This window comes from Bombina bombina, chromosome 3 (genome assembly GCF_027579735.1).
Source record: "Bombina bombina isolate aBomBom1 chromosome 3, aBomBom1.pri, whole genome shotgun sequence".
Taxonomy (NCBI): domain Eukaryota; kingdom Metazoa; phylum Chordata; class Amphibia; order Anura; family Bombinatoridae; genus Bombina; species Bombina bombina.
This window is the reverse complement of record NC_069501.1, coordinates 10,865,790-11,009,968: the sequence shown is the minus strand read 5'-3', so window position 1 is coordinate 11,009,968 and position 144,179 is coordinate 10,865,790. Positions and strand designations below refer to the sequence as shown.

Below are 144,179 nucleotides of genomic sequence, written 5' to 3'. Positions count from 1 at the left end.
ACTGTTAATGTTACAGATAGATTTGATAGATACATAGATACATAGATTAGATAGATAGATCAATAGATGCAATATACATTTGATAGATACGATAGATAGATTTGATAAATAAATAGATAGATTTGATAGATATATAATTTCCCAGATAGAGAATTACAAGACGTGCGGACTGGGGCCCATGGTAAGGTTCCCAGAGGCAGTTGCGGCGCCAGGGGACGTGTATATGGCATGGATTTTAGGAACCGGGAGATGGAAAAAGATGCTTGGTCGGTCCTCCTACTTCAAATTTGGGGCACTGCGCGTGCAATCTACTGTGCCACCAGATATGAGTGGTGTGTTAAGTAGTACTATTCTGATCAGTTTAATACCTGTTACTCCCCCTATCGGGGGACGTGTATATGGCATGGATTTTAGGAACCGGGAGATGGAAAAAGATGCTTGGTCGGTCCTCCTACTTCAAATTTGGGGCACTACGCGTGCAATCGTGGCCGGACTTTTAGCCGACGGACATTTGGTCGACGGACATTTGGCCAAAACACAAGTGGCTTTCACAAAACAGTCCGGCCACGAGATAGATAGATTTGATAGATATACATAGATTAGATAGATAGATCAATAGATGCAATATACATTTGATAGATACGATAGATAGATTTGATAGATAAATAGATAGATTTGATAGATATATAATTTCCCAGACAGAGAATTACAAGACGTGCGGTCTGGGGCCCATGGTAAGGTTCCCAGAGGCAGTTGCGGCGCCAGGGGACGTGTATATGGATTTTAGGAACCGGGAGATGGAAAAAGATGCTTGGTCGGTCCTCCTACTTCAAATTTGGGACACTGCGCGTGCAATCTACTGTGCCACCAGATATGAGTGGTGTGTTAAGTAGTACTATTCTGATCAGTTTAATACCTGTTACTTCCCCTATCGGGGGACGTGTATATGGCATGGATTTTAGGAACCGGGAGATGGAAAAAGATGCTTGGTCGGTCCTCCTACTTCAAATTTGGGGCACTGCACGTGCAATCTTGGCCGGACTTTTAGCCGACGGACATTTGGCCGACGGACATTTGGCCGAAACACAAGTGGCTTTCACAAAACAGTCCGGCCACGAGATAGATTTGATAGATAGATACATAGATTAGATAGATAGATCAATAGATGCAATATACATTTGATAGATACGATAGATAGATTTGATAGATAAATAGATAAATTTGATAGATAAATAGATAAATTTGATAGATAGATAATTTCCCAGACAGAGAATTACAAGATGCGTGGTCTGGGACCCATGGTAAGGTTCCCAGAGGCAGTTGCGGCGCCAGGGGACGTGTATATGGCATGGATTTTAGGAACCGGGAGATGGAAAAAGATGCTTGGTCGGTCCTCCTACTTCAAATTTGGGGCACTGCGCGTGCAATCTACTGTGCCACCAGATATGAGTGGTGTGTTAAGTAGTACTATTCTGATCTGTTTAATACCTGTTACTCCCCCTATCGGGGGACGTGTATATGGCATGGATTTTAGGAACCGGGAGATGGAAAAAGATGCTTGGTCGGTCCTCCTACTTCAAATTTGGGGCACTGAACGTGCAATCGTGGCCGGACTTTTAGTCGACGGACATTTGGCCGACGGTCATTTGGCCGACGGACATTTGGCCGAAACACAAGTGACTGTCACAAAACAGTCCGGTCACGAGATAGATAGATTTGATAGATAGATAGATACATAGATTAGATAGATAGATCAATAGATGCAATATACATTTGATAGATACGATAGATAGATAGATTTGATAGATAAATAGATAGATTTGATAGATATATAATTTCCCAGACAGAGAATTACAAGACGTGCGGTCTGGGGCCCATGGTAAGGTTCCCAGAGGCAGTTGCGGCGCCAGGTGACGTGTATATGGCATGGATTTTAGGAACCGGGAGATGGAAAAAGATGCTTGGTCGGTCCTCCTACTTCAAATTTGGGGCACTGCGCGTGCAATCTACTGTGCCACCAGATATGAGTGGTGTGTTAAGTAGTACTATTCTGATCAGTTTAATACCTGTTACTCCCCCTATCGGGGGACGTGTATATGGCATGGATTTTAGGAACCGGGAGATGGAAAAAGATGCTTGGTCGGTCCTCCTACTTCAAATTTGGGGCACTGCACGTGCAATCGTGGCCGGACTTTTAGCCGACGGACATTTGGCCGAAACACAAGTGGCTTTCACAAAACAGTCCGGCCACGAGATAGATAGATTTGATAGATAGATACATAGATTAGATAGATAGATCAATAGATGCAAAATACATTTGATAGATACGATAGATAGATTTGATAGATAAATAGATAGATTTGATAGATAGATAATTTCCCAGACAGAGAATTACAAGTTGCGTGGTCTGGGACCCATGGTAAGGTTCCCAGAGGCAGTTGCGGCGCCAGGGGACGTGTATATGGCATGGATTTTAGGAACCGGGAGATGGAAAAAGATGCTTGGTCGGTCCTCCTACTTCAAATTTGGGGCACTGCGCGTGCAATCTACTGTGCCACCAGATATGAGTGGTGTGTTAAGTAGTACTATTCTGATCTGTTTAATACCTGTTACTCCCCCTATCGGGGGACGTGTATATGGCATGGATTTTAGGAACCGGGAGATGGAAAAAGATGCTTGGTCGGTCCTCCTACTTCAAATTTGGGGCACTGAACGTGCAATCGTGGCCGGACTTTTAGTCGACGGACATTTGGCCGATGGACATTTGGCCGACGGTCATTTGGCCGAAACACAAGTGACTGTCACAAAACAGTCCGGTCACGAGATAGATAGATTTGATAGATAGATAGATACATAGATTAGATAGATAGATCAATAGATGCAATATACATTTGATAGATACGATAGATAGATAGATTTGATAGATAAATAGATAGATTTGATAGATAATTTCCCAGACAGAGAATTACAAGACGTGCAGTCTGGGACCCATGGTAAGGTTCCCAGAGGCAGTTGCGGCGCCAGGGGACGTGTATATGGCATGGATTTTAGGAACCGGGAGATGTAAAAAGATTCTTGGTCGGTCCTCCTACTTCAAATTTGGGGCACTGCGCGTGCAATCTACTGTGCCACCAGATATGAGTGGTGTGTTAAGTAGTACTATTCTGATCTGTTTAATACCTGTTACTCCCCCTATCGGGGGACGTGTATATGGCATGGATTTTAGGAACCGGGAGATGGAAAAAGATGCTTGGTCGGTCCTCCTACTTCAAATTTGGGGCACTGAACGTGCAATCGTGGCCGGACTTTTAGTCGACGGACATTTGGCCGACGGTCATTTGGCCGACGGACATTTGGCCGAAACACAAGTGACTGTCACAAAACAGTCCGGTCACGAGATAGATAGATTTGATAGATAGATACATAGATTAGATAGATAGATCAATAGATGCAATATACATTTGATAGATACGATAGATAGATAGATTTGATAGATAAATAGATAGATTTGATAGATATATAATTTCCCAGACAGAGAATTACAAGACGTGCGGTCTGGGGCCCATGGTAAGGTTCCCAGAGGCAGTTGCGGCGCCAGGTGACGTGTATATGGCATGGATTTTAGGAACCGGGAGATGGAAAAAGATGCTTGGTCGGTCCTCCTACTTCAAATTTGGGGCACTGCGCGTGCAATCTACTGTGCCACCAGATATGAGTGGTGTGTTAAGTAGTACTATTCTGATCAGTTTAATACCTGTTACTCCCCCTATCGGGGGACGTGTATATGGCATGGATTTTAGGAACCGGGAGATGGAAAAAGATGCTTGGTCGGTCCTCCTACTTCAAATTTGGGGCACTGCACGTGCAATCGTGGCCGGACTTTTAGCCGACGGACATTTGGCCGAAACACAAGTGGCTTTCACAAAACAGTCCGGCCACGAGATAGATAGATTTGATAGATAGATACATAGATTAGATAGATAGATCAATAGATGCAAAATACATTTGATAGATACGATAGATAGATTTGATAGATAAATAGATAGATTTGATAGATAGATAATTTCCCAGACAGAGAATTACAAGATGCGTGGTCTGGGACCCATGGTAAGGTTCCCAGAGGCAGTTGCGGCGCCAGGGGACGTGTATATGGCATGGATTTTAGGAACCGGGAGATGGAAAAAGATGCTTGGTCGGTCCTCCTACTTCAAATTTGGGGCACTGCGCGTGCAATCTACTGTGCCACCAGATATGAGTGGTGTGTTAAGTAGTACTATTCTGATCTGTTTAATACCTGTTACTCCCCCTATCGGGGGACGTGTATATGGCATGGATTTTAGGAACCGGGAGATGGAAAAAGATGCTTGGTCGGTCCTCCTACTTCAAATTTGGGGCACTGAACGTGCAATCGTGGCCGGACTTTTAGTCGACGGACATTTGGCCGATGGACATTTGGCCGACGGTCATTTGGCCGAAACACAAGTGACTGTCACAAAACAGTCCGGTCACGAGATAGATAGATTTGATAGATAGATAGATACATAGATTAGATAGATAGATCAATAGATGCAATATACATTTGATAGATACGATAGATAGATAGATTTGATAGATAAATAGATAGATTTGATAGATAATTTCCCAGACAGAGAATTACAAGACGTGCAGTCTGGGACCCATGGTAAGGTTCCCAGAGGCAGTTGCGGCGCCAGGGGACGTGTATATGGCATGGATTTTAGGAACCGGGAGATGTAAAAAGATTCTTGGTCGGTCCTCCTACTTCAAATTTGGGGCACTGCGCGTGCAATCTACTGTGCCACCAGATATGAGTGGTGTTCAGTAGTACTATTCTGATCAGTTTAATACCTGTTACGCCCCCTATCAGGGGACGTGTATATGGAATGGATTTTAGGAACCGGGAGATGGAAAAAGATGCTTGGTCGGTCCTCCTACTTCAAATTTGGGGCACTGCGCGTGCAATCTACTGTGCCACCAGATGAGTGGTGTGGTTTTTGAAGCCACAGTGCAGCACCAGAGGCCAGAAAAAATTGGCATGCATTATACACATGCCTGAAAAATTTGGTATTGTTGCAGCCGCTGCTGTAGCAGCGGCCAGAAAAATTGATGTTTGTTTCCCAGGCAGAAAGTGCCCTAAAACATTGCGGCTTGAACCGTAGTTGGTGGCAGATAAGTCACGCAAGTCATCCAGCATTCGAAGATAAAATACAGCAGCGTGTGGACCATTTTTAGCCCAAGGCAGCTCATCTCATCAGGCCTTTTTTAGTCGAATGTATCGCCCCCAATGTCAGTCCCTTCGGGATCCATCCCTCATTCATCTTAATAAAGGTGAGGTAATCTAGACTTTTTTGACCTAGGCGACTTCTCTTCTCAGTGACAATACCTCCTGCTGCACTGAAGGTCCTTTCTGACAGGACACTTGAAGCGGGGCAGGCCAGAAGTTCTATCGCAAATTGGGATAGCTCAGGCCACAGGTCAAGCCTGCACACCCAGTAGTCAAGGGGTTCATCGCTCCTCAGAGTGTCGAGATCTGCAGTTAAGGCGAGGTAGTCTGCTACCTGTCGGTCGAGTCGTTCTCTGAGGGTGGACCCCGAAGGGCTGTGGCGATGCATAGGACTTAAAAAGCTCCGCATGTCCTCCATCAACAACACGTCTGTAAAGCGTCCTGTCCTTGCCGGTGTGATCGTGGGAGTCGGAGGATTACTTTCACCTCTTCCCCTGTTAGATTCCCGTTGTGCTGTGACATCACCCTTATACGCTGTGTAAAGCATACTTTTTAATTTATTTTGGAACTGCTGCATCCTTTCCGACTTGCGGTAATTCGGTAACATTTCAGGCACTTTATGCTTATACCGGGGGTCTAGTAGCGTAGACACCCAGTGCAGGTCGTTCTCCTTCAGCTTTTTTATACGAAGGTCCCTCAACAGGCACGACAGCATGAAAGACCCCATTTGCACAAGGTTGGATGCCGAGCTACTCAAGTCCCGTTCCTCGTCCTCAGTGATCTCACTGAAGGTATCTTCTTCCCCCCAGCCACGTACAACACCACGGGTACCAGATAGGTGACAACGAGCACCCTGGGATGCCTGTTGTGGTTGGTCTTCCTCCTCCTCCTCAAAGCCACATTCCTCCTCTGACTCCTCTTCCTCACAATCCTCTTCCAGTGTTGCTGCAGGTCCAGCAAGCGATGCTGATAAGGCTATTTCTGGTGGTGATGGTTACCACAACTCTTCCCCTTCACGCTCATCTACGGCCTGATCCAGCACTCTTCGCAGGGCACGCTCCAGGAAGAAAACATATGGTATGATGTGGCTGATGGTGCCTTTCGGTGCGACTGACTAGGTTTGTCACCTCCTCAAAAGGACGCATGAGCCTACAGGCATTGCGCATGAGCGGCCAGTAACGTGGTAAAAAAATTCCCAGCTCCCCAGAGGCTGTCCTAGCACCCCGGTCATACAAATACTCGTTAACGGCTTTTTCTTGTTGGAGCAGGCGGTCGAACATTAGGAGTGTTGAATTCACACGTGTCGGGCTGTCGCAAATCAAGCGCCTCACTGGCATGTTGTTTCACCGCTGGATATCAGAAAAGTGCGCCATGGCCATGTAGGAACGCCTGAAATGGCCACACACCTTCCTGGCCTGCTTCAGGACGTTCTGTAAGCCTGGGTATTTATGCACAAAGCGTTGTACGATCAGATTACACACATGTGCCATGCACGGCACATGTGTCAACTTGCCCAATTTCAATGCCGCCACTGCCGTATCCGGGATGTGGAATAGTACCTGGGGAGCTGGGGGAGTGCCGTTGATGTGGAGCAAGACGCAGCAGCAGGAGAAGAGGACTCAGCCGAGGAGGTTATGGAAGAGGATGGAGTAGGAGGAGTAGAGGAGGTGGCAGCAGGCCTGCCTGCAAGTCGTGGCGGTGTCACCAACTCTGCAGAGCCACGCATTCCATGGCTGTCAGCCATCAGCAGGTTTACCCAATGCGCAGTGTAGGTGATATACCTGCCCTGACCATGCTTTGCAGACCAGCTATCAGTGGTCAGATGGACCCTTGCCCCAACACTGTGTGCCAGACATGCCATTACTTCCTTTCGCACAATCGAGTACAGGTTGGGGATTGCCTTTTGTGAAAAGAAATTTCGGCCGGGTACCTTCCACTGCGGTGTCCCCATAGCTACAAATTTTTTGAACGCCTCAGACTCCACCAGCTTGTATGGTAAAAGCTGGCGGGCTAAGAGTTCAGACAAGCCAGCTGTCAGACGCTGGGCAAGGGGGTGACTTTGGCTTCTTACGCTCAAACATGTCCTTGACAGACACCTGACTGTGGGCAGATGAGCAGGAAATGCTCCGGAAGAGAGACGGAGTGGCGGATGGTTGAGAGGGGGCAAGGAGGACAGCAGTGGTTGACGTGGCTGAAGATGCTGAACCAGGAGGAGGATGGCAGCTTTGAGTTTGTGTGCTGCTTGTACTCATGTGTTGATCCCATAGGCGTTTGTGATGTGCGATCATGTGCCTTCGCAAAGCAGTTGTACCTAGGTGGGTGTTGGACTTCCCTCAACTCAGTTTCTTTTGGCACAGGTTGCGAATGGCATCACTGTTGTCAGAGGCAGACACACAAAAAAAATGCCACACTGCTGAGCTCTGCGATTACGGCATTCTGGTGGTGGCAACAGCATGCGTTGATTGGCGTGCTGTCTGGCTGACCCTGGGTGCCGATGCATGCTGTCTGACTGTGCCACTAGCTCCTTGCGACTACCTCCCCCTGCTTCCAACTCGTCTCCTCCTCCTCTCTGTCTCCCCATCTGAACTTTCCCCCTGTTCTTCTTCTCTTCTAGCGGGCACCCACGTGACATCCACGGACACATCGTCATCATCAACCGCTTCACTTGTATCTGACAAATCAACAAAGGAAGCAGCAGCGGGTACAACATCATCATCATCCCACCGTACGTCCATGTCTGTAATGCTGCCTGACTGAGACATTTCACTGTTATCTACATCCTCTGTCAATGATGGTTGCGCATCACTCATTTCTTCCAAATGATGTGTAAATAACTCCTCTGCCAGATCAAGTGAAGCGGCTGTGGTGCTAGTGTTGGTGGTGGCGGCAGGCGGGCGAGTGGTAACTTGAGAGGTGCCCGTAGATAAGCTGGAGGAGGGTGGTGCGTCAAGGTTCAGAGCGGAAGCTATAGAAGATTGGGTGTCCTGTGTTAAAAAGTCAACTATGTCCTCCTCAAAACTTTTCGAGTTCATGGTACGTGGCCTCTGAACACTGGCCATTATTCTAGGGCCTAAGGGAATCACAGCACCACGACCATGACGGCACCTGCGGGGTGGCCTGCCTCTGCCTGTCATTTTTTTAAAAATGTACACTTACAATACTATTAAACAAGATATGAGTGGTGCCACTGGGCAAGTGGGCACAGTATACGCTGTGAGCCTGACACAAAAAAGCAGACTGATGTTTCACAGTCCAAAAAGTTTAATTTTTTTTAAATTTACACTTACACTACTATTAAACAAGATATGAGTGGTGCCACTGGGCAAGTGGGCACAGTATACGCTGTGAGCCTGACACAAAAAAGCAGACTGATGTTTCACAGTCCAAAAAGTTTAATTTTTTTTAAATTTACACTTACACTACTATTAAACAAGATATGAGTGATGGCACTGGGCAAGTGGGCACAGTATACGCTGTGAGCCTGGCACACACACTGGCAGTCAGGCAACTGCAATTAGATTACACTAGCAGACTGATGTTTAACAGTCAAAAAATATTTTTTTTTTTAAATTTACACTACTGTTACAACAGATATGAGTGGTGGCACTGTGGGCAAGTGGGCCTGGCACACACGCTGGCAGGCAGGCAACTGCAATTAGATTACACAAGCAGACTGATGTTTAACAGTCAAAAAAGTTTTGTTTTTTTTAATTTACACTACTGTTACAACAGATATGAGTGGTGGCACTGTGGGCAAGTGGGCCTGGCACACACCCTGGCAGGCAGGCAACTGCAATTAGATTACACTAGCAGACTGATGTTTCACAGTCAAAAAAGTTTTTTTTTTTAATTTACACTACTGTTACAACAGATATGAGTGGTGGCACTGTGGGCAAGTGGGCCTGGCACACACGCTGGCAGGCAGGCAACTGCAATTAGATTACAGTAGCAGACTGATGTTTCACAGTCAAAAAAGTTTTTTTTTAAATTTACACTAATGTTACACCAGATATGAGTGTCAACGGCAAGTGGGCACAGTATACGCTGTGTACGCTGTGAGCCTGGCACACACGCTGGCAGGCAGGCAACTGCAATTAGATTACACAGGAAAAAAAAAAAGCAGCCCTAAAAAGGGCTTTTTGGGGTGCTGTCCTTACAGCAGAGATCAGATGAGTCCTTCAGGACTGTAGTGGACACTGAATACACTAGCCTAGCTATCAATTTCCCTATTAAATCAGCAGCAGCTACACTGTCCCTCCTCTCACTAAGAAAGCAGCTTCCGAATGAATCTAAAATGGCTGCTGTCCAGGAGCTGGGAGGGTCTGGGAGGGAGGGTCTGCTGCTGATTGGCTGGAATCTGTCTGCAGACTGTGAGATACAGGGTCAAAGTTTACTCAATGATGACGAATAGGGGGCGGATCGAACATCGCATATGTTCGCCCGCCATTGCGAACGCGAACAAGCTATGTTCGCCGGGAACTATTCGCCGGCGAACTATTCGTGACATCACTACTAGCCACACCAGGCAAGCTTGTGATTCAGTTTAGTGGGTGCAAGGGTTAACCACACTCCTTAGTCTGTACTAGACGTAAGAGAAATGCCGAAAACTCCCTTTTAATGCCACCCACAATAAACTATCAATCCTATAGCTCCAATACTGCCACAACTTAAAATGTATTAAAGGAAAAATCCTAAGAAAAAACCCAGACTTTACACATTAACTCTATAAATACAATTTAGCAGAAATAACCTAAATTATACAGTTCTAATATTCCAGTCTCTTTCAGTAACGTGGTTCAATTATTAGACAAAGGCCAAACTTAATAAAATAATGATTTATTATGCCAAAAATATTATGCACAATACATTATTAATAAAAAAGTTGAATCCTGAGATATTCGTGACAAACCCTATGAGCCAGTTTAAGAGATAAATGTACTCAGCACTTGTATTATTAAGGATAAAATACCTATTACAAATACGTCTGAAAACATGCCCCATAATCTATGGCAAGTGGCTACAAAGTATTAGAGGTAAAGCTAGACTAAACCGACTATATCTATATCTATATACACTGTATAAGAAACATTTTGTGGTGCTTTGAATAAATAATCAACAAGAGATATTATTGAATACATATGCATATACAGTATACGTATATATACATAACCTGTCAAGTGAAAAAATACATATTATTTCATATTTCTACATTATCTATTCCCAGTAATTTATCAGTTCATAATTATAATTCAATCCTAGTGGTATCCTAGTTTGGAGTTTAAATACCCAAAACATTTCTCTCTTACATAAAAGCCTATATCTATCACCTCCTCTTTTAGGAACATCTATTTTTTCTATATGTATTTACAGACATACATACACATATAAACACATAAATACATATGTACACACTTATAGATAAACACATATATATATATATATATATATATATATATATATATATATATATATATATATATATATATAAATAAGTGCATTGGAGCCCTTAAATAGATGAAAACATGATAAATCCTATTTATGCAATATTCATATTTAATAAAGTATTATAATGTGTATTTACTGTAAATATTTCAAAATTTTACATGTAAGGGAATATTTTCTATGTATTTATAAATAGATATTCCTATATATATATCTATACAATAATATATATATTGTTTACCAAAACAACATCATATATATATATATATATATATATATATATATATATATATATATATATATTTATGAATAGATAGAACATATTCTATGTGAAGAACATTGGAATATGAAATATTCACATTTCATTTTGGGTTAGTGCACTTGAGAAAATGCGATCACATTTGCACGCAAATAAGTTACCCCCACCCACACACACACTTTTCATGCTCTAATGAAGACTATGGGGGAATATGTTAGCATGGTCGCGATATTCTAACTTTGGCTTTTTGCGTGTTGGGTTCAAGTGCGAGTGAAAGCGTTTTACTTTCATTTTGTAATAGTAAGCCCAAGTCGAGCGCAGTTAGTCCACAAGTGGGAGCGATAAATAGTGCTCCACTCATAAACAGATGTATAATATCTCATTAGGTTCTGCCTATGGATTATGGAGGGGAAGAACAGATGGATAATATCTAATTAGGTTCTTCCTGTGGATTATGAAGGGGAAGAATTGATGGATGAGATCTCATTAGGTTCTTCCTATGGATTATGGAGGGGAAGAACAGATGGATGATATCTCATTAGATTCTTCCTATGGATTATGGAGGGGAAGAACCGATGGATGATATCTCATTAGGATCTTCCTATGGATTATGGAGGAGAAGAACAGATAGTGGAGTAAAGGAGGAGAAGTATAGAAAATAACCAATAAGGAAGATTTGTTAAGTGGATTTAATGAAATAAAGGTAATAAAAGAACAGATCGGGAAGTCTTGTTAAGTGGATCTAGTGGAATAAAGTTGGGAAAAGAACAGATAGGGAAGTCTTGTTAAGTGGATCTAGTGGAATAAAAGAGGGGAAAAGAACAGATAAGGAAGTCTTGTTAATTGGATCTAGTCGAGTAAAGGGTGGAAAAGAACAGATAGGGAAGTCTTGTTAAGTGGATCTAGTGAAGTAAACAATGGAAAAGAACAGATAGGAAAGTCATGTTAAGTGGATCTAATAGAGTATTGAAGAGAAAAGAACAGATAGGGAAGTCTTTTAAGTGGGTCTAGTAGAGTAAAGGAGGGAAAGAACTGATAGGGAAGTCTTGTTAAGTGGATCTAGTGAGTAAAGGAGGGAAAAGAAGATATAAGGAAATCTTATTAAGTAGATCTCAAAAGGAGGGAAAATAACAGGTAGGGAAGTCTTGTTAAGTAGATCTCAAAAGGTGGGAAAAGAAAAGATAGAAAAAAAACTTGTTAAGTGGATCTAGTACAGTAAAGAAGATAAAAGAACAGATATGGAAGTCTTGTTAATTGGATCTAGCAGAGTAACAGAGGGAAAAGAACAGATAGGGAAGTTTTTCTAAGTGGATCTAGTAAAGAAATGGATGGGAAAAGAACAGATAGGGAAGTCTTCTTAAGTGGATCTAGTGGAGAAAAGGATGGGAAAAGAACAGATAGGGAAGTCTTGGTAAGTGGGTCTAATGTAGAAAAGGATGGAAAGGACAGATAGGGAAGTCTTGTTAAGTGGATCTAGTGGAGAAAAGGATGGGAAAAGAACAGATAGGGAAGTCTTGGTAAGTGGATCTAATGGAGAAAAGGATGGAAAGGACAGATAGGGAAGTCTTGTTAAGTGGATCTAGTGGAGTAAAACAGGGGAAAAGAACAAATAGGGAAGTCTTGATAAGTGGATCTAATGGAGAAAAGGATGGAAAGAACAGATAGGGAAGTCTTGTTATATGGATCTAATGAAGAAAAGGATGGAAAGTACAGATAGGGAAGTTTTGCTAAGTGGCTCTAGTGGAGTAAATGAGGGAAAGAACAGATAGGGAAGTCTTGTTAAGTGGATCTAGTGGAGTAAAGGAGAGAAAGAACAGATATGAAAGACTTGTTAAGTGGATCTAGAGGACTAAAGGAGGGACAAGAACAGATAGCGAAGTCTTGTAAAGTGGATCTAGCAGACTATTGGAGAGAAAAGAACAGAAAGAGAAGTCTTGTTAAGTAAATCTCAAAAGGAGGGAAAAGAACAGATAGGGAAGTCTTTGAAGTGGATCTAGTAGAGTAAAGGAGGGAAAATATAGAAAAAAAATGTTAAGAGGATCTAGTAGCATAAAGAAGAGATAAGAACAGAAAGGGAAGTCTTGTTAATTGGATCTAGTAAGGTAATGGAGGGAAAACAACAGAGAGGGAAGTCATTTCAGTGGATCTATTAGAGTACTGGAGAGAAAAGAACAGATAGGGAAGTCTTGTTAAGTGGATCTAGTGGAGAAAAGGATGGGAAACGAATAGATAGGGAAGTCTTGTTAAGTGGATCTAGTGGAGAAATGGATGGAAAGAACAGATAGGAAAGGCTTGTTAAGTGGATCTAGTGGAGAAAAGAATGGGAAAAGAACAGATAGGGAAGTCTTGTTAAGTGGATCTAGTGGAGAAAAGGATAGAAAGAAAAGATAGGGAAGTCTTGTTAAGTGGATCTAGTGGAGAAAAGGATAGAAAGAACAGTTAGGGAAGTCTTGTTAAGTGGATCTAGTGGAGTAAAGGAGCGAAAGAAAAGATTGCAAAGACTTGTTAAGTGGATCTATTGGAGTAAAGGATGGGAAAAAACATATAGGGTAGTCTTGGTATGTGGATCTAGTGGACTAAAGGAGGGATAAGAACAGATAGCGAAGTCTTGTAAAGTGGATCTCAAATGGAGGAAAAAGATCAGATAGAGATGTCTATTAAGTGGATCTAGTAGGTTAAAGGAGGAAAAAGAACAGATAGGGAAGTCTCGTTAAGTGGATCTAGTGAGCAAAGGAGGGAAAAGAACAGATAGGAAAATCTTATTAAGTAGATCTCAAAAGGAGGGAAAAGAAAAGTTAGGGAAGTCTTGTTATGTGGATCTAGTGGAGTAAGGATGGGAAAAGAACAGATAGGGAAGTCTTGTTAAGTGGATATTTTGGAGAAAAGGATGGAAAGAACAGATATTGATGTCTTGCTAAGTGGATCTAGTGGAGTAAAGGAGGGAAAGAACAGATAGGGAAGACTTGCTAAGTGGAGTAAAGGATGGGAAAAACAGATAGGGAAGTAATGTTATGTGGATCTAGTAGAGAAAAGGATGGGAAAAGAACAGATATGGAAGTCTTGTAAAAGGGACATAAAACCCAATTTTTTCTCTCATGATTTAGATAGAACATAACATTTTAAATAACTTTCTAATTTACTTCTATTATCATTTTGTCTTCGTTTTCTTGTTAGCCTTTGTTGAAAAGCAGAAATGTAAGCTTGAGTGTGCACGTGTCTGCAGCAGTATATGGCAGCAGTTTTGCAACAATGTTATACATTAGCAGGAGCACTAGATGGCAACACTATTTCCTGTCATGTAGTGCTTCAAGCATGTGCACGCTACCTACCTAGGTATCTCTTCAACAAAGAATAACACAAGAATTAAATAAATTTGATAGTAGCAGTAAATTGGAAACTTTTTAAAAATTGTATTCTCTATCTGAATCATGAAATATTTTTTTGGGGTTTAATGTCCCTTTAAGTGAATATAGTGGAGAAAAGGATGGAAAGAACAGATAGGGAAGTCTTGTTAAGTGGATCTAGCAGAGTATTAGAGAAAAAATAACAGATAGAGAAGTCTTGTTAAGTAGATCTCAAAAGGAGGGAAAAGAACAGATAGGGAAGTATTTTAAGTGGATCTAGTAGAGTAAAGGAGGGAAAAGAACAGATAGGGAAGTCTTGTTAAGTGGATCTAGTAGAGTAAAGGAGGGAAAAGAACAGATAGGGAAGTCTTTTAAGTGGATCTAGTAGAGTAAAGGAGGGAAAAGATAGAAAAAAACTTAAGAGGATCTAGTAGCATAAAGAAGAGAAAAGAACAGATAGGGAAGTCTTGTTAATTTGATCTAGCAGAGTAATGGAGGGAAAAGAACAGAGAGGGAAGTCTTTTTAAGTGGATCTAGTGGAATAAAGTTGGGAAAAGAACAGATAGGGAAGTCTTGTTAAGTGGATCTAGTGAAGAAAACAAGGGAAAAGAACAGATAGAAAAGTCATGTTAAGTGGATCTAGTGGAGAAAAAGATGGAAAGAACAGACAAGGAAGTCTTGTTAAGTGGATCTAGTGGAGTAAAGGAGGCAAAGAACAGATAGGGAAGACTTGTTAAGTGGATCTATAGGACTAGAGAGAGAAAAGAACAGATAGGAAAGTCTTGTTAAGTGGATCTATAGGACTAGAGAGAGAAAAGAAATGGGGCGCGATCCGATATACGGCATAGTTTTCGGCACAAGCGTGGGAACCCGCGCCGCCCATAATTTCACCTCGCAACTCGACCTATCCAATATACTGCGCCGTCAGATGCTTAACTGGCGTAAGTAGGAAAAACCGTCGATCAGCTAAAATGTGCACATTTTAGTCGTCGCAAGTACTTACGCCAGTATTTTGTTCACGTAAACTCTCAATAAAGTGTAGTTTTATGCAAATTAGGCAACGAATCGTCGCAACTAACCGCCAGTTCTAAAAGATGCGCCACGTAATTACGACATTTAAAAATCATTCTTAAACCCCTGCGCAGCCGCCATTTTCTTTAGTGTGTTTGGTTGGTTCTTGGAGCTACAGCACACTACAGTGAGTAGGAGACAGTGGTTAGGGTAGAGAGAGAGGCGCATTGCATATATTTAGTTAGGTCGGATTTGGTGGATTTGTTAAGCTTGTACATTACTGTCACTTTTTTACATATTGCACACATTTTGCATACACACATATACAAAATACACAACACTTTTTTTTTCTAACACCTTACACATTTTATTTATCTTTTACAGTGTGAAAGGCTGAGTGTTTGGTTGTGATTGAAGTGGGAGTGAGTGAGTGTGTGAGTGTGTGTAGTGTGAGGATGTCAGGGAGAGCTAGGGCGGGGGGGAGGAGGGAAGGAGAGTTGCAGGGAGAAGATTATGGTCAGGAAGAGCAGCAGGGTCCCCGTCAGGGAGTCAGTGGGGTGGGGAGAGGGAGACTTAGAAGGGAGGATGGGAGTGGGGTTGCCCCAAGGCCAGGCACACTCAGTAGAAGAGGGATAGAGGGTGCACATGGGGATAGAAGGGGGGAGGAGGGAGAGGATAGGGAGGAACCCACACCAGGGACATCCCAGGGAGGGAGCCAGGTGGCCCAGGACGAGGAGCGTATGAGGTGCCCCAACTTCACCTTTGCTGAAAACCTCGCTCTAGTCCAGGCCGTCCTGGAGAACCATGCTGCCCTCTTTGGCCAAGAGAAGGGCAAAGGAGTTGCCCGTAGGCGTAAAGATGCCTGGCTGAAGGGGGAGGAGGCAGTTAATGGTGTGTCCCAGCAGAGGAGGACTGTGGATGGCCTAAAGAAAAGGTGGACTGATTGTAAGAGGAGAGTCAAGGAGAAGATGGACCAAGAAGCAATGTCCCAGAGGGCAACAGGAGGTGGGCCTCACCAGGAGGCAGAATATAATGAGTGGCAGGAGCTCATTCGTAGGTCCCTGAGCGTCACAGCAGTCCGTGGACTTCCAGGGGCTCGTGACTCAGGGATTGCAACATCAGCGCAGCATGCTGGTGAGTAACATCCCACACACCAGTATTATATGTATTTCAGATATAACATCCTATAATGTCACACATTCATGTACACAATGAGGAGCATGCTATTTGGCCTACTAACAAAAACATCTACAATTAGATTTCACATTAAAGGGATATTAAAACAAATCTTTTTATTTCATTATTCAGATAGAGAATACAGTTTTAAACAACATCCCAATTTACTTCTATTATCTAATTGCCTTCATTATTTTGTTTATTAAATATCAATGCACATGGGTGAGGCAATCACACGAGGCATTGATGTGCAGCCACCAATCAGCAGCTTCTGAGCCTATCTAGATATGCTTTTCAGCTAAGAATATCAAGAGAATGAAGCAAATTCGGTAATGGAAGTAAATTACAAAGTTGTTTAAAATTGCATGCTCTAGCTGAATCATAAAAGAATAAAAATGGGTTTAATGTCCATTTAATGCTACTTAACACATTGAAATTCATGATATGAGGTGGAATAGTGAAATACTAACATGTCTCAGAGTAACAAAGGCCACAAGCCACATGTAGAGTTTTCAGTAAATGGACACTATAGTCATCACAACCATAGTGTCACTTAAAGAACACATTTTCTCCATCACTGACATGTACACAGAACTATAGTATGAAACACATACATGTATACTTTGCATATTAAAAACCCTCATATCACAAATCTCAATGTGCACATGCATGTTATAGAGTTTGACATGAGAATGTGTATAGGCCCTAGCATGTACATTGTATGCCCACATGGATATAAATCTGACTGTACTAATCCCTCTCATCATTTGACTCCTCCATAGAACCTCCAGTCACCAGGGTGCAAACGCAAATGCATCCACCTCCACCACCGCCACAAAGACTTTCGCCACCTCGACCACTGGTCCAGAGAGTCCAACAAGAGTATGCTCCCAGGCATGAGCTGGGATGGACTGCCTCTATTGACAAACCAGATGTCGTGCCGCCAGCATTGCAAGAGGATACCTGGCAGGAGCCCTGGCCAGAGGACTATTTCTATGGCTTGGAGGGGGAGCCAAGTCAGCCAGAAGGGTAGATGCCTTTACCCCCCACAACAATATCAGGCCAGTCAGGGATTATATCACCAGGCTGAGTGGGTGCACACCAGCCAGCAATGGGACTACCAGTCCATCCGGAGATCTCCACCATCTTCTTCGCTTGGAAGAGCTCCAGCATCTGAGGAGGAGCATAGAGCTGTCATCATCCCTCAGGCAGCACCAGCAGCTGTGATCCCTCCGGCAGCACCAGCAGCTGTGATCCCTCCGGCAGCACCAGCAGCTGTGATCCCTCAGGCAGCACCAGCAGCTGTGATCCCTCCGGCAGCACCAGCAGCTGTGATCCCTCTGGCAGCACCAGCAGCTGTGATCCCTCAGGCAGCACCAGCAGCTGTGATCCCTCCGGCAGCACCAGCAGCTGTGATCCCTCCGGCAGCACCAGCAGCTGTGATCCCTCCGGCAGCACCAGCAGCTGTGATCCCTCCGGCAGCACCAGCAGCTGTGATCCCTCCGGCAGCACCAGCAGCTGTGATCCCTCAGGCAGCACCAGCAGCTGTGATCCCTCCGGCAGCACCAGCAGCTGTGATCCCTCCGGCAGCACCAGCAGCTGTGATCCCTCCGGCAGCACCAGCAGCTGTGATCCCTCCGGCAGCACCAGCAGCTGTGATCCCTCCGGCAGCACCAGCAGCTGTGATCCCTCCGGCAGCACCAGCAGCTGTGATCCCTCCGGCAGCACCAGCAGCTGAGGATATTGAAGTTGAAAGAGCAGATAGAGGTGAACCTGCGCCTAGAGTCCCTGCTGGGGAAGAGCCTATAGATCCTCTCACTTCCGCCATGGGCGACGAATACATTGCCCTCCAGAGGAGGCAAACATCAACCTGCGAGAGGCTCACATCAACCTGCGAGAGAATGCAGAGAGACCAACGCAAGTTTTACAGGAGCCAACAGACTTTACTACAGCATTCCATTGAGCTGCAACGGGACATGGCAGCATCTTTAGGTGGTATCGTCCAGAATCAATCTCAGATGCTGAGAGTTATATCAGACATGCAGATTCAGAGTGACAACAGATGGAGGGAACAAAACCAACTGTTGGGTGTGTTGGTGGAGCATTTCACACACCAGCAGGACACTGCCTCCAGCCTCTCATCTGTGGCCAGCACTCCTGCAGGATCCTCTGATTCCACACAACCCAGAAGAACCAGGAGATCCACTCCAGGCACCTCACAACCCTCATCCAAGAAGGCCAAAAAAAAAAAATATTCTTATAGTTGACCATAAATCTTGTCCTCTGTTATTTACCATATAATTGTCATCCACATCCATGTGAGGTGTGTTTTAGTACAGTAATATTGTTAAAACATATAATAATACCTGTGTTGAAATGGCCCAAAAAGGTATTATTATCATGTTTATGACATATTCCTGTTCTATAAACCACATCACATAGTTGTGTATGAAGGGTACATATAGTAATATTCACTTCTAAGATGTAAATCAAGGTTTCTCACATCCAATATAAATTGACACATGGGTATATCTAACTAATAATGTATTTACAGAAGGTGTTAACATAAGGTATAAATATCCATTATCATCATTCTTAATGATAGTCAATAAATCATAGTGAACTAAACATGAATGAAACAAATGAGAAATATACAGTAATTAGGGTTGTTAAAGGGACATGAAACCCAATTTTTTTCTTTCATGATTTAGAAAGAGCATACAATTATAAACAACTTTCTAATTTACTTCTATTATCTATTTTGCTTCATTCTCTTGACATTCACTGTGTGCATTGCTATTTCTTCATTAAAGTATATCTAAAGAATAAAGCAAATTAGGTAATAGAAGTAAATTGGAATGTTGTTTAAAATTATATTCTCTACCTTAATCATGAAAGAAAATGTTTGGGTATAGTGTCCCTTTAAGGGAAGGGGGTTGGGATGTAGTAGTTTCACTTACATGCAGTGGAAATCCGAAGTATGTAATTCTGCAAGACATGATATATACACATGCAATGGTTGGTGAGGTACTGTCAAACATCATAATACATGTGAATGTTACGGTTTACTGTACTTATGAATAAGTAACTTACAGGTGAAGTATTCCCGGATGACATAATCCCTCACTTCATTCCCCCTCAGTGTCCCCCTGTCCACATCCTCAGGTACAGGAACCAGCTGCTGCTGCTGCTGCTGCTCTGGGTCAATGTCCCCCAACAAACGTGTGTCTACAGCAATGTTGTGTAGAATACAGCAAGCATTGACAATGGAACACACTTTGTTGGGGTTATACTGTAGTGCTCCGCCTGTAACATCCAGACACCTGAACCTGGTTTTTAATAGGCCAAAGCTCCTTTCGATGACATTCCTTGATCTTATGTGGGCCTCCTGGTACCTGAGTTGTGGCTCTGTAATGGGGTGCACCAAGGGGGTTAATAGCCATGGTCTGCAGCCGTACCCTGCGTCACCTGTCATGTAACATATGTATTCTGATTACTACAGGTACATCATGTGCTTAAAAGGGACATAACATGGATTTAATTTAAAAGATATATTTAACCAAAACATTAAATTTGTGCATTGTAAGCAATCTACTTTTATGCCAGGATTAGTCTAGACCAAAATTCTATTTTAAAGGACCAGTCAACACAGTAGATTTTCATAATCAACAAATGCAAGATAACAAGACAATGCAATAGCACTTAGTCTAAAATCCAAATTTTTTTTTTATGACAATTTAAAAAGTTATGTATTTTTCAACTCCCCCTGTACCATGTGACAGCCATCAGCAATTCACAAATGCATACACTTATTCTTGCACATGCTCAGTAGGAGCTGGTGACTCAAAAAGTTAAAATATAAAAATACTGTGCACATTTTGTTAATGGAAGTAAATTGGAGAGTTGATTAAAATTAAAAGTCCTATCTGAATAATGAAAGTGCAATTTATACTAGACTGTCCCTTTAAAAAGAACCTGCAATTTTTAGCAACTTTATAATTTACTTCTATTAGATCATTTGCTCCATTCTCTAGATAACATTTGCTGACAAGCATATTAGATATGCTCATTAGCTGCTGATTGGTGGCTGCACATAGAAGCCTCATATGATTGGCTCATCTATGCGCATTGCTATTTTTTCAACAAAGGATATCTAAAGAATAAATCAAATGAGATAATAGAAGTGAATTGTAATGCTGTTTAACATTGTATTCTCTATCTGAAACATGAGATAATTAATTTGTGTTTAGTGTCCCTTTAGTAGAAATATACAGACAGAATGAAGGTACTCACCAAGCAGCCATCCTCCAGAAAGTGTTCCATTTTCAAACATCTGGAATATGGAGGTCTGGCGCAGGATGTAGGAATCATGTGCACTCCCCGGGAAGCTTGCATACACATGTAAGAATTTCAGAGTGGTATCGCAGACCATCTGGCAATTCAATGAGTGAAACCCTTTCCTGTTAATATAGAGGATTGGCTCCTCATGTGGGGCCACGATACGCACATGTGTGCAATCAATTGCCCCCATGACATTGGGAATACCCCCCAGTCGATAGAAGCCTTGTTTAAGACGGTTCCATTCCTGGGGGGTACGGGGGAAATTAATGTATCGTTGTATCTTTTTTTTATCTAGAGCAGTCAAAACCTTCCCTAGAATCCTGGAGAAGGTAGACTGCGCTAGGCCAGACACAAGCCCCTCTGTTGACTGGTATGAGCCGGATGCCAGGAAGTGTACAACACACAACAGCTTCTGCATACCAGTCAGAGCTCGGTTCCTATACGCTTGAGGGTCAATATCATCCTTCAAGACCTCATATAGGTTAATGAGGCTTGCAGAAGTCAAGCGATACTTTTCCCTGACCTCCACTTCTGTCATCCCAAACAGGGTGCCTTCGTCTTATAGGCCCTGCTTGCCTATGGCCAGCTGCAGCAACAGCAGCATGGGGAGCACCAGGAACAGGGACAACAGCAGGAGGAGCAGGGAGGGCAGCAGCAGCAGCAGCTGGAGCAGGGACAGCTACAGCACCATGACCAGGGACCTCAGCAGCAGGGATACCATCCAAAACAGGGACTTGTAGGGGTTCCAGCACCCCTTGTGCCCCACGACACTGTCTCACTCTAAATGCAATATACTGCAAGGGAAACATGGTGGCTAATGAGGGTGTGCATTGGCAGGTGTTTTAAGGCTGCAGGTAAGAGGTTGTGCTGTTTGTGATTGGTTTGACACACTTGCAGGGGCAGGAATAATAAATGCTTTTAAGAGGTTAACTATTTGTGAACAACCTGCCTCTATGTATATTGTTAAGCATGCATTTGTTAGGCCTTCAGAGTTACGTTGGTTTCTAAGTCAGTGCAAGGGTTCCTGCGGCTGAAATTTGTAGCGAGATGAGAATGGTGTAGATTTTCTGAAATCTGCGCGCGTAAGTCCTTACGCCGTATATTGGATACCAAACTGCGCGTGTTTTGTATGTCAGTCTATGGGCCAAAAAACGACGGGCGAAGGCAGAATTATATGCGCGTAACTTCTAAGTTACGCCGTATATAGGATACCAAACCCGCGCAAATATTGGCGTCGCCGGCTTTTGCGGGCGACGATTTATATCGGATCGGGCCCTAGATAGGAAAGTCGAGTTAAGTGGATCTAGTGAGTAAAGGAGGGAAAATAAGATTTAGGGAAATCTTATTAAGTAGATCTCAAAAGGAGGGAAAATAACAGGTAGGGAAGTCTTGTTAAGTAGATCTCAAAAGGCGGGAAAAGAAAAGATAGAAGAAAGGTGTTAAGTGGATTTAGTAGCGTAAAGAAGAGAAAAGAACAGATAGGGAAGTCTTGTTAAGTGCATCTAGTGGAGTAAAGGAGGGAAAGAAAAGATAGGGAAGACTTGTTAAGTGGATCTATAGGACTAAAGGAGGGACAAGAACATATAGAGGTCTTGTTAAGTGGATCTAGAAGAGTATTGGAGAGAAAAGAACAGATAGAGAAGTCTTGTTAAGTAGATCTCAAAAGGGGGAAAAAGAACAGATAAGGAAGTTATTTAAGTGGATCTAGTAGAGTAAAGGAGGGAAACGATAGAAAAAAACTTGTTAGCGCTGCGGAATCTGTTGGCGCTCTACAAATAACCGATAATAATAATAATAATAATAATAATAATAAGAGGATCTAGTAGCATAAAGAAGAGAAAAGAACAGATAGGAAAGTCTTGTTAAGTGGATCTAGTAGAGTAACGGAGGGGAAAGGACAGATAGGGAAGTCTTGTTAAGAGGATCTAGTAGAGTAACGGAGGGGAAAGGACAGATAGGGAAGTCTTGTTAAGAGGATCTAGTAGAGTAACGGAGGGGAAAGGACAGATAGGGAAGTCTTGTTAAGTGAATATAGTAGAGAAAAGGAGGGGAAAAGAACAGATAGGGAAGTCTTGTTAAGAGGATCTAGTGGAGAAAAGGAAGGGAAAAGAACAGATAGGGAAGTCTTGTTAAGAGGATCTAGTGGAGAAAAGGAGGGGAAAAGAACAGATAGGGAAGTCTTGTTAAGAGGATCTAGTGGAGAAAAGGAGGGGAAAAGAACAGATAGGGAAGTCTTGTTAAGAGGATCTAGTGGAGAAAAGGAGGGGAAAAGAACAGATAGGGAAGTCTTGTTAAGAGGATCTAGTAGAGTAACGGAGGGGAAAGGACAGATAGGGAAGTCTTGTTAAGTGAATATAGTGGAGAAAAGGAGGGGAAAAGAACAGATAGGGAAGTCTTGTTAAGAGGATCTAGTGGAGAAAAGGAAGGGAAAAGAACAGATAGGGAAGTCTTGTTAAGAGGATCTAGTGGAGAAAAAGAGGGCAAAAGAACAGATAGGGAAGTCTTGTTAAGAGGATCTAGTGGAGAAAAGGAGGGGAAAAGAACAGATAGGGAAGTCTTGTTAAGAGGATCTAGTGGAGAAAAGGAGGGGAAAAGAACAGATAGGGAAGTCTTGTTAAGAGGATCTAGTGGAGAAAAGGAGGGGAAAAGAACAGATAGGGAAGTCTTGTTAAGAGGATCTAGTGGAGAAAAGGAGGGGAAAAGAACAGATAGGGAAGTCTTGTTAAGAGGATCTAGTGGAGAAAAGGAGGGGAAAAGAACAGATAGGGAAGTCTTGTTAAGTAGATCTCAAAAGGCGGGAAAAGAAAAGATAGAAGAAAGGTGTTAAGTGGATTTAGTAGCGTAAAGAAGAGAAAAGAACAGATAGGGAAGTCTTGTTAAGTGCATCTAGTGGAGTAAAGGAGGGAAAGAAAAGATAGGGAAGACTTGTTAAGTGGATCTATAGGACTAAAGGAGGGACAAGAACATATAGAGGTCTTGTTAAGTGGATCTAGAAGAGTATTGGAGAGAAAAGAACAGATAGAGAAGTCTTGTTAAGTAGATCTCAAAAGGGGGAAAAAGAACAGATAAGGAAGTTATTTAAGTGGATCTAGTAGAGTAAAGGAGGGAAACGATAGAAAAAAACTTGTTAGCGCTGCGGAATCTGTTGGCGCTCTACAAATAACCGATAATAATAATAATAATAATAATAATAATAATAAGAGGATCTAGTAGCATAAAGAAGAGAAAAGAACAGATAGGAAAGTCTTGTTAAGTGGATCTAGTAGAGTAATGGAGGGGAAAGGACAGATAGGGAAGTCTTGTTAAGAGGATCTAGTAGAGTAACGGAGGGGAAAGGACAGATAGGGAAGTCTTGTTAAGAGGATCTAGTAGAGTAACGGAGGGGAAAGGACAGATAGGGAAGTCCTGTGAAGTGAATATAGTGGAGAAAAGGAGGGGAAAAGAACAGATAGGGAAGTCTTGTTAAGAGGATCTAGTGGAGAAAAGGAAGGGAAAAGAACAGATAGGGAAGTCTTGTTAAGAGGATCTAGTGGAGAAAAGGAGGGGAAAAGAACAGATAGGGAAGTCTTGTTAAGAGAATCTAGTGGAGAAAAGGAGGGGAAAACAACAGATAGGGAAGTCTTGTTAAGAGGATCTAGTGGAGAAAAGGAGGGGAAAAGAACAGATAGGGAAGTCTTGTTAAGAGGATCTAGTAGAGTAACGGAGGGGAAAGGACAGATAGGGAAGTCTTGTTAAGTGAATATAGTGGAGAAAAGGAGGGGAAAAGAACAGATAGGGAAGTCTTGTTAAGAGGATCTAGTGGAGAAAAGGAAGGGAAAAGAACAGATAGGGAAGTCTTGTTAAGAGGATCTAGTGGAGAAAAAGAGGGCAAAAGAACAGATAGGGAAGTCTTGTTAAGAGGATCTAGTGGAGAAAAGGAGGGGAAAAGAACAGATAGGGAAGTCTTGTTAAGAGGATCTAGTGGAGAAAAGGAGGGGAAAAGAACAGATAGGGAAGTCTTGTTAAGAGGATCTAGTGGAGAAAAGGAGGGGAAAAGAACAGATAGGGAAGTCTTGTTAAGAGGATCTAGTGGAGAAAAGGAGGGGAAAAGAACAGATAGGGAAGTCTTGTTAAGAGGATCTAGTGGAGAAAAGGAGGGGAAAAGAACAGATAGGGAAGTCTTGTTAAGAGGATCTAGTGGAGAAAAGGAGGGGAAAAGAACAGATAGGGAAGTCTTGTTAAGAGGATCTAGTGGAGAAAAGGAGGGGAAAAGAACAGATAGAGAAGTCTTGTTAAGAGGATCTAGTGGAGAAAAGGAGGGGAAAAGAACAGATAGGGAAGTCTTGTTAAGAGGATCTAGTGGAGAAAAGGAGGGGAAAAGAACAGATAGGGAAGTCTTGTTAAGAAGATCTAGTGGAGAAAAGGAGGGGAAAAGAACAGATAGGGAAGTCTTGTTAAGAGGATCTAGTGGAGAAAAGGAGGGGAAAAGAACAGATAGGGAAGTCTTGTTAAGAGGATCTAGTGGAGAAAAGGAGGGGAAAAGAACAGATAGGGAAGTCTTGTTAAGATGATCTAGTGGAGAAAAGGAGGGGAAAAGAACAGATAGGGAAGTCTTGTTAAGAGGATCTAGTGGAGAAAAGGAGGGGAAAAGAACAGATAGGGAAGTCTTGTTAAGAGGATCTAGTGGAGAAAAGGAGGGGAAAAGAACAGATAGGGAAGTCTTGTTAAGAGGATCTAGTGGAGAAAAGGAGGGGAAAAGAACAGATAGGGAAGTCTTGTTAAGTGAATATAGTGGAGAAAAGGAGGGGAAAATAACAAATAGGGAAGTCTTGTTAAGAGGATCAAGTGGAGAAAAGGAGGGGAAAAGAACAGATAGGGAAATCGAGATAAGTGAATCTAGTGGAGAAAAGGATGGAAAGAACAGATAGGGAAGTCTTGTTAAGTGGATCTAGTGAAGAAAAGGAGGGGAAAATAACAGATAGGGAAATCAAGATAAGTGGATCTAGTGGAAAAAAGGATGGGAAAAGAACAGATAGGGAAGTCTTTTTAAGTGGACCTATTAGAGTATTGGAGAGAAAAGAACAGGTAGGGAACTCTTGTTAAATGGATCTAGTGAGTATATCCGTCCCCCTGTACCTCCCTGTTACATTCTATATCTCCCCCTGCACCTCCCCCTGTAACACTCTATTCCTCACCCTGTACCTCCCTGTTACACTCTATTCCTCCCCTATACCTCCCTGTTACACTCTATTCCTCCACCTGTACCTCCCTGTTACACTCTATTCCTCCACCTGTACCTCCCTGTTACACTTTACTCCTCCCCCTGTACCTCCCTGTTACACTCTATTCCTCCACCTGTACCTCCCTGTTACACTTTACTCCTCCCCCTGTACCTCCCTGTTACACTCTATCCCTCCACTGTACCTCCCTGTTACACAATATTCCTCCACCTGTACCTCCCTGTTACACTCTATTCCTCCCCCTGTATCTCCCTGTTACACTTTACTCCTCCCCCTGTACCTCCCAGTTACATTGTATTCCTCCCCTGTACCTCCCTCTGTTACACTCTATTCCTCCCACTGTACCTCCTTGTTACACTTTATTCCTCCCCTGTACCTCCCCATGTTAAACTCTATTTCTCCCCCTGTACCTCCTTGTTACACTCTTTTCCTCCCCCTTTACCTCCTCATGTTACACTCTAGCCCTCCCCCTGTACCTTCTTGTTACACTTTATTCCTCCACTGTACCTCCTTGTTACACTCTATTCCTCCCCCTGTAGCCCCTGTTACAATCTATTCCCCCCCTGTACCTCTTGTTACACTCTATTCCTCCCCTGTACCTCCCTGTTACACTCTATCCCTCACCCTGAACCCCCTGTTACACTCTATTCCTCCCCTGTACCTCCCTGTTACACTCTATCCCTCCCTCCTGTGCCTCCATGTTACACTCTATTTCTCCCCTGTACCTCCCTGATACACTTTATTCATCCCCCGTACCTCCCTGATACACTCTATTCCTCCAATGTACCTCCCCCTGTTACACTCTATTCCTCCCCCTGTACTTCCCTGTTACACTCTATTCCTCCCCTATACATCCCTTTTACACTCTATCCCTCCCCCTGTATCTCCTGTTACACTCTATTCCTCCAATGTACCTCTCCCTGTTACACTCTATTCATCTTCCTGTACCTCCCTGTTACACTCTATTCCTCCCCCTGTATCTCCTGTTACACTCTATTCCTCCAATGTACCTCCCCCTGTTACACTCTATTCATCTTCCTGTACCTCCCTGTTACACTCTATCCCTCCCCCTGTATCTCCTGTTACACTCTATTCCTCCCTCTATACCTCCAGTTACACTCTATTCCTCCCCCTGTACCTCCCTGATACACTCTATTCCTCCAATGTACCTCCCCCTGTTACACTCTATTCCTCCCCCTGTACTTCCCTGTTACACTCTATCCCTCCCCCTGTATCTCCTGTTACACTCTATTCCTCCAATGTACCTCCCCCTGTTACACTCTATTCCTCCCCCTGTACCTCCCTGTTACACTCTATTCCTCCACCTGTACCTCCCTGTTACACTCTATTCCTCCCCCTATACATCCCTGTTACACTCTATCTGTCATGTTTTCCTCCGTTCATCGCCGTGTCGCCGCGGCTCCCGGAACTTCTCTGTGTGTCTGACGTCATGTTGCTTAGCAACATGACGCTTTCTCAACACACCCCTCTGATGACGGCTACGCTCCTGCCCTTTAAACCTCGGCGGGAGATCTGAATCTGGGCCGGTTTGTTTGCTTCCCTTTGGATTGTGAGTACCGTATCTTTCTGTTCTTTTGTGTACCGACTTCTGCCTGCCTGACCAAGCCTCTTGCCTAATCCCTACTTGCTGATATTTGGATATAGACTTCTGCCTGCCTGACCTTGCCTGTAGCTTTTACCTTTTGCTGATACTTGGATGCCGACTTCTGCTTGCCTGACCTTGTCTTTTGCCTATACCTTTTGCTGATATTTGGATGCCGACTTCTGCCTGCCTGACCTTGCTTTTGCCTTTACCTTTAAACCTTATCTTTGATAAACAAAACCTACTTAAAGGGACATTCTACTTTTACAAGCTGCAAAAGAGAACTTTGCCTTTCAGTTTGTTATAAACCTGCTTAAAGGAACATTTTACTTTTACAAGCTGCACAAGAGAACTTTGCCTTTCTGTTTGTTATAAACCTGCTTAAAGGGACATTTTACTTTTACAAGCTGCACAAGAGAACTTTGCCTTTCTGTTTGTTATAAACCTGCTTAAAGGGACATTTTACTTTTACAAGCTGCACAAGAGAACTTTGCCTTTCTGTTTGTTATAAACCTGCTTAAAGGGACATTTTACTTTTACAAGCTGCAAAAGAGAACTTTGCCTTTCTGTTTGTTATACACCTGCTTAAAAGGGACATTTACTTTTACAAGCTGCAAAAGAGAACTTTTCCTTAGTTTTACAAGCCTGCTAAAGAGGACCTTTTTCAGAAGCTTCAAGTAAGAGCATTTCCTTTTTGTTCTTTGTACTACTTAAAGGGACGTTTTATCCTTTGTGGCTTTCCTGCATTCTGGAACAATATTCATTTTTGTTATCTTCTAATCTGCTTCCTGAGTGGGTCACGTCCTGGATATTTCTCAGTGTGCTAGCGTGTGCTTTCAATTCACGCTAGCAGTTGGGTTACATCCCGGATTGATTCCAGAGCGGCTGACATTACAAACGGGCCACTAAAATGGACCCCACTGAATTATCTATGGCCGTGGCTCACCAGGGACAGCTCTTGGGTTCTCATGCCACTCACTTGCAGTCTCTGGACACTAAACTTGATCAAATTACTGCTCTATTACAAAATTTGGTTGCTACCGCACCTCCCAATCCTAATCCCAATCCAAATCCGATTGAGGCATTACCTCCTCCGATTCCTAACAATCAGTCTCAGGTACAACTAAGTCCCAGGATACCTCTTCCGGATAAATATGATGGGAATCCTGAAGAATGTAGAGGCTTTTTGAATCAATGCCGTCTTCATTTCCGAAATAGCCCTACTCTCTTTGCTACTGCCTCTTCTAGAATCACATTTCTTATTTCCTTAATGAAAGGAAAAGCCTTGGCTTGGGTATCACCTTTGCTAGAAAAGAATGATCCTATACTGTTGGATGTTGATACATTTTTATCTACATTCTCAAACGTATTCGATAAACCTGGAAGGTCATCCGCTGCTGAAGCTACTCTCCTGGATTTACGTCAAGGAAATCAACCAGTCTCTCAATATGCTATTGAGTTCCGCACCCTTGCCTCTGAAACCACTTGGAATCAGGGAGCACTCAGAGCCGCTTTCCGTAAAGGACTTTCTGAGCGTCTCAAGGATGAATTGGTGTATCGTGAACTTCCAGAGTCCTTAGAAGCCTTAATAAATCTCTGTATCAGTCTCGACGCCAGGTTTCGTGAACGCCAACAAGAAAAGGATAGAACACAGAGGACTTCAACTCGAACTCCTTTTCGTTTGGCTCCTCGTTTTTCTAATCCAGTCACTCCAGCCTCTCCTACTACTGATCAGGCTGAACCCATGGAAGTAGGAAGTATAAAATTAACTGAGACTGAACGCTTGAGAAGACGGACTCTTGGCTTATGTCTGTACTGTGGCCTTAAAGGGCATTTATTAAGGGATTGTCCTACTAGGCCAGTAAAAGCCAGGGCTTAACTCTAGTCCAGGGAACTGAGTTAAGCCAAAATAGTGGTCATTCCCTATACAAGAAACTCTTTGTTCCAGTAACTCTTCTAATTGGACATAAGAAGATCTATACCCAAGCTCTAATTGATTCTGGTGCTGGAGGTGTGTTCATTGACTCTACATTTGTTTCTACTCATTCTATACCCTTACTAAAGAAGGAGTATTCCATTTCAGTCTCTACGGTCAGTGGAGATCCTTTGGGTTCTGGATACATTCAGTTTTCTACTCAACCCTTACTCTTCACCGTAGGAATACGTCATTCCGAGACAATTTGTTTCGATGTCATTCCCACTCCACAGTTTCCCATTATCTTGGGATTACCCTGGCTCCAGATTCACAATCCCATTTTTTCTTGGACTTTCGGTGAACTCACTTCCTGGGGATCTACATGCCAGACTAAATGTCTTCAAAAGATTACTAAGTTACCACTCACTATTGCTCTCACAGTTGAAACTCCGGAATCCTTACCTATGCATTACCATGACTTTGTGGATGTTTTCTCCAAAAAAGAAGCTGAACGTCTTCCTCCTCATCGCCCTTTTGATTGTCCCATTGATCTCCTTCCTGGGGCTGCCTATCCTCGAGGCAAGACATATCCACTTTCTAAACCAGAAAACATGGCTCTGGAAGAATATATAAAAGACAATCTGGCTAGAGGATTTATTCGACCCTCCTCTTCCCCCGTAGGGGCTGGTTTCTTTTTTGTGGGAAAAAAGGATGGCGGATTAAGACCCTGTATTGATTATCGTGGATTGAATCAGATTACCATCAAGAACAGTTATCCTTTGCCCCTTATTCCTGAACTTTTTACTTATCTTCAGGGAGCCACCATTTTCACCAAACTCGACCTACGTGGTGCATACAACTTGATCCGTATACGCAAAGGAGATGAGTGGAAGACTGCCTTTAACACTCGATTTGGGCATTATGAATATTTGGTCATGCCCTTCGGGCTATGCAATGCTCCGGCGGTTTTCCAGCATTTTGTAAACGAGATCTTTCGTGATTTTTTGAATATTTTTGTTATCATATACCTGGACGACATCTTAATTTTTTCTCAGAACCACCAAGATCATGTGCACCACGTCAAGAAAGTACTTCAACGTCTAAGAGAATTCCATCTGTTTGCTAAACTGGAGAAATGTTCTTTCCATCAAAAATCCATACCCTTTCTGGGTTATGTAATATCGGCATCTGGATTCGAAATGGACCCTACTAAACTTTCTGCCATATTGGATTGGCCTAGACCTGATTCTTTGAAGGCTTTACAACGTTTCCTAGGCTTCGCCAATTATTACAGAAAGTTCATCAAGAATTTTGCTACTATTACTTCTCCTCTTACTTCTCTCACTAGAAAAGGACAAAACTGTAAAGTATGGCCGTCTGAGGCTATAGAAGCTTTTGAATCTCTCAAAGAAGCTTTTTCCTCAGCTCCTATCCTTCGTCATCCAAATCCTGAGTTTCAATTTATTCTGGAGGTAGATGCTTCCTCTGTTGCTGCTGGAGCTGTTCTGTCTCAACGAATACCAGAGACTGGAAGGATTCATCCTGTTGCTTTTTTCTCTAAAAAATTCACTCCTTCCGAATTTAACTATGACGTAGGGAATAAAGAGTTGCTTGCCATCAAAATGGCATTGGATGAATGGAGACATTGGCTGGAAGGTACTTCTTTGCCATTTACTATACTTACTGATCATAAGAACCTTCTGTATCTCCAAACAGCCAAACGATTAAATTCCAGGCAAGCACGCTGGTCATTATTCTTCTCTCGGTTTCACTATAATTTGTCTTACATACCTGGTTCAAAAAATATTAAAGCAGACGCACTTTCCAGACAATTTCAAGATACCCCAGTTCCTGAGTCTGGTACCATTCTCCAACCTCATGAAGTCATTGCCCAGTTAACAACTTCTTGGTTACAAGAATTACAGTCCGCTCAAGAGCATCTTCCTTTGTCCTGTAAACCTCCCGATGGTTTACTCTTTGTTCCTGAACGCCTTCGTTCCAAGATTTTATTTTGGGCTCATGATAGTCCCCTTTCTGGACATCCTGGCATCAGTATTACCACTCGAAACCTCAAACAACATGTCTGGTGGCCTACACTCTCTCAAGATGTGAAGGATTACGTCTCAGTATGCACACAATGTGCCATGAACAAAACTCCACGCCAACTTCCTTCAGGATTACTCCAACCATTGCCTATACCTCACCAGCCTTGGACTCATGTATCCATGGACTTTATTACTGATCTTCCCTTGTCCACTGGGAACAATACTATCTGGGTGGTGGTCGACAGGTTCACTAAGACGGCTCATTTTGTACCCTTGCCAGGATTACCATCTGCCAAAAGACTCTCTGAACTTTTTATTCTACATATTGTAAGAATCCATGGATTTCCTCTAGATATTGTGTCAGATAGAGGGGTACAATTCGTTTCTCGATTTTGGAGGTCACTTTGTAAACATTTTGGTACTACTATATCTCTCTCTACTTCTCACCACCCACAATCGAATGGTCAGACTGAAAGAGTAAACCAGTGTCTTGAAACATATCTTAGACATTATGTGGATCATTATCACTCTAACTGGACTTCTTACCTTCCTTTGGCTGAATTGGCTCATAATGCCCGGTACAATTCCTCCCTTCAGACTTCTCCTTTTCATGCAGCTTACGGATATCAGCCTAGGACATTCCCTTTGCATACTTCCTCCACAGTGAATCCTGCTTCTGATCTTACAGCCCGAAGATTAACTCGACATTGGCAGAAGATACATCGTATTCTTTCTGTAACTTCTAGACGTTACAAGTTCTTTTCAGATCTTCGATGGAAGAAGGCTCCCAAATATCGCCCTGGTGATAAAGTTTGGATTTCCTCTCGATTTCTTCGCCTGAAACAACCTTCTAACAAATTGGGACCACGATATGTGGGTCCTTTCCGAATACTGGGTCAGGTGTGTTCCACTGCTTATCGGGTAGCTTTACCCAAGTCTCTCAAAGTCCATCCGGTATTCCATGTTTCTCTTTTAAAACCTGTGATGATTAACAGGTATTCTAAGCCTTTTTCTAAACCTCCACCGTTATTGGTGCATGGACATCCTGAGTTTGAAATCAGCCATATTCTAGATTCCAAGTTGCGGGGCAAGAAATTGTATTATCTCATTCATTGGAAGGGTTATCCAGTCACGGAACGTTCTTGGGAACCTGCTCATCAAGTAAATGCTCCTGTTTTGGTCAAGACCTTCCACAAGACTCATCCTGATAGACCTGGTCCTGTCCCCCGGAGGGGTCCTTGAGGAGGGGGGTGCTGTCATGTTTTCCTCCGTTCATCGCCGTGTCGCCGCGGCTCCCGGAACTTCTCTGTGTGTCTGACGTCATGTTGCTTAGCAACATGACGCTTTCTCAACACACCCCTCTGATGACGGCTACGCTCCTGCCCTTTAAACCTCGGCGGGAGATCTGAATCTGGGCCCGTTTGTTTGCTTCCCTTTGGATTGTGAGTACCGTATCTTTCTGTTCTTTTGTGTACCGACTTCTGCCTGCCTGACCAAGCCTCTTGCCTAATCCCTACTTGCTGATATTTGGATATAGACTTCTGCCTGCCTGACCTTGCCTGTAGCTTTTACCTTTTGCTGATACTTGGATGCCGACTTCTGCTTGCCTGACCTTGTCTTTTGCCTATACCTTTTGCTGATATTTGGATGCCGACTTCTGCCTGCCTGACCTTGCTTTTGCCTTTACCTTTAAACCTTATCTTTGATAAACAAAACCTACTTAAAGGGACATTCTACTTTTACAAGCTGCAAAAGAGAACTTTGCCTTTCAGTTTGTTATAAACCTGCTTAAAGGAACATTTTACTTTTACAAGCTGCACAAGAGAACTTTGCCTTTCTGTTTGTTATAAACCTGCTTAAAGGGACATTTTACTTTTACAAGCTGCACAAGAGAACTTTGCCTTTCTGTTTGTTATAAACCTGCTTAAAGGGACATTTTACTTTTACAAGCTGCACAAGAGAACTTTGCCTTTCTGTTTGTTATAAACCTGCTTAAAGGGACATTTTACTTTTACAAGCTGCAAAAGAGAACTTTGCCTTTCTGTTTGTTATACACCTGCTTAAAAGGGACATTTACTTTTACAAGCTGCAAAAGAGAACTTTTCCTTAGTTTTACAAGCCTGCTAAAGAGGACCTTTTTCAGAAGCTTCAAGTAAGAGCATTTCCTTTTTGTTCTTTGTACTACTTAAAGGGACGTTTTATCCTTTGTGGCTTTCCTGCATTCTGGAACAATATTCATTTTTGTTATCTTCTAATCTGCTTCCTGAGTGGGTCACGTCCTGGATATTTCTCAGTGTGCTAGCGTGTGCTTTCAATTCACGCTAGCAGTTGGGTTACATCCCGGATTGATTCCAGAGCGGCTGACACTATCCCTCCCCCTGTATCTCCTGTTACACTATTTCTCCCTCTATACCTCCAGTTACACTCTATTCCTCCCCTGTACCTCCCTGTCACACTCTATTCCTCCTCCTGTACCTCCAGTTACACTCTATTCCTCCCCTGTATCTCCCTGTTACACTCTATCCCTCCCCCTGTACCTCCTGTTACATTCTATTCCTCCCCCTGTATCTCCTGTTACACTCTATTCCTCCCCCTGTTACACTCTATCCCTCCCCATGTACCTCCTGTTACACTCTATCCCTCCCCCTGTACCTCCTGTTACACTCTATCCCTCCCCCTGTACCTCCTGTTACACTCTACCCCCCTGTACCTCCTGTTACATTCTATTCCTCCCCCTGTATCTCCTGTTATACTCTAGAGGATCAAGTGGAGAAAAGGAGGGGAAAAGAACAGATAGGGAAATCGAGATAAGTGAATCTAGTGGAGAAAAGGATGGAAAGAACAGATAGGGAAGTCTTGTTAAGTGGATCTAGTGAAGAAAAGGAGGGGAAAATAACAGATAGGGAAATCAAGATAAGTGGATCTAGTGGAAAAAAGGATGGGAAAAGAACAGATAGGGAAGTCTTTTTAAGTGGACCTATTAGAGTATTGGAGAGAAAAGAACAGGTAGAGAACTCTTGTTAAATGGATCTAGTGAGTATATCCGTCCCCCTGTACCTCCCTGTTACATTCTATATCTCCCCCTGCACCTCCCCCTGTAACACTCTATTCCTCACCCTGTACCTCCCTGTTACACTCTATTCCTCCCTTATACCTCCCTGTTACACTCTATTCTTCCACCTGTACCTCCCTGTTACACTCTATTCCTCCACCTGTACCTCCCTGTTACACTCTATTCCTCCACCTGTACCTCCCTGTTACACTTTACTCCTCCCCCTGTACCTCCCTGTTACACTCTATTCCTCCACCTGTACCTCCCTGTTACACTTTACTCCTCCCCCTGTACCTCCCTGTTACACTCTATCCCTCCACTGTACCTCCCTGTTACACAATATTCCTCCACCTGTACCTCCCTGTTACACTCTATTCCTCCCCCTGTATCTCCCTGTTACACTTTACTCCTCCCCCTGTACCTCCCAGTTACACTGTATTCCTCCCCTGTACCTCCCTCTGTTACACTCTATTCCCCCCACTGTACCTCCTTGTTACACTCTATTCCTCCCCTGTACCTCCCCATGTTAAACTCTATTTCTCCCCCTGTACCTCCTTGTTACACTCTTTTCCTCCCCCTTTACCTCCTCATGTTACACTCTAGCCCTCCCCCTGTACCTCCTTGTTACACTTTATTCCTCCACTGTACCTCCTTGTTACACTCTATTCCTCCCCCTGTAGCCCCTGTTACAATCTATTCCCCCCCTGTACCTCTTGTTACACTATATTCCTCCCCTGTACCTCCCTGTTACACTCTATCCCTCACCCTGAACCCCCTGTTACACTCTATTCCTCCCCTGTACCTCCCTGTTACACTCTATCCCTCCCTCCTGTGCCTCCATGTTACACTCTATTTCTCCCCTGTACCTCCCTGATACACTTTATTCATCCCCCGTACCTCCCTGATACACTCTATTCCTCCAATGTACCTCCCCCTGTTACACTCTATTCCTCCCCCTGTACTTCCCTGTTACACTCTATTCCTCCCCTATACATCCCTTTTACACTCTATCCCTCCCCCTGTATCTCCTGTTACACTCTATTCCTCCAATGTACCTCTCCCTGTTACACTCTATTCATCTTCCTGTACCTCCCTGTTACACTCTATTCCTCCCCCTGTATCTCCTGTTACACTCTATTCCTCCAATGTACCTCCCCCTGTTACACTCTATTTATCTTCCTGTACCTCCCTGTTACACTCTATCCCTCCCCCTGTATCTCCTGTTACACTCTATTCCTCCCTCTATACCTCCAGTTACACTCTATTCCTCCCCCTGTACCTCCCTGATACACTCTATTCCTCCAATGTACCTCCCCCTGTTACACTCTATTCCTCCCCCTGTACTTCCCTGTTACACTCTATCCCTCCCCCTGTATCTCCTGTTACACTCTATTCCTCCAATGTACCTCCCCCTGTTACACTCTATTCCTCCCCCTGTGCCTCCCTGTTACACTCTATTCCTCCACCTGTACCTCCCTGTTACACTCTATTCCTCCCCCTATACATCCCTGTTACACTCTATCCCTCCCCCTGTATCTCCTGTTACACTATTCCTCCCTCTATACCTCCAGTTACACTCTATTCCTCCCCTGTACCTCCCTGTCACACTCTATTCCTCCTCCTGTACCTCCAGTTACACTCTATTCCTCCCCTGTATCTCCCTGTTACACTCTATCCCTCCCCCTGTACCTCCTGTTACATTCTATTCCTCCCCCTGTATCTCCTGTTACACTCTATTCCTCCCCCTGTTACACTCTATCCCTCCCCATGTACCTCCTGTTACACTCTATCCCTCCCCCTGTACCTCCTGTTACACTCTATCCCTCCCCCTGTACCTCCTGTTACACTCTACCCCCCTGTACCTCCTGTTACATTCTATTCCTCCCCCTGTATCTCCTGTTATACTCTATTCCTCCAATGTACCTCCCCCTGTTACACTCTATTCCTCCCCCTGTACCTCCCTGTTACACTCTATTCCTACCCCTGTACATCCCTGTTACACTCTATTCCTCCCCCTGTACCTCCCTGTTACACTCTATTCTTCCCCCTATACATCCCTGTTACACTATATCCCTCCCCCTGTATCTCCTGTTACACTCTATTCCTCCCTCTATACCCCCAGTTACACTATATTCCTCCCCCTGTACCTCCCTGTCACACTATATTCCTCCTCCTGTACCTCCAGTTACAATCTATTCCTCCCCTGTATCTCCCTGTTACACTCTATCCCTCCCCCTGTATCTCCTGTTACACTCTATTCCTCCCTGTCCCACTCTATTCCTCCCCTGTACCTCCCTGTCACACTCTATTCCTCCCCCTGTACCTCCAGTTACACTCTATTCCTCCCCCCTATACATCCGTTACATTCTATTCCTCCCCCTGTACGTCCTGTTACACTCTAACCCCCCCTGTACCTCCTGTTCCACTATATTCCTCCCATGTACCTCCCTGCTACACTCTATTCCCCCCCTGTACCTACTGTTACACTCTATCCCTCCCCTTGTACCTCCTTTTAAACTCTATTCCTCCCCTGTAACTCCTGTTACACTCTATTCCTCCCCTGTAACTCCTGTTACACTCTATCCCTCCTCCTGTACCTCCTGTTACACTATATTCCTCCCCTGTACCTCCTGTTACACTCTATCCCTCCCCCTATTACACTCTATTCCTCCCCTGTACCTCCCTGTTTGTTACACTCTATTCCTCCCCCTGTACCTCCTGTTACACTCTATCCCTCCCCCTGTTACACTCTATCCCTCCCCCTGTTACACTCTATCCCTCCCCCTGTTACACTCTTACACTCTATCCCTCCCCCTGTTACACTCTTACACTCTATCCCTCCCCCTGTTACACTCTTACACTCTATCCCTCCCCCTGTACCTCCTGTTACACTCTATCCCTCCCCCTGTTACACTCTTACACTCTATCCCTCCCCCTGTACCTCCTGTTACACTCTATCCCTCCCCCTGTTACACTCTATTCCTCCCCATGTACCTCCTGTTACACTCTATCCCTCCCCCTGTTACACTCTATCCCTCCCCCTGTTACACTCTATCCCTCCCCCTGTTACACTCTATCCCTCCCCCTGTTACACTCTATTCCTCCCCCTGTTACACTCTATTCCTCCCCCTGTTACACTCTATCCCTCCCCCTGTTACACTCTATCCCGCCCCCTGTTACACTCTATCCCTCCCCCTGTTACACTCTATCCCTCCCCCTGTTACACTCTATCCCTCCCCCTGTTACACTCTATCCCTCCCCGTTACACTCTATCCCTCCCCCTGTTACACTCTATCCCTCCCCCTGTTACACTCTATCCCTCCCCCTGTTACACTCTTACACTCTATCCCTCCCCCTGTTACACTCTATCCCACCCCTGTACCTCCTGTTACACTCTTACACTCTATCCCTCCCCCTGTTACACTCTATCCCTCCCCCTGTTACACTCTATCCCTCCCCTGTACCTCCTGTTACACTCTATCCCTCCCCCTGTTACACTATATCCCTCCCCTGTTACACTCTATCCCTCCCCCTGTTACACTCTATCCCTCCCCTGTACCTCCTGTTACACTCTATCCCTCCCCTTGTACCTACTTTTAAACTCTATTCCTCCCCTGTAACTCCTGTTACACTCTATTCCTCCCCTGTAACTCCTGTTACACTCTATCCCTCCTCCTGTACCTCCTGTTACACTATATTCCTCCCCTGTACCTCCTGTTACACTCTATCCCTCCCCCTATTACACTCTATTCCTCCCCTGTACCTCCTGTTACACTCTATCCCTCCCCCTGTTACACTCTATCCCTCCCCCTGTTACACTCTTACACTCTATCCCTCCCCCTGTTACACTCTATCCCTCCCCCTATTACACTCTATTCCACCCCCTGTACCTCCTGTTACACTCTATCCCTCCCCCTGTTACACTCTTACACTCTATCCCTCCCCCTGTTACACTCTTACACTCTATCCCTCCCCCTGTTACACTCTATCCCTCCCCCTGTACCTCCTGTTACACTCTATCCCTCCCCCTGTTACACTCTATTCCTCCCCCTGTACCTCCTGTTACACTCTATCCCTCCCCCTGTTACACTCTATGCCTCCCCCTGTTACACTCTATCCCTCCCCCTGTTACACTCTATCCCTCCCCCTGTTACACTCTATTCCTCCCCCTGTTACACTCTATCCCTCCCCCTGTTACACTCTATCCCTCCCCCTGTTACACCATATTCCTCCCCCTGTTACACTCTATCCCTCCCCCTGTTACACTCTTACACTCTATCCCTCCCCCTGTTACACTATATCCCTCCCCCTGTTACACTCTTACACTCTATCCCTCCCCGTTACACTCTATCCCACCCCTGTACCTCCTGTTACACTCTTACACTCTATCCCTCCCCCTGTTACACTCTTACACTCTATCCCTCCCCCTGTTACACTCTATCCCTCCCCTGTACCTCCTGTTACACTCTATCCCTCCCCCTGTTACACTATATCCCTCCCCTGTTACACTCTATCCCTCCCCCTGTTACACTCTATCCCTCCCCTGTACCTCCTGTTACACTCTATCCCTCCAAATGTTACACTATATTCCTCCCCCTGTTACACTCTATCCCTCCCCTGTACCTCCCTGTTACACTCTATCCCTCTCCCTGTTACACTCTATCCCTCCCCCTGTTACACTCTATCCCTCCCCTGTACCTCCTGTTACACTCTATCCCTCCCCCTGTTACACTATATCCCTCCCACTGTTACATTCTATTCCTCCCCCTGTTACACTCTATCCCTCCCCCTGTTACACTCTATCCCTCCCCCTGTTACACTCTATCCCTCCCCTGTACCTCCCTGTTACACTCTATCCCTCCCCCTGTTACACTCTATTCCTCCCCCTGTTACACCACATCCCTCCCCCTGTTACACGCTTACACTCTATCCCTCCCCGTTACACTCTATCCTTCCCCTGTACCTCCTGTTACACTCGATCCCTCCCCCTGTTACACTATATCCCTCCCCCTGTTACACTCTTACACTCTATCCCTCCCCTGTACCTCCTGTTACACTCTATCCCTCCCCCTGTTACACTATATCCCTCCCCCTGTTACACTCTATCCCTCCCCTGTACCTCCTGTTACACTCTATCCCTCCCCCTGTTACAATCTATTCCTCCCCCTGTTACACTCTATCCCTCCCCCTGTTACACCCTATCCCTCCCCATGTTACATTCTATTCCTCCCCCTGTTACACTCTATTCCTCCCCCTGTTACACTCTATCCCTCCCCCTATTACACTCTATTCCTCCCCCTGTTACACCATATCCCTCCCCCTGTTACACTCTATCCCTCCCCCTGTTACACTCTATCCCTCCCCTGTACCTCCTGTTACACTCTTACACTCTATCCCTCCCCTGTACCTCCTGTTACACTCTATCCCTCCCCTGTACCTCCTGTTACACTCTTACACTCTATCCCTCCCCCTGTTACACTCTTACACTCTATCCCTCCCCTGTACCTCGCTGTTACACTCTATCCCTCCCCCTGTTACACTCTATTCCTCCCCCTGTTACACCATATCCCTCCCCGTTACACTCTTACACTCTATCCCTCCCCCTGTTACACTCTATCCCTCCCCTGTACCTCCTGTTACACTCTTACACTCTATCCCTCCCCCTGTTACACTCTTACACTCTATCCCTCCCCCTGTTACACTCTACCCCTCCCCTGTACCTCCTGTTACACTGTATCCCTCCCCCTGTTACACTATATCCCTCCCCCGTTACATTCTATTCCTCCCCCTGTTACACTCTATTCCTCCCCCTGTTACACTCTATCCCTCCCCCTGTTACACTCTATCCCTCCCCTGTACCTCCCTGTTACACTCTATCCCTCCCCCTGTTACACTCTATTCCTCCCCCTGTTACACCACATCCCTCCCCCTGTTACACTCTTACACTCTATCCCTCCCCCTGTTACACTCTATCCTTCCCCCTGTTACACTCTATTCCTCCCCTGTACCTCCTGTTACACTCTATCCCTCCCCCTGTTACACTATATCCCTCCCCCTGTTACACTATATCCCTCCCCTTTACACTCTTACACTCTATCCCTCCCCCTGTTACACTCTATCCCTCCCCCTGTTACACTCTATTCCTCCCCTGTACCTCCTGTTACACTCTATCCCTCCCCCTGTTACACTATATCCCTCCCCCTGTTACACTCTATCCCTCCCCTGTACCTCCTGTTACACTCTATCCCTCCCCCTGTACCTCCTGTTACACTCTATCCCTCCCCCTGTTACACTATATCCCTCCCCCTGTTACACTCTATCCCTCCCCTTTACCTCCTGTTACACTCTATCCCTCCCCCTGTACCTCCTTTTACACTCTATCCCTCCCCATGTTACATTCTATTCCTCCTCCTGTTACACTCTATCCCTCCCCTGTACCTCCCTGTTACACTCTATCCCTCCCCCTGTTACACTCTATTGCTCCCCCTGTTACACCATATCCCTCTCCGTTACACTTTTACACTCTATCCCTCCCCCTGTTACACTCTATCCCTCCCCTGTACCTCCTGTTACACTCTTACACTCTATCCCTCCCCCTGTTACACTCTTACACTCTATCCCTCCCCTGTACCTCCTGTTACACTCTATCCCTCCCCCTGTTACACTCTATCCCTCCCCTGTACCTCCTGTTACACTCTATTCCTCCCCCTGTTACACTCTATCCCTCCCCCTGTACCTCCTGTTAAACTCTATTCCTCCCCCTATACCTCCCTGTTACACTCTATCCCTCCCCTGTACCTCCTGTTACACTCTATCCCTCACCCTGTTACACTCTATCCCTCCCCTGTACCTCCCTGTTACACTCTATCCCTCCCCCTGTACTTCCTGTTACACCATATTCCTCCCCCTGTTACACTATATCCCTCCCCCTGTTACACTCTATTCCTCCCCCTGTTACACTCTATTCCTCCCCCTGTTACACTCTATCCCTCCCCTGTACCTCCCTGTTACACTCTATCCCTCCCCCTGTACCTCCTGTTACACCATATTCCTCCCCCTGTTACACTATATCCCTCCCCCTGTTACACTCTATTCCTCCCCCTGTTACACTCTTACACTCTATCCCTCCCCTGTACCTCCTGTTACACTCTATCCCTCACCCTGTTACACTCTATCCCTCCCCTGTACCTCCCTGTTACACTCTATCCCTCCCCCTGTACCTCCTGTTACACCATATTCCTCCCCCTGTTACACTATATCCCTCCCCCTGTTACACTCTATTCCTCCCCCTGTTACACTATATCCCTCCCCCTGTTACACTCTATTCCTCCCCCTGTTACACTCTTACACTCTATCCCTCCCCTGTACCTCCTGTTACACTCTATCCCTCACCCTGTTACAATCTTACACTCTATCTCTCCCGTGTACCTCCTGTAACACTCTATCCCTCCCCCTGTTACACTCTTACACTCTATCCCTCCCCCTGTTACACTATATCCCTCCCCCTGTTACACTCTATCCCTCCCCCTGTTACACTCTATCCCTCCCCCTGTTACACTCTATCCCTCCCCGTTACACTCTTACACTCTATCCCTCCCCCTGTTACACTCTTACACTCTATCCCTCCCCCTGTTACACTCTTGCACTCTATCTCTCCCCCTGTACCTCCTGTTACACTCTATCCTTCCCCCTGTTACACTCTTACACTCTATCTCTCCCCTGTACCTCCTGTTACACCATATTCCTCCCCCTGTTACACTATATCCCTCCCCCTGTTACACTCTATTCCTCCCCCTGTTACACTCTTACACTCTATCCCTCCCCTGTACCTCCTGTTACACTCTATCCCTCACCCTGTTACAATCTTACACTCTATCTCTCCCCTGTACCTCCTGTAACACTCTATCCCTCCCCCTGTTACACTCTTACACTCTATCTCTCCCCTGTACCCCCTGTTACACCATATTCCTCCCCCTGTTACACTATATCCCTCCCCCTGTTACACTCTATCCCTCCCCCTGTTACACCATATTCCTCCCCCTGTTACACTCTATTCCTCCCCCTGTTACACTCTTACACTCTATCCCTCCCCTGTACCTCCTGTTACACTCTATCCCTCCCCCTGTTACACTCTTACACTCTATCTCTCCCCTGTACCTCCTGTTACACTCTATCCCTCACCCTGTTACACTCTATCCCTCCCCCTGTTACACTCTTACACTCTATCCCTCCCCTGTACCTCCTGTTACACTATATCCCTCCCCCTGTTACACTCTATTCCTCCCCCTGTTACACTCTATCCCTCCCCTGTACCTCCTGTTACACTCTATCCCTCACCCTGTTACAATCTTACACTCTATCTCTCCCCTGTACCTCCTGTAACACTCTATCCCTCCCCCTGTTACACTCTTACACTCTATCCCTCCCCTGTACCTCCTGTTACACTATATCCCTCCCCCTGTTACACTCTATCCCTCCCCTGTACCTCCCTGTTACACTCTATCCCTCCCCCTGTACCTCCTGTTACACCATATTCCTCCCCCTGTTACACTATATCCCTCCCCCTGTTACACTCTATTCCTCCCCCTGTTACACTCTTACACTCTATCCCTCCCCTGTACCTCCTGTTACACTCTATCCCTCACCCTGTTACACTCTATCCCTCCCCCTGTTACACTATATTCCTCCCCCTGTTACACTCTATCCCTCCCCTGTACCTCCTGTTACACTCTATCCCTCACCCTGTTACACTCTTACACTCTATCTCTCCCCTGTACCCCCTGTTACACCATATTCCTCCCCCTGTTACACTATATCCCTCCCCCTGTTACACTCTATTCCTCCCCCTGTTACACTATATCCCTCCCCCTGTTACACTCTATTCCTCCCCCTGTTACACTCTTACACTCTATCCCTCCCCTGTACCTCCTGTTACACTCTATCCCTCCCCCTGTTACACTCTTACACTCTATCCCTCCCCTGTACCTCTTGTTACACTCTATCCCTCTCCCTGTTACACTCTTACACTCTATCTCTCCCGTGTACCTCCTGTTACACTCTATCCCTCCCCCTGTTACACTCTTACACTCTATCTCTCCCGTGTACCTCCTGTTACACTCTATCCCTCCCCCTGTTACACTCTTACACTGTATCTCTCCCCTGTACCTAGGGTTGCCACCTCAGCCATGTTTTCCTGGACACTTATGAGTTACACATGCTGCAGGGTGTGCAGGGAGGAACATGTATTGTGTTTCTAGACAGCACTATTCATATTCCTCACTGCACACCCTGCAGCATGTGTAACTTATAAGTGTTCTGTATTTTAAGGGACAGGTGGCAACCCTACCTGTACCCCCTGTTACACCATATTCCTCCCCCTGTTACACTATATCCCTCCCCCTGTTACACTCTATTCCTCCCCCTGTTACACTATATCCCTCCCCCTGTTACACTCTATTCCTCCCCCTGTCACACTCTTACACTCTATCCCTCCCCTGTACCTCCTGTTACACTCTATCCCTCCCCCTGTTACACTCTTACACTCTATCCCTCCCCTGTACCTCCTGTTACACTCTATCCCTCCCCCTGTTACACTCTTACACTCTATCTCTCCCGTGTACCTCCTGTTACACTCTATCCCTCCCCCTGTTACACTCTTACACTCTATCTCTCCCCTGTACCCCCTGTTACACCATATTCATCCCCCTGTTAGTTACACTCTATCCCTCCCCTGTACCTCCTATAACACTCTATCCCTCACCCTGTTACAATCTTACACTCCATCTCTCCCCTGTACCTCCTGTAACACTCTATCCCTCCCCCTGTTACACTATATCCCTCCCCCTGTTACACTATTTCCCTCCCCCTGTTACACTCTATTCCTCCCCCTGTTACACTCTTACACTCTATCTCTCCCCCTGTACCTCCTGTTACACTCTATCCCTCCCCCTGTTACACTCTTACACTCTATCTCTCCCCTGTACCTCCTGTTACACTCTATCCCTCACCCTGTTACACTCTATCCCTCCCCCTGTTACACTCTTACACTCTATCCCTCCCCTGTACCTCCTGTTACACTATATCCCTCCCCCTGTTACACTCTATTCCTCCCCCTGTTACACTCTTACACTCTATCCCTCCCCTGTACCTCCTGTTACACTCTATCCCTCACCCTGTTACAATCTTACACTCTATCTCTCCCCTGTACCTCCTGTAACACTCTATCCCTCCCCCTGTTACACTCTTACACTCTATCCCTCCCCTGTACCTCCTGTTACACTATATCCCTCCCCCTGTTACACTCTATCCCTCCCCTGTACCTCCCTGTTACACTCTATCCCTCCCCCTGTACCTCCTGTTACACCATATTCCTCCCCCTGTTACACTATATCCCTCCCCCTGTTACACTCTATTCCTCCCCCTGTTACACTCTTACACTCTATCCCTCCCCTGTACCTCCTGTTACACTCTATCCCTCACCCTGTTACACTCTATCCCTCCCCCTGTTACACTATATTCCTCCCCCTGTTACACTCTATCTCTCCCCTGTACCTCCTGTTACACTCTATCCCTCACCCTGTTACACTCTTACACTCTATCTATCCCCTGTACCCCCTGTTACACCATATTCCTCCCCCTGTTACACTCTATCCCTCCCCCTGTTACACTATTACACTCTATCCCTCCCCTGTACCTCCTGTTACACTCTATCCCTCCCCCTGTTACACTCTATCCCTCCCCCTGTTACACTATATTCCTCCCCCTGGTACACTCTATCCCTCCCCTGTACCTCCTGTTACACTCTATCCCTCACCCTGTTACACTCTTACACTCTATCTCTCCCCTGTACCCCCTGTTACACCATATTCCTCCCCCTGTTACACTATATCCCTCCCCCTGTTACACTCTATCCCTCCCCCTGTTACACTCTTACACTCTATCCCTCCCCTGTACCTCCTGTTACACTCTATCCCTCCCCCTGTTACACTCTATCCCTCCCCCTGTTACACTCTTACACTCTATCCCTCCCCTGTACCTCCTGTTACACTCTATCCCTCCCCCTGTTACACTCTATCCCTCACCCTGTTACACTCTTACACTCTATCCCTCCCCTGTACCTCCTGTTACACTCTATCCCTCACCCTGTTACACTCTTACACTCTATCTCTCCCCTGTACCTCCTGTAACACTCTATCCCTCCCCCTGTTACACTCTATCCCTCACCCTGTTACACTCTTACACTCTATCCCTCCCCTGTACCTCCTGTTACACTCTATCCCTCACCCTGTTACACTCTTACACTCTATCTCTCCCCTGTACCCCCTGTTACACCATATTCCTCCCCCTGTTACACTATATTCCTCCCCCTGTTACACCATATTCCTCCCCCTGTTACACCATATTCCTCCCCCTGTTACACTATATTCCTCCCCCTGTTACACCATATTCCTCCCCCTGTTACACTATATTCCTCCCCCTGTTACACCATATTCCTCCCCCTGTTACACCATATTCCTCCCCCTGTTACACTCTTACACTCTATCCCTCCCCTGTACCTCCTGTTACACTCTATCCCTCACCCTGTTACACTCTTACACTCTATCTCTCCCCTGTACCCCCTGTTACACCATATTCCTCCCCCTGTTACACTCTATCCCTCCCCCTGTTACACTCTATCCCTCACCCTGTTACACTCTTACACTCTATCCCTCCCCTGTACCTCCTGTTACACTCTATCCCTCACCCTGTTACACTCTTACACTCTATCTCTCCCCTGTACCCCCTGTTACACCATATTCCTCCCCCTGTAACACTCTATCCCTCCCCCTGTTAGTTACACTCTATCCCTCCCCTGTACCTCCTGTAACACTCTATCCCTCCCCCGTTACACTCTTACACTCTATCTCTCCCGTGTACCTCCTGTAACACTCTATCCCTCCCCCTGTTAGTTACACTCTATCCCTCCCCTGTACCTCCTGTAACACTCTATCCCTCCCCCGTTACACTCTTACACTCTATCTCTGCCCTGTACCCCCTGTTACACCATATTCCTCCCCCTGTTAGTTACACTCTATCCCTCCCCCTGTTACACTCTATCCCTCCCCGTCTCTCTCACTCCCTCCCCGCCCGGTGTAGTTGGCCTCTGCTCTGCCTGTCTGTCCCGGTCTGTATCTGCTGTAGATGCCACATGGAGTTGCCCGTGGGCACCGAGTGCCGGGTTCTGTCTATACAGAGTCACGTGGTGCGGGGGTATGTGGGTAACAAGGCTGCCGCCTTCCCTCTGCAGGTGAGCGGGGAGACTGGAGGCCGGAACCAGTGTATGACTGACAGCTGCCGGGGAGCGCTGTGTAATGGTCCCAGGGGTGTGATGTGTATTTGGTGACCTGCGGGAGACAAGGGCCGGTATAGGGGCGACTGCACGGGGCCTGTGTATAAGGGGAGACTACATGAGTGCCTGTATAGGGTTTGTGTAAGGGGGAGACTAAATGAGTGCCAGTATAGGGGGTGGTATAAGGGGGAAGACTACATGAGTGCCAGTATAGGGGGGGGGGGGGGGGGGGGGGCTGGTATGAGGGGGAGACTACATGAGTGCCAGTATAGGGGGGGGGGGGGGCTGGTATGAGGGGGAGACTACATGAGTGCCAGTATAGGGGGGGGGCTGGTATGAGGGGGAGACTACATGAGTGCCAGTATAGGGGGGGGGGCTGGTATGAGGGGGAGACTACATGAGTGCCAGTATAGGGGGGGGGGGGGGCTGGTATGAGGGGGAGACTACATGAGTGCCAGTATAGGGGGGGCTGGTATGAGGGGGAGACTACATGAGTGCCAGTATGGGGGGGCTGGTATAAGGGGGAGACTACATGAGTGCCAGTATAGGGGGGCTGGTATAAGTGGGAGACTACATGAGTGCCAGTATAGGGGGGGGGCTGGTATAAGTGGGAGACTACATGAGTGCCAGTATAGGGGGGGCTGGTATAAGGGGGAGACTACATGAGTGCCAGTATAGGGGGGCTGGTATAAGTGGGAGACTACATGAGTGCCAGTATAGGGGGGCTGGTATAAGGGGGAGACTACATGAGTGCCAGTATAGGGGGGGCTGGTATAAGGGGGAGACTACATGAGTGCCAGTATAGGGGGGGGGCCTGGTATAAGGGGGAGACTACATGAGTGCCAGTATAGGGGGGCTGGTATAAGGGGGAGACTACATGAGTGCCAGTATAGGGGGGCTGGTATAAGGGGGAGACTACATGAGTGCCAGTATAGGGGGGGCTGGTATAAGGGGGAAACTACATGAGTGCCAGTATAGGGGGGGCTGGTATAAGGGGGAGACTACATGAGTGCCAGTATAGGGGGGGCTGGTATGAGGGGGAGACTACATGAGTGCCAGTATAGGGGGGGCTGGTATAAGGGGGAGACTACATGAGTGCCAGTATAGGGGGGCTGGTATAAGTGGGAGACTACATGAGTGCCAGTATAGGGGGGGCTGGTATAAGTGGGAGACTACATGAGTGCCAGTATAGGGGGGGCTGGTATAAGTGGGAGACTACATGAGTGCCAGTATAGGGGGGGCTGGTATAAGGGGGAGACTACATGAGTGCCAGTATAGGGGGGCTGGTATAAGTGGGAGACTACATGAGTGCCAGTATAGGGGGGCTGGTATAAGGGGGAGACTACATGAGTGCCAGTATAGGGGGGGCTGGTATAAGGGGGAGACTACATGAGTGCCAGTATAGGGGGGGGGGCCTGGTATAAGGGGGAGACTACATGAGTGCCAGTATAGGGGGGGGCTGGTATAAGGGGGAGACTGCATGAGTGCCAGTATAGGGGGGGGCTGGTATAAGGGGGAAACTACATTAGTGCCAGTATAGGGGGGGCTGGTATAAGGGGGAGACTACATGAGTGCCAGTATAGGGGGGGCTGGCTAAAGGGGGAGACTACATGAGTGCCAGTATAGGGGGGCTGGTATGAGCGGGAGACTACATGAGTGCCAGTATAGGGGGGGGGGGCTGGTATGAGGGGGAGACTACATGAGTGCCAGTATAGGGGGGGGCTGGTATGAGGGGGAGACTACATGAGTGCCAGTATAGGGGGGGGCTGGTATGAGGGGGAGACTACATGAGTGCCAGTATAGGGGGGGGCTGGTATGAGGGGGAGACTACATGAGTGCCAGTATAGGGGGGGCTGGTATAAGTGGGAGACTACATGAGTGCCAGTATAGGGGGGGCTGGTATAAGGGGAGACTACATGAGTGCCAGTATAGGGGGGCTGGTATAAGTGGGAGACTACATGAGTGCCAGTATAGGGGGGCTGGTATAAGGGGGAGACTACATGAGTGCCAGTATAGGGGGGGCTGGTATAAGGGGGAGACTACATGAGTGCCAGTATAGGGGGGGCTGGTATAAGGGGGAAACTACATGAGTGCCAGTATAGGGGGGGCTGGTATAAGGGGGAAACTACATGAGTGCCAGTATAGGGGGGGCTGGTATAAGGGGGAGACTACATGAGTGCCAGTATAGGGGGGGCTGCTATAAGGGGGAAACTACATGAGTGCCAGTATAGGGGGGGCTGGTATAAGGGGGAAACTACATGAGTGCCAGTATAGGGGGGGCTGGTATAAGGGGGAGACTACATGAATGCCAGTATAGGGGGGGCTGGTATAAGGGGGAAACTACATGAGTGCCAGTATAGGGGGGGGCTGGTATAAGGGGGAGACTACATGAATGCCAGTATAGGGGGGGCTGGTATAAGGGGGAGACTACATGAATGCCAGTATAGGGGGGGCTGGTTTAAGGGGGAGACTACATGAGGGCCAGTATAAGGGGGGGCTGGTATAAGGGGGAGACTACATGAGTGCCAGTATAGGGGGGCTGGTATAAGAGGGAGACTACATGAGTGCCAGTATGGGGGGGGGGCTGGTATAAGGGGGAGACTACATGAGTGCCAGTAAAGGGGGTGGTACAAGGGTATACTTCATGGGTGCCAGTATAGGGGGACTATAGAGGTGGTAAAGGGAAGACTTCATGAGTGCCAGTATTGGGGGGCTGGTATAAGGGGGAGACTACATGAGTGCCAGTATAGGGGGGCTGGTATAAGGGGGAGACTACATGAGTGCCAGTATAGGGGGGCTGGTATAAGGGGGAGACTACATGAGTGCCAGTATAGGGGGGCTGGTATAAGGGGGGGTGACGAACCAAGGTTATCCAACTCTGCGCCAGTCACTTATTTGGTACAGAAAGGGTTATTAGCCCCCTTTTTCTGTCACCAATAGGTCACAATCTAGCCACACCAGGCAAGCTTGTGATTCAGTTTAGTGGGTCCAAGGGTTAACCACACTCCCTAGTCTGTACTAGACGTAAGAGAAATGCCCTAAACTCCCTTTTAATGCCACCCACACTAAACCAACAATCCTATAGCTCCAATACTGCCACACCTTAAAATTTATTAAAGGGAAAATCCTAAGAAAAAACCCAGACTTTACACATTAACCCTCTAAATACAATTTAGCAGAAAATAACCTAAATTATACAGTTCTAATATTCCAGTCTCTTTCAGTAACGTGGTTCAATTATTAGACAAAGGCCAAACTTAATAAAAGAATGATTTATTATGCCAAAAATATTATGCACAATGCATTATTAATAAAAGTTGGTACAAATAACATGACACATTAGCAAACAGTGTTTTAAAATAAAATAGCAGAAAAGTAACAGACCTAATACTTCACTAGCTTATGAGTCTGCCCTCAGGGAGATGGGCAAGAAGAAAAGTTGTCACTCATGCTGTAGCAAGCAGCCTCCCATGTAGAATGAACCCCTTATTGTTAAAAACATAAGATTCTTATACCATTTTCCAGAGATTAGGTTGCCTGACCACACCCTCCTGGGCGGGCTAAGAAACCCCCCTGTCTTTATGCCCTTCAATCGACTAAGTTCTTGCCTGAAATTATACAATCCATTATAATTTCTGCTAGGTAACTATATCTATATTTACATATCGGGAACCTCTTGGTTTCATTGGGAGAATCGGTTTGATATCAAATATGCCATAGGTTGTCATAATTACCTTCATTTAAGGTTATAACAGTTTTAACACACATATGTACATAATATACCAATGTCCTTTCAGTGACCTGGTCAGTTTTTGTGATGGAGGCCCTGTTTTGCATCATGCATTCTATTGAGAACCTAAGCCATAAACCCTTTCCTGTGTATTTTCTGAAACTAAGAGCTTGAGTGGCTTTATGACTCAATGCATACACAATAACACTATTTAGGAGGCTTCTGGCACTTCAAAGAAAATACAAACACAATTCTTCTTGAAAACAAATAACTGTTTTGAGTTCAAGCTACACAAAGTTAACTCCTTAGCAGCTGAATCCTGAGGTATTTGTGACACCTCCCCCAATAAGAGACGCAAAAGGGGGTGGCTACGAGCCACTCCCGATGCGTATCAAAGGGAGCTTCCCCTTGCGGTGATAACGCCATTGCCAGACAAATTGCACATAGCAGTTTTGCCATCAGGATGCCCTCCATTTAAAATTGACCCACTAGTTGCTCTACCCAGCTGATCTAATATATTGCAGGGCCCCTCCCATGCAGCCTGTAGCTGGTTCTGTCTCATGGGTGTTAGTACCAGAACATTTTGCCCCATCTCATATACTCCCTCTCTGGCAGTAAAATCCTGCAACTGTTTTTGTGGGAATATGGCATCTCTGGGTTTTGCAGGTACCTCCCCCAATAAGGCTTGCATCTTATCCCTGGATAACACATCATCCCCTGTTACAGAGGTGCCTGTGAAACCTAGGGTCTTGCTACCTATGGTGTACTCTCTGAACATATTGTGTGCCGTCATTTGCTGCTTAACTACCATGGGCTCTTGCCCTCCCACTGGAGTAGAATTCCTGTACTCCTGCACTCTGTTATTGTTGGTAGGGGGTTGACTAACTGCCCCCCTCCTCTCCACTCTGTGTTCTAACTGCTGAGCCTGCTGGGGACACTGATGCTGCACATCTATCAGTGTATTTGCTGAATGGCACTGTGTAAATACACTTCTCTGTACTCCTCCCCCCTGTGCCTGCAGTCTGTGTCAGTCTCTGTCCCCTAGTCTGTGCAGTCTGTTTATAGGTCACAGATGAGGTTACTGGGGTCTCTGTCACCCACAATCTTTCACACTCACTCACTCTGGGGGTCCCTCAAAGAGTATCCTGTACCCTCCTCCCCCAAACACTGTGAAATCTGTGGCTCTGTTGCTTCTGTCATGGAGTGTGCTAGCTTGCCCCCCTGCTCTCTCTCACAGTCAGTCTGCCACTTTGAATCCTCACACAGAATTTGGGATCCTTCTTGTTATGTTCTCTGTACACACCCAGAGGGTGTGGTGAGCTGAGCTTAAAGCTGCAGCACTTCTAACATATAATTATGAGACAAGGTTAGTGCAAAGATACAGTAAAAGCTGCAGTAATCTTAACACTTCTGACACTGGTGCAGACAAGCACACATCTTCCTTCTGCCATTTATCCCAAATATTGTGTATTTTCTCAGGGAACGGAATTGTCCCTGGCACAGACTGGCACACATTATCCAGCGGCCCAGTCACCCAGTGATTCTCTCCCCCGTCAATCTCACCTCCTTCTATAGAATCCACTGATTCAATCACAGACAGACACTCCCCACTCATCTGCCTCCTATCACAAACAGTTTCTCCCTGTACAGTTAAACTTGGTTCAGGCACAGACAGACCCACACAGTCTATCTGCCTTTCTCCCCCATCCGTCTCACCCTGTACAGCTAACTGTAATTCTGCCGATACTGCTGGTTTAAGTAGAGGAAGACACACACCGTCTGTCTGTCGTTCTCCCCAGTCAGTCTCTCCTCTTACAGATTCACCCCCCAGTTCAGGCACAGCCCTGCGCACACATGCACTCTGTCCTCCCTCCTGGTCATAATGCCTCTGAGCATTTTTACACACAGCCCTTTCCACATAAGGGTCTGCAACTAATGTCACTAGGTCACATTTAGCATTGTCAGGCACATAAAGAGATAACAATCTACCCAAATCAGTACCCAGTAAAACATCATTAGGAATATTTTCAGATACCCCCACATTTCTTAAACCGCTCCCCTCTCCCCAATCAAGATATACATGTGCCATAGGCACTGCAAGTTTCATTCCCCCAATCCCTTTAACTGCTAGAGTCTTTCCATGGATAATGTTCTCAAAGTTCACTAGCTTTGGATGCACCATAGTCACTTCTGCACCCGTGTCCCTCAGCCCCAAGGTTACCTTGTCTCCAACAGTCACAGGTTGCAAGTTCTCATAGTTGTTTTCCTCTGGACTGGTAACAAACAAAACAGATGCAGGTACTTCTGAGGGATTACCCCCTCCAGCTAATTGCTCCAAGTTAATCCTCTCTGGGCAAGTGGAGCTGATGTGGCCCACTTTGTTGCAAGCAAAACATCTGCGGGTATCCCCCTTCCCAGATGCAGCACTTGCCCCTCCTTTCCCAGAGGGAGCAGACACACTAGATAAAGGCACAGCAGGTTTTGTGAAGGGGGGCCGTGCAGCAGCTCCCTTACAAAAGGATTTCCTGCCATTCCCTGGTGACCTGTTGGCTGTGTAAAAATCAGCCAGCTCGCCAGCTTCCAATGCTGTTACGGGCTTCCGATCCAAAACCCATTCTTGAACTTCGGCTGGGCACAGCTGCATAAATTGCTCATTCACAATCAAATCTTCCAGCTCCTCCATAGTGGCAACTTTTAATCCTCTGACCCCCTGTTTAAAGGCTGTCATCAAGTTCCCAACAGCTGCAGTATAACTCTCTGACAAACCTTTCTGCAGAGAACGGAATTTCTTTCTGTACACCTCAGGAGTAAGATTATATCTCCTCTGCAGTGCAGCTTTAATGGAATCATAGTCCTGATCAAACTCTGGGGGTAGTTCAGCAAACGCCTCCAGTGCAGGACCTTTCAGGCCAGGGGTAAGGTACTTGGCCCACTGCTCCCTTGGCAACTGGAACTTTCTGCAAACTTTCTCAAAGCTACGCAGGAATACATTCACATCTCCATCTTTCTCCAGAGTGGGAAAATTCTCTGCACGCACTCTGGGAGCAGGTGGGTCTCTAGGTTCACTAACAACAGATGAGACCATCCCTCTCTCCAACCGTGCAAGCTGTAGCTGATACTCTCTCTCAGCCTGTCGTTCAGCAGCCTGTCTTTCAGCTGCCAGAGCCTCTCTCTCAGCTTCCCTAGCCGCCTGTCTCTCAGCTGCTTCCGCGGCTGCCTGTCTCTCATAAAATTTTGTAATCGGTTCCATGCGCAAACTTGCATCCACTGAGCCCATATGTTTAAGAACAGTTTGCAAATAACAGTCCAAGGGATCCTCAGATCCTGATGAATCCCCCAGCTGCAGACATCTCTCCTGAGACCTCAACTGGCGTGATTTGGCTGTTATCATATTCCACAAGAGCTTGTATTAGTAAATCTTTGTTCTTTGAACGTGTTGGAATATCACGCTCCTGGCATAAGAGTATCAGAGTCTCTTTAGATTGCTGCTCGTATGATTGCATAGCAAAAATAAAATAGAAAAGAAAAACAGAGAATAGGGAAGGGGACTGTTTGCAATGTGTGACTATATAATGCACTGAGTTTTAGCCTTTGGAAATTGTAAGAAACAATTTCTTTTAGTACCGGGATTTTCACACTAGCAAATCCACACGCACTAAAATCTAGTAATAAAAAAAATTATCCCACCGCTGCCCACCAATTTGTGACGAACCAAGGTTATCCAACCCTGCGCCAGTCACTTATTTGGTACAGAAAGGGTTATCAGCCCCCTTTTTCTGTCACCAGTAGGTCACAATCTAGCCACACCAGGCAAGCTTGTGATTCAGTTTAGTGGGTGCAAGGGTTAACCACACTCCCTAGTCTGTACTAGACGTAAGCGAAATGCCCTGAACTCCCTTTTAATGCCACCCACACTAAACCAACAATCCTATAGCTCCAATACTGCCACACCTTAAAATTTATTAAAGGGAAAATCCTAAGAAAAAACCCAGACTTTACACATTAACCCTCTAAATACAATGTAGCAGAAAATAACCTAAATTATACAGTTCTAATATTCCAGTCTCTTTCAGTAACGTGGTTCAATTATTAGACAAAGGCCAAACTTAATAAAAGAATGATTTATTATGCCAAAAATATTATGCACAATGCATTATTAATAAAAGTTGGTACCAATAACATGACACATTAGCAAACAGTGTTTTAAAATAAAATAGGAGACAAATAACAGACCTAATACTTCACTAGCTTATGAGTCTGCCCCAGGGAGATGGGCAAGAAGAAAAGTTGTCACTCACGCTGTAGCAAGCAGCCTCCCATGTAGAATGAACCCCTTATTGTTAAAAACATAAGATTCTTATACCATTTTCTAGAGATTAGGTTGCCTGACCACACCCTCCTGGGCGGGCTAAGAAACGCCCCTGTCTTTATGCCCTTCAATCGACTAAGTTCTTGCCTGAAATTATACAATCCATTATAATTTCTGCTAGGTAACTATTTCTATATTTACATATCGGGAACCTCTTGGTTTCATTGGGAGAATCGGTTTGATCAAATATGCCATAGGTTGTCATAATTACCTTCATTTAAGGTTATAACAGTTTTAACACACATATGTACATAATATACCAATGTCCTTTCAGTGACCTGGTATGTTTTTGTGATGGAGGCCCTGTTTTGCATCATGCATTCTATTGAGAACCTAAGCCATAAACCATTTCCTGTGTATTTTCTGAAACTAAGAGCTTGAGTGGCTTTATGACTCAATGCATACACAATAACACTTGGTGGGGCTATTTAGGAGGCTTCTGGCACTTCAAAGAAAATACACACACAATTCTTCTTGAAAACAAATAACTGTTTTGAGTTCAAGCTACACAAAGTTAACTCCTTAGCAGCTGAATCCTGAGATATTCTTGACAGGGGGAGACTACATGTGTGCCAGTATAGGGGGGCTAATATAAGGGGGAGACTACATGAGTGCCAGTATAGGGGGGCTGGTATAAGGGGGAGACTACATGAGTGCCAGTATAGGGGGGCTGGTATAAGGGGGAGACTACATGAGTGCCAGTGTAGGGGGGCTGGTATAAGGGGAAGACTACATGAGTGCCAGTATAGGGGGGCTGGTATAAGGGGGAGACTACATGAGTGCCAGTATAGGGGGGCTGGTATAAGGGGGACACTACATGAGTGCCAGTGTAGGGGGGCTGGCATAAGGGGGAGACTACATGAGTGCCAGTGTAGGGGGGCTGGTATGAGGGGGAGACTACATGAGTGCCAGTATAGGGGGGCTGGTATAAGGGGGAGACTACATGAGTGCCAGTATAGGGGGGCTGGTATAAGGGGGAGACTACATGAGTGCCAGTATAGGGGGGCTGGTATAAGGGGGAGACTACATGAGTGCCAGTGTAGGGGGGCTGGTATAAGGGGGAGACTACATGAGTGCCAGTGTAGGGGGGCTGGTATAAGGGGGAGACTACATGAGTGCCAGTATAGGGGGGCTGGTATAAGGGGGAGACTACATGAGTGCCAGTATAGGGGGGCTGGTATAAGGGGGAGACTACATGAGTGCCAGTATAGGGGGGCTGGTATAATGGGGAGACTACATGAGTGCCAGTATAGGGGGGCGGGTGTAAGGGGGAGACTACATGAGTGCCAGTATAGGGGGGCGGGTATAAGGGGGAGACTACATGAGTGCCAGTATAGGGGGCTGGTATAAGGGGGGAGACTACATGAGTGCCAGTATAGGGGGGCGGGTATAAGGGGGGAGACTACATGAGTGCCAGTATAGGGGGGAGACTACATGAGTGCCAGTATAGGGGGCGGGTATAAGGGGGAGACTACATGAGTGCCAGTATAGGGGGCGGGTATATGGGGGGAGACTACATGAGTGCCAGTATAGGGGGGCGGGTATAAGGGGGGAGACTACATGAGTGCCAGTATAGGGGGGCGGTGTAAGGGGAGACTATATGAGTGCCAGTATAGGGGTGCTGGTATAAGGGGAGACTACATGATTGTCACTATAGGGGGTGGTGTAAGTGTGAGACTGCATGAGTGCCAGTATAGGGGGGTGGTGTAAGGGGGACACTTCATGAGTGCCAGTATAGTGGGGCTGGTATAAGGGTGAGACTACATGAGTGCCAGTATAGGGGGTGGTACAAGGGTATACTTCATGGGTGCCAGTATAGGGGGACTATAGAGGTGGTAAAGGGAAGACTTCATGAGTGCCAGTATAGGGGGGCTGGTATAATTGGGAGACTACATGAGTGCCAGTATAGGGGGGCTGGTATTGGGGGAGACTACATGAGTGCCAGTATAGGAGGGCTGGTATTGGGGGAGACTACATGAGTGCCAGTATAGGGGGGCTGGTATAAGGGGGAGACTACATGAGTGCCAGTATAGGGGGTGGTATAAGGGGGAGACTACATGAGTGTCAGTATAGGGGACCTTAGGGGTGGTGTAAGGGGGAGACTACATGAGTGCCAGTATAGGGGGTGGTACAAGGGTATACTTCATGGGTGCCAGTATAGGGGGACTATAGAGGTGGTAAAGGGAAGACTTCATGAGTGCCAGTATAGGGGGACAGTAGGGGTGGTATAAGGGGCAGACTACATGAGTGCTAGTATAGGGGGTGGTATAAGGGGGAGACTACATGAGAGTCAGTATAGGGGACCTTAGGGGTGGTGTAAGGGGGAGACTACATGAGTGCCAGTATAGGGGGGTGGTGTAAGGGTGAGACTACATGAGTGCCAGTATAGGGGGGCTGGTATAAGGGGGAGATTACATGAGTGTCAGTATAGGGGGGCTGGTATAAGGGGGAGACTATATGAGTGCCAGTATAGGGGGTGGTATAAGGGGGAGACTACATGAGTGTCAGTATAGGGGGGGGGGGCTGGTATAAGGGGGAGACTACATGAGTGCCAGTATAGGGGGGCTGGTATAAGGGGGAGACTACATGAGTGTCAGTATAGGGGGGCTGGTATAAGGGGGAGACTACATGAGTGCCAGTATAGGGGGGCTGGTATAAGGGGGAGACTACATGAGTGCCAGTATAGGGGGTGGTATAAGGGGGAGACTACATGAGTGTCAGTATAGGGGACCTTAGGGGTGGTGTAAGGGGGAGACTACATGAGTGCCAGTATAGGGGGTGGTACAAGGGTATACTTCATGGGTGCCAGTATAGGGGGACTATAGAGGTGGTAAAGGGAAGACTTCATAAGTGCCAGTATAGGGGGACAGTAGGGGTGGTATAAGGGGCAGACTACATGAGTGCTAGTATAGGGGGTGGTATAAGGGGGAGACTACATGAGTGTCAGTATAGGGGACCTTAGGGGTGGTGTAAGGGGGAGACTACATGAGTGCCAGTATAGGGGGGTGGTGTAAGGGTGAGACTACATGAGTGCCAGTATAGGGGGGCTGGTATAAGGGGGAGATTACATGAGTGTCAGTATAGGGGGGCTGGTATAAGGGGGAGACTATATGAGTGCCAGTATAGGGGGTGGTATAAGGGGGAGACTACATGAGTGTCAGTATAGGGGGGGGGGGGCTGGTATAAGGGGGAGACTACATGAGTGCCAGTATAGGGGGGCTGGTATAAGGGGGAGACTACATGAGTGTCAGTATAGGGGGGCTGGTATAAGGGGGAGACTACATGAGTGCCAGTATAGGGGGCTGGTATAAGGGGGAGACTACATGAGTGTCAATATAGGGGACCTTAGGGGTGGTATAAGAGGGAGACAACATGAAATCCAGTATAGGGGGTGGTATAAGGGGGAGACTACATTGGTGCCAGTATAGGGGGACTATAGGGTTGGTATAAGGGGGAGACTACATGAGTGTCAGTATAGGGCACCTTAGGGGTGGTGTAAGGGGGAGACTACATATGTGCCAATATTGTGGGGTGGTGTAAGGGGGAGACTACATGAGTGCCAGTATAGGGGGGCTGGTATAAGGGGGAGACTACGTGAGTGCCAGTATAGGGGGGCTGTTATAAGGGGGAGACTACGTGAGTGCCAGTATAGGGGGGCTGGTATAAGGGGGAGACTACGTGAGTGCCAGTATAGGGGGACTGTAGGGTTGGTACATGGGGGAGACTACATGAGTGCCAGTATATGGGTGTGGTATAAGGGGGAGACTACATAAGTGCCAGTATAGGGGGTGGTATAAGGGTATACTACATGGGTGCCAGTATAGGGGGACTGTAGGGTTGGTATAATGGGAGACTACATGAGTGCCAGTATATGGGTGTGGTATAAGGGGGAGACTACATAAGTGCCAGTATAGGGGATGGTACAAGGGTATACTACATGGGTGCCAGTATAGGGGGACTATAGATGTGGTAAAGGGAAGACTTTATGAGTGCCAGTATAGGGGGTTGGTATAAGGGGAGACTACATGAGTGCCAGTATAGGGGGTTGGTATAAGGGGAGACTACATGAGTGCCAGTATAGGGGGTTGGTATAAGGGGAGACTACATGAGTGCCAGTATAGGGGGTTGGTATAAGGGGGAGACTACATGAGTGCCAGTATAGGGGGTTGGTATAAGGGAAGACTACATGAGTGCCAGTATAGTTATACACCATTAGATATAGATAGATAATTACAGATTTAGTTATATACCATTAGATATACATAGATAATTAAATCATTACATATTTAGTTATATACCATTAGATATACATAGATAATTATATAAATACAGATTTAGTTATAAAACATTAGATATACATAGATAATTATATATCATTAGATATACATAGATCATTGTATACCATTATATATAAATAGATAATTATATAATTGCAGATTTAGTTATACACCATTAGATATACTATACATAGATAATTATATAATTACAGATTTAGTTATAAAACATTAGATATACATAGATAATTATATATCATTAGATATACATAGATCATTGTATACCATTATATATAAATAGATAATTATATAATTGCAGATTTAGTTATGCACCATTAGATATACTGTACATAGATAATTATATAATTACAGATTTAGTTATAAAACATTAGATATACATAGATAATTATATATCATTAGATATACATAGATCATTGTATACCATTATATATAAATAGATGATATAATTGCAGATTTAGTTATACACCATTAGATATACATAGATAATTATATACCATTAGATATACATAGATACTTATATAATTACAGATTTAGTTATATACCATTAGATATACATAGATAATTATATAATTACAGATTTAGTTATACACCATTAGATATACATAGATAATTATATACCATTAGATATACATAGATACTTATATAATTACAGATTTAGTTATACACCATTAGATATACATAGATAATTACCATTAGATATACATAGATACTTATATAGTTACAGATTTAGTTATATACCGTTAGATATACATATATAATTACAGCTTTAGCTATGCACAACTAGGTATACATAGATCATTATATAATTACATATTTAAACACCATTAGAAATAAATAGATCATTATATAATTACAGAATTAGTTATACACCATTAGATATACATAGATACTTATATAATTACAGATTTAGTTATATATAAAAAGAGAGAGAGATGCACTCGGCTGAGACAGAACAAAAGCTAGAAAAACTTCCGTGCCTGTTCATCTTAGGGTGCCACTCCGGGTACATACTCTTTTAGCACACTATGCCCCTTCACAGAGAAAAAATATCCTGTAGCATATCAGTCTGACCCTGCCCAATGACAGTCCAGCACCGAAATACCAGGCAATTCTTCTCTGAACAAGAGAAACAACAACCCCAGACAATCGTTTCGGCCTTCTGTGGGCCTCGTCAGTGAGGTGCAGTCGCATCTCTCTAAGGGCATGTGTGCAAGGAGTCCACGTCTGGTTTCCCCTTTTACTCTTAGGGAGACCCAAGAGCAATTTGCATACATATAAAAAGAGAGAGAGATGCACTCAGCTGAGACAGAACAAAAGCTAGAAAAACTTCCGTGCCTGTTCATTTTAGGGTGGAGGGTATATTAGGATGCTTTGTACCACTCTTTTTATTGCATGATTAAGGAAAGGAGTTCCCAAAACGTTGCATGTGTTTGCTGTGCTTAATAAATTTGTTTGATTTCACCATTGCTGCCACATTATTTGGAATCTTTTTGGTATTATTGGTAGGGTGTGGTGGTACCCTATGTGGCGTGCAAGTGACCTGGGTGCTGGACAATATTGTTTGTTTTGCATTTTAGGGTGCCACTCAGGGTGCATACTCTTTTAGCACACTATGCCCCTTCACAGAGAAAAAATATCCTGTAGCATATCAGTCTGACCCTGCCCAATGACAAATATGCTGATATGCTACAGGATATTTTTTCTCTGTGAAGGGACATAGTGTGCTAAAAGAGACTGCACCCTGAGTGGCACTGGCCTTGTGGACAAGCACGGAAGTTTTTCTAGCTATTGTTCTGTCTCAGTGAGTGCGTCTCTCTATTCTCTTGATTTTATGTAAATTACTCTTAGGTCTCCCTAAGAGTAAAAGGGGGAAACCAGACGTTGGACTCCTTGCACACATGCCCTAGAGATATGCAACTTCACCTCACTGATGAGGCCCAAGAGAGGCCGAAACGTACGTCTGGGGTTTGTTGTTTGTCTTGTTCAGAAAAGAATTGCCTGGTATTTCGGTGCTGGACTGTCATTGGGCAGGATCAGACTGATATGCTACAGGATATTTTTTCTCTGAGAAAAGGCAGTGTGCAAAAAGAGACTGCACCCTGAGTGGCACTGGCTTTGTGGACAAGCACAGAAGTTTTTCTAGCTATTGTTCTGTCTCAGTGAGTGTGTCTCTCTATTTTCTTGATTAGATTTAGTTATATACCATTAGATATACATAGATAATTATATACCATTAGATATACATAGATAATTGTATAATTACAGATTTAGTTATATACCATTAGATATACATAGATAATTTATATAAATACAGATTTAGTTATATATCATTAGATATACATAGATAATTACAGATTTAGTTATACACCATTAGAAATACATAGATAATTATATAATTACAGATTTATTTATACACCATAAGATATACATAGATAATTATATCATTACATATATAGTTATATAACATTAGATATACATAGATAATTATATACCATTAGATATACATAGATAATTATATAATTACAGATTTAGTTATACACCATTAGATATACATAGATAATTATATAAATACAGATTTAGTTATATATCATTAGATATATATAGATAATTACAGATTTAGTTATACACCATTAGAAATACATAGATAATTATATAATTACAGATTTATTTATACACCATTAGATATACATAGATCATTATATAATTCCAGCTTTAGTTATACACCATAAGATATACACAGATAATTATATCATTACATATATAGTTATATAACATTAGATATACATAGATAATTATATACCATTAGATATACATAGATAATTATATAATTACAGCTTTAGTTATACACCATTAGAAATACATAGATAATTATATAATTACAGATTTAGTTATATACCATTAGAAATTCATAGGTAATTATATAATTACAGATTTAGTTATACACCATTAGAAATACATAGATACTTATATACCATTATATATACATAGATACTTATATAATTACAGATTTAGTTATACACCATTAGATATACATAGGTAATTATATAATTACAGATTTAGTTATACACCATTAGAAATACATAGGTAATTATATAATTACAGATTTAGTTATACACCATTAGAAATACATAGATAATTATATAATTACAGATTTAGTTATACACCATTAGAAATACATAGGTAATTATATAATTACAGATTTAGTTATACACCATTAGAAATACATAGGTAATTATATAATTACAGATTTAGTTGTATACCATTAGAAATACATAGATAATTATATAATTACAGCTTTAGTTATACACCATTAGAAATACATAGATAATTATATAATTACAGATTTAGTTATATACCATTAGAAATACATAGGTAATTATATAATTACAGATTTAGTTATACACCATTAGAAATACATAGATAATTATATACCATTATATATACATAGATACTTATATAATTACAGATTTAGTTATATACCATTAGATATACATAGATAATTATATAATTACATATTTAGTTATAGACCGTTAGATATACATAGATACTTATATAATTACAGCTTTAGTTATACACCATTAGAAATACATAGGTAATTATATAATTACAGATTTAGTTATACACCATTAGATATACATAGATAATTATATAATTACAGATTTAGTTATATACCATTAGTGAACTACTACTGATTGTGCTCAAGGGCAGGGCATTCCTCTCCTTTTGTATAACTTATTATTGCACCTACAACTGTAATGTACCCCAATACTGTATTTGTTTGTTTGTAATGCATCCTTGTAATGTTTTACTATTACTTGTATAGCGCTGCGTAATCTGTTGGCGCTTTATAAATACCTGATGATGATGATAATAATAATAATAAATTACAGATTTAGCTATATACCGTTAGATATACATAGATAATTATACACCATTAGATATACATAGATAATGATATAATTACAGATTTAGTTATATACCATTAGATATACATAGATAATTATACACCATTAGATATACATAGATAATTATATAATTACAGATTTAGTTATATACCATTAGATATTCATAGATAATTTATATAATTACAGATTTAGTTATATACCATTAGATATTCATAGATAATTTATATAATTACAGATTTAGTTATATACTGTTAGATATACATAGATAATGATATAATTACAGATTTAGTTTAACACCATTAGATATACATAGATAATGATATAATTACAGATTTAGTTATACACCATTAGAAATACATAGATAATTATATAATTACAGATTTAGTTATATACCGTTAGATATACATAGATAATTATATAATTACTGATTTAGTTTAACACCATTAGAAATACATAGATAATTATATCATTACAGATTTAGTTATATACCATTAGATATACATAGATAATTATACACCATTAGATATACATAGATAATGATATAATTACAGATTTAGTTATATACCATTAGAAATACATAGATAATTATACACCATTAGATATACATAGATAATTATATAATTACGGATTTAGTTTAACACCATTAGATATACGTAGATAATGATATAATTACAGATTTAGTTATATACCATTAGATATACATAGATAATTATATAATTACAGATTTAGTTATATACCGCTAGATATACATAGATAATTATATAATTACAGATTTAGTTTAACACCATTAGATATACATAGATAATTATGAAATTAAGATATGAATGATATCCAGTTTTTTAATTAGGTTATAACCATCATCTTAATAATTTGAATAGTTTTATTTAACTAAAACAATAACATTATATATCATTTTTACTGCTTGTGCCTCCCTTCTCACACTTAGGTCCTTGTGCAGATCTATCCTTCTGCAAATCATTTTCTTTTCATTGAGCTTTTTGAATCTTAGTAAGGGGTTGATTATATGCAAATAGATTGTCAGGGGAACAATGGGATTAAAGAGACAGTAAAGTCAAAATTAAACTTTCATGAATCAGAATATGCAATTCTAAGCAATGTTCCAATATACTTCTGATATCTCATTTGCTTCTTTCTCTTGGTATCCTATGTTGAAAAGCATACCTAGGTATGCACATTAGCAGCAATGCACTACAGAGGGCTAGCTGCTGGTGGCTGCACATAAATGCCTGTTGTCAGTGGCTTACTTGATGTGTTCAGTTAGCTCCCATCAGTGCATAGCTGGTCCTTCTGCAAAGATACCAAGAGAGTTAAGTTTTGAGAACTACAAAACCAAGATTATGTGATATCTAGATAGAAAACCTGCTCAAAATAATTGTACAGAAGCCTGTTGGAGAGTATGATATTGTGAATGGATTAATAGAATTACTTAAGCAAAAAATGAAACATAACAGCCATGTACATACAGCCTCCTGCTACATAATTACAGCCATGAACATACAGCCTCCTGCTACATAATTACAGCCATAAACATACAGCCTCCTGCTACATAATTACAGCCGTGAACATACAGCCTCCTGCTACATAATTACAGCCATAAACATACAGTCTCCTGCTACATAATTACAGCCATAAACATACAGTCTCCTGCTACATAATTACAGCCATAAACATACAGTCTCCTGCTACATAATTACAGCCATAAACATACAGCCTCCTGCTACATAATTACAGCCATAAACATACAGTCTCCTGCTACATAATTACAGCCATAAACATACAGTCTCCTGCTACATAATTACAGCCATAAACATACAGCCTCCTGCTACATAATTACAGCCATAAACATACAGCCTCCTGCTACATAATTACAGCCATAAACATACAGCCTCCTGCTACATAATTACAGCCATAAACATACAGTCTCCTGCTACATAATTACAGCCATAAACATACAGTCTCCTGCTACATAATTACAGCCATAAACATACAGTCTCCTGCTACATAATTACAGCCATAAACATACAGCCTCCTGCTACATAATTACAGCCATAAACATATAGTCTCCTGCTACATAATTACAGCCATAAACATATAGTCTCCTGCTACATAATTACAGCCATAAACATACAGCCTCCTGCTACATAATTACAGCCATAAACATACAGCCTCCTGCTACATAATTACAGCCATAAACATACAGCCTCCTGCTACATAATTACAGCCATAAACATACGGCCTCCTGCTACATAATTACAGCCTCCTGCTACATAATTGCAGCCATAAACATACGGCCTCCTGCTACATAATTACAGCCATAAACATACAGCCTCCTGCTACATAATTACAGCCATAAACATACAGCCTCCTGCTACATAATTACAGCCATAAACATACAGTCTCCTGCTACATAATTACAACTAATAATTATTTCAGGATGAATACATTGTATATTAAATTAAATAAAAAATCGGACTTAAATCTATTTTTTTATTGATTGATTTTAATCCACCCTGTTATAGCGGTTGGCTTACAGCTCACTGTAGGGGCTCCTATAGGGTCTTCTGTGTCTTCCACTTCTTTACTGTCTCTCTCCTGCTGTAGATTCTGGGGCTTGAAGTGGACACTGTAAATTCAGTCCAGTTCTGCAACCACACTGGTGAGTTATCATTATCTCACTTCCCCCTGCAAAAGCATGCTCACCCCCCATCCAGACTGTAATCTCCACTTCCCGCCTATTCATGCTGTCCTTTTCTCTTCCCTCCTATTCATGCTTTCCTCTTCTCTTCCCTCCTGTTCATGCTGTCCCCTTCTCTTCCCTCCTGTTCATGCTTTCCTCTTCTCTTCCCTCCTGTTCATGCTGTCCCCTTCTCTTCCCTCCTGTTCATGCTGTCCCCTTCTCTTCCCTCCTGTTCATGCTGTCCTCTTCTCATCCCTCCTGTTCATGCTGTCCTCTTCTCTTCCCTCCTATTCATGCTATCTTTTTCTCTTCCCTCCTATTTATGCTGTCCTCTTCTCATCCCTCCTGTTCATGCTGTCCTCTTCTCTTCCCTCCTATTCATGCTATCTTTTTCTCTTCCCTCCTATTTATGCTGTCCTCTTCTCTTCCCTCCTGTTCATGCTGTCCTCTTCTCTTCCCTCCTGTTCATGCTGTCCTCTTCTCTTCCCTCCTGTTCATGCTGACCTCTTCCCTCCTGTTCATGCTATCCTTTTCTCTTCCCTCCTATTTATTCTGTCCTCATCTCTTCCCTCCTGTTCATGCTGTCCTCTTCTCTTCCCTCCTATTCATGCTGTCCTCTTCTCTTCCCTCCTATTCATGCTGTCCTCTTCTCTTCCCTCCTATTCATGCTTTCCTCTTCTCTTCCTTCCTATTCATGCTGTCCTCTTCTCTTCCCTCCTGTTCATGCTGTCCTCTTCTCTTCCCTCCTGTTCATGCTGTCCTCTTCTCTTCCCTCCTGTTCATGCTGTCCTTTTCTCTTCCCTCATATTCATGCTTTCCTCTCCTCTTCCCTCTTATTCATGCTGTCCTCTTCTCTTCCCCTATTCATGTTTTCCTCTCCTCTTCCCTCCTATTCATGCTGTCCTTTTCTCTTCCCTCCTATTCATGCTGTCCTTTTCTCTTCCCTCTTATTCATGCTGTCCTCTCCTCTTCTCTCCTATTCACGCCGCCCTCTCCTCTTCCCTCTTGTTCACGCCGCCCTCTCCTCTTCCCTCTTGTTCACGCCGCCCTCTCCTCTTCCCTCTTGTTCACGCCGCCCTCTCCTCTTCCCTCTTGTTCACGCCGCCCTCTCCTCTTCCCTCTTGTTCACGCCGCCCTCTCCTCTTCCCTCTTGTTCACGCCGCCCTCTCCTCTTCCCTCTTGTTCATGCCGCCCTCTCCTCTTCCCTCCTGTTCACGCCGCCCTCTCCTCTTCCCTCCTGTTCACGCCGCCCTCTCCTCTTCCCTCCTGTTTACGCTGCCCTCTCCTCTTTCCTCCTGTTTACGCTGCCCTCTCCTCTTTCCTCCTGTTCACCACGCCCTCTCCTCTTCCCTCCTGTTTACGCTGCCCTCTCCTCTTTCCTCCTGTTTACGCTGCCCTCTCCTCTTTCCTCCTGTTCACCACGCCCTCTCCTCTTCCCTCCTATTTACGCTGCCCTCTCCTCTTTCCTCCTGTTCACCCCGCCCTCTCCTCTTTCCTCCTGTTCACCCCGCCCTCTCCTCTTCCCTCCTGTTCACGCCGCCCTCTCCTCTTCCCTCCTGTTTACGCTGCCCTCTCCTCTTCCCTCCTGTTCATCCTCTGTGCTCTCATTTATTCAAATCATTGCTTTTCCTCTCATTAAAAGTGTCTTGTGTTCCCATATTTCCCCTCTGCGGAAGTCGCATTCTCTGTGCCATTTGGTGCCATCATTGACCTTATTTTCAGTATGTCACGTGGTGCCCTCTTGTCACATGATGCTGTTAATGCCCATATACGCCCTCTTTATCATGACTTCTTTTTTGCCCTTTTGTTTAACAGGCTACACTCACTGGAAGGGTCAGGTACTGAACGCTGAGGAGCTGCAGGAACTTTATGAAGGTCTGAAACTGAATCAGGTTACCAGATATGATTACGTACTGACAGGTTAGTATATGTGTACGTGTACCCGCAAGTGAGGTGTGTGTGTATAATGACTGTTTACCGGCAGGTGAGGTGTGTATTCTGACTTTGCACCTGCAGGTGAGGTGTGTGTATAATGACTGTCTACCCGCAGGTGAGGTGTGTGTATAATGACTGTTAACTGGCAGGGGAGGTGTGTATACTGACTGTGCACCCACAGGTGAGGTGTGTGTGTACTGACTGTGTACCTGCAGGTGAGGATTGTATACTGTCCGAGCACTCACAGGAAAAGTGTGTATACTGACTGTGCACCTGCAGGTGAGGAGTGTATAGTGACTGTGTACCCGCAGGTAACTATCTGGTGTGTTACAGGAGGCTATCTGGTGTGTTACAGGAGGCTATCTGTTATATCATTTAACACTACAGAATCTTAATGTACATGTTTCTCAATGTCCAATACATTCTGGGAGCATAAAAATACAAACCACAAAATAGTTAAAATAAAATTAGCTGCCTGTGCTGTGGTTACACAGTATACACTAGCCAGTTCTTAGGTCTTCTGACACATTGTCATGTTTTCTTGGGCAGTCAGTCTAGCTGTGGTACGATTAACATATGAAGCAGTGTAAGCATGGAGAAACCTGAAAAATACTGACTTTACAGCAGTATGATTTGTGTATAAGTGCAGTAAAGGTAGTACAATGCACACACTGCTGCATTTGCTATTCATTTAGATGAGTGACTGTCCAGGCAAACATGAGGGATGTGGCATTGACAAGGTCTATCCTGACTTACTGCAGCCTGTCATTACATCACACAGCTATTCTGTAGTACATAACAGAACATTAAGAACAGTTTTAGTTAGAGTACATAATACAAACAAGTGAACTCAAGCCATACAAATCTAATTGAAATTAAATTAGCTGGCTAGTTCTTACCACATTGTTCATGTTTTCTTGGGCAGTCGGTCTAGCTGTGGTATGAGTAACATGAAGCAGAGTGCAAGGAGAAACCTAAAAAGTGCTTACTGTCTAGCAGCATGATTTGTGTTTCTAAGTGCAGTAAAGGTAGTACAATGCACACTGCTTCATTTGTTAGTCATTTAGCTGATTGACTGTCCAGGAAAACATAGGTGATGTGTCATTGACTCTCATCCTCACTCTCCACCTCCTTTTCATGACGAACAGAGAATTTTTTTTTTAAATTGCATACTCTCGCGGTTTTTAAATCGCAGTTAATAATCGCGGTTTTAAATCGCATATGCGATTAATTGTGCAGCCCTACAGGAGACTATCTGGTGTGTTACAGGAGACTTTCTGGTTTTCCACGCATTAAAATCATGTTTCTCAATACAGATAAACAAACTAGCTTAATAATTAGGTCCCAATACTTTGTGTTTTTGTAGAAATAAAACATAAATTATGCTTACCTGATAATTTTCTTTTCTTCAGATGGGAAGAGTCCACAGCTGCATTCATTACTTTTGGGAATTCAGAACCTGGCCACCAGGAGGAGACAGACATCCCAGCCAAACGCTTAAATACTCCTCCCACTCCCCTCATCCCCCAGTGATTCTGCCGAGGAACAAGGAACAGTAGAAGAAATCCAAACTATCAAAGGTGGCGCAAAAAATGCTGCTTCCCAAAAATGCAAATGATTATAAACCTATTGATTACATAAAGTAGACACTCGGATGGCTATATAGGTGTAGATTTTATAATCAATACGTACAATATGCAATGTCGATGTGTTGTATGTGATATGTATTGCAGGTCAGGTCTAAAGTAAAATACAAGACTTAAACAAAATAAAGATAATAAATAGAATTTATTAAATAACAATATGGAATTCTACCATGAATAAAATACGACACCGGTGTCAATATAAAATACAATCTATTATAAAATGGCTAAAATAAAGCACTAAACGATACAAGTACTATAAGCAACAAATAATATAAGACAAATATTATACGATAACAAATGGTGACCTGAGATTAATAACGTCCATGGGGGTATAATATACACTGAAACAGATCCTTAATCTAGTCCTCATAGATCTAAGATGTTATTAGTCAAGATGTATCAAAAAGTTCATAAAATGAGTTACTTTTAGTTGATACTGATTTTATGGCTACAAGTATTCAGTCAGCTGAATTCCAGCGTGTAGTATAAAATATGGCGTACATTCAAGTGGTGGATAATAGTATTAGCAAGCAATTTTATTGCGCTGGGTAAGTATGTTTTTCGGCTAATTAGCCCAAAAGTACCTGCGTTTTCAGGTGAATAGTGGTTAAATGTCTCTTCTGGTATAATACAGTGCACTGCAGTGTTTTCCTGGAATTTCTCCGGTCTCGATCTGATGTGCCTTACTGGCTTCTGGTAATCTGATGTCCGTTCCTCCTTAACAAGATCTGTATGATGGTCTGAAAGTTACCGGGTAAAGTGCTAACTTTGTAGCCTCCGTTCTCTCCTTGGGGTGTAAAGACATCCCAGCCAAAGGCTTAAATACTCCTTCCACTCCCCTCATCCCCCAGTGATTCTGCCGAGTAACAAGGAACAGTAGAAGAAATATCAAGGTGAAAAGGTGCCAGAAGAACAAAAATACGGCCGCCCCGCATAAAAACACCGACGGGGAGCTGTGGACTCTTTCCATCTGAAGAAAATTATCAGGTAAGCATAATTTGTTATTCTTCATAAATGGAAAGAGTCCACAGCTGCATTCATTACTTTTTGGAAAACAATACCCAAGCTGTAGAGGACACTGAATGCAAAAACAGAAGGGTACAAGAGGCGGCCCATTCTGAGGGCACCAGGCCTGAAAACCCCTACCCAACAAAGTCCCGCTTCGTCCGAAGCTAAGAACTTTGTAAAAGAGGAAAAGACCCAAGGACACTGACCCGCAGATAGTCCACAAGCCTTGCTAGAAGACCGCAGGAACTAGACTCAACTGAGTCAACAGCCTCCAGGAGACACCATCGCCCAGCAGTCGGTCTCCAAACAACACGCCCCTTACTAAAGAAAGGGAACAAGCTACCGTAATCTTCCATAGAGAAGGAAAGACACAGAGAAAACATGAATGTACTTGTAAAGCGCGGCTAATCCCCCTTAAGGGACTCAAGGCGCTGCTCATCATATCAACTCGAAAGGAGGAAGGCTGAGTAGACCTCGCCGAGGATCGATTTGCAACCCTCAGTTTGCTACAGTGCATTAGTATGCTGAGCTAGCTGTCCAGCTAGCATAAGGAACTCCAGACCAACAGAGACCTACCAGTCTCCTAGAAACAAGGGGAGGCAACACCCAGACCCCAGAAAAACAGAAACCACGGGATTAGACCGGGAGTCTTAAACAGAGAGGATCTTCCCCCAACACAGTGCAACCGCACTCTAAAAATCAACTGAAGACGAAGGTCCCCAAGTCGCAAAAAGGTAGCTCAGAATACCAAAATATTCTGAAACAAAACCTCGTGCAGCAAGCTCAGATAAGTCTGACGAACAACACCTGAAGCAAAAACACTGCACGCTGCAGTCATCTAAAAATGACTCTGAAACTTAAATACTTGCAGGGCAAGCAGAAAGCAGCTGAAGATAGGATCTTTCAGATTGCTAAGTATCCACTAACCAGCAAATAACGTTGCAGGCTATCTAAGAGCCGGCAGTCCTTCCCACATATCCTGAACATGGAGAAAGGAGAAACCTCAAGAGGCTTACCGTACTTTGAATGCTCAGAGGACAAATTTAGCAGAGCAACAGATCTCAGATCCTGCTCTAACACCGGACCAACCCAAGCGACAGACATGTCTGATAGACAGGGGGACAGAAAGACCCCAACCACAAGCCCCAAGGGAATGGTCAACAGAGCTGGGGTGCCAATCCGCTCCTCCAAAATAAGGCACTCCCAAGGAGAACCCCCTGGGACCTGGAACAGAGAAAAGTGCAATAGATCCGTAGGAAGACCTGTCACAGCTCTCTTAGACAGTCTCTACATAGAGAGATCAAATTCCAACAGGTGGAATAGAGCAGCAGATGCTGCCCCTTACAGAGATAAGCCACCTGATCCAACCTCCTACACACAGGGCAGGACAAAGACCCTCCAGAGTGAGAAACCCCAGCTCATAAGGAAGACAAACTATCCCCTCAAAAGGGAAGGGCACAGATAAGAACAGCGTAATGTCCACAAGACATGAAGCCATAGTATGATCAAAACACGGACCGAATGAAAAAATCATCCAGACACTACTGTTGACCCAACAGAGAAAAAAACTTCCCATGAAGAGGCGCACACTCCGTCCGAAGGACATGTCAGGCCTTAAAGTTGATAACCAGTACCTGAAGGTAGATATAAACTCTGGCCTTCCTGCTTGCAAGCCCAATGAGCTAGTCCCAATGTCGCAACATAGGGTCCCTGAAAAAACTGGGTCGTCCCAAACCAGTCCACAGGATCATAAGTCTCCATACATCCAAGAAGGATCCAAGACAAGAACCCTGGACCTGGAACCCAGAATCATCCTAGAACAAACGACACCCCCAGGGAACACAAGATACCCCGTCTGAAGCAATCAGACCTCACAGGGGATGAAAACCGGGAAACCCGGAGAACGGGTACAGGACTCACTCGTAATTCCCAGCCCAAAGGTAAGAGATCACCCTTAGCCGGAGGTCAACACCCCCCCCCCCCCAACAAGGTGCTAGGCCGCAACAAAGTCACGCAATTTCTCTAGAGCCCAAAGGCCCCAAGGGCAACACTAAGGGAAATGAGAATGAGTCATCCGAAAGAGAGTAGAAGAAAGGCTAGTCTCCATAATCCCTTCAGATTAACGTTCCAGAGGACCACACCCAAGGGAGAAGAATGCAAATCATACCGAACCCAGGCAGTTTCCCCTAAGCAAAACACCTCCTATTGCCCCTGATATGGAGACGACTAACTCTCGAAGGAAGACAGAGCCTCACGACCTTCACTTCCTAATGAAGCAGCCAAGGCCGCCAGAAAAACCGGACGAAGTCCAGAAAGTCTCGACCCAAAGGAAGAGAACCTCTAAAAGGAACAAGTCCTAAAGGACACTTCCAAAGAGACCATGAAAGGCAAAACCATAAGAACGGCGGTATGAAGGACCTAAATCCTCCAAGCCTCCAACCCACAATGGGAAGGAACACTCTAGTTCCCGTATAAATCGGAAACAACTGAGCATGTCGCCGCGGATCTCAAAGGAGTCCCAGCCCACTAGATTGAAAGGCAAATGAGTATTTAGTTGGGGTCGAGAATACCAATATTAAATCTTATATGAGGTGTGATGGTAAAATAAAATAATATAATAATCTTCTGTCTTTTAGTTGGGGTAGAGAATACCAATAATATGAGGTTCAAGGTGTGATGATAAAATAAATTTGTATAATAATCTTCTATCTTTGCAGTGATAATACAAAGTGTGCTGCATAGAAAGCTACTTAGTGAAAGTGTTAATCTTTTAGTTAGGGTAGAGAATACCAATAATATAAGGTTCAGGTGTGATGATAAAAATAAAATACAATAGTATAATAATCTTCTATCTTTTCAGTGATAGTATAAAGTGTGCTGCGTAGAAAGCTACTTAGTGAAAGTGTTAATAAAATTTAAAACATGCTAATTTCTCCTTGTTTATGTAGGGCAAAAGATTATATTCAATCGTGAGAGTAAATAGGTGTGAAATTAGTGTTAGAGCAGTATAAGTTTAAAGTGACTGTCACCAGGTAGATCTTCTGTGTATATAGTATACGTGCGGTGGGAATGATAATTGTTGTAGTGAAAAGTTGAGGTGCATAAAAATAAATATAGTTAAATATAGTTGTGAGTAAATTAGTAATGAGAACTAGGGATTCCTCACAAGGTTTAGATTTTCAGTAGAAAATATGGATCCTGATTTAAAAATGAAAAAAGGGATAGTAAGCAGATCTATGTAATAATGTTAATTTATTAAGTGAGTTCATACTAAGAAATAAAAATTCCTTACAGACACTAGTAGCAGTTAAAATATTAAACAGTAATGTTCTAAAAAATGAGATTCTAAAAACTTAATAACACCGGTGTTATAAATGCATTAAAAACTACAATTCTGATTGAAAAGACTCCAATAGCTACTAATATGTTAGATGATGGGCATACAATAAAGTGAAAACTAGTAGAGGCATAGGTTGCTACAGTAACAATAAACCACTGCAGATTGATAAGTATAGTTAGCTTTCCTACACCAGTATGAACTAATGGTAAAAACAATGATACACCTTTCTGTGCTGATAGTCTGTAATAAGTGTTTCAAAGTGGCGTGTGTCTTATTAAACACAGTGTTGCAAGCTTTAATTAGAGGGCTTTTCCTAGGATAGGTTGATACAGTAACAATAAACCCTTGCAGATTGATAAGTATAGTTAGCTTTCATACACCAGTATGAACCAATGGTAAAAACAATAAGCCTTTATCTGTATTGATAGTCTGTAATAAGTGTTTTTCAAGGCTCTGTTGCCGATACGCGTTGATTCGCCCTACAGCTACAGACAAACTTGGCACCCAGGACCGTTGTCTCTAACAGGAGGTTTGAAATAAGAAATCCCTGTTAGTTATTGTACAGCGAGAGGAGCCACATACTGAAAAATATTTAAAGGAATGAGTGCGCGCACTTAATTTAAACAAGGAGACCCTCTGATTTAGTCACAAAGAACCCACGTGACTCTATTGCCGAACCGGACAGCTGATATATTAAAACGCTGACAGAAAAAGTAAGAATACACGGATGAGCGTTTTTTATACATAAAGGTACTGTGTGACATCTCTAATTGGGAACTTTTAAAGGAACTACAAAAAAGGAAAGACTGGGGGTAAACACCTGCTAGGAAAAGCCCTCTAATTAAAGCTTGCAACACTGTGTTTAATAAGACACACAGCATTTTGAAAAACACTCATTACAGACTATCAGCACAGAAAGGTGTATCATTGTTTTTACCATTGGTTCATACTGGTGTAGGAAAGCTAACTATACTTATCAATCTGCAGTGGTTTATTGTTACTGTAGCAACCTATGCCTCTACTAGTTTTCACTTTATTGTATGTCCATCTTCTAATATATTAGTAGCTATTGGAGTCTTTTCAATCAGCGGTGTTATTAAGTTTTTAGAATCTCATTTTTTAGAACATTACTGTTTAATATTTTAACTGCTACTAGTGTCTGTAAGGAATTTTTATTTCTTAGTATGAACTCACTTAATAAATTAACATTATTACATAGATCTGCTTACTATCCCTTTTTTCATTTTTAAATCAGGATCCATATTTTCTACTGAAAATCTAAACCTTGTGAGGAATCCCTAGTTCTCATTACTAATTTACTCACAACTATATTTAACTATATTTATTTTTATGCACCTCAACTTTTCACTACAACAATTATCATCCCCACCGCACGTATACTATATACACAGAAGATCTACCTGGTGACAGTCACTTTAAACTTATACTGCTCTAACACTAATTTCACACCTATTTACTCTCACGATTGAATATAATCTTTTGCCCTACATAAACAAGGAGAAATTAGCATGTTTTAAATTTTATTAACACTTTCACTAAGTAGCTTTCTACGCAGCACACTTTATACTATCACTGAAAAGATAGAAGATTATTATACTATTGTATTTTATTTTTATCATCACACCTGAACCTTATATTATTGGTATTCTCTACCCTAACTAAAAGATTAACACTTTCACTGAGTAGCTTTCTATGCAGCACACTTTGTATTATCACTGCAGAGATAGAAGATTATTATACAAATTTATTTTATCATCACACCTTGAACCTCATATTATTGGTATTCTCTACCCCAACTAAAAGACAGAAGATTATTATATTATTTTATTTTACCATCACACCTCATATAAGATTTAATATTGGTATTCTGGACCCCAACTAAATATAAATTAATGCAAAGGTCTTAGTTATATACATTTCCAGATTGCAGTCCGGCGCCCCTTCCTACCCCACTATAATCTCTTTTTTTCAAAAACTTTTGGTGTAGTCACTTGTGAGAAGACTACACTAGTGAAGGAGGCTATATCTGGAGTGAGTTAGATTGTTCAAATTACCCTATCTATACTATGAAAGGCAAATGAGGACGGAACCATCCCCCCATGTCCCTAAGCAACCACGGACCCTCAAGTCCTCTCAGGATGCTAGTTGAACCTTGTAAAATAAAACAACACAAATCATATTGTAATCACTAGGCCCCATCACCGGACCAACTGGACATAATAAGGCGTCACGTGTCTGAACTAGGCCCCAAAGACAGAAGGATTTGTACCCAGTCAGGACCAGCATGAAACCAAGGGCCCCAGCACTATCAAGGCCACATAGAGTCTCCCCCTAGATGGAGGGATAAAGAACAGTCAGACGGACTTTTCCCGAAGGAAACATCACACCACAACCTGAGCTTTAGACCAAATAAAAATTATCCTCACCGGATGAAGATAAAAGCTAAGGCAACCCGTAGGTTATCGCCCAGGAAGAACGGAAAGCCCCGCATGACCAGCCCAACAGGGGTCCGATACTTCCAAGCTCAGAACTGGAACAGGATACACAAATAACTATAAGAAGATTACTTCGTCCCCTTATGTCTATGCATGCAAGCCAGTTGAAGATTAAGACTGAGAATCCCCAGACCCATTAAGAGTGGGATCCAGCAGCGCCAAAAACGTGCCTTAGTAGAACACGAAGGAACACCAGTCTATAATGAAAGGCGCAACATACCTCCGCCGGGAAAACACCAGCCCCGAAGGTTGACCCCCTGAAGGTGGGAGGAGTATTTAAGCCTTTGGCTGGAGTGTCTTTGCCTCCTCCTGGTAGCCAGTTTCTGAATTCCCAAAAGTAATGAATGCAGCTGTGGACTCTTTCCATTTATGAAGAAAAATAGTTGGATTAGTTAACTCACGTTACCGTTCTCTGAGATCAGCCTTTACTGCTTTGTGTGAAGCTGCCAGTGGGAGCTAAATTGGTCTTTTCATACCTTGTTTGATTAAACCTTGTAGGAGTGATACCATGACAACTAGTGTGCCCGGGGAATGTTAATGTGCTGGAGCCGCAGAACTAATGTAGGAAATACACTTTCAGGCTAAATCTCTTCCCTCCTCCTCATGTTAGGGATGTTGCTAGATGGTCTCCAAACTTTACTGGAATACAATAAAGGCACATTTAGGACCAATTGGCTTTATTTCAAAGCTAGATCCCTTAATGCTCAGTTTTGGCACCATTCCCCATGAGAAGATCCAGCTTTACAATAGAGCGACATGGGTGCATTCTACTAGCCGTGTCTGCAAATTCTATCTTAGGGTTACTGTCCTCGGCTCACCTTACTGCCCTCACCTTACTGCTCACACAACACGCCTCTGCTCACACAACACGCCTCTGCTCACCTTACAGATCTCAGCTTGCAGCGTGCCTTTCTGCCCTCATCTCGCCTCACTGCCCTCATCTCACCTTACATTCCTCATCTCAGCTGCCCTCGGCTTATTTTAATACCCTCATCTCACCTTACAGTCGTCATCTCAGCTGCCCTCAGCTCGTCTTACTACCCTCATCTCACCTTACAGTCCTCATCTCAGCTGCCCTCAGCTCGTCTTACTACCCTCATCTCACCTTACAGTCCTCATCTCAGCTGCCCTGAGCTCATCTTACTACCCTCATCTCACCTTACAGTCCTCATCTCAGCTGCCCTCAGCTCGTCTTACTACCCTCATCTCACCTTACAGTCCTCATCTCAGCTGCCCTGAGCTCATCTTACTACCCTCATCTCACCTTACAGTCCTCATCTCACCTTACAGTCCTCATCTCAGCTGCCCTCAGCTCGCCTTACTGCCCTCATCTCGCCTTACAGTCCTCATCTCAGCTGCCCTCATATCACCTTACAGTCGTCAACTCAGCTGCCCTCAGCTCGCCTTACTGCCCTCATCTCACCTTACAATCCTCATCTCACCTTACAATCCTCATCTCAGCTGCCCTCATCTCACCTTACAATCCTCATCTCAGCTGCCCTCAGCTCGCCTTACTGCCCCTCATCTCACCTTACAGTCCTCATCTCAACTGCCCTCAGCTCGCCTTACTGCCCTCATCTCACCTTACAGTCCTCATCTCAGTTGCCCTCAGCTCGCCTTACTGCCCTCATCTCACCTTACAGTCCTCATCTCAGCTGCCCTCGGCTTGTTTTAATAACCTCATTTCACCTTACAATCCTCATCTCAACTGCCCTCAGCTCGCCTTACTACCCTCATCTCACCTTACAGTCCTCATTTCAGCTGCCCTCAGCTCGCCTTAGTGCCCTTATCTCACCTTACAGTCCTCATCTCAGCTGCCCTCATCTCACCTTACAGTCCTCATCTCACCTTACAGTCCTCATCTCACCTTACTGCCCTCATCTCACCTTACAGTCCTCATCTCAGCTCGCCTTACTGCCCTCATCTCACCTTACAGTCCTCATCTCAGCTGCCCTCAGCTCGCCTTACTGCCCTCATCTCACCTTACAGTCCTCATCTCAGCTGCCCTCAGCTCGCCTTACTGCCCTCATCTCACCTTATAGTCCTCATCTCAGCTGGTCTTACTGCCCTCATCTCAGCTGCCCTCATCTCGTCTTACTGCCCTCATCTCACCTTACTGCCCTCATCTCACCTTACAGTCCTCATCTCAGCTGCCCTCAGCTCGCCTTACTGCCCTCATTTCACCTTACACTCGTCATCTCAGCTGCCCTCAGCTCGCCTTACTGCCCTCATTTCACCTTACACTCGTCATCTCAGCTGCCCTCAGCTCGCCTTACTGCCCTCATTTCACCTTACACTCGTCATCTCAGCTGCCCTCACCTCGCCTTACTACCCTCATCTCACCTTACAGTCCTCATCTCAGCTGCCCTCGGCTTGCTTTAATACCCTCATCTCACCTTACAGTCCTCATCTCAGCTGCCCTCATCTCACCTTACAATCCTCATCTCACCTGCCCTCAGCTCGCCTTACTGCCCTCATCTCACCTTACAGTCCTCATCTAAGCTGCCCTCAGCTCGCCTTGCCCTCATCTCACCTTACACTCGTCATCTCAGCTGCCCTCAGCTCGCCTTACTGCCCTCCTCTCACCTTACACTCGTCATCTCAGCTGCCCTCACCTCGCCTTACTACCCTCATCTCACCTTACAGTCCTCATCTCAGCTGCCCTCGGCTTGCTTTAATACCCTCATCTCACCTTACAGTCCTCATCTCAGCTGCCCTCAGCTCGCCTTACTGCCCTCATCTCACCTTAGTCGTCATCTTAGCTGCCCTCAGCTCGCCTTACTGCCCTCATCTCACCTTACAGTACTCATCTCAGCTGCTCTCAGCTCGCCTTACTGCCCTCATATCACCTTACACTCGCATCTCAGCTGCCCTCAACTCACTGCCCTCATCTCACCTTACAGTCCTCATCTCAGCTGCCCTCATCTCACCTTACACTCGTCATCTCAGCTGCCCTCGCCTTACTACCCTCATCTCATCTTACAGTCCTCATCTCAGCTGTCCTCATCTCGCCTTACAGTCCTCATCTCAGCTGCCCTCAGCTCGCCTTACTGCCCTCATCTCACCTTACAGTCCTCATCTCAGCTGCCCTCAGCTCGCCTTACTGCCCTCATCTCACCTTAGTCCTCATCTCAGCTGCCCTCAGCTCACCTTACTGCCCTCATCTCACCTTACAGTCCTCATCTCAGCTGCCCTCAGCTCACCTTACTGCCCTCAGCTCACCTTACTGCCCTCATCTCAGCTGCCCTCAGCTCGCCTTACTGCCCTCATCTCACCTTACAGTCCTCATCTCAGCTGCCCTCATCTCACCTTAGTAGTCATCTCAGGTGCCCTCAGCTCGCCTTACTGCCCTCATCTCACCTTACAGTCCTCATCTCAGCTGCCCTCAGCTCACCTTACTGCCCTCATCTCACCTTACAGTCCTCATCTCAGCTGCCCTCAGCTCACCTTACTGCCCTCAGCTCACCTTACAGTCGTCATCTCAGCTACCCTCAGCTCACCTTTCTGCCCTCATCTCGCCTCACTGCCCTCATCTCACCTTACAGTCCTCATCTCAGCTGCCCTCAGCTCGCCTTACTGCCCTCATCTCACCTTAGTCCTCATCTCAGCTGCCCTCAGCTCACCTTACTGCCCTCAGCTCACCTTACAGTCCTCATCTCAGCTGCCCTCAGCTCACCTTACTGCCCTCAGCTCACCTAGCTGCCCTCAGCTCGCCTTACTGCCCTCATCTCACCTTACAGTCCTCATCTCAGCTGCCCTCATCTCACCTTAGTAGTCATCTCAGGTGCCCTCAGCTCGCCTTACTGCCCTCATCTCACCTTACAGTCCTCATCTCAGCTGCCCTCAGCTCGCCTTACTGCCCTCATCTCAGCTGCTCTCAGCTCGCCTTACTGCCTTCACCTTACAGTCCTTATTTCAGCTGCTCTTAGCTCACCTTACAGTCCTCGGCTCGGTTCACTGCACTCATCTCAGCTGCTCTCAGCTCGGCTCACCTCTCCTTACTATCCTCAGCTCGCCAGAATGATGTTTAGTGTGTTTTGTTGACTTTCTGTTCTTTTCCTTGCAGGTTATATGCGAGATGCCTCCTTCCTGGCCCGGGTTGTTGATATTGTACAGGAGCTGAAACAGCAAAACCCAAAACTGGTTTACGGTAAGGTGGGAGAGTTGGTGGATGAGCTAGTGTTACACTGGAAAGGGACGCAGATATGGAGGGGTTAACATTTGGAAACAACAAATACTGAACCACCTCCCTTGGTGGAAAAAGAAGTAAGGTGTATCCGTTGGAGGGGTAGTCGGGGCTAGTTGTGTGAGGTGGCGTTACTTTGGTGGTGAACGTAGGGTTGCTAAAGAGTTCACTGCTTGTATACTGTTATCCCCCTCCCTAACCCTCATCTCCTTTTAGCCATGCTAGTTGTTGTGCGTAACCTGCTTCTTCTCCCCACCCCCACAGTCTGTGATCCAGTTCTCGGAGACAAATGGAACGGGGAGGGATCCATGGTATGAGCACTCCCCTCACAATACCCCAAATCGCCCTCTCTCTCAGTAACCCACCTCCTCTGTCAGTATAACTGTGGTATGTCCTCTTCTCTCTTTATGCCCCTTTACTGTTGTTATGTGACAGCCCCACGCGCACGCCCACACTATAACTGCTCCCTTTTCTCAGTATGTCCCTGAGGAGCTGCTCCCGGTCTACAAGAATCTGGTGGTCCCAGTTGCTGACATCATCACACCCAACCAGTTTGAGGCAGAGTAAGTGCACTTAATAGTGTTGGCAGTTTTTGTGTGATTAATTGGTGAGATTGAAGTTAGGGGTCTATTTGGGTAAGGCTTTTGGTTTAGGGGTGTATTAGGGTTAAGCTTGTGGTTTAGGGGTGTATTATGGTAAAGCTTTTGGTTTGTTTAGGGTTGTATTATGGTAAGGCTTTTGGTTTAGCCGTATATTAGGGTTAGGCTTGTGGTTTAGCGGTGTATTAGGGTAAGGTTTGTGGTTTAGGAATGTATTGGGGTTAGGCTTTTGGTTTAGGGGTCTATTGGGTAAGGCTTTGGTTTAGGTGTGTATTAGGGTAAGGCTTGTGGTTTAGGGGGTATATTAGGGTAAGGCTTGTGGTTTAGTAGTGTATTAGGTTAAGGCTTTTGGTTTAGGGGTGTATTAGGGTTAGGCTTGTGGTTTAGGGGTGTATTATGGTAAAGCTTTTGGTTTGTTTAGGGGTGTATTATGGTAAGGCTTTTGGTTTAGCCGTATATTAGGGTTAGGCTTGTGGTTTAGCGGTGTATTAGGGTAAGGTTTGTGGTTTAGGAATGTATTGGGGTTAGGCTTTTGGTTTAGGGGTCTATTGGGTAAGGCTTTTGGTTTAGGTGTGTATTAGGGTAAGGCTTGTGGTTTAGGGGGTATATTAGGGTAAGGCTTGTGGTTTAGTAGTGTATTAGGTTAAGGCTTTTGGTTTAGGGGTGTATTAGGGTAAGGCTTTTGGTTTAGGGGTGTATTAGGGTTAGGCTTATGGTTTAGTAGTGTATTAGGGTTAGGCTTTTGGTTTAAGGGTGTATTAGGGTACAGCTAATGGTTTAGGGGTTAATTAGGTAAGGCTTTTGGTTTAGGAGTTAATTTGGTAAGGCTTTTGGTTTAGGGGTTATTAGGGTAGGCTTTTGGTTTAGGGCTGTATTAGGGTAAGGCTTATGGTTTAGGGGTCTATTAAGTTAAGGCTTTTGGTTTAGGGGTGTTTTTGGGTAAGGCTTATGGTTTAGGGGTTAATTAGGTAAGACTTTTGGTTTAGGAGTGTATTCGGGTAAGGCTTTTGGTTTAGGGGTGTATTAGGGTAAGGCTTTTGGTTTAGGAGTGTATTAGGGTAAGGCTTTTGGTTTAGGAGTGTATTAGGGTAAGGCTTTTGGTTTAGGGGTGTATTAGGGTAAGGCTTTTGGTTTAGGGGTGTATTAGGGTAAGGCTTATGGTTTAGTAGTGTATTAGGGTTAGGCTTTTGGTTTAAGGCTGTATTAGGGTACAGCTAATGGTTTAGGGGTGTATTATGGTAAGGCTTTTGGTTTAGGGGTGTATTAGGGTAAGGCTTTTGGTTTAGGGGTTAATTAGGTAAGGCTTTTGGTTTAGGAGAGTATTAGGCTAAGGCTTTTGGTTTAGGGGTTATTAGGGTAGGCTTTTGGTTTAGGGGTGTATTAGGGTAAGGCTTTTGGTTTAGGGGTGTATTAGGGTTAGGCTTATGGTTTAGTAGTGTATTAGGGTTAGGCTTTTGGTTTAAGGCTGTATTAGGGTACAGCTAATGGTTTAGGGGTGTATTATGGTAAGGCTTTTGGTTTAGGGGTGTATTAGGGTAAGGCTTTTGGTTTAGGGGTTAATTAGGTAAGGCTTTTGGTTTAGGAGAGTATTAGGCTAAGGCTTATGGTTTAGGGATCTATTAAGTTAAGGCTTTTGGTTTAGGGGTGTATTAGGGTAAGGCTTTTGGTTTAGGGGTTAATTAGGTAAGGCTTTTGGTTTAGGGGTGTATTAGGGTAAGGCTTTTGGTTTAGGGGTGTATTAGGGTAAGGCTTTTGGTTTAGGAGTGTATTAGGGTAAGGCTTTTGGTTTAGGAGTGTATTAGGGTAAGGCTTTTGGTTTAGGGGTGTATTAGGGTAAGGCTTTTGGTTTAGGGGTGTATTAGGGTAAGGCTTTTGGTTTAGGGGTTAATTAGGTAAGGCTTTTGGTTTAGGAATGTATTAGGGTAAGGCTTTTGGTTTAGGGGTTATTAGGATAGGCTTTTGGTTTAGGAGTGTATTAGGGTAAGGCTTTTGGTTTAGGGGTTAATTAGGTAAGGCTTTTGGTTTAGGAGTGTATTAGGGTAGGGCTTTTGGTTTAGGGGTTATTAGGGTAGGCTTTTGGTTTAGGGCTGTATTAGGGTAAGGCTTTTGGTTTAGGGCTGTATTAGGGTAAGGCTTTTGGTTTAGGGCTGTATTAGGGTAAGGCTTTTGGTTTAGGAGTGTATTAGGGTAAGGCTTTTGGTTTAGGGGTCTATTAGGGTAAAGCTTTTGGTTTAGGGGTTTATTAGGGTAAGGCTTTTGGTTTAGGGGTGTATTAGGGTAAAGCTTTTGGTTTAGGGGTGCATTAGGGTAAGGCGTATTGGTAAGGGGATATTTTAGGGTAAGGTTTATGGTTTAGGGGTAAATTAGGGTAAGGCTTTTTGTTTAGGGGTGTATTAGGGTAAGTCTCTTAGTTTAGGGGTTTATTAGGGTAAAGCTTTTGGTTTAGGGGTATATTAGGGCAGGGCTTTTGGTTTAGGGGTGTATTAGGGTAAGTCTCCTGGTTTAGGGGTATATTAGGGTAAGTCTTTTTGTTTAGGGGTGTATTAGGGTAAGTCTTTTTTTTCTAATGACACAATGAGTCCATGGATCATCTAATTACTATTGGGAATATCACTCCTGCCCAGCAGGAGGCGGCAAAGAGCACCACAGCAAAGCTGTTAAATATCACCTCCCTTCCCTCCAACCCCAGTCATTCTCTTTGCCTACGTTAGAGCAAGGAAGTGGTAAAGTTAGGTGTTAGATTGAAGATTCTTCAAGCAAGATTTTATTATTTTTTAAGATTGTGCTGCTTTGTCCTAGGGTGTAGCCGTAGCCCATTTCAGTCTCTTTAGTAGAGCAGTGGTGGCTTTAGAGCAATGGGAACTTGTGGGGTATAATCGTCACTGCGCCTCCCATATACTAATGCTGCCCTAACTTCTAAAGCCTGAGTAAGATTATTCAGTCTTTGCATTTTTTCCACAGGTCCATGTAAGGGATAATACCTCTCAAACTTAGTGCGCTGCCTTGCTGCCGGGCAGATTGATAAAGGTAAGTGCTGACTTTTTAATTTCTGGGAACGTTATTCAGAATAAAAGATAGCACTTTAAAAATAAATTACTCAAATTTGGGACAAAATGAAAAGTTCTCCTATGACTTGGAGAATATTTTATTACGGGCAGTACCTGCAGGCACTGGGGACGAGGAGCAGGCTCAGAGGTGGTGTTTTTTACTTTAGCAATGATAAAACGGCATTTCTATACTTTGGTCAGAGGGAAGTTTTTTTTCTTGTAACGCTCATGAGGGGCGGGATTAACGGAAGCGGCACATTTTGTTGCGCACTTCTCCCTCATACTTCCTGTGTTCCGTGGCAAGAAAAGCTTTGTCACAGTTTTTGGCCGTATTACGGACTTCAATTGACTAAATAAAGAGGTTGGGTCCGGATCGTCTAACAGTGTATACACTCCGGTGTTAGTCAGGCAGGTAAACACCTCAGCAAAGTTAAGCTGAGGTGTAGAGGTGTCTGGAGCATTTTATTTTTCCAAATGTTACTTTATTATTTTGCTGAAAATTAAAGCGGTTTATTTTTAAAAATTTAAAGGAACAGTAATGTTTTTTTGTGAGGTATTTTCATAATTAAATATCAGTTATTTATCTATTTATTCAGTTAGTTGGTGAATAAAGATGGACCAAGAGGCCCTGCAAGAAGTTACATGTTCTTTATGTTTTGATGCTAATGTTAAACCACCAATCCCTTTCTGTTCCTCGTGTATTGAGAGAACTTTACATTACAGGGATAGACTTTTTTCTGAGCCAACATCGTCTAGGGCGGATGCTGTTCACGAGTCTTCTGACAATGTTCAAGATATGCCGCAGCTATCTCCTCATATGTCCCAAAATTTATTGTCCACTCTTCCAGTGCCATGTGCTTCCTCTCTTACTCCACCTGGAGTTACAAGACATTGCTTCCCTCATGTCCTCTGCGGTTTCTGATGTGTTGTCTGCATTTCCCTTGCTGCAGGGAAAGCACAAGAGGAAAAGTAAACATTCAGTAAGTTAGGTTGCTGACACGGTTGTTGCTATTTCGAATGCCCCCTCCCAGAAGCCTGAGGAGGAGGATACTTCGGTAGCATCTGAGTGTGAAATCTTAGATTCAGACAGTGTAATTCTTTCTGCTGATACTGAAGTTGTATCCTTCAAGTTTAATCTAGAACACCTCCGTCTGTTACTTAAAGGGACACTTAACACCTGATAAAAATAATTAAAAAGAATGTTTTCTTATGAATTCAAATCAAGTAACCACTACTGTCTGCTTTATTTGTTCAGCTTACCCCAAAGTGTTGAAAATAATTGATTTGTAGATAAATGCTAATAAGGTGCTTGATTCTCCCATGTAAGGTGCCATATTAGAACGCACGTTACACTGGGGCACAACAGTCATGTGACTTAATGCAGAGTCACATGGCACGCACTTCATATCTCCCTATAATGTATGCATGCATATAGGAAACACAGCAGCAGTAGCACTCAATATTATGCAGACAGAGCTTGTGCTGCAGTTTAGTTACTGAAATAAAACATTTTCTCTTGTAAGGTGTATCCAGTCCACGGGTTCATCCTTTACTTGTGGGATATTCTTCCCTACAGGAAGTGGCAAAGAGAGCACACAGCAGAGCTGTCCATATAGCTCCCCCTCTAGCTCCACCCCCCAGTCATTCTCTTTGCCGGCTCTAAGCAATCGGAAGGGTAAAGTGAATGTGGTGTTAGTGAATTGTAGTTTTTATTTTCTACAAGCAAAAGTTTGTTATTTTAAATGGTACCGGTGTATACTATTTACTCTCTAGCAGAAAGGAGATGAAGATTTCTGCAGGGAGGAAGATGATTTTAGCATGTTGTAACTAAAATCCACTGCTGTTCCCACAAAGGACTGAGGAGTACAAGAAAACCAGTTGGGGGGAACGGTTTGCAGGTCAGGCTGCAATAAGGTATGTTCAGTCATTTATTTCTAGACAAGACTGTGATAATGCTAGAAAAGACTGATAAGATCCCCATGAGGGAAGGTAAGCTGTATTCAGAGACTAAGTATGGAATTGCTAGCTTACATAACAGGGCTAATTTATGCTGGTTGACACTACTTAATGGCAAACGGTTTTTATTGAAAAATATCGTTTTTTGAGGCACTTTGAAGGTTCCTTTGGGTTTCTTTCAGGGGTTGTTACCCACATGGCTATTATTAAAACACTTAGGAGTGTTTCTTTAGGCCTCACAGCACCGGAGTAAGGTGGGAGGGGCCTAATTTCGCGCCTCAGATGCGCAGTTATATTTGACTAGAACTTCAGGCTGTTTCACATGGAGGGTCCTGCTGCAGTTTGAGGGCCTATAAGAATCTTTTTCCCCACAAATCTGGTTCCGAAGGGAAGGTAGGGCCACAGCAGAGCTGTGGCAAGGGGCTGAAGTTGTTTTAACCGGTTTGTTGCTTACTGTAGATCCGGTTTGGGCATTAAGGGGTTAATTGTTTTTATTGCTAGTGGTGCAATCTTACTAATGCTTTAGGTACATACTGTAAAAATTTTGAAAAGTTTGCTGCATTTTTTCACTGTTTTGCAAAATTGTCTGCCTTTTTTATCTCTTAAAGGCACAGTAACGTTTTTTCAAAGTGTGTTTTTACTTGATTAAAGTGATTTCTAAGCCTGTTTGTCTTACTACTAGTCTGTTAAACATGTCTGACACCAAGGAAAATCCTTGTTCAATGTGTTTAGAAGCCATGGTGGAACCCCTTCTCAGAATGTGTCCCACTTCTACTGATATGTCTATACACTTTAAAGAACATATTGTTGCACTTAAAAATGTGGCCCAAGATGATTCTCAGACAGAAGGTAATGAGGTTAGCCCGTTAACCTCTCCCCAAGTGTCACAACCAGTTACGCCCGCTCAAGCGACGCCTAGCACCTCTAGTGTGTCTAATTCTTTTACCTTGCAAGACTTGGCGGCAGTTATGGATAATACCCTCTCAGTGTTTTTATCTAAACTGCCCGTGTTATCTGCAAAGCGTGATAGCTCTGTTTTAAGAACAGATTCTGAGCATTCTGACGCTTTAGTAGCCGTATCCGATATACACTCACAACGCTCTGAAATGGGGGCGAGGGATGTGCTGTCTGAGGGAGAAATTTCCGATTCGGGAAAGGTTGCTCCTCAGACAGACTCAGATACGTTGGCTTTTAAATTTAAACTAGAACACCTCCGCTTATTGCTCAGGGAGGTATTAGTTACTCTGGATGACTGCGACCCTATGGTGGTTCCAGAGAAATTGTATAAAATGGACAAGTACCTAGAAGTTCCTGTTTACACTGATGTGTTCCCGGTCCCTAAGAGGATTGCGGATATCGTTACTAGGGAGTGGGATAAACCAGGTATTCCCTTCGTCCCCCCTCCTGTTTTTAAGAAAATGTTTCCCATATCTAACCCCATGCGGGACTCGTGGCAGACGGTCCCTAAGGTGAAGGGGGCTGTTTCTTCACTTGCTAAACGCACAACTATACCAATTGAAGACAGTTGTGCTTTTAAAGAAGCTATGGATAAAAAATTAGAGGGTTTACTTAAGAAAATTTTTGTTCAACAAGGTTTTCTTCTCCAACCTATTGCGTGCATTGTTCCTGTAACCACTGCAGCTGCTTTCTGGTTCGAGGCGCTGGAAGATGCGCTCCAGACGGAGACCTCATATGAGGACATTATGGACAGAATTAAGGCTCTTAAGCTGGCTAATTCTTTTATCACAGATGCCGCTTTCCAACTAGCTAAGTTAGCGGCAAAAAATTCAGGTTTCGCCATTTTAGCGCGCAGGGCGTTATGGCTAAAGTCCTGGTCGGTAGATGTGTCGTCAAAATCCAAACTACTGAACATCCCTTTCAAAGGAAAGACCCTCTTCAGGCCTGAATTGAAAGAGATTATTTCAGAAATCACTGGGGGAAAAGGCCATGCTCTCCCCCAAGACAAGTCCTTCAAGACGAAGAACAAACAAAATAATTTTCGTTCCTTTCGGAATTTCAGGAGCGGTATCGCTTCATCCTCCCCTGCTGCAAAGCAAGAGGGTAACACTTCACAACCCAGGGCAGCCTGGAAACCTTACCAGGGCTGGAACAAGGGTAAACAGGCCAAGAAGCCTGCAGCTGCCTCCAAGACAGCATGATGGGGTAGCCCCAGATCCGGGACCGGATCTAGTAGGGGGCAGACTCTCTCTCTTCGCTCAGGCCTGGCCAAGAGACGTACACGATCCCTGGGCCTTAGAGATTGTATCCCAGGGATATCTTCTAGAATTCAAGGACTCCCCTCCAAGGGGAAGGTTCCATATTTCTCGTCTGTCTACAGACATGACAAAGAAAGAGGCGTTCTTACGCTGTGTAGAAGACCTACATACAATGGGAGTGATCCACCCAGTTCCAATTGCGGAACAAGGGCTGGGGTTTTACTCAAACCTGTTTGTGGTTCCCAAAAAAGAAGGAACTTTCAGACCAATCCTGGATCTCAAAATTCTAAACAAATTCCTCAGAGTCTCATCATTCAAGATGGAGACCATTCGGACAATCTTACCAATGATCCAGGAGGGTCAATATATGACTACCGTGGATCTAAAGGATGCGTATCTACACATTCCTATCCACAAAGATCATCCAGTTTCTCAGGTTCGCCTTTCTGGACAAGCATTATCAGTTTGTGGCTCTTCCTTTCGGGTTGGCCACTGCTCCCAGAATTTTCACAAAGGTGCTAGGGTCCCTCCTGGCGGTGCTAAGACCGCGGGGCATAGCAGTGGCGCCTTATCTAGACGACATCTTAATTCAGGCGTCGACTTTCCAAAGAGCCAAGTCTCACACGGAAATTGTAGTGGCCTTTCTGAGGTCTCACGGGTGGAAGGTGAACATCAAAAAGAGTTCTCTCTCCCCCCTCAAGAGTTCTCTTCCTAGGAACCCTAATAGACTCGGTAGAAATGAAAATATTTCTGACGGAGGTCAGAAAGGTAAAACTCTTAACTACTTGCCGAGCTCTTCATTCCATTCCTCGGCCATCTGTAGCTCAGTGCATGGAGACAATCGGACTAATGGTAGCGGCAATGGACATAGTCCATTTTGCACGGATACACCTCAGACCACTGCAACTGTGCATGCTCAAACAGTGGAATGGGGATTATGCAGATTTGTCTCCTCATATACAGTTGGACCAGGGGACCAGAGATTCTCTTCTCTGGTGGTTGTCTCAGGATCACCTGTCTCAGTGTTTCCGCAGACCAGAGTGGATCATCATAACGACCGACGCCAGTCTGTCGGGCTGGGGTGCAGTCTGGGACTCCCTGAAAGCTCAGGGCTTATGGTCTCGGGAAGAAGCTCTTCTCCCGATAAACATTCTGGAACTGAGGGTGATATACAACGCGCTTCAGGCATGGCCTCAGCTAGCTGCGGCCAAATTCAGCAGATTTCAGTCGGACAACATCACGACTGTAGCTTACGTCAATCATCAAGGGGGAACAAGGAGTTCCCTAGCAATGATGGAAGTAACCAAAATAATCAGGTGGGCGGAGGATCACTCTTGCTATCTCTCAGCAATTCACATCCCAGGAGTAGACAACTGGGATGCAGATTTTCTAAGTCGTCAGACTTTTCACCCGGGGGAGTGGGAACTCCACCCGGAGGTATTTGCCCAGCTGACTCAGCTATGGGGCACTCCAGAATTGGATCTGATGGTGTCCCGTCAGAACACCAAACTTCCTCTTTACGGGTCCAGGTCCCGGGAACCCAGGCGGTGCTGATAGATTCTCTAGCAGCGCCTTGGTGCTTCAATCTGGCCTATGTTTTTCCACCGTTTCCTCTCCTCCCGCGTCTGGTTGCCAGAATCAAGCAGGAGAGGGCTTCAGTGATTCTAATAGCGCCTGCGTGACCACGCAGGACCTGGTATGCAGACGTAGTGGACATGTCATCTGTGCCACCATGGACACTACCAATGACGCAGGACCTTCTAATACAAGGTCCTTTCAAAATCCAAATCTAATTTCTCTGCGTCTGACTGCTTGGAGATTGAACGCCTAATTCTATCAAAGCGTGGTTTCTCTGAGTCGGTCATTGATACCCTGATTCAGGCTAGAAAGCCTGTCACCAGGAAAATCTACCATAAGATTTGGCGAAAATATCTTTTTTGGTGCGAATCCAAGGGCTACTCATGGAGTAAGGTTAGGATTCCCAGGATTTTGTCCTTCCTCCAAGATGGATTGGAGAAAGGATTATCAGCTAGTTCCTTAAAGGGACAGATATCTGCTTTGTCTATTCTTTTTCACAAACGTCTGGCAGAGGTACCAGACGTTCAAACGTTTAGTCAGGCTTTAGTCAGAATCAAGCCTGTTTATAGACCTGTGGCTCCGCCATGGAGTATGAATTTAGTTCTTTCAGTTCTGCAAGGGGTTCCGTTTGAACCTTTACATTCCATAGATATTAATTAAGCTTTTATATTGGAAAGTTTTGTTTTTGGTAGCTATCTCTTCTGCTCGAAGAGTTTCAGAGTTATCTGCTTTACAGTGTGATTCACCTTACCTGGTGTTCCATGCAGATAAGGTAGTTTTACGTACCAAACCCGGTTTTCTTCCTAAGGTTGTGTCTAATAAGAATATTAACCAGGAAATTGTTGTTCCTTCTCTTTGTCCTAATCCTTCGTCGAAGAAGGAACGTCTGTTACACAATCTTGATGTGGTTCGTGCTTTAAAGTTCTATTTACTAGCAACTAAGGATTTCAGACAAACAACTTCTTTGTTTGTTATCTATTCTGGTAAGAGGAGAGGTCAGAAGGCGACCGCTACCTCTCTTTCCTTTTAGCTGAAAAGCATCATCCGTTTGGCCTATGAGACTGCTGGCCAGCAGCCTCCTGAAACAATTACTGCTCATTCTACCAGAGCAGTGGCTTCCACATGGGCTTTTAAAAATGAGGCTTCTGTTGAACAGATTTGTAAGGCAGCGACTTGGTCTTCGCTGCATACTTTTTCCAAATTTTACAAATTCGATACTTTTGCTTCTTCGGAGGCTATTTTTGGGAGAAAGGTTTTACAAGCAGTGGTGCCTTCCGTTTAAGGTACCTGTCTTGTTCCCTCCCTTCATCCGTGTCCTAAAACTTTGGTATTGGTATCCCACAAGTAAAGGATGAACCAGTGGACTGGATACACCTTACAAGAGAAAACAGAATTTATGCTTACCTGACAAATTTCTTTCTCTTGTGGTGTATCCAGTCCACGGCCCGCTCTGGCTATTAAGTCAGGTAGATTTTTTGTTTAAACTACAGTAACCATTGCACCCTATGGTTTCTCCTTTTTCTTCCTAACCTTTGGTTGAATGACTGGGGGGTGGAGCTAGAGGGGCAGCTATATGGACAGCTCTGCTGTGTGCTCTCTTTGCCACTTCCTGTAGGGAAGGAGAATATCCCACAAGTAAAGGATGAACCCGTGGACTGGATACACCACAAGAGAAAGAAATTTATCAGGTAAGCATAAATTCTGTTTTATTATTATGCTTTTCTATGTAAAAAAGCTTACTTTTCAAACATTACCACTCTGACATTCCTAAGTGTGCACTGTGAATGCACGGCACTCGGCAGGCTTATAAATATAAATCTGACAAGCTCTTGTCTCCGGGTATGTAGAGGGAGGGGCCGAGGGGGGAGAGAGAGCAGAGAGACTCCAGTCCGTGGGAGAAAAGACTGAATAACTCATGAGGCAAATACTTTTTCCTGGAGATTTGTTCAATACAATATTTTATTTTCATACATCTACATTACAAATATACAGTAATATATGTATATTTGTAATGTAGATGTATGAAAATAAAACTAAAAATTGTATTGAACAAATCTCCAGGAAAAAGTATTTGCAGCATGAGTTATTCAGTCTTTTCTCCCATGGACTGGAGTCTCTCTGCTCTCTCTCCCCCCTCGGCCCCTCCCTCTACATACCCGGAGACAAGAGCTTGTCAGATTTACATTTATAACCCTGCCGAGTGCCGTGCATTCACAGTGCACACTTAGGAATGCCAGAGTGGTAATGTTTGAAAAGTAAGCTTTTTTTACATAGAAAAGCATAATAATAAAATGTTTTATTTCAGTAACAGATTTGTAACATAAACTGCAAGCTCTGTCTGCATAATATTGAGTGCTGCTGCTGTGTTTTTTTTATGCATACATTATAGGGAGATACAGTATGAAAAGCGTGTCATGTGACTCCTGTGCTGGTAAAATATGGCGGCATACATAGCTGCATCAAGCCCTGGATATGTATACTATTAGAAACAATTTTCTTGAAATGTTTTGTGTAAGCTGAAGCTACAGCATAAAGAGCTGTACTCGGTTTTTTATTATTATTCAGTAGAAGTTAGTTTAAATGATTTTTTGCAGTCAAGTGTTTAATGTCCCTTTAAGGAGGTTTTAGCTACACTGGACGACAGCGACACCACGGTCGTTGTCAATCCTAAGAAATCCAGTAAGCTAAACAAATATTTTGATGTACCTTCCATGGTGAAGGTTTTTCCTGTACCAGATCGAGCTACAGAGATTATTGCTAAGGAATGGGAGAGACCGGGTATCCCTTTTTCTCCATCCCCTATATTTAAAAAGATGTTTCCTATAGCAAATTCTATTAAGGAGTCTTGACAGACAGTACCCAAGGTGGAAGGGGCAATCTCCACTCTGGCTAAGAGGACCACTATTCCCATAGACGATAGTTGTTCTTTTAAGGATCCTATGGACAATAAATTAGAGGGGTTACTCAAGAATATGTATGTACACCAGGGTTTACAATGGCAACCTGCAGTGTGCATTGCTACCATCACTAGTGCGGCAGCATACTGGTTTGATGCGTTGTCTGATTCCATTCGGACAGACATTCCCCTTGAAGAGATCCAGTATAGGATCAAGGCCCTTAAGTTGGCCAATTCCTTTATTACGGATGCTTCCCTACAGGTTATTAAACTAGGTGCAAAGATTTCCAGTTTTACTGTGCTGGCCCGCAAAGCCTTATGGTTATTCCCTACTAGGGGAAGACCTTGTTTGGGCCGGGATTGGCGGAAATAATTACTGACATTACGGGAGGAAAGAGTCATTTCCTCCCACAGGACAAGAGAAATGAGCAGAAGGGACGTCAGAGCAATTTTCGTTCCCTTTGAAACTTCAAAAATAAGCCCTCCTCTCCTTCTTCCAAGCAGGAACAGTCTAAGCCTTCCTGGAGGCCTAACCCGTCTTGGAACAAGGGAAAACAGTCCAAGAAGCCTGCTATTGACTCAAAGACAGCATGAAGGGTCTGCCCGCGATCCGGGACTGGATCTTGTGGGGGGCAGACTTTCCTTCTTCGCTCAGGCTTGGGTTCAGGATGTCCAGGATCCCTGGGCGGTGGACATCGTGTCCCAGGGATACAAACTAGAGTTCAAAACCTTTCCTCCCAGGGGCAGGTTTCTTCTCAAGATTATCTGTAGACCAGACAAAAAGAGAGGCATTCTTACACTGTGTTCAAGACCTTTCCAACCTAGGAGTGATAGTTCCTGTCCCGAGACAGGAGCAGGGTCTGGGATTTTACTCCAACCTCCAAAAAAGAGGGAACTTTCAGACTAATTCTAGATCTCAAAAGCTTAAACAAGTTCCTCAGAGTACAGCCCTTCAAGATGGAAACTATTCGTTCCATTCTTCCCTTGGTTCAAGAGGGCCAATTTATGACTACGGTAGATTTAAAGGACGCGTACCTGCATGTTCTCATTCACAATGACCATCACAAGTTTCTGAGGTTTGCTTTTCTAGACAAACACTTCCAGTTTGTGGCTCTTCCGTTCAGCCTCGCCACAGCTCCCAGAATTTTTTCAAAGGTTCTGGGATCACTGTTGTTGGTGCTCCGGTTGCGGGGCATTGCAGTGGCACCTTATCTGGACGACATTCTGGTTCAGGCACCATCCTTTCAACAGACCAAATCCCACACGGAAATGTTATACTTCCTGCGATCTCACGGATGGAAGGTGAATTTGGAAAAGAGTTCCTTAGTTCCAACTACAATGGTAGTTTTCTTGGGAACCATAATAGATTCCTTATCAATGAAGATATTTCTGAAAGAAGTCAGGAAATTAAAGATTTTCGATTCTTGTCTAGCGCTTCAGTCCTCTCCTCGGCCGTCAGTGGCTCAATGTAAGGTGGTAATTGGTCTGATGGTTGCAGCTATGGACATCATCCTGTTTGCCCCTTTCCACCTCAGACCTCTGCAGTTATGCATGCTCAGGCAGTGGAACAGAGATTATGCGGACCTGTCTCCACTATTACTCCTGGAACGGGAGACAAGGGATTCTCTTCTTTGGTGATTGTCTCAGGATCATCTATCCCAGGGAACTTGCTTCCGCAGACCCACCTGGGTGATTGTGACAACGGATGCCAGCCTTCTGGGATGGGGAGCAGTCTGGGGCTCTCTAAAGGCTCAGGGAACATGGACTCAGTCGGGGTGTGTTCTACCCATAAACATTCTGGAGCTGAGAGCAATCTTCAATGCTCTTCTGGCCTGGCCTCAGTTAGCCTCGGCCTGGTTCATCAAGTTGCAGTCGGACAACTTAACTTCAGTGGCTTACATCAACCATCAGGGAGGAACGCAGAGTTCCTTGGCCATGACAGAGGTAGCCAAGATAATTCAGTGGTCAGAAACCCACAATTGCTGTCTGTCGGTGATCCACATTCCAGTAGTGGACAACTGGGAGGCGGACTTCCTGAGCAGACAGACTTTTCACCCGGGGGAGTGGGAACTCCATCCAGAAGTGTTTTCCAGCATGATTCTCAAATGGGGTCGGCCGGAATTAGATCTCATGGCATCTCGGCAGAATGCCAAGCTTCCAAGGTACGGGTCGAGGTCAAGGGACCCTCAGGCTGTACTGATAGACACCCTGGCGGTACCTTGGAATTTCAGTCTCGCATACCTATTTCCTCCGTTCGCTCTTCTACCTCGGGTCATTGCCCAAATCAAGCAGGAGAGGGCGTTGGTAATCCTCATTGCACCGGCGTGGCCTTGCAGGATTTGGTATGCAGACCTGGTGGACATGTCATCTCTTCCACCTTGGAAACTTCCATTGAAGAAGGACCTTCTACTTCAAGGGCATTTCCTTCATTCAAATCTAGTTTCTCTGAAGCTGACTGCTTGGAGATTGAACGCTTCATCTTATCCATCCATGGATTTTCGCAATCAGTCATTGAGACCATGATTCAGGCTCATAAGCCTGTGACTAGAAAGATTTACCATAAGATATGGCGTAAATATCTGTATTGGTGTGAATCCAAGGGCTACTCTTGGAGTAGAGTTAGGATTCCTAGAATTCTGTCCTTTCTCCAAGAAGGTTTGGAGAAGGGTTTATCGGCAAGTTCCCTAAAGGTCAAATATCTACCTTGTCTATTTTGTTACATAAACGTCTGGCGGACATCCCTGATGTGCAATTGTTTTGGTTAGAATCAGTCCTGTGTTCAAACCAGTTACTCCTCCCTGGAGTTTTAATTTAGTTCTTAGGGTTCTTCAAAGGGCTCCGTTTGAGCCTATGGCTTTCTTAGATATTAAGCTGTTATCTTGGAAAGTTTTGTTTCTTGTTGCTATTTCATCTGCTCGTAGAGTGTCAGAGCTCTCGGCATTACAGTTTGAGTCTCCTTACCTTATTTTTCATTTGGATAAGGTAGTTTTGCGTACTAAGTTAGGGTTTCTCCCTAAAGTAGTTTCAGATCGGAACATTAATCAGGAGATTGTTGTTCCTTCCTTGTGTCCTAATCCTTCTTTTCAAAAGGAACGGCTTCTGCACAATCTGGACGTGATGCATGCATTAAAATTCTATTTACAGGCGACTAAGGATTTTCGGCAGTCTTCTACTCTGTTTGTGGTGTTCTCTGGGAAACTTAAGGGGCAGAAAGCTACGGCTACTTCTCTTTCTTTGTGGCTGAAGAGTATCATTCACTTGGCCTATGAAACTGCTGGACAGCAGCCTCCTGAGATGTTACGGCTCATTCTACGAGGGCTGTTTCCTCTTCCTGGGCATTCAGAAATTAAGCTTCTGTGGAACAGATTTGCAAGGCTGCAACTTGGTCCTCTCTTCACACTTTTTCAAAATTCTATACATTTGACACTTTTGCCTCGGCTGAGACTTCTTTTGGGAGAAAGGTTCTTCAAGCAGTGGTGCCTTCCGTTTAGGTTCCCTGTCTGTAAGGCTTTTGGTTTAGGAGTGTATTGGGGTAAGGCTTTTGGTTTAGGGCTGTATTAGGGTAAGGCTTTTGGTTTAGGGGTGTATTAGGGTAAAGCTTTTAGTTTAGGGGTGCATTAGGGTAAGGCTTATTGGTAAGGGGTTATTTTAGGGTAAGGTTTATGGTTTAGGGGTCTTTTAGGGTAAAGCTTTTGGTTTAGGGGTAAATTAGGGTAAGGCTTTTTGTTTAGGGGTGTATTAGGGTAAGTCTCTTGGTTTTGGAGTTTATTAGGGTAATGCTTTTGGTTTAGGGGTATTAGGGTAGGGCTTTTGGTTTAGGGGTGTATTAGGGTAAGTCTTTTTGTTTAGGGGTGTATTAGGGTAATTATTTTCTTTCTAATGACACAATGAGTCCACGGATCATCTTATTACTATTGGGAATATCACTCCTGCCCAGCAGGAGGCGGCAAAGTGCACCACAGCAAAGCTGTTAAATATCACCTCCCTTCCCTCCAACCCCAGTCATTCTCTTTGCCTATGTTAGAGCAAGGAAGTGGTAAAGTTCATTGCTCTAAAGTTAGGGCCTTTCCTTCATCCAAATCTAGTTTCTCTGAAGCTGACTAGTTTTTCATTTGGATAAGGTAGTTTTGCGTACTAAGTTAGGGTTTCTCCCTAAAGTAGTTTCAGATCGGAACATTAATCAGGAGATTGTTGTTCCTTCCTTGAGTCCTAATCCTTCTTTTCAAAAGGAACGGCTTCTGCACAATCTGGACGTGGTGCATGCATTAAAATTCTATTTACAGGCGACTAAGGATTTTCGTCAGTCTTCTACTCTGTTTGTGGTGTTCTCTGGGAAACTTAAGGGGCAGAAAGCTATGGCTACTTCTCTTTCTTTGTGGCTGAAGAGTATCATTCACTTGGCCTATGAAACTGCTGGACAGCAGCCTCCTGAGATGTTACGGCTCATTTTACGAGGGCTGTTTCCTCTTCCTGGGCATTCAAAAATAAAGCTTCTGTGGAACAGATTTGCAAGGCTGCAATTTGGTCCTCTCTTCACACTTTTTCAAAATTCTATAAATTTGACACTTTTGCCTCGGCTGAGACTTCTTTTGGGAGAAAGGTTCTTCAAGCAGTGGTGCCTTCCGTTTTGGTTCCCTTTCTTGTCCCTCCCTTATCATCTGTGTCCTCTAGCTTGGGTATTGATTCCCAATAGTAATTAGATGATCCGTGGACTCATCGTGTCATTAGAAAGAAAACAAAATTTATGCTTACCTGATAAATTTATTTATTTTTTGACACAATGAGTCCACGGCCCGCCCTGTTCTTTAGACAGGCTGTTGGTATGTTATAAACTTCAGACACCTCTGCACCTTGTTGCTTCCTTTCTCTCGGTCAAATGACTGGGGTTGGAGGGAAGGGAGGTGATATTTAACAGCTTTACTGTGGTGCTCTTTGCTGCCTCCTGCTGGGCAGGAGTAATATTCCCAATAGTAATTAGATGATCCGTGGACTCATTGTGTCCAGAAATAAATACATTTATCAGGTAAGCATAAATTTTGTTTAGGGGTGTATTAGGGTAAGGCTTATGGTTTAGGGGTCTATTATGTTAAGGCTTTTGGTTTAGGGGTGTATTAGGGTAAGGCTTTTGGTTTAGGGGTGTATTAGGGTAAGGCTTTTGGTTTAGGGGTTATTAGAGTAGACTTTTGGTTTAGGGGTGTATTAGGGTAAGGCTTTTGGTTTTTAGGGGTGTATTAGGGTAAGGCTTTAGGTTTAGGGGTGTATTAGGGTAAGGCTTTTGGTTTAGGGGTTAATTAGGTAAGGCTTTTGGTTTAGGGGTTATTAGGGTAGTCTTTTGGTTTAGGGGTGTATTAGGGTAAGCCTTTTGGTTTAGGAGTGTATTAGGGTAAGGCTTTTGTTTTAGGGGTGTATTAGGGTAAGCCTTTTGGTTTAGGAGTGCATTAGGGTAAGGCTTATTGGTAAGGGGTTATTTTAGGGTAAGGTTTAGGAGTCTATTAGGGTAACGCTTTTGGTTTAGGGGTAAATTAGGGTAAGGCTTTTGGTTTAGGGGTGTATTAGGGTAAGTCTCTTAGTTTAGGGTTATATTAGGGTAAAGCTTTTGGTTTAGGGGTTAATTAGGTAAGGCTTTTGGTTTAGGGGTGTATTAGGGTAAGGCTTTTGGTTTAGGAGTATATTAGGGAAAGGCTTTTGGTTTAGGGGTGTATTGGGGTAAGGCTTTTGGTTTAGGAGTTATTAGAGTAGGCTTTTGGTTTACGGGTGTATTAGGTAAGGCTTTTGGTGTAGGGGTGTATTAGGGTAAGTCTTTTGGTTTAGTGTTGTATTAGGGTTAAGACTTTTGGTTTAGGGGTGTATTGAGGTTAGGCTTTTGGTTTAGGGGTGTACTAGGGTAAGGCTTTTGGTTTTGGAGTATATTAGGGTAAGGCTTTTGGTTTTGGAGTATATTAGGGTAAGGCTTTTGGTTTAGGGGTGTATTAGGGTAAGGATTTTGGTTTAGGGGTGTATTAGGTTAAGGCTTTTAGTTTAGGGGTGTATTAGGGTTAGGCTTATGCTTTAGGGGTGTATTCGGGTAAGGCATTTTGTTTAGGGGTATATTAGGGTAAGGCCTTTTTGTTTTGGGGTGTTTAAGGGTAAGACTTGTGGTTTAGGGGTGCATTAGTGTAAGGCTTATGAGTTAGGGGTTATCAGGGTAAGAATTATGGGCTAGGGGTTATTTTGGGGTAAGGCATAGTGTTTAAGGATGTATTAGAATGGAGGTGTCATTAAGGACCTGTATTCCTGAGCATCAGCATGGATTTGTCATTAGAGACCTGGCTTCCTGTGCATCAGAATAGGACGTCATTAGGGACACAGCTTCCTGAGCATCAGCATGGAGATGTCATTAGAGACCTGGCTTCCTGTGCATCAGAATGGGACGTCATTAGGGACACGGCTTCCTGTGCATCAGATAAGGGATGTTATTAGGGACCCGGCTTTCTGTGTTTCAGAATGGAGACGCCCTGGTTTAGGGGTGTATTAGGGCTAGGCTTATTCTTTAAGAGTGTATTGGGGTAAGGCTTATGGTTTAGGGGTGTATTAGGGTTAGGCTTATTCTTTAAGAGTGTATTAGGATAAGGCTTATGCTTTAGGGGTGTATTATAGTAAGGCTTTTTGTTTAGGGGTAAATTAGGGTAAGGCCTTTTTGTTTAGGCGTGTTTAAGGGTAAGACTTGTGGTTTAGGGGTGCATTAGTGTAAGGCTTATGAGTTATGGGTTATCAGGGTAAGGAATATGGGCTAGGGGTTATTTTAGTGTAAGGCATAGTGTTAGGGATGTATCAGAATGGAGGTGTCATTAAGGACCTGTCTTCCTGTGCATCAGAATGGGACGTCATTAGGGACACGGCTTCCTGTGCATCAGAATGGAGATGTCATTAGGGGCCCGGCTTCCTGTGCATCAGAATGGGACGTCATTAGGGACACGGCTTCCTGTGCATCAGAATGGGACGTCATTAGGGACCCGGCTTCCTGTGCATCAGAATGGAGATGTCATTAGGGGCCCGGCTTCCTGTGCATCAGAATGGGACGTCATTAGGGACCCGGCTTCCTGTGCATCAGAATGGGACGTCATTAGGGACACGGCTTCCTGTGCATCAGAATGGGACGTCATTAGGGACACGGCTTCCTGTGCATCAGAATGGGACGTCATTAGGGACCCGGCTTCCTGTGCATCAGAATGGGACGTCATTAGGGACCCGGCTTCCTGTGCATCAGAATGGAGATGTCATTAGGGGCCCGGCTTCCTGTGCATCAGAATGGAGATGTCATTAGGGGCCCGGCTTCCTGTGCATCAGAATGGGACGTCATTAGGGACCCGGCTTCCTGTGCATCAGAATGGGACGTCATTAGGGACCCGGCTTCCTGTGCATCAGAATGGAGATGTCATTAGGGGCCCGGCTTCCTGTGCATCAGAATGGGACGTCATTAGGGACCCGGCTTCCTGTGCATCAGAATGGGACGTCATTAGGGACCTGGCTTCCTGTGCATCAGAATGGGACGTCATTAGGGACCCGGCTTCCTGTGCATCAGAATGGAGATGTCATTAGGGACCCGGCTTCCTGTGCATCAGAATGGGACGTCATTAGGGACCTGGCTTCCTGTGCATCAGAATGGGACGTCATTAGGGGCCCGGCTTCCTGTGCATCAGAATGGGACGTCATTAGGGACCCGGCTTCCTGTGCATCAGAATGGAGATGTCATTAGGGGCCCGGCTTCCTGTGCATCAGAATGGAGATGTCATTAGGGACCCGGCTTCCTGTGCATCAGAATGGGACGTCATTAGGGACCAGGCTTCCTGTGCATCAGAATGGGACGTCATTAGGGACCCGGCTTCCTGTGCATCAGAATGGAGATGTCATTAGGGGCCCGGCTTCCTGTGCATCAGAATGGAGATATCATTAGGGGCCCGGCTTCCTGTGCATCAGAATGGAACGTCATTAGGGGCCCGGCTTCCTGTGCATCAGAATGGGACGTCATTAGGGACCCGGCTTCCTGTGCATCAGAATGGGACGTCATTAGGGACCCGGCTTCCTGTGCATCAGAATGGGACGTCATTAGGGACACGGCTTCCTGTGCATCAGAATGGGACGTCATTAGGGACACGGCTTCCTGTGCATCAGAATGGGACGTCATTAGGGACACGGCTTCCTGTGCATCAGAATGGGACGTCATTAGGGACACGGCTTCCTGTGCATCAGAATGGGACGTCATTAGGGACCAGGCTTCCTGTGCATCAGAATGGGACGTCATTAGGGACACGGCTTCCTGTGCATTCGAATGGTGACGTCAAAAAGGACCTGTGCATTAGATAAGATATGTTATTAGGGACCCAGCTTTCTGTGTATCAGAATGGAGATGTCATTAGGGACCCGTCTTCCTGTGCATCAGAATGGAGACGCCCTGGTTTAGGGGTGTATTAGGGTAAGGCTTTTGGTTTAGGGGTGTATTAGGGTAAGGCTTTTGGTTTAGGGGTGTATTAGGGTAAGGCTTTTGGTTTAGAGGTGTATTAGGGCAAGGCTTTTGGTTTAGGGGTGTATTAGGTAAGACTTTTTGTTTAGGGGTGTATTAGGGTTAGCCTTTTGGTTTTGGACTGTGTTAGGTTAAGGCTTTTAGTTTAGGGGTGTATTAGGGTTAGGCTTATTCTTTAAGAGTGTATTGGGGTAAGGCTTATGCTTTAGGGGTGTATTTGGGCAAGGCTTATGGTTTAGGGGTGTATTAGGGTAAGACTTATCCTTTAGGGGTGTATTATAATAAGGCATTTTGTTTATGGGTATATTAGGGTAAGGCTTATCCTTTAGGGGTGTATTCGTGTAAGGCTTTTTGTTTAGGGGTATATTAGGGTAAGGCCTTTTTGTTTTGGGGTGTTTAAGGGTAAGACTTGTGGTTTAGGGGTGCATTAGTGTAAGGCTTATGAGTTAGGGGTTATCAGGGTAAGGATTATGGGCTAGGGGTTAGTTATTTTAGGGTAAGGCATAGTGTTTATGGATGTATTAGCATGGAGGTGTCATTAGGGACCTGGCTTCCTGTGCATCAGAATGGAGATGTCCTTAGGAACCTGGCTTCCTGTGTATCAGAATGGAGATGTCCTTAGGGACCTGGCTTCCTGTGCATCAGAATGGAGATGTCCTTAGGGACCTGGCTTCCTGTGTATCAGAATGGAAATGTCCTTAGGGACCTGGCTTCCTGTGCATCAGAATGGAGATGTCCTTAGGGACCTTGCTTCCTGTGTATCAGAATGGAGATGTCCTTAGGGACCTGGCTTCCTGTGTATCAGAATGGAGATGTCCTTAGGGACCTTGCTTCCTGTGTATCAGAATGGAGATGTCCTTAGGGACCTGGCTTCCTGTGCATCAGAATGGAGACGTCCTTAGGGACCTGGCTTCCTGTGTATCAGAATGGAGATGTCCTTAGGGACCTGGCTTCCTGTGCATCAGAATGGAGATGTCCTTAGGGACCTGGCTTCCTGTGTATCAGAATGGAGATGTCCTTAGGGACCTTGCTTCCTGTGTATCAGAATGGAGATGTCCTTAGGGACCTTGCTTCCTGTGTATCAGAATGGAGATGTCCTTAGGGACCTTGCTTCCTGTGTATCAGAATGGAGATGTCCTTAGGGACCTGGCTTCCTGTGCATCAGAATGGAGACGTCCTTAGGGACCTGGCTTCCTGTGTATCAGAATGGAGATGTCCTTAGGGACCTGGCTTCCTGTGCATCAGAATGGAGATGTCCTTAGGGACCTGGCTTCCTGTGTATCAGAATGGAGATGTCCTTAGGGACCTTGCTTCCTGTGTATCAGAATGGAGATGTCCTTAGGGACCTTGCTTCCTGTGTATCAGAATGGAGATGTCCTTAGGGACCTTGCTTCCTGTGTATCAGAATGGAGACGTCCTTAGGGACCTGGCTTCCTGTGCATCAGAATGGAGATGTCCTTAGGGACCTGGCTTCCTGTGCATCAGAATGGAGATGTCCTTAGGGACCTGGCTTCCTGTGTATCAGAATGGAGATGTCCTTAGGGACCTTGCTTCCTGTGTATCAGAATGGAGATGTCCTTAGGGACCTGGCTTCCTGTGCATCAGAATGGGACGTCATTAGGGGCCCGGCTTCCTGTGCATCAGAATGGGACGTCATTAGGGACCCGGCTTCCTGTGCATCAGAATGGAGATGTCATTAGGGACCCGGCTTCCTGTGCATCAGAATGGGACGTCATTAGGGACCCGGCTTCCTGTGCATCAGAATGGGACGTCATTAGGGACCCGGCTTCCTGTGCATCAGAATGGAGATGTCCTTAGGGACCCGGCTTCCTGTGCATCAGAATGGAGATATCATTAGGGGCCCGGCTTCCTGTGCATCAGAATGGGACGTCATTAGGGGCCCGGCTTCCTGTGCATCAGAATGGAGATGTCATTAGGGGCCCGGCTTCCTGTGCATCAGAATGGGACGTCATTAGGGGCCCGGCTTCCTGTGCATCAGAATGGGACGTCATTAGGGACATGGCTTCCTGTGCATCAGAATGGGACGTCATTAGGGACACGGCTTCCTGTGCATCAGAATGGGACGTCATTAGGGACATGGCTTCCTGTGCATTCGAATGGAGACGTCAAAAAGGACCTGTGCATTAGATAAGAGATGTTATTAGGGACCCAGCTTTCTGTGTATCAGAATGGAGATGTCATTAGGGACCCGTCTTCCTGTGCATCAGAATGTAGACGCCCTGGTTTAGGGGTGTATTAGGGTAAGGCTTTTGGTTTAGGGGTGTATTAGGGTAAGGCTTTTGGTTTAGAGGTGTATTAGGGTAAGGCTTTTGGTTTTATTGGTGTATTAGGGCAAGGCTTTTTGTTTAGGGGTGTATTAGGTAAGACTTTTTGTTTAGGGGTGTATTAGGGTTAGCCTTTTGGTTTTGGACTGTGTTAGGTTAAGGCTTTTAGTTTAGGGGTGTATTAGGGTTAGGCTTATTCTTTAAGAGTGTATTGGGGTAAGGCTTATGCTTTAGGGGTGTATTTGGGCAAGGCTTATGGTTTAGGGGTGTATTAGGGTAAGACTTATCCTTTAGGGGTGTATTATAATAAGGCATTTTGTTTATGGGTATATTAGGGTAAGGCTTATCCTTTAGGGGTGTATTCGTGTAAGGCTTTTTGTTTAGGGGTATATTAGGGTAAGGCCTTTTTGTTTTGGGGTGTTTAAGGGTAAGACTTGTGGTTTAGGGGTGCATTATTGTAAGGCTTATGAGTTAGGGGTTATCAGGGTAAGGATTATGGGCTAGGGGTTAGTTATTTTAGGGTAAGGCATAGTGTTTATGGATGTATTAGCATGGAGGTGTCATTAAGGACCTGTGTTCCTGAGCATCAGAATGGAGATGTCATTAGGGACCTGGCTTCCTGTGCATCAGAATGGAGATGTCCTTAGGAACCTGGCTTCCTGTGTATCAGAATGGAGATGTCCTTAGGGACCTGGCTTCCTGTGTATCAGAATGGAAATGTCCTTAGGGACCTGGCTTCCTGTGCATCAGAATGGAGATGTCCTTAGGGACCTTGCTTCCTGTGTATCAGAATGGAGATGTCCTTAGGGACCTGGCTTCCTGTGCATCAGAATGGAGATGTCCTTAGGGACCTGGCTTCCTGTGTATCAGAATGGAGATGTCCTTAGGGACCTGGCTTCCTGTGCATCAGAATGGAGATGTCCTTAGGGACCTGGCTTCCTGTGCATCAGAATGGAGATGTCCTTAGGGACCTGGCTTCCTGTGTATCAGAATGGAGATGTCATTAGGGACCCGGCAGCCAGGGTGCAAAGTATAATGGTCTTCAGTTTCTTTATCAGTAATGTGCAGTAGAGGTTGCAGAATAATACTGTACAAGCCATGTGCATCACGTGCAGCCAGGGTGCTAAGTAATGGTCTTCAGTTTCTATATCAGTAATGTGCAGGAGAGATTACAGAACAATGCTGTACATGCCATGTGCATCACGTGCAGCCAGGGCGCTAAGTAATGGTCTTCAGTTTCTTTATCAGTAATGTGCAGGAGAGATTACAGAATAATACTGTACAAGCCATGTGCATCACGTGCAGCCAGGGTGCTAAGTAATGGTCTTCAGTTTCTATATCAGTAATGTGCAGGAGAGATTACAGAACAATGCTGTACATGCCATGTGCATCACGTGCAGCCAGGGTGCTAAGTAATGGTCTTCAGTTTCTTTATCAGTAATGTGCAGGAGAGATTACAGAATAATACTGTACAAGCCATATGCATCACGTGCAGCCAGGGTGCTAAGTAATGGTCTTCAGTTTCTTTATCAGTAATGTGCAGGAGAGATTACAGAATAATACTGTACAAGCCATGTGCATCACGTGTTCCATGCAGCCAGGGCGCTAAGTAATGATTTTCTTCAGTTTCTTTATCAGTAATGTGCATGAGAGATTACAGAACAATGCCATACAAGCCACGTGCATCACATGCAGCCAGGGTGCTAAGTAATGGTCGTCTTCAGTTTCTTTATCAGTAATGTGCAGGAGAGATTACAGAACAATGCTGTACAAGCCACGTGCATCACGTGTTCCATGCAGCCAGGGCGATAAGTAATGGTCTTCAGTTTCTTTATCAGTAATGTGCATGAGAGATTACAGAACAATGCTGTACAAGCCACGTGCATCACTGCTTCCTGTGTATCAGAATGGAGATGTCCTTAGGGACCTGGCTTCCTGTGCATCAGAATGGAGATGTCCTTAGGGACCTGGCTTCCTGTGTATCAGAATGGAGATGTCCTTAGGGACCTGGCTTCCTGTGCATCAGAATGGAGATGTCATTAGGGACCTTGCTTCCTGTGTATCAGAATGGAGATGTCCTTAGGGACCTGGCTTCCTGTGTATCAGAATGGAGATGTCCTTAGGGACCTGGCTTCCTGTGTATCAGAATGGAGATGTCCTTAGGGACCTGGCTTCCTGTGCATCAGAATGGAGATGTCCTTAGGGACCTGGCTTCCTGTGTATCAGAATGGAGATGTCATTAGGGACCTTGCTTCCTGTGTATCAGAATGGAGATGTCATTAGGGACCTTGCTTCCTGTGTATCAGAATGGAGATGTCATTAGGGACCTGGCTTCCTGTGTATCAGAATGGAGATGTCATTAGGGACCCGGCAGCCAGGGCGCAAAGTATAATGGTCTTCAGTTTCTTTATCAGTAATGTGCAGTAGAGGTTGCAGAATAATACTGTACAAGCCATGTGCATCACGTGCAGCCAGGGTGCTAAGTAATGGTCTTCAGTTTCTATATCAGTAATGTGCAGGAGAGATTACAGAACAATGCTGTACATGCCATGTGCATCACGTGCAGCCAGGGTGCTAAGTAATGGTCTTCAGTTTCTATATCAGTAATGTGCAGGAGAGATTACAGAACAATGCTGTACATGCCATGTGCATCACGTGCAGCCAGGGCGCTAAGTAATGGTCTTCAGTTTCTTTATCAGTAATGTGCAGGAGAGATTACAGAATAATACTGTACAAGCCATGTGCATCACGTGCAGCCAGGGCGCTAAGTAATGGTCTTCAGTTTCTATATCAGTAATGTGCAGGAGAGATTGCAGAACAATGCTGTACATGCCATGTGCATCACGAGCAGCCAGGGCGCTAAGTAATGGTCTTCAGTTTCTTTATCAGTAATGTGCAGGAGAGATTACAGAATAATACTGTACAAGCCATGTGCATCACGTGTTCCATGCAGCCAGGGCGCTAAGTAATGATTTTCTTCAGTTTCTTTATCAGTAATGTGCAGGAGAGATTACAGAACAATGCCATACAAGCCACGTGCATCACATGCAGCCAGGGTGCTAAGTAATGGTCGTCTTCAGTTTCTTTATCAGTAATGTGCATGAGAGATTACAGAACAATGCTGTACAAGCCACGTGCATCACGTGTTCCATGCAGCCAGGACGATAAGTAATGGTCTTCAGTTTCTTTATCAGTAATGTGCATGAGAGATTACAGAACAATGCTGTACAAGCCACGTGCATCACGTGTTCCATGCAGCCAGGGTGCTAAGTAATGGTCGTCTTCAGTTTCTTTATCAGTAATGTGCAGGAGAGATTACAGAACAATGTTGTACAAGCCACGTGCATCACATGCAGCCAGGGTGCTAAGTAATGGTCGTCTTCAGTTTCTTTATCAGTAATGTGCAGGAGAGATTACAGAACAATGCTGTACAAGCCACGTGCATCACGTGTTCCATGCAGCCAGGGCGATAAGTAATGGTCTTCAGTTTCTTTATCCGTAATGTGCATGAGAGATCACAGAACAATGCTGTACAAGCCACGTGCATCACGTGCAGCCAGGGCGCTAAGTAATGGTCGTCTTCAGTTTCTTTATCAGTAATGTTCAGGACAGATTACAGAACAATGCTGTACAAGCCACGTGCATCACGTGCAGCCAGGGCGCTAAGTAATGGTCGTCTTCAGTTTCTTTATCAGTAATGTTCAGGACAGATTACAGAACAATGCTGTACAAGCCATGTGCATCACGTGCAGCCAGGGCGCTAAGTAATGGTCGTCTTCAGTTTCTTTATCAGTAATGTTCAGGACAGATTACAGAACAATGCTGTACAAGCCACGTGCATCACATGCAGCCAGGGTGCTAAGTAATGGTCGTCTTCAGTTTCTTTATCAGTAATGTTCAGGACAGATTACAGAACAATGCTGTACAAGCCATGTGCATCACATGCAGCCAGGGCGCTAAGTAATAGTCTTCAGTTCTTTATCAGTAATGTGCATGAGAGATCACAGAACAATGCTGTACAAGCCACGTGCATCACGTGCAGCCAGGGCGCTAAGTAATGGTCTTCAGTTTCTTTATCAGTAATGTGCAGGAGAGATTACATAACAATGCTGTACAAGCCATGTGCATCACGTGCAGCCAGGGTGCTAAGTAATGGTCTTCAGTTTCTTTATCAGTAATGTGCAGGAGAGATTACAGAACAATGCTGTACAAGCCACGTGCATCACGTGCAGCCAGGGCACTAAGTAATGGTCGTCTTCAGTTTCTTTATCAGTAATGTGCAGGACAGATTACAGAACAATGCTGTACAAGCCACGTGCATCACATGCAGCCAGGGTGCTAAGTAATGGTCTTCAGTTTCTTTATCAGTAATGTGCATGAGAGATCACAGAACAATGCTGTACAAGCCATGTGCATCACGTGCAGCCAGGGCGCTAAGTAATGGTCGTCTTCAGTTTCTTTATCGTAATGTGCAGGAGAGATTACAGAACAATGTTTCCATATTTCACATCACGTAAAGTAGTTAGAACAGGATTTGTTTGATCTGAAAGGGTATAGGGCTGGCAAATGAGGCTAAACCAAGAAGTGGAGATCTCTAGGCAAGAAATGCATGTACGGTTTTATGGGTGGGTGGTACATTTCTGTGACAGGGTTTTGTGGAAGACATGCACGAGTTTTGTTTTTGTAGTGTTATTTCTGAGGGGTACAGCATATATTGAGTGAGGTTTGTACTGGACAGTGTTGTGTTTCTACAAGGCACTGCTTGAGTTTGAGTATGTGGTATGGTTAGTGGGAATGATTGGGTATGGTTAGTGGGTATATGTGGGTATGGTTAGTGGACATGAGTGGGTTTGGTTAGTGGGCGTATGTGGCTATGGTTAGTGGGCATAGGTGTGTATGGTTAGTGGGCTTCTGAGGATGTGCTGGAGTTAGAGATGTTGCAGGTACAAGATGATCTAGCATTGCTTGTTCTTGCAGGTTACTAACTGGGCGTAAGATTCACAGCCAGGAGGAAGCTGTACAGGTGAGGGTCATATACCCAGTGTTCGCCACATGACCTCGTTACTTAATGCCAAAGTCAATGAACCTTTGCTCAGGGGTGTCCAGTCATTACTAATTTAGTGCCATGTTGCATTTGTTTCTCGTATGGCTTGTGAAAAATTATAAAAATATATTAATTTATGTTGAAACATAGACACATTTACAGATACATATTGACAGGACAGCCAGGTGCAAAGAAAAAGAGCATCAGATGGAAAGAGATGAGTATTGTGGAGTGATGTCCTCTGAGCCTCCGGTTGGATAACCATGGTTCATCTCTTACAATCATCACTCTCTTTCAGGCTTTCACTTTGTTGAACTTGTTCTTTTAGTCTCTCAGCTGGCACAGACTCTTTCATTTTCCTGTTGTTCTAAGGTTATGGATATATTGCACTCGTATGGACCGCACACTGTAGTGATAACCAGCTCAGACCTTCCAGCCTCTCGAGGAGCCGAGTATCTGGTTACACTGGGAAGCCAACGGAGAGGTGAGAATATGCCATGGATATTTGACCCCACCAGTACATGAGTACTGTCATATCTACTGTTTTTTGTACTTCGTGTCTTGTATGGATTCCATCCAATCCTCTTCACTCTCTACTTACTTCACTTGCCTTTACATATAAGCTCACCCCTTCATTCCTCACCATTTCTCCGTCTTGCTCCTTTTCCATGAAATTCCCCTAATCGTATTTCTTTCTAATGACACGATGAGTCCACGGATCATCTAATTACTAATGGGATATATCACTCCTGCCCCGCAGGAGGGGGCAAAGAGCACCACATCAAAGCTGTTAAATATCACCTCCCTTCCCTCCCACCTCAGTCATTCTCTCTGCCTATGTTAGCGCAAGAAAGTGGTAAAGTTAGGTGTTGGTAAAAAATTCTTCAAGCAAGATTTTATTATTTTTAAAGTAGTGCAAGATTGTGCTGCTTTGTTCTGGGGTGTAGCCGTAGTCCATATCAGTCTCTTCAGTAGAGCAGTGGTGGCTTTAGAGCAATGGGAACTTGCGGGACATAATTCTCACTGCTCCTCCCATGTAATTTATGCTGCTCTAACTCTGAAAGCCTGAGTAAAATTACTCAGTCTTTTTTCTTTCCACAGGGCTATGTGAGGGAGAGGACCTCTCAAAACTGGTGAGCTGCCTTACTGTCGGGCAGATTTGTGACGTAAGTGCTGACTTTATTATTTCTGGAAAGAAAGAAGACACTCAGAAAAAGTGGGCACTTTATTTAAAAGACTTTTAGGCTCTGGTGGTTCCACTACTCCCGGCGGTTATACTTTATTACAAAATGCCGACAGGGAGCTTTTTGTTTTGGGGACGCCCACGATGGGCGGAGCTATGTGAGGCGGCAATCTGTATTGCGCGCCACTTTTACTTCAACTCCGAGTGCGGAGGAAGAGTATTTTCAGGGTCTGGCTAGAAACGCATGATTTTCTGAAAGCATGCGTTTCTAGGACCAGAGAACGGCTCACTTCGTCTGCTGCTGGGTTCCGGATCATTTATCTAGTGGGATTAACAAGCTCCAGTGTAGCAGATCAGGTAGGCACCTCAGCAAAGTAGCTGAGGTGTAGAGGTGTTATTTTATTATTATTTAGAAAATGTTCTCATTCTGCAGACTAAAGTAAAAAAAAAGTTACGATTTAAATTTAAAGGGTCAGTAAAGTTTTTTTTGTATTTAAATTTTTTATTAAAAAATCAAGGTTATAATTTGAGCCATTGTGAGTCAGAATGGACCAAGAGGCTTTGCAAAATGTCACTTGTTGTTTGTGTTTTGATGCCAATGTGGAACCACCAATCCCTTTCTGTTCCTCATGTATTGAGAGAACTTTAAATTATAGGGATAGACTTTTTTTCTGAACCAACATTTTCTAAGGCAGCTGCTGTTCAGGAGTCTAATGGCAATGTTCAATATATGCCGCAGCTTTCTCCTCAAGCATCCCAAATTGTATCGCCCACACATGCAGTGCCCTGCGCTTCCTCTTTAACTCCTCCTGGAATTACGTTGCAAGACATCACTTCTCTCATGTCCTCTGCGGTTTCTGATGCGTTGTCTGCTTTTCCCATGCTGCAGGGAAAGTGCAAGTGGAAAAGTAAACATTCAGTAGGTGTTACTGACGTAGTTGTTGCTATTTCGGATGCCCCTCCCAGAAGCCTGAGGAGGAGGATCTTTCGGTAGCAACTGAGGGGGAAATCTCAGATTCTGACAGTGTAATTCCTCCTGCTGATACTGAAGTTGTATCCTTCAGGTTTAAGCTAGAACACCTCAGTCTGTTACTTATGGAGGTCTTAGCTACATTGGACGACAGCGACACTATGGTCGTAGTTCATCCTAAGAAATCCAGTAAGCTAAACAAATATTTTGATGTACCTTCCTCGGTAGAGGTTTTTCCAGTACCAGACCGAGCTTCTGAGAGCATTGCTAAGGAATGGGAGAGACCGGGTATCACTTTTTCCCCATCCCGTATATTTAAAAAGTGGTTTCCCATAGCGGACTCTATCAAGGAGTCTTGGCAAACCGTACCCAAGGTGGAAGTGCCAATTTCCACTCTGGCCAAGAGGGTTGCCTTCCCCATAGAGGATAGTTGTGCCTTTAAGGATCCTATGGTCAAAAAGTTAGAGGGGTTACTCAAGAAGATGTATGTTCACCAGGGTTTACAATGGCAACCTGCAGTGTGCATTACTACCGTCACTAGTGCAACGGCATATTGTTTTGATGCGTTGCCTGATGCTATTAGGACAGACACTCCCCTTGATGAGATCCAGGATAGGATAAAAGCCCTTAAATTGGCTAATTCCTTTATTACTGATGCTTCCCTACAGGTTATCAAACTGGGAGCAAAGATTTCAGGCTTTGCTGTTCTAGCCCGCAGAGCCTTATGGTTAAAACCTTGGTCTGCGCATGTGTCGTCTAAGTCTAAACTTTTAGCGATTCCGTACAAGAGAAAGACCTTGTTTGGACCGGGTTTGACGGAAATAATCTCTGATATTACGGGAGGAAAGGGTCATCTCCTCCCTCAGGATAAGAGAAACAAACAAAAGGGATGTCAGAGTAATTTCCGTTCCTTTCGAAATTTCAAGGGAAATTCTTCCTTCCGCTTCCTCTTCCAAGCAGGAGCCATCCAAACCTTCCTGGAGAACCAATCAGTCTTGGAACAAGGGAAAACAATCCAAGAAACCTACTATGGATTCAAAATCGGCATGAAGGGACTGCCCCCGATCCGGGACCGGATCTTGTGGAGGGCAGGCTTTTCTTCTTTGCCCAGGTGTGGGTTCGAGATGTTCAGGATCCCTGGGCAGTAGACAGTGTCCCAGGGATACAAACTAGAGTTCAAGAATTTTCCTCCCAGAGGCAGGTTTCTGCTTTCAAGATTATCTATAGACCAGACAAAAAGAGAGGCGTTCTTACACTATGTACGGGACCTCTCCGACCTGGGAGTAATAGTTCCTGTTCCGATGCAGGAACGGGGTCTGGGGTTTTATTCAAATCTGTTCGTGGTTCCCAAAAAGGAGGGAACCTTCAGACCAAGAGTCTAAACAAATTTCTCAAAGTACCGTCCTTCAAGATGGAAACTGTTCCATTCTTCCTTTGATCCAAGAGGGTTAATTTATGATGACAGTGGATTCAAAGGACGCGTACCTGCATGTTCCCGTTCACAGAATTTTCTCAAAGGTTCTGGGATCTCTGTTAGCGGTTCTCCAATTACGGGGCATTGCAGTGGCGCCCTATCTGGACGACATCCTGGTCCAGGCACCATCCTTTCAACAAGCAAGTTCCCACACGGAAATATTGTTATCTTTCCTGCAATCTCACGGATTGAAGGTAAATTTGGAAAAGAGCTTCTTAGTTACAAATACAAGGGTAACCTTCTTGGGAACCATAATAGATTCCCTATCAATGAAAATCTTTTTGACAGATGCCAGGAAATCAAAGATTTTCGATTCTTGTCTAGCGCTTCAGTCCTCTCCTTGGCCATTAGTGGCTCAGTGCATGGAGGTAACCGGTCTGATGATAGCAGCTATGGACATCATACCGTTCGCCCGGTTCTACCTCAGACCTCTGCAATTAAACATGCTCAGTCAATGGAATGGAGATTATGCGGACCTGTCTCCGCAAACACAGCTGAAGCAGGAGACAAGGGATTCTCTTTTTTGGTGGTTGTCTCAGGATCATCTCTCCCAGGGAACCTGCTTTCCAGACCCTCTTGGGTGATTGTGACAACAGACGTTAGCCTTCTGGGATGGGGAGCAGTCTGGGGCTCTCTAAAGGCTCAGGGAACTTGGACTCAGTCAGAGTCTGTTCTGCCCATAAACATTCTGGAGCTGAGAGCAATCCTCAATGCTCTTCTGGCCTGGCCTCAGTTGGCCTCAGCCTAGTTCATCAGGTTCCAGTCGGACAACATAACTTCAGTGGCTTACATCAACCATCAGGGAGGAACGTGGAGTTCCTTAGCCATGACAGAGGTAGCCAAGATAATTCGGTGGGCGGAGACCCACAATTGCTGTCTATTGGCGATCCACATCCCAGTAGTGGACAACTGGAAGGCGGACTTCCTGAGCAGACAGACCTTTCACCCGGGGGAGTGAGAACTCCATCCGGAAGTGTTTTCCAGCCTGATTCTCAAATGGGGTCAGCCAGAATTGGATCTCATGGCATCTCGGCAGAATGCCAAGCTTCCGAGGTACGGGTCAAGGGACCCTCAGGCTGTACTGATAGACGCCCTGGTGGTACCTTGGACCCTTTAGTCTTGCATACATATTTCCTCCATTCGCTCTTCTTCCTCGGGTCATTGCTCGAATCAAGCAGGAGATGGCGTCCGTGATCCTCATTTCACCGGCGTGGCTTTGCAGAATTTGGTATGCAGACCTGGTGGACATGTCATCTCTTCCACCTTGGAGACTTCCATTGAGGAAGGACCTTCTACTTCAAGGGTCCTTCCTTCATCCAAATCTAGTTTCTCTGAAGCTGACTGCTTGGAGATAAAAACGCTTAATTTTATCCAAGCAGGGATTTTTAGAATCGGTCATAGAGACCATGATTCAGGCTCGTAAACCTGTGACTAGGAAGATTTACCACAAGATATGGCGTAAATATCTATATTGGTGTGAATTCAATGGCTACTCTTGGAGTAGAGTTAGGATTCCTAGAATTCTGTCCTTTCTCCAAGAAGGTTTGGAGAAGGGATTATCGTCAAGTTTCCTAAAGGGTCAAATATCTGCCTTGTCTATTTTGTTACATAAACGTCTGGCGGACGTACCAGACGTGCAATTGTTTTGTCAAGCCTTGGTCAGGATCAGGCCTGTGTTCTTAAGGTTCTTCAAGGGGCTCCGTTTGAGCTTATGCATTCCTTAGATATTAAGTTGTTATCTTGGAAAGTTTTGTTTCTTGTTGCTATTTCATCTGCTCGTAGAGTGTCAGAGCTCTCGGCATTACAGTATGAATCTCCTTTATTTTTCATTCGGATAAGGTAGTTTTACGTACAAAGTTAGGATTTCTCCCTAAAGTAGTTTCTGACCGGAACATTAATCAGGAGATTGTTGTTCCTTCCTTGTGTCCTAATCCTTCTTCTCAGAAGGAACAGCTTCTGCACAATTTGGACGTGGTACGTGTTATAAAACTTACAGGCGACTAAGGATTTTCGTAAGTCTTCTGCCGTATTTGTGGTTTTCTCTGGAAAACGTAAGGGACAGAAAGCTACGGCTATTTCTCTTTCTTTGTGGCAGAAGAGTATCATACGTTTTGCCTATGAAACTGCTGGACAGCAACCTCCAGAGAGAGTTACGGCTCATTCCACAAGGGCTGTTGCTTCCTCATGGGCATTCAAAAATGAAGCTTCTATGGAACAGATTTGCAAGGCTGCAACTTGGTCCTCTCTTCACACTTTTTCAAAATTCTATAAATTTGACACTTTTGCCTCAGCTGAGGCCGCTTTTGGGAGAGAGGTTCTTCAAGCAGTGGTGCCTTCCGTTTAGGTTCCCAGTCTTGTCCCTCCCTTATCTGTGTACTCTAGCTTGGGTATTGAATCCCATTAGTAATTATATGATCCATGGACTCATCATGTCAGTAGAAGGAAAACTAAATTTATGCTTACCTGATAAATGTATTTCTTTCTTGACACGATGAGTCCACGGCCCGTCCTGTTCTTTTAGACAGGGTGTTGGTATATTATAAACTTTAGACACCTCTGCACCTTGTTACTTCCTTTCTCTCCTTTACTTCGGTCGAATGACTGGGGTTGGAGGGAAGGGAGGTGATATTTAACAGCTTTGCTGTGGTGCTCTTTGCCGCCTCCTGCTGGGCAGGAGTGATATATCCCATTAGTAATTAGATGATTTGTGGACTCATTGTGTCATGAAAGAAATACATTTATCAGGTAAGCATAAATTTTGTTTTTCCAACAAAGCTGACTAGTTCCCCTCTCATCTCTCTCCTTCCCTAGTGGAGGAAGGTGGTCAGACGCATACCCTGCGGATCTCCTTGGAGCTTCCTCGTGTAGACGCAGTGTTTGTGGGGACTGGTGACCTGTTTGCTTCAATGCTACTAGCCTGGACACATCATCACCCCAATAACTTCAAGGTGATTTCATTCTGCTCTACCCAAGCAGATTATCTGAAATAGCTCAGGCTTGTCTTCTGGATACCATAAAACGACATCTCACTTTCCAGTCATTTAAATGTAGGGTCATCTCCTCTGCATTGTAATGCGTTAAATACTGTGTTAGGTAAATTTTAATCCAGATAGTAATTAAAAAATCTTATTAGACCTCAGGGTTCTCTAACATAAAAGGAGGTCCTATTGCTCTTTTTATATAAATATTTTACAAGATATGACGAGGCCACGGATTTCATCCTTACTTATGGGATTACGCCTCCTGGTCAGCAGGAGGAGGCAAAGAGCACCACAGCAGAGCTGTATATATAGCTCCTCCCTTCCCTCCCACTCCAGTCATTCTCTTTGCCTGTGTTAGTGATAGGAAGAGGTAAAGTGAGGTGTTAGTTTAGATTCTTCAATCAAGAGTTTATTATTTTCAAATGGTGCCAGTGTGTACTATTTTACTCTGGGTACAGCTATAGGGTCTGTGCAGATTACATTCGTCCTCTGTGACTCCCAAGGAGGGCTGCCCTGATGAATATAGTCTTAGCAAGTTTTATCTAAGACCCAGTTTGTTCCCACAGATTCCTGGAGGAGATGAAGGACCTCTTGCAGTGTGGGACGAGTCATGTTGTTACTCAACATGGAGGTATGTGCAGTCTTTATTTTCTGTGACACTTGGTACCTCAGAAAGGACTGTCCCTCTCTATATGCTGACCTATGCCTGTGCCCTATTATACAGGGAGTGCAGAATTATTAGTCAAATGAGTATTTTGACCACATCATCCTCTTTATACATGTTGTCTTACTCCAAGCTGTATAGGCTCGAAAGCCTACTACCAATTAAGCATATTAGGTGATGTGCATCTCTGTAATGAGAAGGGGTGTGGTCTAATGACATCAACACCCTATATCAGGTGTGCATAATTATTAGGCAACTTCCTTTCCTTTGGCAAAATGGGTCAAAAGAAGGACTTGACAGGCTCAGAAAAGTCAAAAATAGTGAGATATCTTGCAGAGGGATGCAGCACTCTTAAAATTGCAAAGCTTCTGAAGCGTGATCATCGAACAATCAAGCGTTTCATTCAAAATAGTCAACAGGGTCGCAAGAAGCGTGTGGAAAAACCAAGGCGCAAAATAACTGCCCATGAACTGAGAAAAGTCAAGCGTGCAGCTGCCAAGATGCCACTTGCCACCAGTTTGGCCATATTTCAGAGCTGCAACATCACTGGAGTGCCCAAAAGCACAAGGTGTGCAATACTCAGAGACATGGCCAAGGTAAGAAAGGCTGAAAGACGACCACCACTGAACAAGACACACAAGCTGAAACGTCAAGACTGGGCCAAGAAATATCTCAAGACTGATTTTTCTAAGGTTTTATGGACTGATGAAATGAGAGTGAGTCTTGATGGGCCAGATGAATGGGCCCGTGGCTGGACTGGTAAAGGGCAGAGAGCTCCAGTCCGACTCAGACGCCAGCAAGGTGGAGGTGGAGTACTGGTTTGGGCTGGTATCATCAAAGATGAGCTTGTGGGGCCTTTTCGGGTTGAGGATGGAGTCAAGCTCAACTCCCAGTCCTACTGCCAGTTTCTGGAAGACACCTTCTTCAAGCAGTGGTACAGGAAGAAGTCTGCATCCTTCAAGAAAAACATGATTTTCATGCAGGACAATGCTCCATCACACGCGTTCAAGTACTCCACAGCGTGGCTGGCAAGAAAGGGTATAAAAGAAGAAAATCTAATGACATGGCCTCCTTGTTCACCTGATCTGAACCCCATTGAGAACCTGTGGTCTATCATCAAATGTGAGATTTACAAGGAGGGAAAACAGTACACCTCTCTGAACAGTGTCTGGGAGGCTGTGGTTGCTGCTGCACGCAATGTTGATGGTGAACAGATCAAAACACTGACAGAATCCATGGATGGCAGGCTTTTGAGTGTCCTTGCAAAGAAAGGTGGCTATATTGGTCACTGATTTGTTTTTGTTTTGTTTTTGAATGTCAGAAATGTATATTTGTGAATGTTGAGATGTTATATTGGTTTCACTGGTAAAAATAAATAATTGAAATGGGTATATATTTGTTTTTTGTTAAGTTGCCTAATAATTATGCACAGTAATAGTCACCTGCACACACAGATATCCCCCTAAAATAGCTAAAACTAAAAACAAACTAAAAACTACTTCCAAAAATATTCAGCTTTGATATTAATGAGTTTTTTGGGTTCATTGAGAACATGGTTGTTGTTCAATAATAAAATTAATCCTCAAAAATACAACTTGCCTAATAATTCTGCACTCCCTGTATCTCAGAGCAGGATATGGCTGGGGGTAAACAGAGAAGACTGCTTGAGGCAGGGGTCATTAGGGATTAATGCGGTAGAAATTTACACTATTTTACCCCTTTTTATATGTGGGCTGACGCTGGGGGCTCTCGGAGTGGTGAACTCCGGATCATTTAAAGTTTATTATGCTTGCGGCATGGTTATAGGCATAGCAATGTAAGGTGTTATTTTACTGGGGGACTGGCTTCATGTGGGGCACTTTTATGAGGTGCAACGATACTCCGGTGGCTCCATTTTTGTGTTTTCCTATACAGTATTGAGCCGCGCGGGAGTTCCGCTTTGACACGCCCATGATGGGCGGGGCACTCGCGCGCTAGTAGAAGCAGCGCAGTGCCTGTCTGGGAGTCGATTGGATACTTGACTCTGTTGTTCTGTCTGGACCGCATGGGTAGTTAGAACTCAGGCGGTCTAGACACTCTGCTGTGGCGAGGTGTTAAAATCTGAAGTAGATAAGTTTGCAGGTGCAATTATCCTTTAGGAGTTAATTACTCATGGAATACGTATAACTGCGATCTTTATTTTGCAAGGCCACAATTATAGGTGTTTTTCAGCCGCACAAGTGTGCTGCGCAAAGGTTTTTTATTTTCTCTTAAAGGCACAGTTGTTTTTATTCTAAATAACTAGATTGTGCATAAAGTGTTTTTATTCTAAATAAATTGTTTATAAAAAGTGTTTGATATAACTGAATACAATTTTCAGTTTTTTACTATGGATGACCTTGAAGCCAGTACTTGTTCCATGTGTTTAAATGCCATTGTGGAACCCCCGCTTACTTTTTGTCCCTCATGCACTGAGAAGGCACTGCAATGTAAAGAGCAAATTTTTCTTAACAAAGATATAGTGCAGGATGTTTCTCAGACTGATGAGACTCATGGTTTGCCAATTCTTTCTCCCCAAGCATCACAGCCCTTAACACCCACTCAAGCGACGCCATGTTCTTCATCTGCGTCCACTTCATTTACTCTGCAGGATATGGCTGCAGTTATGTCATCCACCCTTACAGAAGTTTTATCCAAGTTGCCAGTGTTACAGGGCAAACGCAGCAGGACAGAAGCCACTTTGGTTCCTGCGACTTCTGATGCCTTGATGGCTATCTCCGATGTACCCTCCCAGTGATCTGATTTGGGGGTTAGGGAACTTCTGTCTGAGGGGAACTTTCCGACTCAGGGAGTGCGTTACCTCAGCCAGACTCGGAATTCATGTCCTTCAGATTTAAGCTTGAACACCTCCGCCTGTTACTTCGGGAGGTTTTAGCGACTCTGGATGACTGTGACTCTATTGTGGTACCACCAGAGAAATTGTGTAAGATGGACAAATACTTAGAGGTTCCTTCTTATTCTGATGTGTTTCCGGTTCCTAAGAGAATTTCGGAAGTTATTACGCAGGAATGGGAAAGACCGTGTATACCGTTCTCACCTTCTCCTAATTTTAAGAAAATGTATCCTATAGCTGACACTGTTCGGGATTCTTGGCAAATGGTCCCTAAGGTGGAGGGAGCTATATCTACCCTGGCTAAGCGTACAACTATTCCTATTAAGGACAGTTGTGCTTTCAAAGATCCTATGGATAAAAAGTTAGAGGGTCTTTTAAAGAAGCTATTTATTCATCAGGGTTTTCTATTGCAACCGACGACTTGTATTGTACCAGTTACAACTGCGGCTGCCTTTTGGTTTGACGCCTTAGAAGAGTTTTTCTTAAGACTGAGACTCCTTTAGAGGAAATACTAGATAGAATTAAGGCCCTTAAGCTGGCTAATTCTTTTGTTATGGATGCCGCCTTTCAGATCGCCAAGCTGGCGGCTAAGAATGCAGGATTTGCTATTTTAGCGCAAAGAGCTTTATGGTTAAAATCTTGGTCTGCGGATGTGTCCTCTAAATCAAAGCTTTTGGCTATTCCTTTCAAAGGAAAGACCCTGTTCGGGCCTGACTTGAAAGAGATAATTTCTGACATTACGGGAGGTAAGGGTCATCTCCTACCTCAGGATAAAACAGTTAAACAGAGGGGTAAACAGAGTAATTTTCATTCCTTTCGAAATTTCAAGGGAGTCCCTTCTTCTTCCGCTAAACAGGAAGGGAATTTTGCACAAACCAAGTCCATCTGGAGACGCAACCAGGCTTGGAACAAGGGTAAACAACCCAAGAAGCCCGCTGCTGCTCCCAAAACAGCATGAAGGGACGGCCCCCGATCCTGGACCTAGTAGGGGGCAGACTTTCTCTCTTTGTCCAGGCTTGGATAAGAGATGTTCAGGACCCCTGGACACTGGAAATTGTGTCTCAAGGGTATCCGCTGGAGTTCAAAAATTCCTCCCCAAGGGGAAGGTTTCTTCTTTCACGATTTTCTGCAGACCAGATAAAAAGAGAGGCGTTCTTACGTTGTGTAAAAGACCTCTCCACTATGGGACTAATTTGTCCCGTTCCAATACAGGGGCAGGGGTTTTACTCAAATCTTTTTGTGGTTCCCAAAAAAGAGGGAACGTTCCGACCCATTTTAGATCTCAAGGGTCTAAACAAGTTCCTCAGAGTTCCATCCTTCAAGATGGAGACTATTCGGACAATTCTTCCATTGATCCAGGAGGGTCAATATATGACTACCGTGGACTTAAAGGATGCATATCTTCATGTTCCTATCCACAGAGATCATCACCAGTTCCTGAGGTTTGCCTTTCTGGAAAAACATTTTCATTTCATGGCCCTTCCTTTCGGGTTGGCCATGGCACCCAGGATCTTCACGAAGGTTCTCAGACCGTGGGGCATTGCAGTGGAGCCTTATCTGGACGATATTCTGATCCAGGTGTCATCTTATCAGCTGACAAAGTCTCATACCGACATTGTCCTATCCTTTCTAAGGACTCACGGGTGGAAGGTGAATCTAGAAAATAGTTAATTAATTCCACAGACAAGGGTTCCTTTCCTGGGAACTCTAATAGACCCTATATCCATGAAAATCTTTTTGACGGAAGTCAGAAAGTTAAAAATTATGAATACATGCCGAACCCTTCTGTCCAATCCTCGGCCATCAGTGGCTCAGTGCATGGAGGTAATTGGATTGATGGTGGCAGCTATGGACATCATTGCGTTTGCTCGTTTTCATCTCAGACCTCTACAACTGAGCAAGCTCAGACAGTGGAATGGAGACTATGCAAATTTGTCTCCTCAGATAGATCTGGAGCAGGAGACAAGAGACTCTTCTGTGGTGGTTATCGCCGGATCATCTGTCCCAGGGGACGTGTTTCCGCAGACCCTCGTGGGTGATAGTGACAACGGACGCCAGACTAATAGGTTGGGGTGCAGTCTGGAATTCCCTGAAGACTCAGGGTGTGTGGACTCGGTCGGAGTCTCTACTTCCAATCAATATTCTGGATTTGAGAGCAATATTCAATACGCTTCAGGCTTGGCCTCAGTTGGCTTCGGCCAAATTCATCCGCTTTCAGTTGGACAACATCACGACTGTGGCTTACATCAATCATCAGGGAGGAACAAGGAGTTCCTTAGCGATGACAGAAGATAATTCGGTGGGCGGAGGCTCACTCTTGTTATCTGTCAGCAATCTACATCCCAGGAGTGGACAACTGGGAAGCAGATTTTTTGAGCAGACAGACGTTTCATCCGGGGGAATGGGAACTCCTCTCTCAGATGGGGCAGACCGGAGCTGGATCTTATGGCATCTCGTCAGAATTCCAAGCTCCCGAGATACGGATCCAGGTCCAGGGATCCTCAGGCTGAACTGATAGATGCCTTGGCAGTGCCTTGGTCGTTCAACCTAGCTTGTGTGTTTCCACCGTTTGCTCTCCTTCCCCGGGTGATTGCTTGGATCAAACAGGAGAGGGCTTCAGTGATTCTCATCGCTCCTGCGTGTCCTCGCAGGACTTGGTATGCCGACCTGGTGGACATGTCCTCTCTGCCACCGTGGAAGCTGCCATTGAGGCAGGACCTTCTTATTCAGGGACCCTTCCATCATCCGAATCTAGTTTCTCTGCAGCTGACTGCTTGGAGATTGAACGCTTGATTTTATCTAAGCGAGGGTTCTCTGATTCGGTCATTGATACCTTGATTCAGGCGCGTAAGCCTTTTACTAGAAGAATTTACCATAAGATATGGCGTAAATATCTTTATTGGTGCGAATCCAAAGGCTACTCATGGAGTAGGGTTAGGATTCCCAGGATTTTATCTTTTCTCCAAGAAGGATTGGAGAAAGGGTTGTCAGCAAGTTCCTTAAAGGGACAGATCTCTGCTTTGTCTATTTTGCTACACAAACGTCTGTCAGATGTTCCAGATGTTCAATCTTTTTGTCAGGCCCTGGCTAGAATCAGGCCTGTGTTTAGACCAATTGCTCCTCCTTGGAGTTTGAATTTAGTTCTTAATGCTCTTCAAGGGGTTCCGTTTGAACCTATGCATTCCATAGATATTAAGTTATTTTGGAAAGTTTTATTTTTGGTTGCTATTTCTTCTGCTTGCAGAGTTTCTGAGCTTTCAGCTTTACAATGTGATTCTCCTTATCTTATTTTCCATTCTGATAAGGTGGTGTTACGTACCAAACGTGGTTTTCTTCCTAAGGTTGTTTCTAATAAGAATATTAATCAGGAAATTGTTGTTCCTTCCTTGTGTCCTAATCCTTCTTCTAAGAAGGAACGTCTGTTACATAACTTGGACGTGGTCCGTGCCCTGAAGTTTTACTTGCAGGCGACTAAAGATTTTCGTCAATCATCTTCATTATTTGTTGTTTTTTCTGGAAAACGTAGGGGCCAGAAAGCTACGGCTACCTCTCTTTCTTTTTGGCTGAAGAGTATCATCTGTCTTGCGTATGAAACTTCTGGACAGCAGCCTCCTGAAAGAATTACGGCTAATTCTACTAGGGCTGTGGCTTCCTCATGGGCATTTAAAAATGATGCTTCCGTTGAACAGATTTGCAAGGCTGCAACTTGGTCGTCTCTTCACACTTTTTCCAAATTTGATACTTTTGCCTCGTCCGAGGCTGTTTTTGGAGAAAGGTTCTTCAAGCAGTGGTGCCTTCCGTTTAGGTTCCTGTCTTGTCCCTCCCTTTCATCCGTGTCCTATAGCTTTAGTATTGTATGAAATCCGTGGACTCGTCAAATCTTTTAAAAGAAAAGGAAATTTATGCTTACCTGATAAATGTATTTATTTTACGATATGACGAGTCCACGGCCCACCCTGTTATTTTCTAATACAGGTCTTTATTTTTGTTAAACTTCAGTCACCTCTGCACCTTGGCTTTTCCTTTCTCTTCCTAACTTAGGTCGAATGACTGGAGTGGGAGGGAAGGGAGGAGCTATATATGCTGTGGTGCTCTTTGCCTCCTCCTGCTGACCAGGAGGCGATAGCCCATAAGTAAGTGTGAAATCTGTGGACTTGTCATATTGTAAAAGAAATACATTTATCAGGTAAGCATACATTTCCTTTTTGCTCACCCACTGATTCTGACTGTCCTTTTTCTCCCCTCACCCACTGATTCTGACTGTGCTTTCTCCCCCCTCACCCACTGATTCTGACTGTGCTTTCTCCCCCCATCACCCACTGATTCTGACTGTGCTTTCTCCCCCCTCACCCACTGATTCTGACTGTGCTTTTTCTCCCCTAACCCACTGATTCTGACTGTACTTTTTCTCCCCTAACCCACTGATTCTGACTGTACTTTTTCTCCCCTAACCCACTGATTCTGACTGTGCTTTTCTCCCCCCTCACCCACGGATTCTGACTGTGCTTTCTCCCCCCTCACCCATGGATTCTGACTGTGCCTTCTCCCCCCTCACCCATGGATTCTGACTGTGCTTTCTCCCCCCTCACCCACTGATTCTGACTGTGCTTTCTCTCCACCTCACCCACTGATTCTGACTGTGCTTTCTCTCCCCTCACCCACTGATTCTGACTGTGCTTTCTCCCCCCTCACCCACTGATTCTGACTGTGCTTTCTCCCCCCTCACCCATTGATTCTGAATGTGCTTTCTCCCCCCTCACCCACTGATTCTGACTGTGCTTTTTCTCCCCTAACCCACTGATTCTGACTGTGCTTTTCTCCCCGTTCACCCACGGATTCTGACTGTGCTTTTCTCCCCGTTCACCCACGGATTCTGACTGTGCTTTTCTCCCCGTTCACCCACGGATTCTGACTGTGCTTTCTCCCCCCTCACCCACGGATTCTGACTGTGCTTTCTCTCCCCTCACCCACGGATTCTGACTGTGCTTTCTCTCCCCTCACCCACGGATTCTGACTGTGCTTTCTCCCCCCTCACCCACTGATTCTGACTGTGCTTTCTCCCTCCTCACCCACTGATTCTGACTGTGCTTTCTCCCCCCTCACCCACTGATTCTGACTGTGCTTTCTCTCCCCTCACCCACTGATTCTGACTCTGCTTTCTCTCCCCCTCACCCACTGATTCTGACTGTGCTTTCTCTCCCCCTCACCCACTGATTCTGACTGTGCTTTCTCTCCCCTCACCCACTGATTCTGACTGTGCTTTCTCTCCCCTCACCCACTGATTCTGACTGTGCTTTCTCTCCCCTCACCCACTGATTCTGACTGTGCTTTCTCTCCCCTCACCCACTGATTCTGACTGTGCTTTTTCTCCCCCCTCACCCACTGATTCTGACTGTGCTTTTTCTCCCCCCTCACCCACTGATTCTGACTGTGCTTTTTCTCCCCCCTCACCTACTGATTCTGACTGTGCTTTCTCCCCCCTCACCCACTGATTCTGACTGTGCTTTTTCTCCCCTCACCCACGGATTCTGACTGTGCTTTCTCCCCCTCACCCACTGATCCACTGATTCTGACTGTGCTTTCTCTCCCCCCTCACCCACTGATTCTGACTGTGCTTTTTCTCCCCCATCACCCACTGATTCTGACTGTGCTTTCTCCCCCCCTCACCCACTGATTCTGACTGTGCTTTCTCCCCCCTCACCCACAGATTCTGACTGTGCTTTCTCCCCCCTCTCACCCACTGATTCTGACTGTGCTTTCTCTCCCCTCACCCACTGATTCTGACTTTTCTTTCTCTCCCCCTCACCCACATATTCTGACTGTGCTTTCTCTCCCCCTGCACCCACTGATTCTGACTGTGCTTTCTCCCCCCTCACCCATGGATTCTGGCTGTGCTTTCTCCCCCCTCACCCACGGATTCTGACTGTGCTTTCTCCCCCTCACCCACTTATTCTGACTGTGCTTTCTCCCCGTCACCCACTGATTCTGACTGTGCTTTCTCCCCCTCACCCACTGATTCTGACTGTGCTTTCTCCCCCATCACCCACTGATTCTGACTGTGCTTTCTCCCCCTCACCCACTGATCCACTGATTCTGACTGTGCTTTCTCCCCCTGCACCCACTGATTCTGACTGTGCTTTCTCCCCTCTCACCCACTGATTCTGACTGTGCTTTCTCTCCCCCTGCACCCAATGATTCTGACTGTGCTTTCTCTCCCCTCACCCACTGATTCTGACTGTGCTTTCTCCCCCCTCACCCACTGATTCTGACTGTGCTTTCTCCCCCCTCACCCACTGATTCTGACTGTGCTTTCTCTCTCCCTCACCCACTGATTCTGACTTGGCTTTCTCTCCCCCCTCACCCACTGATTCTGACTTTTCTTTCTCTCCCCCTCACCCACTGATTCTGACTGTGCTTTCTCCCCCTCACCCACTGATTCTGACTGTGCTTTCTCTCCCCTCACCCACTGATTCTGACTGTTCTTTCTCTCCCCCTCACCCACTGATTCTGACTGTGCTTTCTCCCCCTCACTCACTGATTCTGACTGTGCTTTCTCCCCTCACCCACTGAGTCTGACTGTGCTTTCTCCCCCCTCACCCACTGAGTCTGACTGTGCTTTCTCCCCCCTCACCCACGGATTCTGACTGTGCTTTCTCCCCCATCACCCACTGATTCTGACTGTGCTTTCTCCCCCCCTCACCCACTGATTCTGACTGTGCTTTCTCCCCCCTCACCCACAGATTCTGACTGTGCTTTCTCCCCCCTCACCCACATATTCTGACTGTGCTTTCTCCCCCCTCACCCACAGATTCTGACTGTGCTTTCTCCCCCCTCACCCACGGATTCTGACTGTGCTTTCTCCCCCTCACCCACTTATTCTGACTGTGCTTTCTCCCCCTCACCCACTGATTCTGACTGTGCTTTCTCCCCCTCACCCACTGATTCTGACTGTGCTTTCTCCCCCATCACCCACTGATTCTGACTGTGCTTTCTCCCCCTCACCCAATGATCCACTGATTCTGACTGTGCTTTCTCCCCCTGCACCCACTGATTCTGACTGTGCTTTCTCCCCTCTCACCCACTGATTCTGACTGTGCTTTCTCCCCTCTCACCCACTGATTCTGACTGTGCTTTCTCTCCCCCTGCACCCACTTATTCTGACTGTGCTTTCTCCCCGTCACCCACTGATTCTGACTGCTTTCTCCCCCTCACCCACTGATTCTGACTGTGCTTTCTCCCCCATCACCCACTGATTCTGACTGTGCTTTCTCCCCCTCACCCACTGATTCTGACTGTGCTTTCTCCCCCTGCACCCACTGATTCTGACTGTGCTTTCTCCCCTCTCACCCACTGATTCTGACTGTGCTTTCTCTCCCCCTGCAACCACTGATTCTGACTGTGCTTTCTCTCCCCCTGCAACCACTGATTCTGACTGTGCTTTCTCTCCCCTCACCCACTGATTGTGACTGTGCTTTCTCCCCCCTCACCCACTGATTCTGACTGTGCTTTCTCCCACCTCACCCACTGATTCTGACTGTGCTTTCTCCCACCTCACCCACTGATTCTGACTGTGCTTTCTCCCCCCTCACCCACTGATTCTGTCTGTGCTTTCTCCCCCCCTCACCCACTGATTCTGTCTGTGCTTTCTCCCCCCCATACCCACTGATTCTGACTGTGCTTTCTCCCCCTCACCCACTGATTCTGACTGTGCTTTCTCCCCCTCACCCACTGATTCTGACTGTGCTTTCTCCCCGATCACCCACTGATTCTGACTGTGCTTTCTCCCGATCACCCACTGATTCTGACTGTGCTTTCTCCCCCTCACCCACTGATTCTGACTGTGCTTTCTCCCCCTGCACCCACTGATTCTGACTGTGCTTTCTCCCCCTGCACCCACTGATTCTGACTGTGCTTTCTCTCCCTCACCCACTGATTCTGACTGTGCTTTCTCCCCCTCACCCACTGATTCTGACTGTGCTTTCTCCCCCTGCACCCACTGATTCTGACTGTGCTTTCTCCCCCTGCACCCACTGATTCTGACTGTGCTTTCTCTCCCTCACCCACTGATTCTGACTGTGCTTTCTCCCCCTGCACCCACTGATTCTGACTGTGCTTTCTCTCCCCTCACCCACTGATTCTGACTGTGCTTTCTCCCCCTCACCCACTGATTCTGACTGTGCTTTTTCCCCCCTCACCCACTGATTCTAACTGTGCTTTCTCCCCCTTACCCACTGATTCTGACTGTGCTTTCTCCCCCCTCACCCACTGATTCTGACTGTGCTTTCTCCCCCTCACCCACTGATTCTGACTGTGCTTTCTCCCCCCTTAACCACTGATTCTGAATGTGCTTTCTCCCCCCCTCACCCACTAATTCTGACTGTGCTTTCTCCCCCTCACCAACTGATTCTGACTGTGCTTTCTCCCCCTCACCCATTGATTCTGACTGTGCTTTCTCCCCCCTCACCCACTGATTCTGACTGTGCTTTCTCTCCCCTCACCCACTGATTCTGACTGTGCTTTCTCCCCCCTCACCCACTGATTCTGACTGTGCTTTCTCTCCCCCTCACCCACTGATTCTGACTGTGCTTTCTCCCTCCTCACCCACTGATTCTGACTGTGCTTTCTCCCTCCTCACCCACTGATTCTAATTGTGCTTTCTCCCTCCTAAAACCACTGATTCTGACTGTGCTTTCTCCCCCCTCACCCACTGATTCTGACTGTGCTTTCTCCCCCCTCACCCACTGATTCTGACTGTGCTTTCTCCCCCATCACCCACTGATTCTGACTGTGCTTTCTCCCCCTCACCCACTGATTCTGACTGTGCTTTCTCCCCCTGCACCCACTGATTCTGACTGTGCTTTCTCCCCTCTCACCCACTGATTCTGACTGTGCTTTCTCCCTCCTCACCCACTGATTCTGACTGTGCTTTCTCCCTCCTCACCCACTGATTCTGACTGTGCTTTCTCCCCCTCACCTACTGATTCTGACTGTGCTTTATCTCCCCCCTCACCCACTGATTCTGACTGTGCTTTCTCACTCCTCTCCACTGATTCTGACTGTGCTTTCTCCCCCCTCACCCACGGATTCTGACTGTGCTTTTCCCCCCTTACCCACTGATTCTGACTGTGCTTTCTCCCCCTCACCCACTGATTCTGACTGTGCTTTCTCTCCCCTCTACCCTCACCCACTGATTCTGACTGTGCTTTCTCCCCCCTCTCCCACTGATTCTGACTGTGCTTTCTCCCCCTTACCCACTGATTCTGACTGTGCTTTCTCCCCCCTCACCCACTGATTCTGACTGTGCTCTCTCCCACTGATTCTGACTGTGCTTTCTCCCCCCTCACCCACTGATTCTGACTGTGCTTTCTCCCCCCTCACCCACTGATTCTGACTGTGCTTTCTCCCTCCTCTCCCACTGATTCTGACTGTGCTTTCTCCCCCCCCACCCACTGATTCTGACTGTGCTTTCTCTTGTTAAGTGTATCCAGTCCATGGATCATCCATTACTTGTGGGATATTCTCCTTCCCAACAGGAAGTTGCAAGAGGATCACCCACAGCAGAGCTGCTATATAGCTCCTCTCCTCACTGCCATATCCAGTCATTCTCTTGCAACTCTCAACAAAGATGGAGGTAGTAAGAGGAGAGTGGTGTATTATAGTTTTTTTTAACTTCAATCAAAAGTTTGTTATTTTTAAATGGTACCGGAGTGTACTATTTTATCTCAGGCAGCATTAGAAATTTAAGCTTGAGAACCTCCGTGTGTTACTTGGGGAGGTATTAGCTGCTCTGAATGACTGTGACACAATTGCAGTGCCAGAGAAATTGTGTAGACTGGATAAATACTATGCAGTGCCTGTGTGTACTGATGTTTTTCCAATACCTAAAAGGTTTACAGAAATTATTAGTAAGGAGTGGGATAGACCCGGTGTGCCGTTTTCCCCCCCTCCTATATTTAGAAAAATGTTTCCCATAGACGCCACTACACGGGACTTATGGCAGACGGTCCCTAAGGTGGAGGGAGCAGTTTCTATTTTAGCAAAGCGTACCACTATCCCGGTTGAGGACAGTTGTGCTTTTTCAGATCCAATGGATAAAAAAATTAGAGGGTTACCTTAAGAAAATGTTTATTCTACAAGGTTTTATTTTACAGCCCCTTGCATGCATTGCGCCTGTCACTGCTGCGGCGGCATTCTGGTTTGAGGCCCTGGAAGAGGCCATTCATACAGCTCCATTGACTGAAATCATTGACAAGCTTAGAACACTTAAGCTCGCTAACTCATTTGTTTCTGATGCCATTGTTCATTTGACTAAACTAACGGCTAAGAATTCCTGATTCGCCATCCAGGCGCGCAGGGCGCTATGGCTGAAATCCTGGTCAGCTGACGTGACTTCAAAGTCTAAATTACTCAACATTCCTTTCAAGGGGCAGACCTTATTCGGGCCTGGTTTGAAAGAAATTATTGCTGACATTACTGGAGGTAAGGGTCATACCCTTCCTCAGGACAGGGCCAAATCAAGGGCCAAACAGTCTAATTTTCGTGCCTTTCGAAATTTCAAGGCAGGTTCAGCATCAACTTCCTCTGCTTCAAAGCAAAAGGGAACTTTTGCTCAATCCAAGCAGGCCGGCAGACCTTATTCGGCAGACCTTATTCGGGCCTGGTTTGAAAGAAATTATTGCTGACATTACTGGATGTAAGGGTCATACCCTTCCTCAGGACAGGGCCAAATCAAGGGCCAAACAGTCTAATTTTCGTGCCTTTCGAAATTTCAAGGCAGGTTCAGCATCAACTTCCTCTGCTTCAAAACAAAAGGGAACTTTTGCTCAATCCAAGCAGGCCTGGAAATCTAACCAGTCCTGGAACAAGGGCAAGCAGGCCAGAAAGCCTGCTGCTGCCTCCAAGACAGCATGAAGGAACGGCCCCCTATCCGGCAACGGATCTAGTAGGGGGCAGACTTTCTCTCTTCGCTCAGGCGTGGGCAAGAGATGTTCAGGATCCCTGGGCGTTGGAGATCATATCTCAGGGATATCTTCTGGACTTCAAAGCTTCTCCTCCACAGGGGAGATTTCACCTTTCAAGATTATCTGCAAACCAGATAAAGAAAGAGGCATTCCTACGCTGCGTGCAAGACCTCCTAGTAATGGGAGTGATCCATCCAGTTCCGCGGACGGAACAAGGACAGGGTTTTTATTCAAATCTGTTTGTGGTTCCCAAAAAAGAGGGAACCTTCAGACCAATTTTGGATCTAAAGATCTTAAACAAATTCCTCAGAGTTCCGTCATTCAAGATGGAAACTATTCGAACCATCTTACCCATGATCCAAGAGGGTCAGTACATGACTACAGTGGACTTAAAGGATGCCTACCTTCACATTCCGATTCACAAAAATCATCATCGGTTCCTGAGATTTGCCTTTCTAGACAGGCATTACCAATTTGTAGCTCTTCCCTTCGGGTTGGCTACAGCCCCAAGAATTTTTACAAAGGTTCTGGTCTCTCTTCTGGCGGTTCTAAGACCGCGAGGCATAGCGGTGGCTCCTTATCTAGACGACATCCTGATACAGGCGTCAAGCTTTCAAATTGCCAAGTCTCATACAGAGATAGTTCTGGCATTTCTGAGGTTGCATGGGTGGAAAGTGAACGAAGAAAAGAGTTCTCTATCTCCTCTCACAAGGGTTTCCTTCCTAGGGACTCTTATAGATTCTGTAGAAATGAAAATTTACCTGACGGAGTCCAGGTTATCAAAACTTCTAAATGCTTGCCGTGTTCTTCACTCCACTCCGCGCCCTGCGGTGGATCAGTGCATGGAGGTAATCGGCTTAATGGTAGCGGCAATGGACATAGTGCCATTTGCGCGCCTGCATCTCAGACCGCTGCAATTATGCATGCTCAGTCAGTGGAATGGGGATTACACAGATTTGTCCCCTCTACTAAATCTGGATCAGGAAACCAGAGATTCTCTTCTCTGGTGGTTATCTCGGGTCCACCTGTCCAAGGGTATGACCTTTCGCAGACCAGATTGGACGATTGTAACAACAGATGCCAGCCTTCTAGGTTGGGGTGCAGTCTGGAACTCCCTGAAGGCTCAGGGATCGTGGACTCAGGAGGAGAAACTCCTCCCAATAAATATTCTGGAGTTAAGAGCAATATTCAATGCTCTTCTAGCTTGGCCTCAGTTAGCAACCCTGAGGTTCATCAGATTTCAGTCGGACAACATCACGACTGTGGCTTACATCAACCATCAAGGGGGAACCAGGAGTTCCCTAGCGATGTTAGAAGTCTCCAAGATAATTCGCTGGGCAGAGTCTCACTCTTGCCACCTATCAGCAATCCATATCCCAGGTGTAGAGAACTGGGAGGCGGATTTTCTAAGTCGTCAGACTTTTCATCCGGGGGAGTGGGAACTCCATCCGGAGGTGTTTGCTCAATTGGTTCATCGTTGGGGCAAACCAGAACTGGATCTCATGGCGTCTCGCCAGAACGCCAAGCTTCCTTGTTACGGATCCAGGTCCAGGGACCCAGAAGCGACGCTGATAGATGCTCTAGCAGCTCCTTGGTTCTTCAACCTGGCTTATGTGTTTACACCGTTTCCTCTGCTCCCTCGACTGATTGCCAAAATCAGACAGGAGAGGGCATCAGTGATTCTGATAGCGCCTGCGTGGCCACGCAGGACCTGGTATGCAGACCTAGTGGACATGTCATCCTTTCCACCATGGACTCTGCCTCTGAGACAAAACCTTCTCATACAAGGTCCTTTCAATCATCCAAATCTAATTTCTCTGAGACTGACTGCATGGAGATTGAACGCTTGATTCTATCAAAGCGTGGCTTCTCCGAGTCAGTCATTGATACCTTAATACAGGCACGAAAGCCTGTCACCAGGAAAATCTATCACAAGATATGGCGTAAATATCTTCATTGGTGTGAATCCAAGAATTACTCATGGAGTAGGGTTCGGATTCCTAGGATATTGTCCTTTCTCCAAGAGGGTTTGGACAAAGGATTATCAGCTAGTTCTTTAAAGGGACAGATTTCTGTTCTGTCTATTCTTTTACACAAGCGTCTGGCAGAAGTTCCAGACGTTCAGGCATTTTGTCAGGCTTTAGTTAGAATTAAGCCTGTGTTTAAACCTGTTGCTCCTCCATGGAGCTTAAACTTGGTTCTTAAAGTTCTTCAAGGGGTTCCGTTTGAACCCCTTCATTCTATTGATATCAAACTTCTATCATGGAAAGTTCTTTTTCTGATGGCTATTTCCTCGGCTCGAAGAGTCTCTGAGTTATCTGCCTTACATTGTGATTCTCCTTATCTGATCTTTCATTCAGATAAAGTAGTTCTGCGTAGAAAACCTGGGTTTTTACCCAAGGTGGTTTCTAACAAGAATATCAATCAAGAGATTGTTGTTCCATCATTATGTCCTAATCCTTCTTCAAAGAAGGAACGTCTTTTGCATAATCTAGACGTAGTCCGTGCCTTGAAGTTTTACTTGCAAGCTACTAAAGATTTTCGTCAAACATCTAACCTGTTTGTGGTTTACTCCGGACAGAGGAGAGGTCAAAAGGCCTCGGCAACCTCTCTTTCTTTTTGGCTTCGGAGCATAATCCGTTTAGCCTATGAGACTGCTGGACAGCAGCCCCCTGACAGGATTACAGCTCATTCCACTAGAGCTGTGGCTTCCACCTGGGCCTTTAAAAATTAGGCTTCTGTTGAACAGATTTGCAAGGCTGCGACTTGGTCTTCGCTTCATACCTTTTACAAATTTTACAAATTTGATACTTTTGCTTCTTCGGAGGCTGTTTTTGGGAGAAAGGTTCTACAGGCAGTGGTTCCTTCCGTTTAAGTTCCTGCCTTGTCCCTCCCATCATCCGTGTACTTTAGCTTTGGTATTGGTATCCCACAAGTAATGGATGATCCGTGGACTGGATACACTTAACAAGAGAAAACATAATTTAGGCTTACCTGATAAATTTATTTCTCTTGCAGTGTATCCAGTCCACGGCCCGCCCTGTCCTTTTAAGGCAGGTCTAAATTTTAATTAAACTACAGTCACCACTGCACCCTATGGTTTCTCCTTTCTCGGCTTGTTTCGGTCGAATGACTGGATATGGCAGTGAGGGGAGGAGCTATATAGCAGCTCTGCTGTGGGTGATCCTCTTGCAACTTCCTGTTGGGAAGGAGAATATCCCACAAGTAATGGATGATCCGTGGACTGGATACACTGCAAGAGAAATCAATTTATCAGGTAAGCATAAATTATATTTTCTCTCCCCTCACCCACTGATTCTGACTGTTTTCTCCCCCTCACCCACTGATTCTGACTGTGCTTTCTCTCCCCTCACCCACTGATTCTGACTGTGCTTTCTCTCCCCTCACCCACTGATTCTGACTGTGCTTTCTCCCCCCCCCTCACCCACTGATTCTAACTGTGCTTTCTCTCCCCTCACCCACTGAATCTGACTGTGCTTTCTCTCTCCTTACCCACTGATTCTGACTGTGCTTTCTCCCCCTCACCCACTGATTCTGACTTTGCTTTCTCCCCCCTCACCCACTGATTCTGACTGTGCTTTCTCCCCCCTCACCCACTGATTCTGACTGTGCTTTCTCCCCCCTCACCCACTGATTCTGACTGTGCTTTATCTCCCCCCTCACCCACTGATTCTGACTGTGTTTTCTCCCCCCTCACCCACTGATTCTGACTGTGCTTTCTCCCCCCTCACCCACTGATTCTGACTGTGCTTTCTCTCCCCTCACCCACTGATTCTGACTGTGCTTTCTCCCCCCTCACCCACTGATTCTGACTGTGCTTTCTCCCCCCTCACCCACTGATTCTGACTGTGTTTTCTCCCCCCTCACCCACTGATTCTGACTGTGCTTTCTCTCCCTCACCCACTGATTCTGACTGTGCTTTCTCCCCCCTCACCCACTGATTCTGACTGTGCTTTCTCCCCTCACCCACTGATTCTGACTGTGCTTTCTCCCCTCACCCACTGATTCTGACTGTGCTTTCTCCCCTCACCCACTGATTCTGACTGTGCTTTCTCCCCCCTCACCCACTGATTCTGACTGTTCTTTCTCCCCCCTCACCCACTGATTCTGACTGTTCTTTCTCCCCCCTCACCCACTGATTCTGACTGTTCTTTCTCCCCCCTCACCCACTGATTCTGACTGTTCTTTCTCCCCCATCACCCACTGATTCTGACTGTGCTTTCTCCCCTCACCCATTGATTCTGACTGTGCTTTCTCCCCCCTCACCCACTGATTCTGACTGTTCTTTCTCCCCCCTCACCACTGATTCTGATTGTGCTTTCTCCCCTCACCCACTGATTCTGACTGTGCTTTCTCCCCTCACCCACTGATTCTGACTGTTCTTTCTCCCCCCTCACCACTGATTCTGATTGTGCTTTCTCCCCTTACCCGCTGATTCTGACTGTTTTCTCCCCCACACCCACTGATAATGACTGTGCTTTCTCCCCCCTCACCCACTGATTCTGACTGTGCTTTCTCCACCCTCACCCACTGATTCTGACTGTGCTTTCTCCCTCCTCACCCACTGATTCTGACTGTGCTTTCTCCCCCCTCACCCACTGATTCTGACTGTGCTTTCTCCCCCCTCACCCACTGATTCTGACTGTGCTTTCTCTCCCCCTCACCCACTGATTCTGACTGTGCTTTCTCCCCCCTCACCCACTGATTCTGACTGTGCTTTCTCCCCCCTCACCAACGGATTCTGACTGTGCTTTCTCCCCCCTCTCACCCACGGATTCTGACTGTGCTTTCTCCCCCCTCTCACCCACGGATTCTGACTGTGCTTTCTCCCCCCTCAGCCACTGATTCTGACTGTGCTTTCTCCCCCTCACCCACTGATTCTGACTGTGCTTTCTCCCCCTCTCACCCACGGATTCTGACTGTGCTTTCTCCCCCCCTCAGCCACGGATTCTGACTGTGCTTTCTCCCCCTCACCCACTGATTCTGACTGTGCTTTCTCCCCCTCTCACCCACAGATTCTGACTGTGCTTTCTCCCCCCTCTCACCTACTGATTCTGACTGTTCTTTCTCTCCCCCTCACCCACTGATTCTGACTGTTCTTTCTCTCCCCCTCACCCACTGATTCTGACTGTTCTTTCTCTCCCCCTCACCCACTGATTCTGACTGTGCTTTCTCCCCCTGCACCCACTGATTCTGACTGTGCTTTCTCCCCCTGCACCCACTGATTCTGACTGTGCTTTCTCCCCCCTCTCACCCACTGATTCTGACTGCTTTCTCCCCCCTCACCCACTGATTCTGACTGTGCTTTCTCCCCCCTCTCACCCACTGATTCTGACTGTGCTTTCTCCCCCTCACCTACTGATTCTGACTGTGTTTTTTCCCCCTCGCCCACTGATTCTGACTGTGCTTTCTCCCCCTCACCTACTGATTCTGACTGTTTTTTCCCCCTCGCCCACTGATTCTGAATGTGCTTTCTCCCCCTCTCACCCACTGATTCTGACTGTGCTTTCTCCCCCTGCACCCACTGATTCTGACTGTGCTTTCTCCCCCCTCACCCACTGATTCTGACTGTGCTTTCTCCCCCCTCACCCACTGATTCTGACTGTGCTTTCTCCCCCCTCACCCACTGATTCTGTCTGTGCTTTCTCTCCCCTCACCCACTGATTCTGACTGTGCTTTCTCTCCCCTCACCCACTGATTCTGACTGTGCTTTCTCCCCTTACCCGCTGATTCTGACTGTTTTCTCCCCCCTCACCCACTGATAATGACTGTGCTTTCTCCCCCCTCACCCACTGATTCTGACTGTGCTTTCTCCCCCCTCACCCACTGATTCTGACTGTGCTTTCTCCCTCCTCACCCACTGATTCTGACTGTGCTTTCTCCCTCCTCACCCACTGATTCTGACTGTGCTTTCTCCCCCCTCACCCACTGATTCTGACTGTGCTTTCTCCCCCCTCACCCACTGATTCTGACTGTGCTTTCTCTCCCCCTCACCCACTGATTCTGACTGTGCTTTCTCCCCCCTCACCCACTGATTCTGACTGTGCTTTCTCCCCCTCACCCACGGATTTTGACTGTGCTTTCTCTCCCCTCACCCACTGATTCTGACTGCGATTTCTCCCCCCTCACCTACTGATTCTGACTGTGCTTTCTCCCCCCTCACCCACCGATTCTGACGGTGCTTTCTCCCCCCTCACCCACCGATTCTGACGGTGCTTTCTCCCCCCTCACGCACTGATTCTGACTGTGCTTTCTTCCCCCCTCACCCACTGATTCTGACGGTGCTTTCTCCCCCCTCACCCACTGATTCTGACGGTGCTTTCCGTCACTCACTCAGTGATTCTACCTCTGATTTACAGCTTGCCTGTGAGAAGACCGTGTCTGCCATGCATCACGTTTTGCAGAGAACCATCCGCAGTGCCCGCCGTGAGTGATGATGGGATGCTCCTGAGTGGGAGGGGAATAATCAGCACAATAGGAGGGATTAGCTCTCAAAGCAGACCATTTTGCTGCATAATTAAGGTTGTTTACTTATGAGGGCGACGGGAATATTGTGTGAACTTAACCTGTGAGGGAGACTTGTGTGCCTTTTTTGTGCACTTTACGTGTGCATGTAGGGGAATGGTGTGTGTGTGCTGTATACAGGTACTGGGGGGGGGTGTTCGTGCTGTATACAGGTACTGAGGGGGGGTGGTGTGTGTGTGCTGTATACAGGTACTGAGGGGAGTGGTGTGTGTGTGCTGTATACAGGTACTGAGGGGGGGGGGCGCTCTGTATGTGCTGTATACAGGTACTGAGGGGAGTGGTGTGTGTGTGCTGTATACAGGTACTGAGGGGGGGGGCGCTCTGTGTGTGCTGTATACAGGTACTGAGGGGAGTGGTGTGTGTGTGCTGTATACAGGTACTGAGGGGAGTGGTGTGTATGTGCTGTATACAGGTACTGAGGGGGGGGGCGCTCTGTGTGTGCTGTATACAGGTACTGAGGGGAGTGGTGTGTGTGTGCTGTATACAGGTACTGAGGGGAGTGGTGTGTATATGCTGTATACAGGTACTGAGGGGGGGTGGTGTGTGTGTGCTGTATACAGGTACTGAGGGGAGAGGTGTGTGTGTGCTGTATACAGGTACTGAGGGGGGGTGGTGTGTGTGTGTGCTGTATACAGGTACTGAGGGGAGTGGTGTGTGTGTGCTGTATACAGGTACTGAGGGGAGAGGTGTGTATGTGCTGTATACAGGTACTGAGGGGAGTGGTGTTTGTGTGCTGTATACAGATACTGAGGGAGTGGTGTGTGTGCTGTATACAGGTACTGAGGGAGTGGTGTGTGTGCTGTATACAGGTACTGAGGGGAGTGGTGTGTGTGTGCTGTATACAGGTACTGAGGGGAGCGGTGTGTGTGTGCTGTATACAGGTACTGAGGGGGGCGGTGTGTGTGTGCTGTATACAGGTACTGAGGGGAGTGGTGTGTGTGTGCTGTATACAGGTACTGAGGGGAGCGGTGTGTGTGTGCTGTATACAGGTACTGAGGGGAGCGGTGTGTGTGTGCTGTATACAGGTACTGAGGGGAGTGGTGTGTGTGTGCTGTATACAGGTACTGAGGGGAGCGGTGTGTGTGTGTGCTGTATACAGGTACTGAGGGGAGCGGTGTGTGTGTGTGTGCTGTATACAGGTACTGAGGGGAGTGGTGTGTGTGTGCTGTATACAGGTACTGAGGGGAGCGGTGTGTGTGTGCTGTATACAGGTACTGAGGGGAGCGGTGTGTGTGTGCTGTATACAGGCACTGAGGGAGTGGTGTGTGTGCTGTATACAGGTACTGAGGGGAGTGGTGTGTGTGTGTGCTGTATACAGGTACTGAGGGGAGCGGTGTGTGTGTGTGCTGTATACAGGTACTGAGGGGAGCGGTGTGTGTGTGTGCTGTATACAGGTACTGAGGGGAGCGGTGTGTGTGTGCCGTATACAGGTACTGAGGGGGGAGTGGTGTGTGTGTGCTGTATACAGGTACTGAGGGGAGCGGTGTGTGTGTGCTGTATACAGGTACTGAGGGGAGCGGTGTGTGTGTGCTGTATACAGGTACTGAGGGGGGAGTGGTGTGTGTGCTGTATACAGGTACTGAGGGGAGTGGTGTGTGTGTGCTGTATACAGGTACTGAGGGGAGAGGTGTGTGTGTGCTGTATACAGGTACTGAGGGGAGTGGTGTGTGTGTGCTGTATACAGGTACTGAGGGGAGTGGTGTGTGTGTGCTGTATACAGGTACTGAGGGGAGTGGTGTGTGTGTGCTGTATACAGGTACTGAGGGGAGTGGTGTGTGTGTGCTGTATACAGGTACTGAGGGGAGTGGTGTGTGTGTGCTGTATACAGGTACTGAGGGGAGTGGTGTGTGTGTGTGCTGTATACAGGTACTGAGGGGAGTGGTGTGTGTGTGCTGTATACAGGTACTGAGGGGAGAGGTGTGTGTGTGCTGTATACAGGTACTGAGGGGAGTGGTGTGTGTGTGCTGTATACAGGTACTGAGGGGAGTGGTGTGTGTGTGCTGTATACAGGTACTGAGGGGAGTGGTGTTTGTGTGCTGTATACAGATACTGAGGGAGTGGTGTGTGTGCTGTATACAGGTACTGAGGGGAGTGGTGTGTGTGTGCTGTATACAGGTACTGAGGGGAGTGGTGTGTGTGTGCTGTATACAGGTACTGAGGGGAGTGGTGTGTGTGTGCTGTATACAGGTACTGAGGGGAGTGGTCTGTGTGTGCTGTATACAGGTACTGAGGGGAGTGGTGTGTGTGTGTGTGCTGTATACAGGTACTGAGGGGAGTGGTGTGTGTGTGCTGTATACAGGTACTGAGGGGAGTGGTGTGTGTGTGTGCTGTATACAGGTACTGAGGGGAGTGGTGTGTGTGTGCTGTATACAGGTACTGAGGGGAGTGGTGTGTGTGTGCTGTATACAGGTACTGAGGGGAGCGGTGTGTGTGTGTGCTGTATACAGGTACTGAGGGGAGCGGTGTGTGTGTGCTGTATACAGGTACTGAGGGGAGTGGTGTGTGTGTGTGCTGTATACAGGTACTGAGGGGAGTGGTGTGTGTGTGCTGTATACAGGTACTGAGGGGAGTGGTGTGTGTGTGCTGTATACAGGTACTGAGGGGAGTGGTGTGTGTGTGCTGTATACAGGCACTGAGGGAGTGGTGTGTGTGCTGAGTGAGCGCAAGAGGAGCACATTGCAGGCTTGCTGAGTGAGCGCTAGAGGAGCACATTGCAGGTTTGCTGAATGAGCGCTAGAGGAGCACATTGCAGACTTGCTGAGTGATCGCTAGAGGAGCACATTGCAGGTTTGCTGAATGAGCGCTAGAGGAGCACATTGCAGGTTTGCTGAGTGAGCGCTAGAGGAGCACATTGCAGGCTTGCTGAGTGAGCGCTAGAGGAGCACATTGCAGGCTTGCTGAGTGAGCGCTAGAGGAGCACATTGCAGGCTTGCAGAGTGAGCGCTAGAGGAGCACATTGCAGGCTTGCAGAGTGAGCGCTAGAGGAGCACATTGCAGGCTTGCAGAGTGAGCGCTAGAGGAGCACATTGCAGGCTTGCTGAGTGAGCGCTAGAGGAGCACATTGCAGGCTTGCAGAGTGAGCGCTAGAGGAGCACATTGCAGGCTTGCTGAGTGAGCGCTAGAAGAGCACATTGCAGGCTTGCTGAATGAGCGCTAGAGGAGCACATTGCAGGCTTGCTGAGTGAGCGCTAGAGGAGCACATTGCAGGCTTGCTGAGTGAGCGCTAGAGGAGCACATTGCAGGCTTGCTGAGTGAGCGCTAGAGGAGCACATTGCAGACTTGCTGAGTGAGCGCTAGAGGAGCACATTGCAGACTTGCTGAGTGAGCGCTAGAGGAGCACATTACAGGTTTGCTGAGTGAGCGCTAGAGGAGCACATTGCAGGCTTGCTGAGTGAGCGCTAGAGGAGCACATTGCAGGCTTGCTGAGTGAGCGCTAGAGCAGCACATTGCAGGCTTGCAGAGTGAGCGCTAGAGGAGCACATTGCAGGCTTGCTGAGTGAGCGCTAGAGGAGCACATTGCAGGCTTGCAGAGTGAGCGCTAGAGGAGCACATTGCAGGCTTGCAGAGTGAGCGCTAGAGGAGCACATTGCAGGCTTGCTGAGTGAGCGCTAGAGGAGCACATTGCAGGCTTGCAGAGTGAGCGCTAGAGGAGCACATTGCAGGCTTGCAGAGTGAGCGCTAGAGGAGCACATTGCAGGCTTGCAGAGTGAGCGCTAGAGGAGCACATTGCAGGCTTGCAGAGTGAGCGCTAGAGGAGCACATTGCAGACTTGCTGAGTGAGCGCTAGAGGAGCACATTGCAGGCTTGCTGAGTGAGCGCTAGAGGAGCACATTGCAGGCTTGCTGAGTGAGCGCTAGAGGAGCACATTGCAGGCTTGCTGAGTGAGCGCTAGAGGAGCACATTGCAGGCTTGCTGAGTGAGCGCTAGAGGAGCACATTGCAGGCTTGCTGAGTGAGCGCTAGAGGAGCACATTGCAGGCTTGCTGAGTGAGCGCTAGAGGAGCACATTGCAGGCTTGCTGAGTGAGCGCTAGAGGAGCACATTGCAGGCTGTTACAATTAAAGGCACAGTTGCATTGTCGCTGCTGTGAATAGTGTGTGCGTTATTCCTGGGTGAAATGGGTGGGCACTTGCTGTGTTATTGTAGAGAGAAGCTTGTGAGTGCGGCTGGCACGCCTGTTTTGTGAGCAAATGTCTGGAGGATGCCGATAGGTACCAGTGTCCCTCTTTCTGACTCTAGTTCTCTTCACAGTCCTTGCCGGCCCTGGGATTAGACCTTCCTACGCCCAGCTGGAGCTCAGAATGGTGCAGAGCAAACGGGACATTGAGAATCCAGAGCTGATTGTTACTGCTATTGTATTATAGGGAGATCGCTCCCCAGTATACCACAAAGAGAGACCCCTTGGGACAATACACTATGTACTGCTCCAATTGGCTTCCAGGACTCAAACTGCCTGAGGGCGCACATGGGCGTCTGTCCCAATCACACACCAGCAGCTTCTGCGCACAGCAACCACACCGGTCTCTGTAGCCAGAAGGAGCAATTGATCCTGCAGCAAAGTGTCCAACCTGTTTAATTAGGGGTTTTATGGACTTGTAAATTAGGGCCTTAATCACAAAGTGCTGTTCACTGAATCAGGCCCATTGCAGAGAATAAATAATGTTATATTAACTCCTGTGTCATCATCACTTGGTCTTACATCTACTTCTGTCACGGTCTGTGCCCTGTTTATTACATGCGGGAATATTGCACCAACAAAACTGAGAACATCTGAAAATGTGCTGCAGAATTGGGGACTTGTCAGGAATATCTGTGCAGCTCTCCTGTCCGTTAGCTTAAGGGAAAGGACAGACACCCATGTCCTGTAGCTCCTGTTGTTTGTCACCTCCAGTAGATGCATGTCATGTCCTATAGCTCCTGTTGTTTGTCACCTCCAGTAGGTGCATGTCATGTCCTGTAGCTCCTGTTGTTTGTCACCTCCAGTAGATGCATGTCATGTCCTATAGCTCCTGTTGTTTGTCACCTCCAGTAGATGCATGTCATGTCCTATAGCTCCTGTTGTTTGTCACCTCCAGTAGGTGCATGTCATGTCCTGTAGCTCCTGTTGTTTGTCACCTCCAGTAGATGCATGTCATGTCCTATAGCTCCTGTTGTCTGTCACATGCAGTAGATGCACGTCATGTCCTATAGCTCCTGTTGTCTGTGTCACATGCAGTAGATGCACGTCATGTCCTATAGCTCCTGTTGTCTGTCACATGCAGTAGATGCACGTCATGTCCTGTAGCTCCTGTTGTTTGTCACCTCCAGTAGATGCATGTCATGTCCTATAGCTCCTGTTGTTTGTCACCTGCAGTAGATGCACGTCATGTCCTATAGCTCCTGTTGTTTGTCACCTCCAGTAGGTGCACGTCATGTCCTATAGCTCCTGTTGTTTGTCACCTCCAGTAGATGCACGTCATGTCCTATAGCTCCTGTTCTTTGTCACCTCCAGTAGGTGCACGTCATGTCCTATAGCTCCTGTTGTTTGTCACCTCCAGTAGGTGCATGTCATGTCCTATAGCTCCTGTTGTTTGTCACCTCCAGTAGGTGCATGTCATGTCCTGTAGCTCCTGTTGTTTGTCACCTCCAGTAGATGCATGTCATGTCCTATAGCTCCTGTTGTTTGTCACCTGCAGTAGATGCACGTCATGTCCTATAGCTCCTGTTGTTTGTCACCTCCAGTAGGTGCACGTCATGTCCTATAGCTCCTGTTGTTTGTCACCTCCAGTAGGTGCATGTCATGTCCTATAGCTCCTGTTGTTTGTCACCTCCAGTAGGTGCACGTCATGTCCTGTAGCTCCTGTTGTTTGTCACCTCCAGTAGATGCATGTCATGTCCTATAGCTCCTGTTGTTTGTCACCTGCAGTAGATGCACGTCATGTCCTATAGCTCCTGTTGTTTGTCACCTCCAGTAGGTGCACGTCATGTCCTATAGCTCCTGTTGTTTGTCACCTCCAGTAGGTGCATGTCATGTCCTATAGCTCCTGTTGTTTGTCACCTCCAGTAGGTGCACGTCATGTCCTGTAGCTCCTGTTGTTTGTCACCTCCAGTAGGTGCACGTCATGTCCTATAGCTCCTGTTGTTTGTCACCTCCAGTAGGTGCATGTCATGTCCTATAGCTCCTGTTGTCTGTCACATGCAATAGATTCACGTCATGTCCTATAGCTCCTGTTGTCTGTCACATGCAGTAGATGCACGTCATGTCCTATAGCTCCTGTTGTCTGTGTCACATGCAGTAGATGCACGTCATGTCCTATAGCTCCTGTTGTCTGTCACATGCAGTAGATGCACGTCATGTCCTATAGCTCCTGTTGTCTGTGTCACATGCAGTAGATGCATGTCATGTCCTATAGCTCCTGTTGTCTGTGTCACCTCCAGTAGGTGCACGTCATGTCCTATAGCTCCTGTTGTTTGTCACCTCCAGTAGGTGCACGTCATGTCCTGTAGCTCCTGTTGTTTGTCACCTCCAGTAGATGCACGTCATGTCCTATAGCTCCTGTTGTTTGTCACCTCCAGTAGGTGCACGTCATGTCCTGTAGCTCCTGTTGTTTGTCACCTCCAGTAGGTGCACGTCATGTCCTATAGCTCCTGTTGTTTGTCACCTCCAGTAGGTGCATGTCATGTCCTATAGCTCCTGTTGTTTGTCACCTCCAGTAGGTGCATGTCATGTCCTATAGCTCCTGTTGTCTGTCACATGCAATAGATGCACGTCATGTCCTATAGCTCCTGTTGTCTGTCACATGCAGTAGATGCACGTCATGTCCTATAGCTCCTGTTGTCTGTGTCACATGCAGTAGATGCACGTCATGTCCTATAGCTCCTGTTGTCTGTCACATGCAGTAGATGCACGTCATGTCCTATAGCTCCTGTTGTCTGTGTCACATGCAGTAGATGCACGTCATGTCCTATAGCTCCTGTTGTCTGTGTCACATGCAGTAGATGCACGTCATGTCCTATAGCTCCTGTTGTCTGTGTCACATGCAGTAGATGCATGTCATGTCCTTTAGCTCCTGTTGTCTGTGTCACATGCAGTAGATGCACGTCATGTCCTATAGCTCCTGTTGTCTGTCACATGCAGTAGATGCACGTCATGTCCTATAGCTCCTGTTGTCTGCGTCACCTGCAGTAGATGTACGTCATGTCCTATAGCTCCTGTTGTCTGTCACATGCAGTAGATGCACGTCATGTCCTATAGCTCCTGTTGTCTGTGTCACATGCAGTAGATGCACGTCATGTCCTATAGCTTCTGTTGTCTGTGTCACATGCAGTAGATGCATGTCATGTCCTATAGCTCCTGTTGTCTGTGTCACATGCAGTAGATGCACGTCATGTCCTATAGCTCCTGTTGTCTGTGTCACATGCAGTAGATGCATGTCATGTCCTTTAGCTCCTGTTGTCTGTGTCACATGCAGTAGATGCACGTCATGTCCTATAGCTCCTGTTGTCTGTGTCACATGCAGTAGATGCACGTCATGTCCTATAGCTCCTGTTGTCTGCGTCACCTGCAGTAGATGTACGTCATGTCCTATAGCTCCTGTTGTCTGTCACATGCAGTAGATGCACGTCATGTCCTATAGCTCCTGTTGTCTGTGTCACATGCAGTAGATGCACGTCATGTCCTATAGCTTCTGTTGTCTGTGTCACATGCAGTAGATGCATGTCATGTCCTATAGCTCCTGTTGTCTGTTGCATGCAATAGATGCACGTTATGTCCTATAGCTCCTGTTGTCTGCGTCACCTGCAGTAGATGCACGTCCTCTCCTA

At 45.4% G+C, this 144,179-nt stretch overlaps 1 protein-coding gene across 2 annotated transcripts; it reads left to right on the top strand.

Moving 5' to 3' along the window:
- Window positions 1–44,789: 44,789 nt before the first annotated feature.
- On the top strand, window positions 44,790–141,047 carry PDXK (pyridoxal kinase). 2 transcript variants are annotated; one of them, XM_053705717.1, is made up of 12 exons: window positions 44,790–44,856; window positions 46,622–46,935; window positions 65,899–65,953; window positions 67,790–67,894; window positions 80,486–80,569; window positions 80,870–80,916; window positions 81,083–81,168; window positions 108,660–108,705; window positions 109,099–109,210; window positions 115,165–115,301; window positions 136,212–136,278; window positions 140,628–141,047. In XM_053705717.1, the coding sequence occupies exons 2-12, from the start codon at window positions 46,837–46,839 to the stop codon at window positions 140,738–140,740; spliced, it is 951 nt and encodes a 316-aa protein (XP_053561692.1). In that variant the 5' UTR covers window positions 44,790–44,856; window positions 46,622–46,836; the 3' UTR covers window positions 140,741–141,047. The 2 variants fall into 2 exon arrangements, with proteins under 2 accessions (XP_053561692.1, XP_053561693.1); XM_053705718.1 differs by lacking the exon at window positions 44,790–44,856 and adding an exon at window positions 45,812–45,826.
- Window positions 141,048–144,179: the final 3,132 nt, after the last annotated feature.

Bases quoted from the DNA above. Each gene is read 5' to 3' on its own strand.
- PDXK (XM_053705717.1), top strand. From the start codon at position 46,837: ATGGAGTTGCCCGTGGGCACCGAGTGCCGGGTTCTGTCTATACAGAGT. The intron at 80,570-80,869 runs GTAAGGTGGGAG...CCACCCCCACAG, and splicing joins AAACCCAAAACTGGTTTACG to TCTGTGATCCAGTTCTCGGA. The intron at 81,169-108,659 runs GTAAGTGCACTT...TTGTTCTTGCAG, and splicing joins CCCAACCAGTTTGAGGCAGA to GTTACTAACTGGGCGTAAGA.